This window comes from Pristis pectinata, chromosome 2, assembly GCF_009764475.1.
Source record: "Pristis pectinata isolate sPriPec2 chromosome 2, sPriPec2.1.pri, whole genome shotgun sequence".
Lineage (NCBI taxonomy): Eukaryota > Metazoa > Chordata > Chondrichthyes > Rhinopristiformes > Pristidae > Pristis > Pristis pectinata.
The window spans coordinates 130,817,642-130,961,820 of NC_067406.1; the positions used below are offsets into that span (position 1 = coordinate 130,817,642).

A 144,179-nucleotide genomic window follows, 5' to 3' on the forward strand; every position below is an offset into this window, starting at 1 on the left:
AACTGCTGCAGTCCTTCCATTCAAGGCACAAACGTAATGCTGTGGCGCTGGGAGTACCAGGCTTTAAACCCAATGACGATGAAGGAACAGCCATATATTTCCAAGTTAGGAGAGGAACCTGCAGGCTGTAGCATTTCCATGTGCCTGCCACGTGCTGTACTTCTTGATGGTAGTGGTTGCGGTTTGGGAGGTGCTGTCAGAGTAGCCTAGCAGAGGAACAGTGGTGCATTTTGTAAATGGTACACATAGCAGACTGTGAGTGCTTAGGATGGTGAATGAGATGTCAGTCAGATAGGCTGTTTTATCCTACATTCTGTTGAACTTTGTTGGAGCTGTACACTGCCAGATAAGTAAAATGAATTCCATCACACCCTTAACTTGTGCTTTGTAGATGAAGGAAAGGCTTTGGGGAGTCAGGAAGTGAGTTACTTGCCACAGAATACGAGGCTTCTGATCTGCTCTTGCGGCTGGTCCAGTTAAGGTCCTGATCAGTTTTCAACTGTGCCTCTTTAATGAGGCATTTTTTCAGCACTTCAATGCAATGTCATTTAAATATATTGCTAATACCACACCTAAACTTTATCATCAAAAAACAATTAGCCAGGAGAAATTAACTGAATGCTAAGCTGTCATAAGGACTTTGCAAGGTGGCAACTTAGATGGCACCTTAATCCTCCAAATTCCAACACATCTAAATTTTACACATACTTAAAGAGGAAAAGAACATACATTATTGGAACACTGGAGAGAATTCTCACAAGCATGGTCCATTGATTCTCAATGAGAGACCTTCTGCCAAATTCTGCAACTAAAGGCCATTTAGAGGACTGGATGCAAAAGCAAAAAACTGCACATTCTGGGAATCTGGAATACAAGACGGAAATGCTGGAATCATCCAGTGGGTCTGGCAGGACTTATGAAGAGAGAAACTGTTTCAGCTTTGAAGGTTGTTTTCAGGAAAGGCATATTAAGTTGATATGTGCTCAGCATTTAGTGATATCTCTGCTTCAGCCCAACTGTTTTTGCCACCTCCAGTGCATTTATAGGATGTTTATCCTCCAAATTTGAGTTCACCCAAAATTCTGCTGCCCAGGTCCAAACTTGCAATGCTTCTAACTCACACCTCACTCCTGTGCTTTCTAACCTACACTAGTAACCAGTTATGCAACGCTTTAACTTTAATATCCTCACTCTTGTTTTAAATCCCTCGATGGGCTACAGCCTTCTATTTCTTTCAATTATCGGTTGTATCTGCAATCTTCCAGTTCCGGCCTGTTAATCATCATCAAACTGAACTGGTCCAACATTGGACTAAAACAAACTGCGAGAGGAACTCAGTGGGTCGAGCAGCATCTGTGTGTGGGAAAGGAATTTTTGACATTTCGGGTCGAGACCCTGTATCAGGCCCTCAGCTCTGGAAAACCTTCCTCAAACTTATCCGCGACATCTCCTTCCTTCTAAGATACTCCTAAAATCTGCCTCTTTGATCAAATTTTTGGTCATCTATCCTAATATCACCTGATGTGGCTCAGTGCAAAATTACGCTAGATAATGCTCTTGTGAAATGCCTTGGGATACTTGACTACAGTAAAGGCATTACTTAAGTGATTGGATTGTTGAAACCAGTGATGTTACAGAAAGTGCAATGTTCTCTCTAGTTGCTGTCTGATTTCCATGAGCAAAGGTATAAAAGTTAGTCCTTAGCCTTACCAACCACAACCTTCTACCTCATTAATGCATCAGTACTCTATCAATAAAAATAATAGCATAAATTTACCACCATTGTACGAAAAACATAATTGATGTAAGAATCCACAGCAATGACTATCATAGCCAAAACAACTGAACATGTCTATGTATAATGGTGACCACCACTCTTCCAAGGATTGACCACAAACAAAAAAAGACAAATTTCTTCACGCCGCTATCTCACTATAATTGTGCTCCATTTATTATGAATCTTTTGTTCTAAAGCTTCCAGTTGTACCAAAGGCTACATTTGCAAAAATTGTCTGATGACAAATTGGAGACACAAGAGACTGCAGATGCTGGAATCTGGAGCCAAGAACAAACTGCTGGAGGAACTCAGTGGGTCAGGCAGCATCAGTGGAGGGAAAAGGACAGTTGACGTTGCGGGTTGAGACCCTTCATCAGGATTGATGATATAGTAATGGCTGCGTGTTTGTTCCAGCAGTGAGCTATTCCACCCGCCATTTTTGTTTATTGGGTGAGTGGGAAGGTTCAAGTAAAGTCGAGTTTATTGTCATGTGCACAATTACGGTGAGGTACAGGTACAATAAAAAACTTGCTTGCAGGAGCATCACAGGCATGTGGGTACAGGCAACACATAGAATATAAATGATACTGGAATTCGAGAAGCCATTAAGATACGGAAAATTTCTGCATCCTCACTACTTGGCAACTTTTATTTCTTTAAAAATTTACTGGTGTGTTAGTAATTGGGGAATTTCAGGATATCTATCTCTGCCATTCATGATTTCAAAATGCAAACCCGCCTCCTCTCCCTTTCGGTCTGTTCTTTTGGAATGATGTATAACCTGGAATATTGAGCACCCAGTTCTGGTCACCCTGCAACCACTTTGCTTATCACTTTCCCCTTCACTATCTGTGCCTCACTATCTGTGCCTCACTATCTGTGCCTCACTATCTCTCCCATTTCCTCTCGTAATCTGAAAGCTTCAATGTGAAGGCCAAATGTTCAGAGGAATATTAAAATGAGCAAGATGTTCAATGTACAGATAGAAATATATTAAAACAAATCTTTCATCCCTGTTACTTTTTAGTGAACTTATCCACTTATCACGGCTGCTTGCACCTGTCCATATTCATCTCGGCTTGTGAAGACATGAACTAATAAAATAGAAACAGCATTGAATTGTTAAGGACAAGTCATATTTGACTAACTTGATGGAGTTTTTAGATGCAGCAGAGAGGGTGTTCTGCATGTGGACAGGGAAAGAATTTTGCTTACACATAAAGGGCTTGTCTGCAAAACCTGCACCCATGAATTAACAGGGCAAAAGCAGCATTGATACAAAATTAGAAGGCAAAAGAGATTGTAGACACTGGAACCCGAAACAAAAAAAAAGAACACTGGAAGAACTCAGCGGGTCAAGCAGCAGCTGTGGAGGCAAAAGGTATATGTCGACGTACACCTCCCAGTCCTGATGCAGGTTCCTGACCCGAAACATCAACATACACCTTTCGTCTCCACCAATGCAGCTTAACTGCCGAGTTCTTCCAGCATTCTTTTTATGATACAAAATTAGCTCAGGTATGGGATACAGATGTTGCAATGGAGGGTTATCAAACTGGAGAGAAGTGCACAATGGTGTTCTCCAAGGCTCAACACTGGAACTACTGGTGGGTGTTCATAATATATTGATGATTGGGATTTTGGAATACAAGTCACAAATCTAAATTTGCAGGTCATGTAAAAGTTGGAAGGTTTGTACAAAATGAAGCACAAAGAAAAGTGGTGAGTGCACAACAGGAAAGTGAAATGCAGTGCAGTAGATTGGGAGATGATATGTCCTGGCAGGAAGAATGAGGAGGGTGATACAAACAAAAAATAGGCATTGTGCATAAACCGTGGCAAAGCACAAGTAAATCACTTAGCACGTTAGCCAAGTTTATGGAAAATATGAGGTCCTCCCCTGCTAGAGTATTTTGTCCATTTCTGGGCATTGGAATATCAAGTTCAATTCTGGCCACATTTGGAATAATGTGATGGCTTTGGAGAGATCTTCTGGGATATATATAGGGAGGAAGCTGTAGAGCAGAGAAGGCTCAGACATTTGATAGAAGTGTTTAAAGTCAGGAAAGGATTGAAAAATAAAACAAAAAGTGACCAGGAAATCAAAAACTAAAGTGGTTTAAGGTCATTGGCTAAGGAACCAGGGGTAATACGGGGGAAAACTTTGTTGTATGACGATAAAGTATGGGAATACAATGCCTTTTTTGAATTGCAGGTACCATTCTGTAGATATCTTCAATAGGAATTGGATTAATACTGAAAGGAGAGAAAATTGCAGGAATGTGAAAATGAAGGTGCCTGTGGGGCTAACAAGGCAGCTATTCAAAAGACCCAGTACAAACCTGATAGCGTGGCTTCCTTCAGTACTATATGATTTTGTAATTCTATGAGGTTAATACCCTTATCCATTATGATATACTGTAAAATATCACTCCATTGTCCCTCTACCCTCTGTCCTAAAGCTTCACTCTTGGTTAACCAAGGTTTTAATTTCAAAATTCTCATTCTTACTTCTAAGTCCGTCCATCTCCTCACAGCAGCCCCAACCCACCCCAAATCTTTGTAACCTACTCCAACCCTACAAACCTTGGATCTTCATCCTCATCCATTCCTTGTCTCTCAACCACCTTCAATCTTGATTTCTTCAGCACTGGCAATACATGAGGTTCAATGTTGAATTATGTTGGCTAACACTCCTGTGAAGTGGCCTGGCATGTTTTACTCTATGAAAAACACTGTATAAATACAAGTTATATTGCTATAGTTTGATGTTACTCAGATTACATGAATAAATTGTACTGTGCTGCAATCAATCCCTAAATAATTCATCCAGCTCTCCTCAGTGAATCAAGGAAAATATTCATTCAATGGAAGCAGTGCCAAGACATGCTAATGGATTTATCTGTAGGATCAAAAGCCTGATTTCTGCTAGAAACCTTTAGCCTTGAATGGAAGAGAGGCAAAGATAGGCAGGTTCAAATACACAAAAGACAACGTTAGAATTAATGGGAGAACTGGTCAGTCTGTGGAATCTGGTAGCAGGTAAAAACCCTGGATTCACTTCAGTGAGACTTCGCAGCAGCAATAAAGATGGAGTATAATGAGCCAAGTTACGGTGAACCAAATTGTCTTTCCCCATCCATAATTATCATGTGATTTTGTTTTTTTTGCGATTCTATCAGCAAGTTCCTCACTGAAGATTTTAATTACCTTTCTAAGCTTTAGGCTTCTTTATCTAGGCATGCACTAAATAACAGTTTGCACTGTATGGGGAAGTAATAAATAACTAGAACACTTGTGCAAGACTTTTAAGTTGGCAACCTTCACCTTGGATGTGCACAATAAATCATGTTGCTCAAAAGCAGGCAGCTTTTAAATTATGCTTGGATTTATTTCTTAAATAATTACTCTATAAATAACTGAATTGGACACTATTCTTTACATTTCCTTCAGTTTTCTTTAATATAAGCTGTTATTTTAATGCACAGAAAGACAAATACCCAAATTCGTAACTCCAGAAATGAAGTGCCCTTAAAAGTTGTGCAGGTCAGAATACTGGCCTACAAGCTCCAGTCTTGATGCCTATCATTTGTTTCTTGTCTTTTTAACATCCCCGTTTACTTCAACCATCACAACATCATTTTTGTCTTTTCACCTCTCCACTCTTATCAGAGATGTTCCTTTTTTTCCTCCTTTCTACCCTCTCCTTGCACCTTGAAACCAGCTTCATCACTAGCTTATTTCCCAGTTCTGCCAAAATCCTTAACCCTATTTTTCACTGCAGATCTTACCTGATCTGCTGAATATCCCCAGCATAGAGAAACAATGAATTGACCTGTACGATCGGTATGCAAGACAAGTTTTCCACTGTACCTCAGTACAAGTGACAATAATAAACCAATACCAATACCAATACCAAAGGACTACAGATGCTGGAACCTAGATGAGAAACACTACAATGCTGAAGGAACTCAGCAGGCCAGGAGGCATCCGTGGAGAAAAGCAGGTGGTCAATGTTTCAGGTCAGGACCCTTCTTCAGGACTGAAGATAGGAAAAGGGGAAGCCCAATATATAGGGAGGAAAAGCAGAGCAGTGATATTTGGACAAAAGAGTGGGGGGGGGGGTGGGCACAAGATGGTGATGGGTAGATGCAGGTAAGGGATAGTGATAGGCAGGTGCGGGGGAGGAGGGGAGAGCAGATACACCAGGGGATGGGTCAAAGATAAGGGGAGAGAGGTAAAAAAGGGGGGGGGGTAGAAAAAAGAGAGGTAGGCTAGGAAAGGGAAGAAGAGATGAAGCATGGTGAGGGTGGGGGGTTGTGGGGAAGGCGGGGTGTCGGGATTACTTAAAGTGGGAGAATTTTATGCCGTTCATATCTCCACCATTTCCATTTTTATTCCCTGGTCCCTTAAGATCCTGGAGTTTGGGATTACCTTCCAATGAAAATTGATACACAACAAAACTTTATAAACTTCCCAAAGATTTCATAAAGGTCTTGCTAGTCTTGAGGGTAAGTGTGCTTATCATTCATTGAACAGTAATGAAGATATTCTGTGTGATGTTAAAGTGTAAGGAAGACTTTTCATCCCTTCTGAGTGTGTTTACTTACTTATAATAAAAAAATCATGTTGATCTTTATTTTATCCATTCACTGGTAAGACAACAATGAAACGCCTATCCCTAATTGTCCTTGTACTGAGCGACTTACTGGGTTATTTTGGGGGATAATTCAGAATCAACCCCATTACTTAAAGTGGAGAGTCCCAGGTACCCCAGACAGAGTAAGGGTGGCAAATTTCCTCCCCTGAAGGACATTAGTGTATGATAGTCATGTAATATAACAATGAACATTACTGATGCTTGGTTTTTAATTAATTGAATTTAAGTTCTCAAGTTGCCATGCTGGGGTTTGAACTCATGTCACTGGATCTATGAACCAGACTCAGTTTCACTTGTCCAGTAAGTTAACCACAGTATGCTGTAAAAATTACTATGTTACAATGGATATTTATCAGAACGAGTGATAGAGGCATGATGAAGCAAATAGTAACCTTCTGTACTGTAAATTAGGTTACATTTTTTTGGTCAAAAATAAATTATTCAGATTTTACATGTTGATTTTTATTTAATTCATTCACTGGTAAGACAATTACAGAAATTTTTAAACTGGTCAAGATAATAGCAGCTCAAATCATTGGATTCTCAGCACATCTGTACCAAGAAGTTGAGCCTGTACGATAATGCAAAGATGGCCTAATAAATATTTCCAAACTCTGGTGGTGCTTAGTGTATGATGTACTTTGAACTCTGAGGCATCACTTCAGCAAACTGTTCAGTACCTACACAGATACCTTCCTGTGAAATCTTTCAATGAGCTGTTTACCATGGAAAGGATATCACTACAGTGGGAAGGGGCCCCTTTGGTTTGAAGTTAATATCTTTGAGCTGGGATACACTTTACCAAGGCACTTCCAAGCACCACCTCCATTGTGGTTGGTGCCCTCAGTTCCATAATTAAGGACAGTTTGTGCACAGATTCCACATGAGGCCACACTGCTGAATGTAGAAACAAAGGGCCTCCACACCCATTAACACAGATGACCTACCACTCCATTACCTGTTTTCCCTTATGCATCCACACATATGGTTCCTGCTGTAATTGTTAGACTGCAGTTGTAAGCAGAGCAGGTGAATGAACCAGAAAACTTTTATATTTTTAGACTTTGAATTACCCACTTCAGACAGAAACAAAATCTAGCTATAAAAGTAAAGACAGACTATTTACATGGGAATATAAACTAAATTTGAGGCCCAGCACTCCAGAGATTTAGAGGGAATAAAATAGAAATTTAAGGTCAAGAGTTAAACATTTAAAATGTAAAATGATATGCATTTACACCAAGGTGGTGTGCTAAATACTGCACAACGCCAGGCACAGCACAGTGCTAAAAGTGCCATATTTTATTGTGCCAAATACCTCATTGTGCCAACACTATAAGATTCAAGATAATGAAGCATGCTAAATAATGGCAAACCAAATCGTGTACAGCTACATACTGCACATTGCCAAATACTATCAAACCAGTTATACCATACCCAAGCTTTTATCGGGTCAAATAAATTAAGTGTTTCAACATAATCTTTTCAAATATTTTTCCAATTCTCTTAAGTTAGGTCGTAATCTTCAGCACAAGTGCTAACTGTGATAAAACACACCATGCTCAAAAATTTCATTCTTTTTAGGATAATCCCATAAGGTTCAGTATTGTTGTGTGGCCTCCCCCCAAATCCAAGAGACATGGCTTTGCTACTCCAAGGGAAAACCTCTGTTAGGTTTAAGGTAAAAATCTTCTCCTTAGGCAGTCCCTCAGGATTGAGGATGACTTGCCCCCACTCCGGTTTTGAACTCTGAGGTGACTGATGAGGACCATGTGGGAACTACAGACTCTTTCACATATGGGACAGGATTGGGCAAGTAGGTGAACAGTTTGTCAGGTGCTGCAGTCTTCCCACCGCTTATGCAGGACTTCAGTGCACACCCAATGCATGGCCTTAAGGTCTCGATTACCCATCACAAATGCTCCTCCTCTGCTTTAAGCAGTCATGGACTAGGGATTCCCAGGGCAAATATGCAAAATGCTTGATTCAATTCCCCTTGGGAATATTTAAGCATCCTGGAAAAGCAATTCCCCTGGGTTGAACTATCATTCACCTTTGGGTCTTCAGCAGTTTAGTCTGTCTTTATCGATCTGTTGACCGACTTTATCTATGGTTTTGCCCGTTTATATTCACTTTTTGCCCACGTCCACCCACCTATTCTACTTTGCATCAGGACAAAGAATTTCACAAGAATACCAACTCAAACCACAGTTAAACAAAGAGAAGTTGAGCTGAAATTCTCACGGTGTGGTCATCCACAGGCATTTCATTCCTAGGATTACATTCAAAGGCAGGAATCTAAGAAATCGTGGTTAACTTTTCAAGAAACACCCAAAATTTTTACAAAGGCACATTCAACCGGGCGACACAGGACTTGGAACTCATGCTGGGCAAAGCTCTGGCACAAGAAGTACAATATAGTAGCAATGCAGAGCTTGAGGACAATGAACTAAAAAACACTATTTCTCTTTGTTCTGGTTTATTGAGGGAAAGTAGGATCAGTCTGAAGTACTATAGTCTTTGCTTCACTTCATTGGCGATAGCACCATGAGAGACTCCAGCAAACCTCAAGACGTTGAGAAATGCATCCAAAAGTTGAAAATCCTTAAAAAACTTCAGATGCTGGGATTCAAAAAAGAAAACAGAAAATTTTCAAAATACTTAACAAATCAGGCCGCATCTGTGGGGAGAGAAATGAGAGTCAACGTTTCAGGTCAGAGATCCTTCGAGGGAAACAGCTTGTAATGCTGCAGGGAGGGTGGGGGAGGGGGATGTTTCTGATAGGGAAAAACTGGGGCACCCATGGCGATAAGTTGTAAACAGGTTATCTGGTCAGGGAGTGAATGGGAGCAGTCAGAGAGTGAGAACATAGATAAAAGAACTGAGATAAATGAATGAGGGAGTTGCAAAATGCAGAGCAGGAGGACAAGCCCAGCAGGGCAGGATGGACATATCCTCTACTCCCAGAGAGAAGAAAAAACAAGCTGAGCTGATTTTAGAGATGGATGATGGATACAGATCAAGAAATCAAATTACCTGAAGTTGTAGAATTCAATATTGAGACCAGAAGGCTCCAACATGTCCAGATGGAAACTAAGGAGCTGTTTCTCATTGTTACAAAACAAAGAACATGTTTCTCATGTTCACATTGAGCCTCACTGTGACAGTACAGGAGACCAGAGACTGATAGGTCAGAAGGGAGTGGGATGGGGAATTAAAGTGGCAGGGAAAGGATTATTAAGAGTCACCCCTGCAAACTGAATGCAGGCACTCTGCAGAGTGATCATTCAATTAAGCCTTTGGTTTCTCCAAAGCAGAACACCAAGTGTAGTACACAGCGTCAGCGTTTTGCAGGGACCATTCCCTCCATTGCTCCCTGGTCCACTCTTCCATTCTCACCAACCAATACCCTTCTTGGAGCACTTTCCCTTGCAACCCCAGGCAATGCATCATTTGTCCTTTCATCTCTTCCCTTCTCACCACCCAGGGACCCAAGGAGTCTTTCTGGGTGTTGCAGTGATTCTCTTGCACTCTTCCAATCTAGTGTACTGCATTGGGTGTTCACAATGTGGTCTCCTCTACACTGGAGAAATCGAACACAGATTGAATTATCGCTTTGTGGAGCACCTGCGTTCAGTCCACAGGGGTGACCCTGAGCTTCCCGCTACCTGCCACATTAATTCCTCATCCTACTCTGACCTGTTGGCTTGTGGCCTCCTGTACTGACATAGTGAAGCCCAATACAAGCCTGAGGAACCATACCTTACTTTCCATCTGAGCACCTTGCAGCCTTCTGGACTCAATATTGAATTCTACAACTTCAAGTAACTTGACTTCTTGACCTGTATCCATCATCCATCTGTGAAATGAGCTCAGCTTGTTTTTATCTGTCTCTGGGAGTGCAGGACTTGTCCATCCTGACTTACTGGACTTGTCCTCCTGCTCTACATTTTGCAACTCCCACATCTTTTGTCTAAGTTCTTTTGCCATCTTCTCACCCTCTGACTGCTCCCATTCAGCCACTGACCTTGTTTACAGCTTATCCCCTTGTTCACCCCAGTTTTACTCCATCAGACACATCCCCCTCCCCTGCCCTCCCTGCAGTTTTCCAGGCTGCTTTTGTCTCCTTTTCAGTTCTGACAAAATGTCACTGACGTGAAGGTTCACTTCCCACAGATGCAGCCTGATCTGCTGAGTATTTCCAGCATTTTCTGTTCTTGTTGCATCCAAAGGATAACTGACTTAAATTCAAGAACAGCAAAGCTATAAATGATCTAGCACTCCCAACAGAGAGAGGTATCGCAAGGAACAAATCTATGGAAAATGCAGACATAGTCCCCCCAATATCCTAAGACATGCTCCCAGCAAAAACTTCACTCAAAGAAGTCCTGGATTGCAGAATCAGCACTAATGTGCTATAGTTCAAACAACTGAAATGCTGCAAGATTAGTACGTTATATTACATTTTTTACTCAACACCAAGGTCAGCAAAATACAATTAACCAGCTGTTTCAAGCTTCAAGTTCAGAAAAGTGAGGCAATACATATTTGCACTGAACCCACACTGCGTAATTATATCTGCACTTAACAGTATATTTAAGTGATTTAAAGAATCATTTTAGAATTACAAAAAGCAGTCACTCACCTTATTTGCGACAAATGCTGATTTAACCATTGGATAATATTTGCAGTTACCTGTGCCTTGTTGCCCTGCAGCATTTATTTTTATGCACAGCAACCAAGTTCTTACTGAGGGTGTCCGAGACTAAGACAGCTGAAACGCGTCAATACTTGTTGCAATTCTATCCACTTCCTAAATCTTTCACAGAGGATAAATCTTAAATGTTAATTGTTCAATTTCTATACAACATATTCAGGTGGCAAAACCACATTGAGTGCCCACTGCAATTTAATTTATAAAGTTATTTTCATTGCTTACTGATAATTGAAGGGAAAATCCATGTAATATATCAATACTCATTTTTAAATTTTCAGTCCACATACAGAAAAATATTTTATTGTCATCTCACAAGCCAAAAGTAGCATCTGTTATTTTGTGTTACTATTTAGCAGTGATCTAGAATGAAATTTTTTTATGTGTATTTGGAAGTGCAGTAAAAACAATATGTTCAGTATTTACAAGAGAAAATTAACAATAATTGAGAATCTATTAAAATTGAGCTGACAGAACATTATAATCTATTTTCTTCTATTTTTACTGACTGAAAATTCCAGAACCACAATAGGATAACTGCAAGATAGGATTAAAATAATTGGTTTACAGAAAAGAATTCTCCTACCCTGTTTAACACAGCTAGTGGAGGCAAATAACAGCAACATGAAGCAAATAAATCGACCCGGAAAATGTAGCTGCCCTCCGCAGTCCACATTCCGTCAAATATGGTGCCTTCAGAACATCTAACCAATTTCCCTCTCAAGTCTTTCTCTGGACAAGCATCTCACGAATTAGCCTTCTACTGTCATTCTTCATTCCTCAGGGCAACATTTCTGTATTGGTTGATTCTGTGACACTGACTTGACCTTTTGATGAAATGGTGGTAGCTAATGCATTCAATACAATAAACCTGGGAATTTCTGGAGCTGCTCCCACTACCAAACCCTGTTTAAATGTTGGGGGGGGGGGGTTCACTTAGCCTGAGTTACGCTGTAGAATGGGAGCAGAAAATTCTGGAAGTAACATTTTGACTCTAGAATGATGAAACCCAAGAGAACGTAAAGGCAAAATCCAACTCCAGACTTACCTTGCACTGTCCACTGACGCAAATGTTCAAAGAGCCAGGTTCACAAGGTGTTCCATCAATGACTTGAGGGGCATGGCGTATGTAGAATTTGTACCCAATAGCTCTGCAGTTCAGCTCACATTTTTGGTCATCTGTTACTGAACAGCAAGAAAAGCCAAATGTTGAAAAACAACATTGGAAAAAATACTGGATGTTTTCATTGGGCCATTTATTAGGGCCATAGTTTCTGGAGCTTGCAATCTATAACAGAAAAATCAGGTGAAAATGCAATAGAATGCAAATTTGTGGTGCACTGCATTACGGTCTGCGGGCCACATCTGGTTTGCAGATGGTTCACTCTGACCCTCCCAGATGAGCTACAAGCTGCCTGTTCTCCTGCACACACTTCACTGTAGCTACGACTGCAATGCAAGACCTTTCTACCAAAGTGTGACCCCTGTCCCAGCACTACATTGACAGCTAGCTAAGCCAAGCCCAGGATTATTGCTATTCATAACTGTCAAAAGACTATCTAAATATATTAATATCTGTGATATTCAAATTTTAAAGAATATTCTAAAACTATTAATATTTAATCATACTATTAAAACATTAAAACTTCAAAAACTATAAAGAATTAAAAATAAAGCTAGAAGTACATTTGAGTTAACAGTAAATCTCCCTATCAACTCAATCAATTTAAAAAATGTAAATTACCTGAAATTTACCTCTCTCCCTTGGGGCCATTCCTCTCCACTGCACTATAACTAAGCTAGCCCACTGGAAAAGCTGGGAGACTAGAGGAAGTCAGCATTCCACAGCTAAACTCTATGAAGAATCCAACATCAGAACTCAGTTGGAATACCATTGGTGAGGACTCCTCAAAAAGTTTGGGACTTCAGCATCCACATGAATAGTTCTTAGAAATCACGTGGAAGTAAATTTTCCCTCCCCACAGAAGTTAGCACACTATTGTGATAATTCATTAATACAATTGGCTTAATCTATATCAACAGCAGGCTATAAAAAATAGCAAAGGATGCATTAATATCAGATTGCAAGATTCTTCTGTGTGGGTTGGTTGCTGCAACATGCATATCATTGAATATGAGTTTATATTTCTGGTGTGGAGTTATGTGTACTAAATATAGTGGGTACACTAAATATACCAGACGTTATCAAACTTTGTGCGAAAAGGCGTAAAATATCGAATCCAAAATATGATACATAAATAAGGATTTTGGTGTATTGATGATCACGGTGTCCTGTAGATATGAGGGATGAACAAGATGCAGTTCCAGAGGAAAACATTGAAAATGCACTATAAGACATTTGTGGGTGATGGGGATTCAACAGCTAATCTTAAAATGTGAGCACAGGCTGATCATTCAAGATAGCGCTGTGGGAGTACCACACTGCCTGGGGTGCTGTCTTTCAGATAAGACATTAAACTGATGCCTCATCTTCCCACTGTGATGAAAGCAGCACTATTCGAAGAGCAAGGAAGTTGGCCTGACGTCCTGGACAAATTTATCTCTCAACCACCATCAGCAAACACAGATTATCTGGTCACCACCACCTTTGAGGGAGCTTTGTGTGTGCTGCTGCATTTTCTGCACAGAATCAATAGCTTTGAAAGATCCCAATTGATTCTAAAAAGCTTTGAAATATCCTGAGGCATGAAGATAATGCATAGAAGCAAATCTTTCTGAACTTGGTATAAATACAGAAAAGTTGAACCCTTACTAGATAGGTAGTTGGCAGGAGAGGTAGCTGTCTTCAGACTGGGCATAATGAATATACTACATGCCTTGTTTGGAACATGTTAGTACAATGTAGTGTCTTAAAACCATTGATCACAAGGAGAAACAAACTGGGGGATCTGACAAAGGCCTTGTCAACACCTCTAAACTAGACCCAAGAATAGGTTTACTGTTAAGTGCTCAAGAATTCTTGTGAGGGAAGAAAACTGTAATCAAATCATTGCTCTTCAAAACAACTATCACGCAGTGAATATCTGTGTCAGCAAAACGTTTCAAGACTTTTTCTATCTAATTCTAAAACCCCCATTTTAACATGGGTGTGGATAAGTGGATGGTCAACAGGGTGACCACGAGCCCTCTCGACTTTGGCACCATGAGGCCTGGGTGACTTTTTCTCCTGGCTTTTGTTTCCATCTGACAGGTTGCCCTTCCACTCATGTTGGAAACTGAGCAGCCCACACACAGCCATCTAGACTGTACTTCCTCCCACTCTTCCTCCTCAAGGACACCATTTCATTCTCTTAGTTCCTCTGTTGTGCATGCTCTGATGACACAAGATTCCAGACAGGTGGCTCAGAAATGTCTTCCTTCTCCCGGGACCGTGGCTCCTTCACTGCCATAGTTGACAGAACCCTTGACAGAATCTCATCTATTTCTCACAACTCTGAAATCACTCCTTTTCCTCCAAGACTGAGCAAAGACAGAGTCCTTTTCTTCCATGTCACCAGCCTCTTCTTTGCACTGTTTGCTGTTTTCAGTGAGATACCACACTAGACGTCATCATTCCCTTGACTCTCCTTTATTGTTCCAACGGGACTATTCCCTCTCCTGGTCTGCTCTTCTGTCTCCACCAATCACTTCATGTTTGTTTCCTCAAGATTCCAACAAAGTAAGTGATCTGCACATGGTTTACAGGAAAACGTAAGAACTGGGTCTCGAGCCCAGCTTCCGTCTTTCATTGCTATTCACCAGCACATTAATGCCAGGAAACGACAAATTCCAATAAGGGTTTACGTTCACTTGGGAGTATAGATTGTAAAACACTATTGCCCTATCCTTACCCCGAAGCAAACTAGTCAAAAGGTTGCTACTGAGGTTTATTGGGAAACTAATGCAAACTAATAAAAATATGGAGACACAAGAGACTGCAGACGCTGGAACCTGGAGCAACAATCTGCTGGAAGATCTCAGCGGGTCGAGCAGCATCTGTGGGAGGAAAGGAACTGTCGATGTTTTGGGTCAAAACCCTGCATCAGGACTAACAAAAATATGGTTTGGTTTGAAAGCACATGCATTATTCTGATTGGTTAAAATCAAACACAAGAACCCCAAAATTAGGATAGAAAACTAGGAGTTTCGGCACTCCTGTTGTCAGAGGAGAAGAGCAGACAGTTTGTTACACTGGTCTATTCTAGATGGACTTTTCCCTTATTAGCTTTGGAGACTCCATTGTGTTATGCAGTCTCAGTTGAGTAACTTTTACCCAGTAAATTTAAGAAGGGCACTTTCATGTATGTGTTCAGGACAGATAATAGGCAGCTGTGCTCGCCTGTCACAAGCAGAGACATAAATGTCATTGGTAGTTTTAAATTAGAAGAGAAAGAGAAATCAGCTCAGACAGCCACTCATATACTGTATGGGGAGACTCATCATGAACTGAAGCCCAAGCAGAACAGATAGCCCTGCTGCCAAAGGGGAGGTCACTGAAGCAAAGACGAATGAAGGATCACAATTCAACATCTTCGCTCATAAGACAAAGTTTATAAACTCATAAACACTATTAACCACCAGTGCCTGAATGAAAATCCAACCAATGGATCCAAACGTTATCCATTATTTCCGAACATAACCCCCAGCTAACCTCATTGCCAGTAATAATCACTATTTTCCGTCCATTGATATTAATTTACAACAAGACAATGTATTGTCAGCATACAATTCCAAGAGCTTATTTTGTTAATTAACTTTTTTTTAATGATCCGCATCTCTATCCACTAGATGTTTACGCTACAGATACTCAGCAAGTGAAGCGGCATCTGCGGAGACAGAAACTGTGTTAAATTTCCAGTTGATAACCTTTCATCAGAATTAGAAAAATTTAGAAATCAAATATATTTTAAGTTTCAGGGAAGAGGGAGAGAGGAAAGGACTAAACGAATGTCTGTGATGGGGTGGAGGCCAAGACACGAGTGGCGGTGGTCTTGGCTGGGTGAGGTGGTGAAAGCTTGTTACTCACAGCTGATTCATCCAGAGAAGTAAATAGAGTGACATGAATGAGAACACACGTAAGAACATTTATTGACAACATCCAAAAGGCACTTGGACAGGTACATGGATAGGAAAGGTTTAGAGGGATATAGACCAAAATGGGATTAGTTTAGATGGGCATCTTGGTCGGCATGGACCGGATGCTCCAAATGGTCTGTTTCCGTGCTGTATAACTCTGTGACTCTAAGAAACAGTGCAGGAACTGTCAAGTACAAAACATTGCAGTTAACTGGAATTCTGAAATAAATACTTAAAAGGTTTGGCAGCCTCTCTCAAGAGACAAAGTGAAGTTAAAGTGTGATGTTAAAGCAATACATTGGTATTAAACCAGACAAACAGTCACACACTGCTTTTGAGTGTATCCACTATGTAGCTTGTAGATATAGTCCCCAGAGTTGATAACAACCGGGTGTTGACAAGGTTTAGAGAAAACCAGGTAATTTCCATTTGGGAAATCCCTGTTAGCATTTTAACAGTTAGCAAGTTCTCATCAGCAACATAATCACTCTTGAACAAAGTGTGGACAACTAATTAAAAATGCACGAAGCCCCAACTTTGGCTGAAATCAGCAGATTTTAAATGGGAAGTGTGGAGTGAGACCTAATTAAACTACTTTATAAACGTAGTTACACAAGAGATTCTGCAGATGCTGGAAATCAGGAGCAACACACACAAAGTACTGGAGGAACTCAGCAGGCCAGGCAGCATCTATGGAGGGAAATAAACAGTTGACATTTCAGGTCGAGACCCTTCATCAGGCCAAGAAAGGTAGAGGGCAGAAGCCAGAATCGAAAGCCAGAATAAATGTAATTAATAATAGTTGCCATGTCAACATGGGTGAGCATTAACCCAATGAAGGCAGTTGCAAGTGAGCCAAACTAAGGGGTCTAAGGAGTGTTGAAAATTAAAATTTAAATATAATAAAAAATGGTTAATGAAGGACTATTTATCAAACCAACAGCTATCCCTAGCTGCTAGACCTTAAATGGGTGACAAAACTCCAGAGGATTTGCCAGTGAGGACCTAGGTGGGGAGACTGAGAATATTTCCAGTTGCTTGGTATGGATTAGTTGGGATACCAATACCCAACATTCTTTCCACACATGTTGCTTCCAGTGCAGCTTCTGCTCGCAATACGAGCAGATAACCTGAGAAACAAAGGGCTGTAGATGCTGGAATCTGTTGAAAAATTGGAGGAACTCAGTAGGCCAGACCTGCCTGGCCTGATGAGTTCCTCCAGCATCATAGATAATCTGAGATGTATCCATTTCTAATCGTAAAATTATTTCAACCCATTACGTGGAACCGTGAATTGCAGAAGGAAACATTTGATTTCTAGTCTTTTCTAATTCTGATGAACGTAGCAAAATTAGTGCACAGTATGGAGTCAGCAGAAATCTGGCCAAGGTCAGAGGGGTGAAGTTCTCCACTGGGCCACAAAGCTAAACACGTGAGTGTTGCCTGTCAGTACTCAGTATCTGATATTCAATTCCTCAACAGTTAATAGGGGCATGTGTTGGAGGCAAGTACAATTAGCAGCCAATGTTTTTGTTCACATTTGGCAATTCCGACCACTAATGAACTTCTCCCTCCCCTGTATTACACATGTCAATTACATATTCACATACCAATGAAAGGGCATTGTGCATTGTGCAGGCAGAAGGACAAACTTTCATAAAGATCAGATATCAGTTACTGGGCAAGGGGGTGAAGGAGGATCATAACCATATGTGTCCAATATTAATAGGAATGATGCTGGAAAGAAATGCGTGGAATGATGCGTTTAGTACCCTCTACATTCCAGACATTGCTGAGAATGCTCTCAATTTCAGACAGCAAATAATTCACGATGGTGACAAAAAAAGGTAGGTTGTTCACGATTTGAGGTGTTACTTTTATGAACGGATTAAAAGCAAGGGTTTAAAAGAGAAGTGTGAATGGGGATCATGGAGGTCTTGAAGCCAGCCAGGATCAGTGCCTGGAGAGGAAGGAACATTGCAGATTTGAATGAAGATTTTACCAGAAAGAGAACGAAATTAATCCCCGATTCCTATCAAATTAGTTCAAGTAAAAGGAATGTTACAATCAGCTTTGAATACTGGGTAATTAGCTGTGGCAGCTGTGGCTGGACAGTAGGCAGGAGTTGCAGCTGTTTGTACTTTCATCATTAAACAATGGTCACAAAAGCCCAGCCCTCCTTATGCAAGTTAATGCACTTTTAACAGCTTTTCAAATAAGGAATATATCTGTCACTGAGGCATTTGTTCAAACAGCTTGCTATCTATTTTCTGAAATACTTCATCTGACCTGTGATGAATGGCTTTTCAGCAAAGCAAGCTTCCTGAAAGAAAAGTATCCTGCCTTTCACAGATCATTTAATGTGATGAACAGATAGGCAAAGGTCTTTCAAACAAAGGCACCAGGTGACCTTAAAGAGCTAAAAGCAAGAAAAGACTTTCACAAATAGCTGAGTCCCATTTTACACACTGACAGTAAACAAGTGGACTTTAGATAAATTAAGACATGAAACCTCAGTGGTTTTGTTGTACCATTTAAATCACCATTTACCACTTATAATCTTCTTTCAATAAAGTAGGTATTGACTAATTCCACAGTTGGTAATGGGTTCCATGAATTGGACAAAAGGTCTTCAACCTGAAACGTTAAGTCTTTTTCTTTCCACAGATGATGCCACTGTTGAGTGTTTCCAGCATTTTTTGTTTTTTTTCAATAGGTAGCTGGTTCCACTTAAAGCTGCAGGTTTCAGGAGTGGCTGATTGGTTCCATGGGTCATTTTCCATTACAAGAAAAAGCCTAGCAAATACTTCTCTCCTACATTACCATAAAGCCAGATGACCAATTCTGCTTCAATGAGGAATGTAGACTAGCATGCATGGAGTAGCAGGAACATACTAAAATATGTCCCAATTTGGTGAAGCTACAACACAAGGCTGCACACACATGAAAGCTAAATAATCCCACATTGTGCAGATCAGGTCAGAGCTAACTCCCATCTTCCATAAATGATGGTGAGCAATTAATAGAAGGGATATACCCATTCGCAAATATGCCAGAATCCAACATATAAATGTTAAGGACAGGGCTACTGAATTTTTCCAACATGTTTGGCTAGAAGCACTAAATAGAAGATTATTCCTTAAATTACCAGCATCATATATGCCAGCAAATTCTGTTCACTCAATGCAACATAAAGATTGCCTGAGTGTGGCCCAAGAACATTCCAACTGAAGGGATCGAAGACCAGAATTATTCACACCCCAAGCGTGTCCTACTGCAATGGAAACCCACAGGATTAGTATGATAGCTTACCCTGTGGCACAGACACTCAATTGGCAGGCATCTTGGTTTAGGAGGCATCTAGGAAGACACATCACTCCAGCACTTCTCTCCATTTTTAAAATGGTGCCAAAAGTGAAGGATTCAAGGCTTTCAGAAGGAGAAGCTGAGATTACAAGCATTGAAGAGAAAACACTTCAAGGATTGTCTTAAAACTGCCATGAAAAGTAGCGTGGGAATCCCTGGTCCTTGAGTGATCAAAATTAAGAGGGAGCATCTGGGATGGCGCTGAGAAGCTTGGGCCTCTTCATCTGGAGCACACAGAAGACTGGTGAAAATGGCAGAAGGAATGTACCAACTCCCATTTTCCCATCCACCTAATTATTTCCTGCTCCACCTGTGACAGAGTCTGTGGATCCCACACTGGCCTTATCAGTCACCGGAACCCACGTAACTGGAATGGAAATGAGTCATTCAATCCTGAAGAAATTATAAGAATGATATAGAGAGCCTGCTAAAGAGGAAATCCCAGGGGTTGTGTTCTGACCTACTTAAACCCAGTTAACTCTACAAATCAATGGTTTAACAGGTAAAGGTGCTAGTAGGAAACTTCTGAGTCGTTTCTGCACATTAAGCTTGGAGTTGTCTTGTGCACAATTGTGGGGCTCAAACACTTACACCTTAACAATATCTGACTCTGGACTAGGTACATGGTTTATGTCCCTACGTGAAGACTTGAGATGTCTCAGTCATTTTCTGGTTTGGAGATACTTTAGAGCATTGATGGGTTTCGACAGGTCTGTCACTTGTCTGAGCATACACTATTGTTGACCATTTCTTGGAAAGACAGGCACTGGTGAAGAGTTTCCGATTTTAAAAAAAAGTGATATGGAGAGAAAGGTCAAGGAGACAAGAGTTACACTTTTAAAAATAACCATGAGGAAGTTTATTAAAATGGTGCCAAAAGTGAAAGGCTCAAGACTTTCAGACAGTAAATCTGCAGTAAGCAGTGGAGTTATCAGGTACCAACATCAAAGTAAAGGCTGCTGTGAGGTGATCAGAGGAGCTACCACAATGCTAACTATTAGATGGAGACTGAATTCCAATATCGCATTCCTTTTACAAATATCAGTGGAAATAGTAACATGAAATTAATGATAGATGTTGCCTCAGGAAGGCAACTTCTATCATCAAAGATCCCCACCATCCGGGTCATGCCGTCTTCTCGCAGCTACCGTCAGGCAGGAGCTACAGAAGCCTAAAGTCCCACACCACCAGGTTCAAGAACAGTTACTTCCCTTCTATCATTCAGTACTTGAGCCAACCTGCACGACCCTAATCATCTCCTCAGTATAGCAACACTATGACCACTTTGCACTACAATTGACTTTTTTTTGTTCTAATTGCATTCTTTCTTATAAAAATTCTGTATAATTTATATTTAACTTTATGGTTTTCTTATGAATGTTGTATATCTGATGCTATGTGCCTGTGATGCTGCTGCAAGTAAGTTTTTCATTGCACCTGTGCATATATACTTGTGCATATAACAATAATCTCGACTTTGATTTTGACTTATTACTCAATTAAGGCAATGAAAGGTTGGGACTAGAGTATGTAAGTATGAGATTTTTTAATACAAATAATACTTGAGTCCTGCTGTGGTATTTACATTTTGTACTGAGCTACGTAAATGCGATTTATTTTGTTCTTGAACCCGTAACTAGAATGCACTCACCATCAATAAAAGGTTCCCATTCGTAATACTTTCCCGTAAAAGCTTTGTCATTATAAGCTGAACACTGCACCTCTCGAAAGTCTCGACTCCCTTCTGGGCAGGGCTGTCATAGACAAGACAAAACAAAAATCAAGTTAACTTTTATGGAGCTTGTTTATTGTAGATCTATTTAATAAATTAGATGTTATTACACAACACACTTTGTACTGGACCTCTCTGAGGTACACTGAAAATAATAAGTGATATTGTTAGCAAGTGCCATGAAGTGGCACAGGAATTTATACACTGCAAAAGAATTGCATTGTAACCAGGGATGCACTTGGTAGTGAGTAATGAAATGCAGTATCCACTTTTACAATTGATACATGGGCTGTTTTCCTCTGCGAAGAATTATGAAGCTGGGAGGGTTGCAGTGATAGTTTCATTCAAGAATTTTCCTTTAACCTTGCACCAAGAGCATATTATTTGTCTTCAAACAGCTGCAGGTTTGAAAAAATCGGGTGTCTCATACTTTTGCCAGTGAAGAACTTGGTAGAAGCAGAGGTACAACACTAAGGCAATGGTTCCTGACCCTCATTCCCCCTGAACAAGGATTTGGGCTTGCATAGAAAGCCCTAGATTGAACTACAAGAAGTTTCTTTTTTTTAATATTAGTTCTATAAATTACAACAAGCATCATATTAACACAGTTTTAAACCATGTATTCACTCCCTGTTAGAGAAAATAGAACAATAACCAAAAATGATGTCTTTCCAAGAAAATATGATCTTGCATTTAAATAATGCCATCTATATCATTAGGAGGTCTTAAAGCACAAATTGCACTTTAGTGTAGACACTGTCACTATGTAGGAAATATGGTAGCCAACTTACACTCAATATGTCCCACAAATACCACAGACATGAGTAACTAGCCAATGATAATCTACTTTTGGTAGGTTGAATGAGGAATATTTCCCTGGATGCCAAAAGAATTCCTTCCCCTCCATCTTCAAAGAAAATGTCAACATTAGTGTTTGCACCTGGAATTTTTTTTGGATCGCCCTGTCTAAGACATTGTGCACATAACAGGCATCAATCGGATGCTTTCCTCAGTTATGTACATTAATTTTGGGAAAAGTACATACCATGGTAAATACACCTGCAGCATTAACACTAAGCCTGCAGCTCTTAAAGTGACTAGATGTCACTGGACTGCTTGCAGAGAGTTTGGTAAAGTGGTGAGGTAGACATAGGAGAGGGGAACATATTTTGCCAAGGCTCATGTGGATAACCAGAGAGTTATGCATGAGGTCTTCCAAAAATCACAGAGGGCTTCACATGATAATTAATAGAAATCTTAATTTATCTCTTCAATGTCTACTCTAATGGACCTCTAAACCAGGAGGCCAGTAACAATATATCACTTCAAGTAGCACAAAAGCAAGTTGCTTCCTGACATTAAGATCAAGATGCCAAATGTGTCTGGTGTATGGTTGGCACTTATTGTGCCTCAGGTGCATGCACAGTACAAAATGTTGATTGTGAGTTGCAGTCATGTTTGTACAAGAACAATGATCTACAGCAAAAATACATGTGCTACATTAATGAATTCCCAGGCCAGTAAGTGTAACAATATAGAATTTAGTGTACAATCCTGAAGCCTGGCTTATAGGCTCAAATGATATTCGAATCAATGATTTTCTTTTTCTCTTATGGATAAATATTCTACCAATTGAGCCAAAGTGGTAAATTGGCTGATGATTCTATTATCCATAATTATGTAGTATAAAGTAATATCTTCGGTATTATAATATGCTTAAAATAATGACTTATTTAGCCAATGGTAATTCTGCTCTAGAGTAAATCAGAGCCACAGGTTACATTCAGACAGTACTCCTCCAGGGTACTTTACAGAAAGACGGAGCAGTAAATGACCCAGGCAGATATGTAACATCTACAAAGACATCATAGCAAATATCTCAAAATTCCTCCGGAATTTAATCTTCAAGTACTGAAGCCATGTTCTGTGTTAGCACTAATGACAGAGAAGCTTGGTTGAGGTATTTTAGAGCCCATTTCTTCTGGATTAATAAACAAGTCTCAACGATGGTCATCTCTAATTTTTTGTATGCCATATGGTAAACATATCAATGAGTTGAAGGTTCAACAAAGAACAGTGGGTGATGGCATGGCTTGTGCTAATGGGAAGACTTCTTCTTGGCACCACAAAGGGAACCTGCTAATAATCTACGATGGCAATGTCAAAAGGATGAATGTAACCTGATCCAAAACAGCATCAATGACCTTGCAGAAAGCTAAGAAGGAACACTGGCGTAGCATGGGAAGAAGAGAAAGAGCACAGCTTGTGAGTATAGAGGGATGGCAGAATCAGTTAAACTGTTCTAGTGTAGACAAGGAAGTTCTGAACTTGTTGACTATACATTGAGGTTGACTTCTCAAAGATCCAGTTTCCTGGCAGTTACACAGGGTAATCTGTCCACTGAAACACTGCCAGTTTAGACTTCATGAAGGTTGGAGAGAATTGGTTGCAATGTCAATACTTTTTGAACTAACTCAGTTAATTTAAAAGTATTTAATTATGTTTAAGTGCTTTCTAATGTTTTAAGTATTTTGCTTTAAATTTTTAATAATGTTTATCATTCCTTAGTTTTTAATAGTTTTAAATATTTTTGAATATTTGTGGGTCATAAAATTCTCAAACATTTAATCTACTTGACAGCTGTTCTGCCTGGGTGCGTGCCTTGGCTAGATGTTGAAGCACCTCCATGGGAATTAAAGTTCTCAAGCCCTCCACTCCACAGTTCCTCGCCGAGCAGTCGGAGCAAGCTTCCTGGACCATATTGTCACTGGAATATCCTATCCAAGTGCAGACCTAATGGTCAGGGAGTCAGTGAGCCTGAGTAGTCCTTGGCCAATATTAACAGAAACAAAAAGGAGTCTTGAGGTAGAGAGGATTTAGGTGTTTAGCAGTTTGTTTGCTAATGAGCATGGCATTGCAAACATTATCCGTGAGTTAGAACCATGAACAACTATGGTAGGAAATGATAGGGAATGAAAGCAGAAATTTGTTCAGATTGAAAAGTTAATACACCTACAACAGTTTTAGGATAGACAGAACCAGGCAAAGTGGAAGTATTAATAAACAATTCAATAACACTGTTAATAAAGATATTCTGGCAATTACATTAAATCAATCTGGTTAAAATTAGGCAATAGGAAGGGTAGAAGTATAACAGGTAACTTCTCAGTATGTATTATAGATTGCCAAACTGTGGGGATTAGCCAGCACGGTGGTTGGAATTGTGAAGGTGGGACAATTCGGCAAGTTAAGCAACGTTGTTTTCACCATCCCAGGCTAGGACTGAGATTAACATACCACTTGTGGGAAACACATTCAAGAGTCCAGCTGGCGTTGCTTCCCATAAGGGGAAAAAAGTCTTGTTTTCATAATTCATTTGGTTTGAGTAAATTACGAAGGACAATTAACTGATCTAATAGGGAAAGACTGGAAATGAATCGATGTAACAATGTTCAGTTCAATGTGAAAACAGCAAAAAAAAAATGAAGGGACAAAAGTTGGAAAATGTGACAAAATTAATGAGATAAAAAGGGACAGGACCCAAACTAATCGGGCAGTAGAGTCGGCAGTGGGACATCTTCAGTTTTAAGATGATGGAGTATAAAACAGGTCTAAAGTGCTGTGATAAATTGTTAAAACCAAACTGAAACTTTTAAGGGGGTGTAGATAACAAATCCAGGGCTAAATACGCCAAGGAAAAATTTAAGGTTCCAGAATAGTTAAAAACAGAAAGGGAGAGTAGAAGTGAAAGGGATTATAAATAAATCTAACTGGTGAACGAGAAGGCAATAGTGTCAATTTTTATCTGAACATGCAAAACTATATAAAAAGTAGAAGAATCATTAAAACTGAGCTAACTGTTCTCAGATAAAGAATTAAATCTCATCTTAGAGAATGGCAGAGGATTTAATGTTATTTTCTCAATAATGTGAAGTAAGAATATATTTGGTTGGAGGGGAGGGGAGTTATTGGAAACATCTATATAATAAAAGGAATTGCTTTTGGAAAAAAAATGACGAGGGATAAGGTAGACATGCCCCTGGTGTCCCATTCATAAGAACCACTGGTGGATACCCTCCAGGGTTCTAATAACAAGTACTACTGGTGGATGTGTCACTGGGTCTCAGTCCTGAATATGAGTGCTGTAAGCTCATACATCAAAAAGGTTGCCTTTTATTTCCTATGTGAGTTATCCAGAGTTGAGAGAGTTGTCCATGAACTATCTCTGATTGCATTCTCATTCCCCAGAGAAAGCAGTCTCAGTAGGGAGAAATAGAGAAACATGGATGTCAAAGGAACAGACTCCCAACTGAGATACAACCAAAAAAGATTCTCTTTCTTTTCATATCTGGTATTATTATCATTCTCCTCACAAAAATATCTTGACCCCTGACCTGGTAAGCCAACAGCCCCTCTCCACCCTACCTCACTTCTACAAAGTGTATGAGGATGGTGTCATCACTTTTAAAATCCACATTTGGATCACTTTGATTTAGTTACCGCTGCTGCTATAGTTCAGAAAACGTTTTTGTCAAAGTCACAAGTTAGGTCTCATGTGATTGTGTCAAAGGTTACCCATCTCTCCTTGTCCTTCCTCACCCATCTGCAGCCTCTGATACCTCCCATCCTCTGGTGCTTCTCCACCAGTAATCCTGCAGGGTAGGACTGTATTCACCTGGCTACATTCCTATCTGTTGCCTACAGTGACTTTTCTTCTTGCTCCATTACCTGTCAGTTTCCCCCAGGGATCTACTCTTTTTTCATAGAACATAGAACAGTACAGCACAGAAACAGACCCTTCAGCCCACAATGTCTGTGCCAAACATGATGCCGAATTAAACTAAATCTCTTCTACCTGCACATGATCCATATCCCTCCATTCCCTGCATATTCATGTGTCTGCCTAAAAGCCTCTTAGTTGCCACCATCATATCTGCTTCCACCAACACCCCTGGTAGCTTGTTCCAAGCACCTACCACTAAAAATCTGGTCCCACACTTCTCCCTTAAACTTTCTCCCCCTCACCTTAAAAGCATGTCCTCCAGTATTTAACATTTCTACCCTGGGAAAAAGATTCTGACTGTCTACCCTATCTATGCTCTGTACTGTACTACATCAATGCACTCTGTACTAACTCAATGTAACTGCACTGTGTAATGAATTGACCTGTACAATCAGTATGCAAGACAAGTTTTTCACTGTACCTCGGTACAAGTTACTATAATAAACCAATACCAAAATGCTTCTCATAATTTTATAAATTTATATCAGGTCTGCCCTTAGCCTCCATCAATCCAGAGAAAACTGAGGGTTAAAGCTTGTCCAACCTCTATTTGCTCATACCCTCTAATCTAGGCAGCATCCTGGTAAACCTCTTCTGTACCCTTTCCAAAGCTTCCACATCATTCCTGTAATGGGGCGACCAGAATTGCACACAATACTCCAAGTGCAGCCTGACCAAAGTTTTGTCTCCTGCTTCTCATCTCGTCCTAGGTGATAACATCTGAAAACATGCTCAACATGTGAGCTGACAACACACTGCTATCTTTCCCAGCCTGTCCACAGTCCCTAAGTCATCAGAGTGCTTGACCAACAGCCAGTACCAATGCTGTACCCTCCCCCCCTCAATTACCTTCCTCCACATGCCCATACGTTGCCTCAGCAGCCATTTTATAATCAACCATTTGATAATCAGCCAGAAATACAAATAAACCTTAAGCAATACAGCATGTGGCAATGTTGGATCATACCTGAGGGTTACATGACTTGGACTGTCTGAAAGCACCAAGACAACTGAAACCCTGAGCAGTGGGACTCCTTGGGACTCTGGGCTGCTGTTGCTTTACCAGTCGCTCCGTCAGAGTTTGTCCATCAGTTTGAACTTGGGTTTCAGGTTGTGCCTGGAAAGGCTGTGGCACACCCCTCTGCTGGAACACTGAATCTTCGGTTTGAGGCTCAGAGGGCTGTCCCCAGTGACTCGGTCTTAGCACTCTCATGCTTATCCCTTGCTGATGTGAGCGGAATGAGTCTTCCTGGTCTGGGTCAGTGCGCTGGAAGCGTGAGGAAGTGCTTTGAAAAGAAGCTCCAGCCCTCAACCTCCTTGATCTCTCTGTGTTGAGTGATCCCCTGCAAACGGATGAAGGTTAATTTTAATCTGACAGGAAACTAACTAATTTACAAGTGAAGTAAATCTCCCTTGTCATTACATAGATGAGAATTAGGTTTAATGATTGCAAAACATCAATATTAATAATATTACTGTTAAGTAATGCCAAACTCTATACATTTTGAACATATTATTCGAAGAGCAGCAGGAGAGTTTCCCTCATCTCCAAGTTACATGCACCCTCTCCGTCAGTCTACTGTATCCTCTATAATAATCAGATTCAAGTTTATTGTCATGGGCTTACATACCCAGGGTGTAAATGTCATGAAAATTAGCTTTTTGCAGCAGCAGCCCAGTACATTGCAAACGTGACAAACATAAATTACATAAACTTAAATTAACACAAATTATACATTACTTATATGACACAATAAACAAAGATAACAGAATGACATAGTGCATGTTGGGGGAATATTGCACATCTCCTTTTGTGATCACCACCATTTCTCTCACCATAAATAGAGCACCTTATCCACACTATGTTGTGAACCACTCAATAATTCCATCCTCCCCATTACATGCCTCATACAATCTTTCCAAACCCTGTTGGGTCTACCTGCTCTTAGCTCAGTTCAGCTGTGGCCATGCACTGGAACTTTTCCACTTGATAGATCTTCAGTCTAACAATCAAGTTGACAACGGCAAAGTTAATAACTCCTGCAGAGAACTAAACGTAAGAATGTCCCACAATGCAGATTAGTCAGAAAATCTTTCTTTTGGTGGGGGGGGGTTTGTGACCTCAAAAACAACAGTTCCGTCTGCTCCCTACATGAAATGTGGCTCCAAACTAAGATTGTGGGAGGGGTCAGGAAGGGGGAGGTGGGAAGTCTGAGCTCATTGACGAGGAAGAGATGAGGACAGTCACTAATGATGAAAAGTTAAGGAATGAACCTGAATGGAGAAGACGGATGTTTCAATCTCCCTAGTAGTGCCCCAGGTAAAGTCAGGCCATTTAACCAATGCCAAAGCAGGTCTCAAACCTCTAGATAAGACCAGCTTCAACGTTTGAGGCCCATACTGTTTGCATCAAACTGGTTTGAATATCTGGGGATTCTGGATTCCAGATAAAATTCATTCAAGCAATGCATTATAAAGTTATGTGACATGTCAGAATTTTAGGCCACAGCATGAAACTAGTTTTCTTGAAAAAAAGTACCATAAATTTAATTCCACACCAGCAAAACTGTCTGAGGAATGTGTAACATATGTAAAGGTCAGTAATGCACCAACTCTGAAAGGGATCAAAGAATTAAATCACCAAGCACAATGGGCCAAGTCGTGCTGCTGACCAGCCAGCAGTTCCACAGTGAACCATCAGCCTGATGCAGTGCATGGTTCAGTTCGCTGCCCGTTCCATACCCGTGCATTGCAACATAAGTCGGGAAGAAGCCAGAGGTCAGATGCTGGCTAATCTGACCTTTCACTCCATCAGTGGAATGCCACGTGAATCTACTGAGCAATGAAGCTGGATGGACAACACATCTGACACCTCAGCTTTATGACAGACATGGCCGATGGATGTAACGCCTCTCCTTATAGTTGATTAGAGCTACCAACCTAAATAGTAAAGTTAAATGCAGGTAACTTGTTTGTTTTTATTTCTTTTTTTATTAATTTCAAATGTAGTATTTAGTTTCTATCACTTAATTGTGTTTTAAGTACATTTATTTTTAAGCTTTTTAATAACTTGTTAAAAATGTATGTCTATTTCAATTTTTTAAAATATCTCTGATCAGAAACATCTATAATTGTTAAAAAGATGAGTGAAATGTCAAAAAGCCATCGGGGCAGGGTGTGGGGTGGGATCTCAGGATCCTCCATATGAAACCTGGTCACTGCTCACAGCAAAGAAGCCTGAAGTTCAATGAGTCGAGAGGATCAAAACAATCTGCCCCAACGACATATAGATACAAATATGGATATAGATATCCAGCAAAGAGAGAAGGCAATTAGCTTATCAAGAGAGAACTATCCAATTAGACACTTTCTTCACAGCCCTGCAAGTTTCTCTCTTTCCCATAAATCTAATTCAGTCTTGAGTTACTAATGAATCTGCTCTCACCAACTGTTTGGCTGTGCATTCCAGAACATAAGACAGTGTAAAATAGTTTCCTCTCTGATTCTCACCCCTAGCCCCTGGATTTTTTAGCAATTACGTAAGATCTGTGCCCTCTGGACACTGACTCTCCTGCCAGTGGAAACACTTCTCCCTATTTATCAAAACCATAGATAAGCCACTATGGAGCTGAGAAATGTTTAGGATATATGCCAGGCAGTGGTTATTATTTTAAAGAGTTCCATAAATTCAGAGGATGACTGAGGATGGGAGTGTAGCGCATATGGTTCTGTAACTATAAAAGGAATGAGAGTTGACTCAAGGACTTGTGATAAAAATAAAATTTTGTATAAATAGAGAGTAATTGAGTCCAGTATTTAAACATCCTATTGTTGCAGATTTGCATCTCATAGATGATTCTGAGCATTGTTGAAACATTCAAAACTGACCCACATCAAAGTCAATGGATAATAGGAATCTAAATCAGTCTCTAAGTATTTAAAGATCTAATTGTTGGTGAGCAACTACCCCAAAGGCAAGACCCCAATTAACAAGACTAATAAATATGAACAATTGGAGGAAACCCTCAGTCTGCTTCCTGTTCTCCCCCACTGACCTGATCCCATCTGCTATTAAATATTTACAAGGCATTAGCAAATTTCAAAAGCTTGAATCAAACCAAAATCTCTGTCTGTATCCAAAAGTTTTTTTTCCCACCCCAATTGGACTATTATTTGTAATCAGAATCATTTTTCTTTTGTTTGTTGTTAAGCGCTTCTAAATTGTAAAGCAACTGCAAATAACTCTAGACCCATAATTTCCTGGAAAATTAACTGTTTTTTATATAAGCCATGACTTATACCTGTAGTACACAGAAAATAGAACAGTACAGCACAGGAACAGGCCCTTCAGTCCGCGATGTCTGTGCCGCACACGACGCCAAATTAAACTAAATCTCTTCCGCCTGCACATGATCCATATCACTCATTCACTGCATATTCATGTGCCTCATATTAGAACAGAAGAGTTCACTATGTTTAAAATAAATTTTTTAAAATTGTGTGGGGATAAAAAGGAATTTTCCTGCATTAACAAATAAAAATCACATTGCAATTTTTTTCTCTAAAGTTAGAGATGATTTGTGTGAATCATTAAATGAATTGCTGCTCATTACCATAAAACTGAAATTCATTTTGAAGGCATTTAATTGTTATTACTTATAAATATTGGGAAGATATTTATCTTTCAAGAGCCACATTTACTGGGGAGGCATTCTGTTATTAGATAATGCTACTCCATGAATTCTCCCAAGATCCGGTCAATAATTCCAATGCATTTACACTCTTTTGGCTGGAGTCAATCCTAGTAAGTAGGTGGAGGAGGAAGATATTGTAAACAGAAGCGGCAACACAAGTAGATAGGGTGGTAAAAAAGGTGTATGGCATGCTTGCTTTCATCAGACAGGACACTGAATACGAGTCAGAAAGTCATGTTGCAGGTGTATAAAACTTTGGTTGGGCCACATTTGGAGTATTGTGTGCAGTTCTGGTTGTCTCATTACAGGAAGGATGTGGAGGCTTTGGAGAGGGTGCAGAAGAGGTTCATCAGGATGCTGCCTGGATTGGAGAGTATTAGATATGTAAGGAGAAGTTGGACAAATATGGATCATTTTCTCTGGACTGTTGGAGGCCTGATAGAGCTTTAAGGCGAGAGGGGGAAAGTTTAAAGGAGATGTATGGGATGTTTTTATTTACACAGAGTGTGGTGGGTGCCTGGAATGCACTAACAGGGATGGTGGTGAAAGCAGACACGACAGTGTCAATTTAAGAGGCATTTAGACAGATACATGAATGTGCAGGGAATGGAGGGATATGGATCATGTGCAGATAGGTTTAGTTTAATTTGGCATCATGGTCGGCACAGACGTGGAGGGCCGAAGGGCCTGTTCCTGTGTTGTACTGTTTTATGTTTTTAAATTCTTCGCTCAAAAATGCATGAACGTCATTGAATGTTTACACAAGGATATATTTCTTTTTCTTCCTCAGTTGCAAGGCATCACAATACGTTTGCCCCAAATCACACAGAAATGTCGACCAGCAAATAATGGGTTTGCAGAGAGGCAGAGCTGAATCTGACCTCAATTTTTATCCTTACCCTAAATAACCTTTAACCATATAACTAGCTTCAGGGCTACACCCAGAGCAAAAATGTCCCAGATATTGGAAATCTGAAACATAAACGAAAGATGCCAGTGATACTCAGCAGATCAGGCAGCATCCCTTGAAAGAGGAAAAGAGTAGCATTTCATATCAATGACCATTCATCAGAACTGTAAAAAAGTGAGAAAATAAGTGTGGTTTAAATTGCAGAGAGGGAGAAGGCTGGAGAGAACAGAGGGAACATCTATGATAGGGTGCAGACCAAAGTTGTCAAGATACCCATGACTTTAGTTATCAGCAAATAGAGACCGAAGAGAAAGAAAACAAAAAGAACAAATATCCAGTAAAATCTGTGAAGAGAAGAAGAAAAGTTGGTTACCAGAAATTGTTGAGTTCAACATTGAATCCTGAGGGCTGCACATGAAGATGAGGTGCCAAAACCCCTGCTCCCAATCACGTGTCACTTTAATTTGCTGCCCCACTCCCCCTCTGAGTTCTTTGTCTTTGATGTCCTGCACTGTTATAATAATACTCAATGCAAGCTTGAGGAACAGCACCACATCCTCTATCTGGACACATTGCAGCCCTCAGGACTCAATTTCGAATAGGCATAAACAAAAGCTTTTCAATGTATCCCAGTACATATGATAATAATAAACTAATTTTTTTTCCTCCATCTAATAGTTGTTGGCTATTCCAGCTTCATTTTGTTTCTTTTCTTTTGTGTTTGTACCTTTGCCAAAGCCCTTTATTCTCTCTACCCTTCCACCTATCTGCAACTTTAAAAAAAAGCGTTTCTCATGTTTCCATACTGATAAAGGGTCAGTAACCTGAAACATTGTCTCTGTTTCTCTCTCCAAGGATGCTGCCTCAACTACTGAGTGTAGCTGGCATCTTCTATTTAGCTTCAGGACTGTGCTGGGCACATTATCCTGCTGAGCATCATGCTCTTGTTCTGCTTACATCTTGGTATTGGTATTGGTTTATTATTGTCACTTGTACCGAGGTACAGTGAAAAACTTGTCTTGCATACCGATTGTACAGGTCAATTCATTACACAGTGCAGTTACATTGGGTTAGTACAGAGTGCATTGAGGTAGTACAGGTAAAAACAATAACATTACAGAGTAAAGTGTCACAGCTACAGAGAAAGTGCCATGCAATAAGGTGCAAGGTCACAACAAGGTAGATCGTGAAGTCATAGTCCATCTTATCGTATAAGGGAACCATTCAATAGTCTTATCACAGTGGGGTGGAAGCTGTCCTTAAGCCTGGTTGTATGTGCCCTCGGGCTCCTGTATCTTCTACCTGATGGAAGAGCATTAGGATTTGGTTCAATTCCATATCAATTATTGGTTTCTTTTTTCTTAAGGAAAGGAATTAAAAGTTAGCTTTTCCCCAGGATACTTTTGATTTATTAGGGTACAAATTAGCTAATATTGTGGTTTGTGTTTTCTGGGACAGCAGAATGGGACGGATTCAAGAAATGAAAGGTCACCAACTCAAATTAACTCTGATTCTTTCTCTCCAGATGTTACCTGACCTGCTGTGTGTTTCCAGTTTTCTTTTGTTTTTTTTTATTCCAACTTTCCAGCAGCTGTAGTATTCAGCATTAGAACAGGATGTAAAAAGTTCATGTCTTGACTTGTTTTTGTGGCCACGTTGGGAAGTGGTTAGTATTGTGATCGGTGGAACAATGAAAACAGATCAATAGCTGTTATTTTGAAGGAAATATGCCCTTTCTTGTGGTCTTGAAATGCCTTAACTAATTATCACAGACAGAATATGACAGAGTGTACTTGAACTGTTGATGTTTTTTTTAAACAAGTTGTAGAATAAAAACTGATGTGGAAATTAAGTTATGTTTCCATCCAGAGAATCTGGAATAATTCCATTTATTTTTCTGCATACTCAATGTGTGTGTGTCTGGACTTGGATGAATACAAATAAATAATGCAGACCAAGCTTGTAGGCACAATTTTCCGTACAATGTGATCAAATTTCAATGAAAGAAAAGAAAGTTGTATAAGAAAGCTGCAGACTTTGAGTATCTCACACGGAGTTTGCTATTTTCTTTCTTGACCACGCTAACTTGTGGAGGAGCCTGGATAGGCAAATAGTTTCCAAAAGTGTGTGACAAAAGACACATCTGGAATTTTTGACCATGTGTGTAAACTGCAATAGCCTTCATGGCATTTATGAGAGCCCTCATAATTAATGTGGACCCGGCTGAGCAGATCCTAGCCCATAGTGTCCAACGTTGCCTCTGGTAGGTCTTTTACAAGACTTCTTCATGGGCCCACATGACCACAACCATAGCGACCTTCGACCCTTCCTTCCCCACCAATTTCTCACCTGCCAATCCCACCCTGGCCACATTACTGCCATCGGGCCCAGCACACTCCTCTCTTCCCACTATCATCACAGTCCAATTCACAATTGATCAATATCCATCCCAGCTGAGCCAGACTACCCCCAACCTCATCTTCCTTCCAACCCAGACTAGGATGTGCTGATTTGAAAATATGGAATAGAAACAGAAGCAACCAACAATCTGTTGGAGGAACTCAGTGGGTCAAGCAGCATCTGCAGGGAAGAGAGGAATTGTCAACATTTTGGGTTGAAATCCTGCATCAGATCTTGATGCAGTGTTGACCCGAAATATCAACAATTCCTCTGCCCCCCTCCACACCGATGCAACTCGACCCGGTGAGTTTCTCCAGCAGATTGTTGGTTGCTCCAGATTCCAGCATCTGCAGTCTCTTGTGTCTCCAAACAGAAGGCAGGCACGGTAGTGTAGCGGTTAGCATAACACTTTACAGTGCCAGCGACCCGGGTTCAAATCCGGCCACTGTCTGTAATGAGTTTGTATGTTCTCCTCGTGCCTGCGTGGGTTTTCTCCGGGTGCTCCGGTTTCCTCCCATATTCCAAAGACCATAGAACCATATAGCACAAAACAGGCCCTTCGGCCCACCATGTTGTGCCATCCATCAAACCACCCTCACACTACCTAACCCCTAACCGTACAGGTTAGGAAGTTGTGGGCATGCTATGTTGGCGCTGGAAGCGTGGCGACATTTGCGGGCTGCCCCCAGAACACTCTACGCAAAAAAAATGTATTTCACTGTCTGTTTCGATGTACATGTGACTAATAAAGGTATCTTATCTTAAACAGAAATAGGCCATTCAGCCCATCATGCTTGGTAAGCCATTTGATAAGATTATGGCTGATCTTTTACCTCAGCAACACACGCAAAGTGCTGGAGGAACTCAGCAGGTCGGGCAGCATCCATGAAGGGAAATAACAGTCGACGTTTCGGGCCGAGACCCTTCATCAGGACTGGAAAGGAAGAGGGCAGAAGCCAGAATAAGGAGGTGGGGGGAGGGAGAGGAGTACACGCAGGCAGGTGATAGGCGATTCCAGGTGAGAGGGGGAAGGGGGTAAAGATGTAAGAAGCTGAGAGGTGATAAGTAGAAGAGGCCAAGGGCTGAAGAAGGAATCCGGTAGGAGAGGGCACTGAACCCTGGAATAAAGGATGGGGGAGGGGAGATGGGCAGGTCATCAAGGGGGGTGGGAAGGGAGCCACAGGAATAAGGGATGTTACCGAGGCAGTGGGGGGGAAGAAAAAGAACAAGTGGGGTTAACGGAAGTTAGAGAAATCGATGTCGAGGCCATCAGGTCGGAGACTCCCAAGAAGGAATATGAGGTGTTGTTCCTCCAACCTGTGCCTGGCCTCAAGTGGCAGTAGAGGGGACCACGGATAGACTTGTCAGTATGGGAGTGGGATGTGGAATTGAAGTGGGTGGCCACCGGGAGGTCCCGACTGTTGCAGCTGTTCCAGCATCTGCAGAATTTTTTGTGTCTCCCTTTTGCCTCAGCACCACTTTTCTCCACTAAGCCCACGTCCCTTAATTCCCTTAGTGTCTAAAGATCTGCTGCTCTCTGTCCTGAATATATGCGTGACTGAGCCTCCATCTCACTCTTCGGTAGATTCATTACCCTCGGGACGGTGTGAGCAAGAGAAAGGGATAGGGCAGGGCCTATTCACTGGTGCACATTGCCTTTGGTCTTGTGTGCTACTGTACTCCCCAGCGGTGGCCTGCCAAACAAAATGCTCATGGGTCAGTTGCCCATTGCCTCGGTAACACCCCTTTACCTCTTCCATTCAATTTCTAGGCCACTGAACAATTGGATCATAAAAATAACTAGCTTTCATAACTGCGCACATCAATTGACTAAAAATCTGGCAATCTCACAATGAATGATAATCTTTGAAAATAAGGTTATAAAGCTAGCAGAGAAAAGAAAATCAAGAATACCTATCATTAGTCTCACTTTGTAAGGAAAGGAACCATACAGCTGTAACATTATACCCTGTGGGCTAGGTACATTGTAACTCAACACTCTGGAATGTATGCCATTAGATTTAATCACAGGTAGTGAGAGGGACAATCTGAACACCAAAATAAATTTGCATCGACATGCATACATCCGTGTATGGGACAAGGAGGTAAAATTTGAACGACAGATACTGTTCAATTTATGTACCATGCTGTTGGTTCATGAATAAACACAGAGCTTTTATTGAACAAGAATTATTATTGAAAGCATAACAAAAGAAAGCAACAGAGACAAAGTAGATGGGACTAAGCAGCATTCTTTTACTGCACCAAGAGGAATGGAGGTTATGAGCACACCTTTTGTAAAGCAGGGTGATATGCAATGGATAAAGCTTGACGTTAAGTGCCAAGTCATATAAATGCAATGAAAATTACTTTATGGACTTCAGATATCCATCCAAAAGAATAGAGTGGTTAGTGATGCAAAATGGTGCTTGGAAATTGATTCTATTTGTTTCAATAAATTATTGGTATTGGTTTATTATTGTTACGTGTACCAGGACACAGTGGAAAAACTTTGTTTGCCATCTACCCAGATCATGTCATACATAAGTGCAGTGAGGTAGTAAGAAGAAAACAGAATATAGTGTTGCAGCTACAGAGAAAGTACAATGCAGGTAAACAAATAAAGTGAAAGGGCTACAATGACTTAGATTGGGAGATCAAGCGTCTTTAATTTATGAATAAATCATGCGAGAAAAGCATTTTTTGTCTTTTTGAAGTGTTTTCTTCATTTCCTATTGAAGACACACTTTTCAGGAATTTGGACTGGGCATTCCCTGTTACGATTCACCCTAGCGCAGGTTTCACTTCCCAGCACATTTTGCTCAGGTGATGACTTCATCAATTTGCATAGCTCAATTTAATTACAATGTAAGGAATTGGATGAGCAGGTCATGGCCCCCAAATTTCATAAATGACTCACAGTAAACCAAGGACTATATCATGCTGAAAATCTGATTCCCTGTTCATTCTTTTTATGTAAAAAATTATAGCAAGTGACTTTTTTTTTACAACTTTAGGAAGAAAACTGGTCTGTGTCCAGATCAGTGGGTCAATGAACTGGCAACGTCAGCTACACACCTCTTGATCTGAGACTTAATTCCACTACTGACAGGGTGCCATTTGTCAAGTTGCAAGATTTTTTTTAATAAAAGCCTTCTTGAAGACAACATGAGTCAGCCGCAAGTCTAGAAATCAATTGTCATCTGTGAAATCCACAGGTCAGGTTTTAATGTTCTTAAAGAAGAGCAAATTATGATAACCATGCAAGATTGTCCCATGTTCATCATTTAGTTTTTGACTTGCAATTTGGCATTAGTTCTAAACACAGTGCCCATTCAGCAGAGCAAAATTTTCTAAAATCCAACTTCTAAGCGCCTCTTTCTTGTCTGCAGTCACATATCGGTAGGTTTCTGATGCACAAGTCATGCATTATTTGACCACGTCTACCCTGCCCATTTCTCATCCGGTTCAAGCTGGACAATTTTCTCCTCTTGCGATCCAAAGACTGACAGCTGTCGATAGCCATTGAAGCTCTCTTCAGCAGTGTTTGGTGTACTTTTAAGAGGCATAGAGTCATACAACACAGAAATGGGCCCTTTGGCCCAACTGGTCCATGCTGACTAAGATTCCCACCTAAGCTAGTCCCATTTGTCCGTGTTTGGCCCATATCCCCTGTAAACTTTTCCTATCCAAGTCATTGCCAGACGGGGCAGTGTGATTATAGAACATTACAGCACAGTACAGGCCCTTTGACCCACTATGTTGTGTCAACATTTTATCCTGCTCTAAGATCTCTCTAACCCTTCCCTCCCACATAGCCCTCCATTTCTCTATCATTCATTTGGCTATCTAAGAGATTTTTAAATGTCCCTAATGTATCTGCCTCCACCACCTCTGCTGGCAGTGCGTTCCATGTACCCACCACTCTGCGTAAAAACCTTTTACTAATTTAGCTTCACATACGCAGTTACATTACAAGTCTAGAAACATGTAGTAGCATCTTTTCAATTTGTAGATCAAATATCTATTTGTCTTGCAGTAAGCTCCATTTGGCATTGTGGAACAGAGATTGCTTTACATGGTGGGCAGATGTGACTGGTCTGTCTGCAATTCGATAAAGTTGGAATGCAGGTGGTTTGCCCTATGCGGGGTTTTTTTGCGGCATTGTCCTCAGATATTGGATATTCAAAATTTGTTGGCAAGAGCTTGTGCACCTACTTAAGAATTCCCCAGATCTGACCCATAATTCACGAGAACACCTTAACTCCGGTCTGCCCATGCGTACCAGGACTCAGAACTTCCAGGTCAGTAGGTCACAGGCTGGTACAAGCTTAGGCACCCAACATCAAGGGTGGTTCGTGCACCAAGAGGACCTTGAGGCCTGCAGTCTGAAAGGTCTCCAGGTCAGATCCTTCGAAAAGTTCCCAGGTGGAAAAGTACCCTGGTGTGCAGTCACTGAAAGTTCACGAGTGTGTCATTTCTGTCTTGTAATAAGATAGCTGTGAAAATGGAGCTACACAAGGAAAACAAGCTCTCTGTAACAAAACTTGGGAGAAAGGAAAGAGTCAAAGATCCAGCTGTTTAGTGCAGGAATGCAAATGACAGACAAAAAGAAAAACACACTCATCTTTCCATCATTCTTGAGCTGGCCTATCACATCACCACCGAACCGGAAGTAATTCAGGCACTGTGCATGAATACACAAGTCCAAATCTACATGGGGACAATTTCCATTACATCTTCGATGCAGATTGAGCAGCAGAACTGCAATCACTGCCCGATGGTTAGGCATTAATGCTAGTCAGCTGTTTATACTCATCAACCGTAGGCAGACAGGTCACTAAGTCTGTGATGGGAAGGGGAAGGGGCTGGGGGGTGGTGGTGGGGTGGTGTTGGCGGGGGGGGAAATGGGTGGCAGAGTTGGTGGTTTGTGCAACTAAGCAACTCCATTACAGATCCAAACTGGAAGTGTGCATGTAGTGCTGAATGGCGATGGTCTTGGGCAGTGGGGGTTGGAGGTGGGGAGGGGGTGGGTGGGGTAAGTCACTTTTAGGTCTGTGCACAAGCATTGCTCAAATGGAATCCAAAATTGGGATCTTGGGGCTACATGGAAAGTGACACTGTGTGGCTTCCTCATTTTCAATCTCACTTACACAAGGGTCATTGTATTACATAGGAGAATTGAAAATAACGGGTTGCAAGCAACAGAAAATAATACAAAGAAAAGAAATTACTTGTCTTACAGTTCTAGTGACATATGTAAATGGTTCATTGATGGGAAAGAAATAAGGAAAAGAAACTGATCATTTCTTACTTCCTGCTGTCAGCTTTTGATTATAGTTTTGTGTAATATTTTCCCTCTTGACATATCTAATAGGAAACTATCAAGGTAAACTATGATCACAGCAGGCAGTGCACTTATGTAAATCAGCTCACTCTCTCGTGCAAGCTCAATTCTATCCAAGTCACCAACCAGGTCAACTCTTCTGCAACCAAAACTCCCACAGAATATTGCCATGGATTTTGTAGTGCTATTAACATCAAGCCTGTCAGTATTTGCCATCCTTACTGGGCCAAACAGAGCTCAACCTTTAGTATCCTCCTACATACTGGTGAAGGCAAAATCCTTCAGCAAAATCCCCAAACTGCTGTCAGTCAGAGCCAACTCCTGGAGGTATGTTCACTCTTTGCCTTCCCATTTTCTCTACAATTCAAAACTCTTGTTTCATTTCTAATTTTTCCCACTTCCAATGAAAGGTCTTCAACCTGAAACGTTAACTCTGTTTTTCTCTTTGCAGATACTGCCTGAGCATTTCTAGAATTTTACTGCTTTTATTTCAGATTTCCAGCAATTGTATTTTGCTTTTGGACGCATAACATGGCGACAGGATTGTCTGCATTCTCTGGTCAATTTCTCTGCGAACCCTCCAACACCACTTCACCTGAAAGTCAGTGGTCAATAATATCAGGCAATAGTGTGTGCATGCATGGGTGTGCGTAGGAGGGATGAGTAAACAAGTAGATAAACCTTCCCATGAAATAACCAGGGCAAATCCATCATGGGAGTTGGAGGAAGATGATGTAAAATCTAAGGGGAAGCCTGGCTGTAGGCTGCACATTAAGCAAATTATGTAAAATGTGATGTGTCTTTTTACTGATAGAAAATCTCTGTGTCAGTCAGGGGCCTAGTTTTTTTCATCCTGCGTCAGTCATGATGCATTACTGCAGAAAATGTTCTTTATTATAGTAGTGCATTAACCAGTGTAGTGTTTAGACTGGTGTGGGATTGCAGTAAACATTGAAAGTTCCATTCTGGTTTTCAACAACCCACAAGTAATGTCATTTACTAATTCTGGCTGCTGAGATTTGGGAGAGCAAATGGTGCAAAGGTAACCTATTCAAGCACTTGCCAGATATGGAGACACAGGAGACTGCAGATGCTGGAATCTGGAACAACAAACAATCTGCTAGAAGAACTCAGCGGGTCGAGCAGCATCTGTGGGAGGAAAGGAACTGTCAATGTTTTGGGTTAAAACCCTGCATCAGGACTCAGGGTTTCAGGATTTTGACCCTAAATATTTTAACGATTTTAACCCGAAACGAGTGAGTGTTGCTCCAGATTCCAGCATCTGCAGTCTCTTGCATCTCCATTGTACTACTCCACTGCAAAGTCTCTTAAAGGTATGCCAACTTTGAAGAGGTTTTCCTCCTCTCTCCGATGGGAGTTCTGTGAGACCTTCTCTCACCACTCCCCCTCTGTGGGTTCTACTGCTTTCCGGCTTGTCGACCACAGTCCTGATGCAGGGTTTCAACTCAAAGTGTCAGCAATTCTTTTCCTTCCACGGATGCTGCTTGACCTGTTGAGTTCTTCCAGAAGGTTGTTTCTTGCTGGATATGATCATGAAGCAGAATAGAATGTTGGTCCTTCACCATTAAAAAAACACTGACTTCAAAAGAGTTGAGGGAATTATCCTTGACCTTGGGATAGGGAGAAGGAAGATCACTGGTTTCTTACCACTGCAGTGAATATTCTGTATCAGTTAACCAGAAGAAACAATTTATGAATAATATTATGTGGCTTGAAGCAAGGAAAAAATACTTTCTTGATACCATAAGATATTAGGCCTTGTAAGTAATATCGCACTAAAACAAGTCATCTGCCGGTTGATGATATGACAGGCACTTAGCAGTGGACAATCTAGATAGGGTGTTAAATGTATTCAGGAAACCTACTGCCAAGCCAGACATTAAGGTCAATCTGGAATTAATTCTGTCTAACAGTGGGATCATTTTTCAGATGATACAGTCGTCAGGTAAAAGTCCACTTCACATATACTCATCAAGGAGCCTTAATAATGTTGGGAAAACTCGCCATTGGCTGGAGTCACAAAGGTCACTGATCAATTATCTCAGCTCAGGGCATTCCTCAGGAAAGGTTTGGTACGTTGCTGCTGTGTATCTGGTCAATGGTACATATTAAGACCACAGTGTGTCAGTGTGGATCATCTTCAGCTATTTTGTTGCTAAGTTTCTCCTTTTCATGGTGTGAGAAGTGAAAATGCTCACTGATGATTGAACAGTATTCGGTTCTAGTTGCAAATCCTTAAATAGTGAAGCAACCCATGCCTGTACGTAGTAAGGATGAGATGACATTCAGGCATGGAAATTAATTGCCACTAACTAATGTTAGCATTCATAAATCGGGGAATCGAGTTTAAGAGCCGCGAGGTAATGATGCAGCTCTACAAAACTCTGGTTAGACCACACTTGGAGTACTGTGTCCAGTTCTAGTTGCCTCATTATAGGAAGGATGTGGAAGCATTGGAAAGGGTGCAGAGGAGATTTACCAGGAGGCTGCCTGGTAAAAGAGAGTATGTATTATGAGGAGAGACTAAGGGAGCTAGGGGTTTACTCTTTGGAGAGAAGCGGGATGAGAGGAGACATGATAGACGTGTACAAGATATTAAGAGGAATAGGTAGACAGCCAGCGCCTCTTTCCCAGGGCACCAATGCTCAATACAAGAGGGCATGGCTTTAAAGTAACGGGTGATGGGTGGGAAGTTCAAGGGAGAAAGTAAGGAAGTGTTAATGAGGCTCTACGGGGCACTAGTGAGGCCTCATTTGGAATATTGTGCGCAGTTTTGGCCCCCACATCTTAGGAAGCATGTGTTGACGTTGGAGAGGGTTCAGAGGAGATTTACGAGGATGATTCCAGGAATGAAAGGGCTTAAGTATGAGGAGCGTTTGTCGGCTCTTGGACTGTACTCGCTGGAGTACAGAAGAATGAGAGGGCACCTCATAGCGACATTTAAAATATTGATAGGAAAGGACAGAGTAAATGTGGCTAGGCTGTTTCCCTTGGTGGGTGAGTCCAGGACCAGAGGGCACAATCTTAGAATTAGAGGGTACAGTTTCAAAACAGAGATGAGGAAAAATTTCTTTAGCCAGAGGGTGGTGAATTTGTGGAACTCCTTGCCACGTACAGCAGTGGAAGCCAGATCAGTGGGGGCGTTCAAGGAGGAGATAGATAGATATCTAAATAGTCAGGATATCAAGGGATATGGGGATAAGACCGGTAATTGGGATTAGAATAGTTTTTTTTTTCTTCTTCTTCTTCCCCCATTCCCCATTTCTCATTTCTATTTCCCTTTCCTTGGAGCAGACTCAATGGGCCAAATGGCCTGCTTCTGCTCCCTTGTCTTGTGATCTTGTGAGATATCAGAGGAAGGTTTTTTACCCAGAGAGTGGTTGGTGCATGGAATGCGCTGCCTGGGGTGGTGGTGGAGGCAGGTACATTGGTTAAATTCAAGAGATTGCAAGATAAGCATAGGGAGGAATTTAAAATAGAGGGATATATGGGAGGAAGGGGTTAGATAGTCTTAGGCGAGGTTTAAAGGTCGGCACAACATTGTGGGCCGAAGGGCCTGTATTGTGCTGTACTGTCCTATGGTTCTATGGATCTAACTCATGTCACAAGTGACGTACAATGACCATCTCCAACAAGAGAGAAGGCAACCAACTACCCATGACATTCAATGGCACTACTAATACCAAATCTTCCAAACATCAAAATGTAGTGGTCACCATTGACTTAAAGCCAAACCAAAGTAGTCATTCAAAACCTACGGCAAAAAGAGCAGGCCAGAGGCTACGTATTCTATACTGACTAATTTACCTCTGTTTCCCAAAGATTTTCCACCATAAAAAGCAGATGGAATACTCGGTTTCCCTGGATGAGTATAACTTCAACAACTTTCAAGAAGCTTGACATCACTGAGGATACAACAGCTGTTCCATTGAAACCTTACCGACCATTCTCAATATTCAGCCCCTCCATGAATGACATACTGTGATCTTAATGTGCACCACTGACAAGATACACAGCAACAACTTACCAAGCCTTTTCGAACACCCATCTTCCAACCTCTACCACCAATAAAGACATGGGAACATCACAACTAGCAAGTTCCCCTTCCAGCTGCATAGTATCTTATGTAAATATATTAAAATTGCTTCTTTGGGGCTAGGTTTAAGTCCTAGAACCATTCACCTAATGACACTGCGGAGTATTTTCATCAAAGGCACTGCAGCAGTTCAAGAAGATGTCTTGCCACCACCTTCTCAAGGACGAGGGAACGTGCAGCAAATGCTGGGCTTGCAGTAACATAGAACATAGAACATAGAACAGTACAGCACAGAAACAGGCACTTCGGCCCAGCATGTCTACACTGACCATGATGTCAATCTAAACTAACCCCATCTGCCTGCACAGGATCTATATCCCTCCGTTCCCTGCCTATTTATGTGCCTGTCTTAATGCCTCTTAAACTTTGCTTTTGTATCTTGGAATTGGAATATTATTGTCACATGTACTGCGGTACAGTGAAAAACTTGTCTTGCATGCCATTCATACAGATGAATTCATTACACAGGGCACTGAGGTAGTACAAGGTAAAACAATAACAGAATGCAGAATGAAGTGTAACAGCTACAGAGAAAGTGCAGTGCAGACAGACAATAAGGTGCAAGATCATAACGAGGTAGATTGTGAGGTTAACAGTCCATTTTATCATACTAGGGAACCATTCAAATATTCCTATAACAGTGGAGTAGAAGCTGTCCTTGAGCCCGGTGGTACGTGCTTTCAGGCTTTTGTATCTTCTGCCCGATGGGAGGGGGGAGAAGAGAGAATGTCCAGGGAGGGTGGGGTCTTTGATTATACTAACTGCTTTACTGAGGCAGTGAGAAGTATAGACAGAGTCCATGGAGAGGAGGCTGGTTTCCATGATGTACTGAGCTGTGTCCACAACTTTCTGCAGTTTTTTGCGGTCATGGGCAGAGCAGTTGCCATCAGAGCACTATCTGCATATACCACCTCCCCTGGCAGCATGTTCCAGGCACATACCACACTCTGTATTTAAAAAAACTTTCCTTGCAAATCTCCCTTAAGCTTTCCCTCTCTCACCTTAAATTTACGCCCTTCTGTATTTGACATTTCCACCCCACAGAAGAAACTCTATCTACTCTATTTATGCCTCATATAAATTCTATATACTTCTTATCAGGTCATCTCTCAGCCTCCGACATTCCAGAGAAAACAATTTTATCCAGCCTCTCCTTACAGTTAATTCATTCCAATCCAGGCAACATCCTGGTGAACCTCTTCTGTACCCTCCACAACCTTCTCATTGTGTGGTGATAAGGATTGCACACAATACACCAAGTGTGGCCTAACCAAAGTCTCATTCAACTGCAACACAGCTTCCCAACTTTTATACTCAATATCCCAACTAAGCATGCTGTACACCTTCTTTACCACCCTGTCCACTAGTATTGCCACTTGCAGGGAGCTATAGACTTGAACCTCAAGATCCCCCTATACATCAATTTCCACAGGGCCCTGCCATTTATTGTATAACACCAATAACTTGTATTAAGAACAAATAAGTAAAACAGGGCTACAAACATAAGGTTACTGGACCTGGGCCTTGGCAAAACATTTTTATGGTTATTGAACTCTGAAAACTCCATATTCTCACCATAAGATATCTTTATTAGTCACATGTACATCAAAGCACACAGTGAAATGCATATTTTTTTGAGTCGAATGTTCTGGGAGCAGCCTGCAAGTGCCGCCACGCTTCCGGCGTCAACGTAGCATGCCCACAACTTCCTAACCCGAACATCTTTGGAATGTGGGAGGAAACTGGAGCATCTGGAGGAAACTCACACAGACACACGGGGAGAATGTACAAACTCCTTACAGACAGCGACTGGAATCGAACCCAGGGTCGCTGGCGCTGTAATAACATTATGCTAACCGCTACACTACCATACTGCTAGAGTGACCCCAATTTCATTTGGCCTGAAACAAGGAATGGGCTTACCTGTTGGAGGTCTGATAGATTTGGTTGATGCTGGTTCCAGGTAGCCTGCTGGCTGAACTTCGATGAAGAGGTACAGAATGACGAATGGTGGACAGCACTTGGCCGCGAGGAATGTGATATACCAGTAGGGACTGATCTCCTCTTGCAAACTGGAACGTAGACTGAATTCTCCAGTTTGTCTGAGGAAGGCAGGGCCGGGTCTGGTGCGTTACCCCACCACCACAGGTCCTGGTGCATGCAGTCCAAGGACCCCATTTGCCCCACAGACCTTCAGGCTGGTCTTCTGCTAAGGTGTCGGCAATCTGACGTTTTATCCGGTTCTGCACCTTTCACACAACAACAAGAAGAAATTATCTGAAAGCATCCTTGAAATGGTGTATCACGTTTGTGAATGATAACATGTGATACTGTGGCAGACTCCTGCAGCTCAGAAGGAGACTATTTGACATTTCATATCCATGCAGGTATTGCAGAGTGCATCCTACACCCCCAACCTTCACACTCTTACTACGATATTTCCTCTTCCAAATTTTATTAAAAATATTGGCATTCTGCTTCTGGCTCTATGAAAATACCCATTCACCCTCTTGCATAAAGAAACATTTCTCCCAATCTCAAAACACAGAAAATTACAGCCAGCCAAACAAAACAGTCTAATCCCACTACCCAATTTTTGGTCTGTGGTCATGTAGGTATGGCACTTGTCCAAGTATTTTATAAATGCATTGTGAAGACTTCTGCCTTCATCCACTTTTTCAATTAGTGTGTTCCAGACATCTATAGCCTCTCCATTTTTCTGCAGGTCATCTTAAACACACACCTAGTTAACAACTCAGTGACTTGCAGATACAGTTGTTGCAAATTTACCTTATCGAAACCTCTCACGATTCTGAAACCCATACCGGGACACTCCTGGAATTTCTTTGTTCTAATGAAGATAGTTCAAGTTTCTTTGGTTCCCTCCTCATAATTCAAAGCTTCTTTTCCCTGACATTATTTTAGCAAACTTTCACAGCACCTTCTTAATGGCTTTGAATTCTTTGCAGAATAAAATGGTCAAAACTGGAGAAGACATTCAAAGGCTGGTTTAACTGGTGATGTGTACAGGCTTAACTCATACCACATCTTGTTAAGCCCAAACCCCAGAACCACTTTGGATCCTAATTGAGGATTGCTTCCATTTTCAATTTCCATCTCTTCAAATTCCTCCATGTCCTCGCTCCTAAGTACCTTTTTCCAGCCTTCTGCAACTTTTCAAGAACTCCACATACCTTCTGTTTTAGCCAATTTCCCTTGGCAACACTGCCTTCAATTGTCTGCACCCGAAGCTCTGGAATTCCCTCCCTAAACCATTCAATCTCTCTCTCAGCTGTTATGACAACCAACACTTTGATCAACATCTGGTCCCCAATCTTATTGCTCCATATGTGGCTTAGTGTCAAATTTTGACCGATAACACCTCCAGTACATGCCCTGGGATACTTTACTTCATTAAAGTTGTACAATGAAAATTGCTATTGACATTTTTTCTTTAGTATGCAGTCGCCCTATTTATAAAACTTTATCCCCTCATTCCAATGGCAATCAACAGCTTTATCCCATGACTAAATCGACATAATTGTATACCTTCTATAAAATTAAAAGATTGTTCACTATGTTTTGTTATGGTTAAATACAATCAGTGCTACAGGAGGAGAGATGGTTTCAAAAGAAGCGATATTTGTCTAGAATAATTTTAGTATTTCAGCAGAAGCTGCCCACCCCATTCTGATGAGAGGTAATTGACCTGAAAAAAATATCTGTTTCTCTCTCCAAACTTGCAGCCTGACTTGCTGAGTATTTTCAGTATTTTCAGTTTATATTTCAGATTTCCAGCTTTGTAGAATTTTGCATATGGAACACAGAACAGTATAGCACAGGGACAGACTCTTCGGCCCATGATGTTTGTTGCCGAACATGATGCCAAATTAAACTAAACCTACGTATCTGCCTGCACGTGATCCATATCCCTCCATTCCCTGCACATTCATGCGCCTATCTAAAAGCCTCTTAAACACCACTATCATATCTGCTTCCACCACCACCCCTGGCAGCCCGTTCCAGGCACCTACCGCTTTCTGTGTAAAAAAACTTGCCCCGCACATCTCCTTTAAATGTTCCCCCTCTCACCTTAAGCGCATGTCCTCTACTATTTGACATTTCTACCCTGGGAGAAAGACTCTATCAGCCCCATCTATGTCTCTCATAATTTTATAAAGTTCTTTCAGGTCTCCCCTCAGCCTCTAACGCTCCAGAGAAAATAACCCAAGTTTGTCCAACCTCTCCTTCTAGCTCATGCCCTCTAATCCAGGCAGCATCCCAGTAAACCTCTCCTTTACCCTTCCCAAAGCCTCCACATTTTTCCTGTAATGGGGTGACCAGAATTGCAGACAATACTCCAAGTGTGGCTTAACCAAAGTTCTATACAGCTGCAACATGATTTCCTGACTCTTATTACTCAATCCCCTGACCAACAAAGGCAGGAATGCCATACCAGCCTTCTTCCCCACCCTATCTACTTGCATGACAGATCACCAGTTATTCCATCAACTTAAGGTAATCATTGACTAATCTTGCATGTCCTGTTGAGGCTTCAAATGCTCTAAGTTACACCTAAAAATAAATACAAGTCTGCATAGATTTCTGCTCACCAACCTTGTACAATACCTAAATGAGTGAGACTGATTGATATCTTTATTAGTCACATGTACATCGAAATACACAGGGAAATGCATCTTTTTGCGTAGTGTTCTGGAGGCAGCCCACAAGTGTCGCCACGTTTCCGGCACTAACATAGAATGGAAAACAGGCATAGCCTGTACAACACATAACCAGACAATATCTCAGATCAATATTAGAAATTATCACAGAGATGGTTCAGCAGAGAAAGAGGGCATTCAGCCCATCTATGTTGACTCACAACACAGCAATCCTGTCAGCGCTATTCCTTTGCTCATTTCCCTATATGACTGTAAATTACTCTTCCATGAATTAGATAAGTAAGTATGAAGGATGTGGATGAACATCTACAAAGGACATTAGATTACCTCATTTTTCATTTCTAAATTTACATGTTAACTTTTTGGGTGTCTAAACCAATATTATGTTGAGGACATTCTTCTGGACCTATTAGTTCAGCTAAACGTAGGAAATGAACTGAAAGAAAAATATTACAGACACTGGAGATTGGACATGCAGGAGATGCGTTTTCCGATGTTGCTGATTAGCCCAAAGGTAGCCAGGGGGCTCCCTCAGTGCTGCTTTGATGTTAGCCTGGACATGCCCTGGGATGTCCCAGGGGTCTCCCATAGTACTATCCCAAAGTCAACGCAGGGGCCCCCCACAGCTCTGCCCCAATGTCAACCAGGGGCTGCCCCAATGTCTGCCTAGGCTCTCCACCAATGTTGGCTTGGATATTTCCCCAGTGTGAGCCTAATGCCAGCTCTGATGGGCTGGTTACTGGAACATGCCAGTTAGTGAGGTGCTGGATAACTGGGCTTTTTGTTGTATGGACAGATATATTGGGATTTCTCTGCAGGTCTGGAAGCATCTGTGGAGTGAAACTGCCAACTTTTGAAGTCAATGACCCTTTGCCAGTCCTGGAAAAGGTTAGATGTGCGCATGTTTTAAGATGCAGAAAGAGAAGGGAGGGAGGGGAAAACAAAACTCTTCAGGCAGAAGACAAGAGAGATTAAATGAGTGATAATGGAAAGAGAAAGAGCTTACAGTACGTTACATGTTAGCATCATCAGCAGGCAGTGAAACAGAATCAACATGTCATATCGATGACTTTTCACCAAAAGATGATGAGTAAGGAAGCAAGTTATTGTTCTGGTGGAGGTGTACAAGGAATAAGCAGACCAATAACTGAAATCACAAAAGGAAAAAACTACAGATGCTGGAGATATGAAGTGAAAATAGAAAATGCTGGAAATATCATCTCACAAATCAGAAAACTCAAACACTGGTTTGTAAAACAAACAGCAGGATTGCTTCATCTCATTGCTTCAAGCTGCAGCCTATGCCAATTCTTAACATTCACCAGGAGCTAGCCATAGATCAGCAAGATACATCCCTTCTGAGCAACTGCTGAAATATACAACATTACACTGCCCACCTATCAAAACAGTAGAGTATTGTTGCCAAATAACAATAAGTAATTGTCAAGATTCACATATTTATGTTTTATTCTATCGGTTTGGCATCCAGAGCGCTACAATTATCTACAGACAGAAATCAATCCTCCATCTCAGAGGAGTTGCGAATATTTTTAGCACGGGTTTTGCTTTGAAAGGATGAATCTCCAGCAGGTTTAAGTTAAAGTTTCAGGATGGGATCTAAGAATAGCTCCACCTCAAGGCCAGTGGAACTACCAGGGAGAATATAAGCTGTGTGCCTCAACATGACAAAATAAAAGGATATAGTCAGACAGGATAGTTAGTTAGCTATCCTTATGCTGTTCCAGATTTGGAAAGCTTTAACAAATTTACCATGAGCCAATATAAAACAATATCTCAGATAATAATTTGCAAACTTCTACACTGTGATTAAAGAGCGATCTTCCAAACTAGCTGTGCATTCACTGCCCTTCCATTCAGAGGGGATTGATAACGCAGGGGTACCATTGCGCAATGATTAAATTAACAATCCAGAGCAAATGGAGAATTTAAATTAATTCTGAAATTTATAAGTTAGCATTAGTTATGTGCAACTGCCAAAATGTTGTGAACAAACTCAGTGGATCACAAATGTCCTTCAGAGAAAGTTCATCTGTCCATTTGTGGCTCTGGACTCAAGTCAATTTGATGCTGGTTGAATCTTACTTGTCCTCTGAAATGCCCACCAAGTCACTTGATTCAAGGGCAATTAGAGATGGGCAGTAAAAAGTGAACTTACCCGCTATACCCACATCCTGTGAGTGAATAAATAAAAAGAACAAATCTGTGCTGTCGCTCTCTAGGCAAGAGCCAAAGGCCAATTGGTGTATCTCCAGCTTTGCACTGGGCAACACTGATTAGATGTTCCAGAGGAAACATGAACACTCCCATCACTTGAACTCCAGATTCTGATTGGTGAGTGTGTTTCAGAGAGAAAACCTGCTTGCTGAATGAGGAAATGTTTCGCCTTTCAAAAATGTTCTGGGACTGGACACATCTGTGGGGATAGGAATTTATCCATGCAATGCACTGTTAAATCATTGGACCACCACAATTAGCTGGAAGTGTGTACAGGTCAGTGATAAGAACAGGGAGCGGGAGTAGGCCATCTGGCCTCTCAACCTTGCTCAGACATTCATCTAGATCCTGATTAACCTTCTACCTCAGCACCATTTTCTTGCTCTATCGCCACACCCCTTGATTCCTTTAATATTCAGAAATCTATCCATCTCTACTTTGACTGAATTCAATGGCTGAGCTTCCACCACCCCCTGGGGCAGAGAATTCCAAAGATTCACAACCCTCCGCGCAAAGAAATTTTCACCTCTCAGTCTGAATTCAGAAAATGACCCCCTGGCTCTAGAGTCCTCATCAGCTGAAGCATCCTCCTTGTATGCAGCCTGTGAAGCCGTATAATTTCAATGAGATTGCTTCTCAACCAAATTGAATCAATTTCTCCTCATAAGGGGAATCCACCATCCCAGGAACCAGTTCTGTGAATCTTCACTGCACTCTCTCTGTGGCAAAAAGATCCTTTCTTGGGTAAGGAGACCAAAACTATACCAATACACCAGGCTGCCATCTCACTAAGGCCCCCATACAATGGCCGTAAGAGTTCCTTACCCCTGTATTCATAGTCTCCACAATAAATAGATAGCATAATTGGTTCCAGATAAATTCCACAATTCATTGACCTGCAGAATACAATTACAAGGTATATTTTTCTCCACACCTCAATCTGATTTTTATGAAACAGTTTTAGAGAAGGACATCAATGATGTCACTTAGTGACTGGTACACACTTAACTGGCCTACAGATTCTGAAGGTTCCACTGGGTTAACCAAAGATCCCTTACTTATCCTAATTCCCCATTCCACTTTGCTGTAAATTATCTTAATCACATAATGGATGGAAAAATGCCAGCATATTTCAAAGTGAAGCTTTCAAGAAACTATTATTCCAGTTACTTCACATGAGTGCGGAGGGAAGGAATTTGATTTTACATCTAATATAGCGGCATCTACATGATGCACTTGGCTTCCCTCCAATAGTGCAACTCATGGACACTTCTATTTTGCACATTTAACACTGCTATTTCAGGGATTTCTAAGCATGAGGTTCCCACCTTGCAGAATTTTTGCTGAGTGAGTTTTCTCCAGCCCCTATGTTGCAAGTTAGCCAGAATTTACATCAGGAGCCATCAATTATCCTGAAGCTATGGCAGCAGACCAAGGCCAAGTTCTGGAGGAGATACTCTCCCATAGATTTACAATATAGCCACCAGGCTGAGCATGTCTGAGAGTGAAAGCTGGGTCCAGATTGCAGTCAGATCTGCATTTTTGGACCTGTGCCCTATCCAGAAACAAAATCAGCACATGCCAAGATGTACAGGGGCAGGCATGGTAATGTAGCAGTTAGCGTAACGCTATTACAGTGCCAGCAACCCGGGTTCAACTCCGGCTGCTGTCTGTAAGGAGTTTGTATGTTCTCTCCGTGTCTGCGTGGGTTTCCTCCAGGTGCTCCGGTTTCCTCCCACATTCCAAAGATGTACGGGTTAGGAAATTGTGGGCATGCTATGTTGGCGCTGGAAGCGTGGCGACACTTGCAGGCTTCCCCAGAACACTCTACGCAGAAGATGCATTTCACTGTGTGTTTCGATGTACATGTGAGTAATAAAGATACCTTATCTTATCTTACTGGGAGACAAGAACAGGCCTCCAGCTGGTAGAGATGCAAATGTTTTAAGGGCAGGTAAGGATTGATTTATGGAGCCAGTAGTGCTGCCTCACAGTTCCCTGAATCTGGCTTTGATCCTCCCCTCGGACTTCATCTGTGTGGAGTTTGCATGCTCTTCCTGTGTCCTCATGAGTTTCCACTGGGTGCTCTAATCACCACCCACATCCCAAAGGTGAGCTACTAGGTTAAATGGCTACTGTAAGTTACTCTTTAATAATGTAAATAGCAAAAGAATAAAAGAGTAGGTGGGAATGTGAGAGAGAAAAAGTTGCAGAGACACAGGGAAGTAAGAAAAGGGGAATGAGACTGACGGGATTGATTTGTTGGGAGCCACCAAGGACCTGATAGGTTAAAAGGCCTCCATCAGTGTTGTAATAAGTAAGGAGTCTCCAGAACCCCATCCCATCACAACTAGCCTACCACCCTGAACCAATGGTGCATCTAAGTTACACAAAATGGTGTGTCAATGTCTGATTATTGTCTCCTGGGATTGGACCTTAGCCAGTTCACTCTGGAAATAGATCAAAGCCAGGCTCTAGATTTACACTGCCAGTTTACTGATAGTGCAAAGCAAAATTCACATCACACATATGGTGTGAACGGAATCTTACTGTCTCACTTTCCCAGATGGTTTAGTAAAGTAAAGCAATGAGTCACTGGGCTTCAATTCCTAGTCTGCTCTACAACTTGCCTTAGTGTCCCTGGGTTAGGAAAGAGAAATTCACCTAGGTTTCCTGTCCCTGATCACTATCATGAGCTGATTAAGGGCACCTATACAGCCATTATGCAAACACAAGATCTCCTTTGGTATCAGGCTACAGACCAAGTGCTGGTAACTGGGATTAGTATAGACAGGACTTGATGGTCGGCATGGACATGATGGGCTGAAGGGACTGTTTCTGTGCTATATGATTCTCAGTTTCCTTTGATTATCTGTCGCCATAATACTCATTGCATGGGTTCACAAGTCTGACGCACTGGACATCATGTCAATGGAGTGCACCAGGCTTGGATATGCATTACTTCCCTCCAACAGTGGCTTCAGAAGGAGGGAAGATTATTAGGGAGTGGTAGTTGTATGTGGTTGGGGAAACTGATTAAGTAAAAAAAATGTGGGAAATCTTTAATTTTTGTTTAAGATCAACTTAAATGTTATTAGTCTTTACGTGTCTATTAGAACACCAATTAGGACTGTGAAAATAATTTCATTCGGGGTTATCCCTGGAGACCAATAAATATTGCAAAGGCTGGAAAACTGAAATGAATCATAAAATGCTGGTTACATTCGGCAGATCAATTACCAATCCTGGAGGGACATCAGGCAAGTTAAGATTGTGCTAAACAGTCCTTCTTTCAAACCTAGTCTGAAAATAATATTACTAATTAATTCATGGTTTTCCTCAGGGCGAGCCAGAAGATGTCACCATCTTGTAACTATGCCAGAGTTAGGAATGGGCATTAAATAGTGGCCTTGTTAGTGATGCCAATAATCTGTATAAAGGCATCACTGTGACAAATATACATATTCATTTTCTCAAAACCCACCCCTCCACTCCTCTACCCTCCCAACTAAACACACAAATATAACCTTCTGTGCACATCAGAATTTTCCATTTTCTTTCTTCAAATGTTTTTTTTCCCTGCGGTTACATTTCTCTAATCCTTTGTTATATGGTTCCTGGGCCCACATTGATAATGTAAGTTCGTTGTGTGCCCGTTGGATGCCCTCCATCAGTGCTGAGGCTGTGGCACCTCTGTCGTTCTATCTCCTGGCTCTACACTGCTCATGGTTTTGGGGCAACTTGCTGTGCTGTGCCCAGGTAGAGTTGGATGACAATGCAGTAGAATATGATAGATTTGAAATTTTGTTTTTTTAGCCACAATGAATGGCTAATTTGATCTTGCCCAGCTCATTTCTTTCAGACTGTAGAAAGCCTGCCCAATTCCTTACCCTTTCATTATCAACCCCCAATGATTCTGTCCCTCCAATCTTCCTCTGGAGTACAGGTTTCATCAGAATTCCTTCTGATAATCACCATTGCTATTCAATTATATTCATTCAAACCATCACTTCCAAAATCTTCTTGCCTCCTGTGCCACTGCAATCCTTTCTGCCACAGTCAGGCTCCAGTTGTTCTCATTTTCCGATTGATTTTGAAATGAATGCCTCAGGTTATGAGTGCTTGATTTCACGCCCCCCCCCCCCCCCCCCATAAATTGAGTTTAGTTTAGTTCATGTTTACAACTATTTTCAGAGTGCACTAATGATTTTAAATGGTCCACATGTTGTTTTCTGGATGTGAACATTTAACATCTATTTGGTTTTTGAGATAAATTTCTGTGCTTATACATAACCTGTTGGGACCAGGTTCTTCTGCTTCATTCCTTCATCCACTAATTACTGTCTTCCATATTTTTCTCCTCCACGGCCTCACGTGCAGCTACTCTTCTCCTCCAGATGAAGGGTCTCAACACGAAACGTTGACTGCCCATTTCCTACAGTTGCTGCCTGATCCGCTGAGTTCCTCCAGCTTTCCGTTTTTGCTCCAGATTCCGGCATCTGCAGTCTCATATTTCTACCCACCAACCATCATCCTCATCCACAACTCTGCCTCCTCTCCTCCATGTTCTTCCACTTCTCCCCATTCTCTCCCACCATCCTCACTTCTTCTCTTCACCACCCCCACCAGCTTCCCCTTCTCCCTCCTCTTCCTCTCAGTTCAACTTCCAATCGTTTTCAAGCTGGTCTGAATATTTGGTGTAAGAGTAATGTGGCTGAATATGTATACAGAAGGTTAATCTACCTTTAAAATTAAATATAAATACATCAAAGAAAACAGCATTCCCCAAATAAATTAGCTTTGAAAGAAAATGCCAGTAACACTCAGCAGGTCAGGTTGACCAGATACATTAACTCTCCCCAGATGCTGCTTGACCTGATGAGTATTTCCATTATTTTCTGCTTTCATTTTAGATTCCAACATCTGCAACTTTTTGGCTTTCAAATTAACCCCTGGCATGTCTCAGCCAAAAGGTCACTGCAGCAGTTAAAGTCCGTATGGTACAACGTCACTGGAGATGCATCTGTTTAAATTGTGCAAGTTCCTACGTCATTTAATTATATTTACAAACATCAATAATGTCTCTCCTTTTTTAGACATCCATTTGAGATTTCTTAGTTAGCAAGTAGACTTGACCAGCTCTTTCAATGAATGTAAAGCTGATTAGACATTGCTAGCAAGATGTCTGTAATTTACAGAATTCCCAGCACCTGGAAGTCTGTCTACTCATTGCTATGAATTGTGCAGATCCTTAAAGGTAGGTTAAAGACATGGACAGATCTACAATCCTGCATCAATATCTCTGGCTCACTTTCAATAAGAAGCAACATAAAATGACCTAAGGTTGATTTACTCAACAGTATAGCCAGATATAACTATTTCTTTTGTATCCAGCAGACCTTTGCACCTAACACACATACGGTAATATGCACTAAACGTTCACCTCATATGCCTTTCCTCTGCTATTTTACTTCAGCTCTTATTCAGAACTCTGCTACCCATGTTTGTTCCCACACTGAATCCCCTACAATCCTTACCCGCATCTACTAACACCATTACAGCAACTGTCAAATGCTTATCTTCACCTTAATCTCTCCTTGGCCTTTTTCAAATTTATTGACAGGATATGGGTCTCAGCAGCAGGGCCAGGAGTTATTCCCATTCCCAACTGCTTCCTGAACAGGTGGCTTGCTGAGCCTGTTTCAGAGGATGGTTTACAATCAACCACATTGCTGGGACTGGAGTCACATCTGGACATTTTGGGTGAGGATGGCAGATCCCCTCCTCTTGAAAGATGTTATTGAACCAAATGCTTTGTAATGACAATTGGGTAAGTGCATAGTTACCGGATTTGACTAATTATTTGAATATAAATTCCCCAGAGCCATGGTGGAATTTGATCATCTCCAGATCACAGACATTTGCTCCAACTTATCTATGTGATTAGCTTTAGACATGTTCAATGGCTACAGGATATTATGTCATATCTAAATTTAGAGAAGATCCGTTGTTCTATTTCTGGATTTAATCTGAACTTTCAAATATTATGGGGATATTTTCTGAACTACTTTCAAAATCATTGATTTGGTGCTTAAAGTACAGGTACTGGCTAATACTATTATGTCTTTACGGCTTTTTTTTGCCTTTTTTTTTGTTTTTTTTCTTACCAAACAGCTTTGGTTTTGGTAGTGGGTTTAGATTTTTTAAATAATAAAATTATTCCAATTTATTAATATTAATTAGTTATCATTTCTGTTTATCAATATGGGGTATTGTGATTTCAAGTGTGATTCAATACAATGTATTTTGTAACATTCTGTCTTTTGTTTCATGTACTTTGTATTTTCTATTTGGAATTAATAAAAATATTGAAAGAGAGTGATTAGCTTTAGCCTAGTTTGTAACCTCTATTGTTCTAATATCAGTGCCAAAATCTGTGTTATAACCTTCAGTTATCTCACCCAGAGACTCTTCCTACATTTTATGACCTCATATTCCCTATTCATAAGTCTGCCTCCAAATCCTTATTTCCTGGGATTTCCTCCTGTGGTCCCTCCTTAGCTAATCCTTGATGTTATCCTTAGTGTCCACCACTTCATTTTCGTAGCAACTTTGGCTGGTTTTTGAGAGGAAGAATGCAGCGTAGGTGCTATTAATAGTAGCAGCATTAATGCTGGTGGAAGTAACTCACCAATCTGCTTGCATTTCCAGTAACCATCCCAGCATCCCTCTGTAAGCTGAAAATGATTCCAGTTACAATCAACCTTTAAGAATAAAAAAATAGTAACAACCGTCAAGGCTTATTGCTCCTGGTTTAGTCACTAAGACATATGAAATAGAGAAAGAGCAGAGCAGAATAAAGGACCAAGCTGGAGTAGAAGACTGGACTCGTGTAAGATTGTTGTAAATAGGTTCTTAATGGTTGACTCAGTGGGCTGAATGGCCTATTTCTGTGCCACATGACTCCATCAAACCAAGAATCAATGGTCTTGATTAAGGGGGGAAACCTTATTACATATACAAGATATTACATGGCTTGAATAAGGTAATCTTGGAACAAAACTTCTATGTTTGATCAATAGATGGGAACAAAATGGGATTATTTATAGAACATAGAACATTTTATCCTGCTCTAAAATCTATCTAACCCTTCCCTCCCACATAGCCCTCTATTTTCCTATCATCCATGTGTCCCAGGGCACCAATGCTCAATACAAGAGGGCATGGCTTTAAAGTAATGGGTGGGAAGTTCAAGGGAGATATCAGAGGAAGGTTTTTTAGCCAGAGAGTGGTTGGGGCATGGAATGTGCTGCAAGAGGCAGTGGTGGAGGCAAGTACATTGGTCAAATTCAGGAGATTACTAGATAAGCATATGGAGGAATTTAAAACAGAGGGATATGTGGGAGGAAGGGGTTAGTCTTAGGCAAGGTTTAAAGGTCGGCACAACATTGTGGGCCGAAGGGCCTGTATTGTGCTGTACTGTTCTTCCTATGTTCTATGTTCTATCTACGAGTCTCTTAAATGTCTCTAATGAATCTGCCCCCACAACCTCTGCCGGCAGTGCATTCCACGCACCCACCATTCTCTGTGTAAAAACCTTATCCCTGACATCCCCCTTATATCTTCCTCCAATCACCTTAAAATTATGTCCCCTCGTGTTAGCCACTGTCACCCTGGAAAAAAGTCTCTGACTGTCCACTCGATTTATGCCTCTTATCATCTTGTACACCTCTATCAATTCACCTCTCATCCTCCTCCTTCCCAAAGAGGAAAGCCCTAGCTCACTCAACCTATCTTCATAAGACATCCTTGTATCACATATTTAAGTTAATATGAATAATAACATCTTTATGCTGATGTAATAGTGAGAGCAAAGACCCTTAAAACGTGAGCTAGTTCAGTGTTGTGTTGGGATGAGAAATACACTTCATTTTATTCTAAATGGAGCTCCTACAGCAGGTCCTGCTTGTAAATTTGACTGATATATTGTTAAAGTAAACAGAATGTCCCTTGTAATAACCATGCGAGTTGGAAGGTGCGTCCGTATATTCAGGATCACCAGGGTCTCTGAAAGGTGACTAAATTTGTCACGTTTTGATTTTAAGAATGGGATTCAGAGAGAAACTGGGTGTAAGATGACAACTTGGAAACTAATAATGAATGTCATCAAATCAGTGACCAAAAAATGTCTCTCTGTCAGATCAGAGCAATGGGAAGTAAACATTTATCATTTTGCAGTGGTCTTCTGCACTACGTCTGATGATTTGGGAATTAAATTCAACAACTCCGCCCATATCCTGTGAAACCTATGAAGGCTGATCTTTATTATTATAAATTCACTTTAAATTTAAATTGTTTAGTCCTTATTTAATTCCCACCATTTTAAAAGGACAAAGGAAGATGGTAGATACTGGTTTGAAAAAGCAGTGTATTGTGTTTAGTAATGAAGAGCAGGGGATTTTATGGGAGTTAGCAGAGATTGAGAGGGTCTGGTCTACTTTGGTAATAGAGTAGGGTGGTCCTGGAGCTTGCCAGTAATGTGGAAGGGCAACACAATGTTAAGTAGAATTGGGCAGAGGACTATTGGTTCATTAGATGCAGATTGATTGGTGAATCTATCCACAAATCTATCACGGCAATTGCCATGGTTTTACAGCAGCAAGAAGCAGATACAGGCACAGATAAGTAACCAAATGAATGTTGGGAACATGGAAAATCTAAATTAAAGTATCTTGATATGCAAGTCTTAACGTTCCAAGGATTCTCTTGGGGAACAATGAAAATGCATAAATGGTTAAGAATAGCTGCCTATACCTTTTTACGAGAGACTCAGTCAGCTTCATGCCAAAGCTACAACAGGAGATCAGAAGAACCTCGGTGGAAATTTAGGAACAGTGTAGAAAGTAATCACTCACCTGATCAACCACTCTGCTGCGTGCAACATTGTCTGGTTGGTGGTTCAGACTGTACACCATCAGCCTGCCAGCAGTATGTAGCAAACCCTGCAAACCATTAAAAATAGTGACACGTCTCTTTGCGAATACATTGGTGTAATTGCAGGCAAACATGCAAAGGCTATTAAAAGTCGCACAAAACTTTCATGGGGATTGTACTGATTATCTGCTATAGCTTGGCAGGAGGTCAGCAGAACCACAGAGAAATTCTTCTTTACAAGATCCTAAAGGGTGATTATATTCAGTTTGAAGCAGCAGAGTGGGGCAACCTCCCGAGGAAATTCAGAGCCATTATATTTTAATGAATCAACGTAAAGAAAATATTTTTTATTAGTAATTATACTTGAATAACAGATTAATATTTATACGTCATATATTTTATCAATCAATCTAAGAGCTATGATTTAATCCAGAACTACATTTCTTAGTAAAACAAAAGATGCAATTAAAAAATGCATCAAAGGTCTTATTTAATGGTCACTCAGTAGGGAGTGACTAGTCACCCACATCCTGGCAGCTGCACCATCTCTTCCTACTTTAAGAATGCCAAAACTAGCAAAAACAATCACCCTGATCGACAATTATATCATTCTCTGTTGTTCTTGGAACTACTTACTGAATCCTTTCCCAAATCTCCCAGTCAAGCTGTATCATTCCTATTACCTCCCACCACGCTAAAAATGGTTCATACCGCTTCGGCAACTTGAAATAGAATGAGATTAAAACTTTGGGGATTGTCTGGCTAGAGATTAAATTGTATTTATCTGCAGCAACTGTTCAAACTATAGAGTAAGATAGAATGTCCATTGCTAAATGAGGCTCCAAGCTACATCAACAAGCCTGATCAAGTTGCCAATATTTATTCATACATAAATATTTTGCAGAACATGTAGAATTACATTGGTTTGCAGAATGCAGAAGATTGTTAATACAATAGAACCACTGAGGGGGTAATCATTGTGAAGGAATGACTAAAGTATCAGGAAAGCCGGGAAATAGGGCTTGCTTCATCCAGAAATTTCCTTGTAACCTCTCCTGCTCCACCACATGTGCAGCAGAAACACCATTCACACGTGCAAGTGGCATTTCGGCAGCACATCTGGTAAAGCTATGAAAGCAAAACAGACGCAGCTCAGAGGAAATTCTTGGTCATAGATAAACAAAACCAATAGTGCAATGAAACATCATTCCTCCCAAGGATAACCAAGGGAATTATTCAGTCATCTGTATGAGAGAAGGCACTTAATTATCAAGGGAAAAGATGTACAATTCACTGCCTCAAACCTGAGGTTTAACGGTCGACACATATATTCTATAAACAAGATTTTAAGTGAATTAGAAAAGGTAAAAGACTTGCTTTTATGTATCATATTTCACATCCCTTTCATGGTATCCTAATGCATTTTTGCTCTTAATATGTTGGACGCTTGATTCACAGCAAACCATCAATTGTGCACCAAACAAAGTTAATCTAGATTCATAGAGCGATACAGCACAGAAACAGACCCTTTGGCCCAACTCATCCATGCTGACCAAGATGCCCATCTAAGCTAGTCCTATTTGCCTGCGTTTGGCCCATATCCCTCTAGATCTTTCCTATCCATGTACCTGTCCAAATGTCTTTTAAATATTATTATTGTACCTGTCTCAACCACTTCCTCTGGCAGTTCGTACCATATATGCACCACTCTCTGTGTGAAGAGGTTACCCTTCAGGTCCTTTGTAAATCTCTCCCCTCTCACTTCAAACCTAAGCCCCCTAGTTTCTGATTCCCTCTCCCTGGGAAAAAACACTGTGTGCATTCACCCTATCTATACCCCTTATGATTTTATACACCCATTTACTCACAAAATGGAAACCGAGGAATTCAATTGCACGCCACAGAATGTTCCATGGGTATACAATTGAAATAATAATAAAAAAAATCAGTTTTTTTCTCAGAAGTGAAACTTGTTGCTGACCATTTCTGAGTCATTTTGCATCAATCTGCAAATTCCACCAACCGCCAATGTGGTTTCTGCAGCTGGACCACAGAGAATGACATCATTCTCTGCGCAATACTCTTTCAGTCTATTGTGGAGGAACTGATTGCTCAAAATGACAACACAATATCCAGCTGGGCTGGAGATGACTGGATAATTCCCCATCTTTCAAATTGCCCTGGGAGCAGCTATTATAGACCACTCATTCCCAGAATAAAATGTACAATGCCTGTTCATTCATGTAAGAGACCTTGTGTCTCTGGCATAACTCCACTGTGGAGCCCATGAGTGAAATAGTTCTTGGCCACCTGCTGCAATGGTAGTGGAAACCACCCAGATGGGTGCCACAGAAGTTCTAGGTAAGTATCTATTTAAAGAACAAAAGGAAAGATGAGGGGCATAGATAGGGTGAATGTGCACAGTCTTTTCCCCCCAAGGTGGGGGAATCAAGAACTGGAGGGCATAGGTTTAAAATGAGAGGGGGGAATAGGAACCTGAGGGGCAACTTTTTCACCCAGAGAGTGGTCCGTATATGGAATGAGCTGCCAGAGGAAGTGGCTGAGGCAGGCTCATTAACAACATTTAAAAGGTACTTGGACAAGTACATGGATAGGAAAGGTTTAGAGGGATATGGGCCAAATGGGACTAGCTTAAATGTGAATCTTGGTCAACATGGACCAGTTAGGCCGACTGTTACCATGCCGAATGACTGACTAGACAAAAAAACCCACCCAGTAAAAGCAGGGCTATTTCTTGCACTGAGTAGAGAATAGTTACAAATTATACACAAAGGTTCAACCTTGATCAGCACAGGGTGTGGTCACCAAGCTTGATGGATGGGGACATTATCAGTCATCTCCTGGCCAGCCAGATATTGTATTATCACTTTAAACATCCTTAAATGAGAAATATCATCTTAAGGAAATGAAGGTCCTGGTGTCAATGTAAGTCACTGCGGTAAATGCTGATGAATGAGCAAAAATTGGTTTACCTTGCTTTGTGGTCAGCAAAGTTCAAGGCTGGTAGAGGACAGGAGAGGAGCCGAGGGAGCAGCAAAGTTATAGAAGAGGGCTTGAGCAACCGGACCGGGATAGATCTGGAGCTCAGTGGGCTCAGGGTCGAATATTCTCTAAGATTATTCCCCTGAAGGGAAAATGCACGAGATGCAATACTCTGGATGCCTAGTCATTGCTTTCCACAGATTTACTTTATTTCATCTGTCATTTCTATTTTGATATCTGTGCCCTTTTTCATTTCTAATGACACAAGATATAATTTCTTAAATTGTTGTATTTTCACAAAATGAACCACAGTAAAATCTAAGTGGATGTTCCCAAAAAAAAACAAATCTAGAAATTCAGACTATGGAAAGATGAAAGTAAGTTAAAATGTTTAAAATATTTATAAGGGGACTCAAACTATGAACTTTGGGCAACATTTAGTAGTCCCAGAGAAGTTCTCGTAAACAGTGCCAGACAGGCAGCTGGGTAAGGCAGATCAAGCCAAAACTAAAATGCAGCTGTGGGCAGTTGGTTTGCCAAAGGCCAGAGGTCCTCAGGGTTGCCCAGTATTTCCTTAGTAGAAGTTCAGCTGCCACCACTGGAGAAATGACGCGATTAAGCTAGAGAGGGTGCAGAAAAGATTCATTGGAGGGCTTGAGATCTAAGGAGAGACTGGATAGGCTGGGACTGTTTTCCCTGAAGCAAAAGGAGACTGAGGAGTGACCTTAAAGAGGTTTATAAAGTCATGAGGGGCATAGATAAGGTGGATGGTCACGGTCTTTTTCCCAGGGTAGGGGAGTCTAAAACTAGACGGCATAGGTTTAAGGTGAGGGGGAATGATTTAAAGGGGAACCCAAAGGCAAGATTTTCCACACTGAGGATGGTGGGTACATGGAACAAGCTGCCAGAGGTGTAGAATCAGGTACAATTATAATGTTTACAAGATATTTGGACAGGTTCATTTATAGGAAAGGTTTAGAGGGATATGGGCCAAATGTGCGCAAAGGGAACTAGCTCAGTTAGACACCTTGGTCAGCATGGATGAGTTGGGCCAAAGGGCCTATTTCTGTGCTATGTAACTCCATGACTATAAACCTCTTGCAGAAGAACTAGAGGGAAAAAAAAATCAGTAAAACATGCTTAGCAGGGACTTTGCATTATGTCAGTATGCACACAGGTAACAGTGACAATCATATGCAAACTCAAAAGCAGAATACTTTGGTAGGAAAAATGTCCGCTTTGCTATAACAGTTGGACTTTATAGTGCTGGAATGTTTGAAGATATTGATGTAGTGATTGGCAGGACTGGGCCAAATGCACAGGGGAGGGGCAGCATTGTTCAGGATACTCTGTCATTAACAGCTCTGACAGTTCACTGCATTGCTGGCCTGCCTTTCTCTCAGTATCTTTCAGCTCTTCATCTTCTTGCTCACCCTCTTCTTCCTGAAACAACTCAAAGTATCTCCTCTTTGGATACCAAGATAGAGAAGAATATAACAATAATGCATCTTAACACAAGTTCTGGGTTATATGAAGAAACATCCTGATGGAGTCAGTATTTAAGGACACTGATGTTTTCTCCATCAGAACGCTTGATGTGATACATGGCTCTGATTATATATCTATGCCCCACATTTGGATCCCAGTTTTCGATAGGACTTAAGAACTATTTGAGCTAAGGATAGATCTCAGTCATCAGCAGCAATCACTGAGGAACAACACGAAAGGCAGGAGTCATTTTTCTGAGAATGTTGCTGGGACTCGAGGGCTTGAGTGATGGGCAGGCTAGGAGACCGATGGGTGACATTATAGAGGCGTATAAAATCGTGAGGGGCATAGATAGGGTGAATTTACACACTTTTTCCCCAGAGAAAGAGAATCAAAAACTAGAGGTCATAGGTTTAAGGTGAGAGGGGAAAGATTTAAAAGGGACTTGAAAGGCAACTTCTTTATGCAGAGAGTGGTGTGTGTATGGAATGAGCTGCCAGAGAAAGTAGCTGAGGCAGGTACAATAACAACATTTAAAAGACATTTGGATAAGTACATGAATAGGAAAGATTTAGAGGGAAATGGGCCAAATGCAGGTAAATGGGACTAACTTAAATAGGCACCTTGGTCAGCATGGATGAATTGGGCCGAAGGGCCTGTTTCTGTGCTGTATCGCTCTATAATTCTATCACTACTGGCATGGAATCAAGTATAGACTCATTGTACAATATGTGGTTGAAAATAAGTGAATATTGAGCAAGTGCATATATTGCCCTATGCAAATTCAGCAATGGGACAATCCTGTATGGCTCTAAGATGTCTTTTCCAACTGCTACTACTGAAGAAAGGTTATCACACTTACGAGAAATGACTGGAGTGAGCGAGCTTGAAGTGGGGTCAGAGAGGTGGTGATCATATGGAGGCATTTAAAATAGATCTGAGCATGGATAATGTTAATCTGGGCCAATATATTAAACTGCAAGAGCAAAGTCCAGGAAGACAGGTTCAAGCTAGTAAAAGGCAAATTTACAACAGCCATTGAGAAATTCTTCACATGTGGAGTGGTCAACATACGGAATGGATTCCATATAAAGGGGAAGTGGCAAACGTGCTGGAATTCTTTAAGAAATAATTGGATATTGCAATGAAAAGGGGCTTCAGGTCCTTGTGGCTGGCAACACTAAGATGGGTGAAGTGCCCTCCTCAGTAATTCTTTGTGAAAAAATAATTGGATAACTATTTTTCCCACCTGGCCAACCCCAGCTGCAGGCTTAAGCAAATCACAACTTTCCATCAGTTTGTGATGAAGTTCAACCAGCACACACCAAAATCTGTGCAAAACTCCCTGCTATTAAAGATTTAGTTCAATATATACCATAAAAACACTGCACATTACTGAGGAAAAACAAGGGTGAGCTTGCCAAGGCATTACTCAAATAACACACAGGCATGAAGTGCTGAAATCCTGTCCTTTGGGGAATGCCATTACAGCAGTCAAGTGGATAGCAAACCTGAAAAACCAGGATATGGTGCTAACTGAATTATGAAAACAAGCAAAGGGCATGGGTCAGGAAGCAGTAAAATCTTCCAATCACCCAACATACCTCTTCTGTTCATGAGTTATGGAGCTCACAGCACTCAAACACTTATGTTCAGGGCCTAGTAACCCTTTTATCAGCTTACTTTATGGTTTAGGTACTTGAAAGGCAAGAGACAGTTTGGAGACAAATGTATTCTAGGTGATGTCCGTCAGCCGTTTTACTGACATTACAAGCTGAGAAAGTGGTGCATTAAATCCACTGTTAGACGCTTGTCATCTTCCAAAAGGACAAGACCAACGATATGACCTAACCCACCTCTGCTGTTTGTCTCTCATTCCTCTTCTGGTCTGTCTCTCCCTTTTTTTCTTTTGCACTTCTAATGTTTTGTGTTCGCCTCTCTCTCTTTTTCTGATGGGAGATGTTGGGCAGCACAGCACGGGGCAACCTACAAATTGAAAATGGGCTTGGGAGTTTTAGGATGGTTCTCAGTGGATTTTGTTCCATCGGGACAAATCTTCTTAGGCTGGAGTTGATGGTTCTGGGCTTTCAACCATTGAAATTTCAGTTACACATGGATTTCTGTGCACGTGCTGCCCAATGGAACACCCAAGACCTAACGGGCCATGGATGGCACTACAACTGTTGATGTGCTTCACTGGAGTCCAACATGGAGTGGATATTTGCTGGAATTCCCAGCATGACATGAGGGAAACTTGCTTCTCTGATCATACAATGAATCATAATTAGCGCTTGGATCGGAGATTCAAATCGTATTAATGGGGATTCCAGGCTTGAGAATTAGGAGGCAAAGGTAGAGGGAAATTTTTTTTTAAAACTATTTTATAATATTTTTACTTATTTTAGTATTGTTTGACCTTCTTCATAAGTTTTTAGTTAATTGCTTCAATCTTAACAACTTTTAAATGCCCCTGAATGCCAGAGATGTGTAAAAAACTGTTAAATTCACTTGCAGCTTTGACACAGCAAAGCTCCACCCCAAACTTCATCCTGTCAGACATTGTTACGACACTCAGCAGTTAGTGCCTCTGTTCTATCCCACCTGAGGCCCAGTCACCACTGAGAACCTGCCGGCCAGCTCAAGACTGCAAAGGGTCAGCAAGATTGGTGCTTCGCATCCGGGCAGGCAGGGTCTGTGAGCAATGACTCCAGGAGGCAGGCCTCATCTGGCTTCCTCCAGCCCATTATTTCTCCCTAATCATTTGTACTTTCATCCATTGCTCACTTCCACCACCATCCCTAACCCTTCACCTTCCTATTACATCACCTCCTCTTTGCAGTGTCCAATAAATTCAACCATTTTTGAATATTGCGTGACTCCAATCAAATTGGCTGCAGAGATGATGGGGCACAACATCTTAAACATTCCTATGTCCGAATTTCTAGTTGAAATTCTGCCTCAACAGTTGCTATACTCTGCCATCATTGAGCAAAGAGGATGCTAGGAGAACTATCTCCTGTTAGAGCTTAATAAACTAGACTACTCGTCGTTGACCAGGACAAGATTTCACGGTTCTGACCTGATCTATTGCTTGTGGGATCACTGTCTCCTGGTTTCGCTATTCAATGTACTTATAGACCTGTGTTGTGGCTTCAACAGGTTGGCAACCTCATTATCAGGTATACTCTACATTCTGCTTAGAACCCGTGTTGCCCATTTGTCTTGATGGAGGAATGAAGTTGATCGCAGACAGTGATCCAACACAAGACAATGGCTGGTTTTCATAGGTCAAGTAGCAGAGGCTGTTCTCTGTTCTGACCAGGGGATAGTTCAAGAACCAGGGAACAAAGGTTTAAAATTTTGGCCAAAAGATAAAAGTAGAATGGAAGTGAAAAACTTCTTTTAAAAAAATTCAGAGTAGCAATAATCTGGAAATTAGAATGAAGCAAAATTTGCTTAAATCTCACCACATACATTTCAATACTTTAAAAAAATTCCATAAATAAAAAGCATCCATGAAGTTATGATTATCTTAAAATCTAACAAGTTCACTGATGCAGTTTAGGAGGGAAATGTTACCCTTACCTAAGCTGGCACCCAAATCTTAACTCTCCTCCAAAGTGACCTAGCAAACTACACATTTGGATCAAATCTCTGCTAATGATAAGAACTAAAACAGCTGGATCATCCAGCTGTGGACTGAATAAGGAAACAACAGAGGCCCTCCCAGCATAGTCAATCCTGCAAAACACTCCTTGCAAATGTCCAGGGACTGATGTCAATATTGACACAGCTCTCCTACAGACAAGCCCAGCAACAGGTTGCCATGGGTATAATTCTGATCCTTGCAAGTCTAACTGTAAATTGTGACCAATAGGCTTTTGAAGTTTGTGATTAATTAGACAAACTCAACCTTGCATGAAGAATAACAATCGCTGTTTTTCTTTACTACTACACCCAATATAACGGGCATGCTCACGACTATAGTCTTAAAGAAACACAAAGTGTTTCTTTATATAAACAAGTGTACTAACAGAGCACAGATAAAAATCAGTACGTACCCCCTGACCCATGTTAATAAAAGAACCATTCTAATCCTCTCTGGTTTTGTCATTTTGTTATAAAGTCTCTCAGATGTGAAATCAGTTTCTGCTTGTCAGTGGATGGATGACTCCTGGTGATTTCTGGTTGCAATAACTATTACATCAGATGAACTCAGTCAGTTTCCTTGTCAATGATGAGGTTATCCATTTCAGATTCGCTAACACTGAATGGTGCGTGTCCTTTGAAAAAGGATATTTTTCACAATGCTTTGCAAACAAGCAAAGTTGTGACCCTGGATCCATTTAGAATTGTTTTTTTGCCTATGCAAAAATGTAAATACCCAAATCTGAATGTTATACATTTCCCTGCAATTGCTTTCATGGTAGTCCTTCTTGGTTGTATTACACTCATATGTATGTTGATCATCTACCTGATCTCTGAAAGGTGCTTAAGCATTGCCTGTGCAAACATGTAAGTGGTGTAACACCACCAGTTCAATGTGGTGTTACTCTATAATTCCTTAAAAACAAAGTTCTTGCTTCCATGATTTCCCTTCACCCCAAGCAGTATGAATGATTTTCTTTACTATTCACATCAATCTCTTCACTGGTGTGTGACCAGTGAAGTGCGATCTTGCGATATGCGAAACTGAGGTAAGTTGCAAATATCCTGTTTCAGCGCTGTTCAATGGCAGTCTATTATTTACTATCTGAAGTAAAACCACTGGTACCAGATCAAGCTTTGAAATGGCAGCTTTGCTGGTAGTAAAATAGGCAATTTCTGCAATATCAAGCAAATGGTCAGAGTGGAGATCTGTAAAATCAACACCAATGTTAATCAATAGTCCCTTGGACAATTCCAACAAGGTTCTTTCAGATTTGCCATTTTGGTTGTTTGATATGCTGGGCATCTGTAGACTTCATGCTCAACCAATTTACTCCTGAAGACCATACCTTCTCCTTCAAGAAGTTCTTGATGGCCTTCATGAGCAAAGTCTATGGCACGTTCTGTTGGTGACAGCAGGATAACAATGCAATTACCTCATAGCACAAGATCCAGGGAAGTACAATTATAAGTTCATCACAAACTTTGTGCAAGTCTTGCAGAGTACGTGCAACATCATCAGGGGGTGCATTTATTATGACCAGTTTCTACCTTTGTTACAGAACTGCAGCTGTGCACAATGACAGGGCAACATCTTGCTTTGTTGAAGCTTCAATTCCTTCTACCTAGTTTTGGTCATTGCTTTTATACTCACATTACAAATATACTATTCTATGACCTCTTCTTCATGACCTTTGGTTGTCAGGTATAGAGATTGTGAAGGGCTGATGCTGTGTCAAAACTCAGAAAAGTATCACAGCCATTTGAAATTTCAAAACAGATCATGTTAACACTCTATGATTTGAATGTCACTCATGATGGAGATGTTCCCAGAACTGTTAAGACTGGAGTACTATAAGGAAGTATCTTGGTATTTTCTTGCTGAGTGAGAGGGCAACAGTGAAGATTGTTGATGGTTTGTTCACATCACGTTGACAGATATAACCAGTATATTGATTGGCGAATTGAACGTGTTCACTTCTACCAATGGCCGAGTGCTTTCACACGTGGTGAATAACAAAATGAGTACTCAGGATCATCAGAACTGTTACACACCTCTGCATTGACTTTAACATTCGTTACATTATCTGATGAGATTTTGGTACACTGGGTTTGCTGAACAACAAACTCTTGTGAAGTAGTCAAATTTTCTATACGATTTGCACGGTTTCCCTTTAGCTGCTTTGTGAGAAATAGCTGCCACCATGATAACTGTCTTGTTTTCTGCTTATTTTGATGATACTGGCAAGTCATCTCTTTGACGAATGCAAACAGAACATTTTACCCTGCAGTTTATATTTCTTCTGATCCCATTCACAACTATACCTCAACTGCTCTATTCCTTTGAAAGTGACAGTGACCTTATTAACAAGCAGTTCAGGCAGTTTAATATCCTCTCCGAGGATTCTCCTTCAAAGTTGCGTTGGTATAGATCTTTCAGTGATCTGCATTTTTAAGTCAAGGTCAGAAAATTCACATTCTGTAGCATTGTCTCACACTCATGTAATTTTGATCAATCAATCATTTTGTTCACCTTTTGCCATTGCATCAGGAAGGCCAACTGTATCATCAAGAATGCCTGCCACCCTGGCCATTCCCTTTTCCCTCTTCTACCTTCTAGGAGAAGATACAGGAGCTTGAAAGCCCAGATGAGCAGACTCAAAAACAGCTTCTTCAATTGCTATCAAACTTCTGAACCAATCACCTCTTTCAGATCCCACTCCCACTGGTGCTGCCACGTTCTCGAGCCCTTAATTCTATCTCTTCCGTTATGTCACTTCAGCATTTCTTTATGCACTACCTCAGTTTGCATTACTTTACCTTTCACCATCCCATTGGTTTTGCACTTGTTGCTGTATTTATTGTTATATTTATTATTACCATTTACACTGTGAGCTTCATGTGAGAAAGGAATTTCATTGCACCTTGGTGTATATGACAATAAACTAACCTGAATCTGTGCAACACAACACAATTAACTCAGATACCACTTTCTGTCATAGAATAAAATAAGCAGTCAGCATTTCTATGTAGTTAACAGCTGTAGAGTTTGTCATAAATATACTGTAATTCTTCACCACCAGAGTGTATCAGAAGTACTTTATTTCTTACATCATCTGTGATTCCACACCCTTTATTGCCTTTGAAAAGTGTGAAGCCACTTGTCCCAGCAGAACAAAGCCAAGGATAGCATGGGATGCATATTGCATGGCATGAGGTTAGGCATAGCTATCTGAATCTCACCTGGATGCAAATGCAATGCTGGTGCACCAAGTGTTACCATTTATCCAAACATTCACACTTGACTTCAGTTAGCTTGCTCATGCTCTAATTAGGTTAGGCATTAGAATTCAATGTCTCCTTGGCAGCTGTAGGGTTAACTGGCAGGATCAATTACAGATACAGCTTGGAAGGGATTCTACACACTAGATTAAAACACAATGCATTCTCAGCGGTACTCACACAATATGTTCAAAGCAACAGCGACTGAACTTCCAGTTTTTGTTCACCCTTGTTGCGATCAGCAGGCCCACGATAGAACATAGAACAGTTCAGCACAGAACAGGCCCTTTAGCCCACAATGTTGTGCTGACATAGCTATTCCCTCCTGCTTGCAGAATGCCCATATCCCTCTATTTTCCTCTCATTCATGTGCCCATCCAAGCCTTTTCAAGAAGCTTTCAAGCCTCCACCACCCTATCAGGCAACGCATTCCAGGCATCCACCACTCTCTCAGTAAAAAACATACCTCTCACGTCTGTTCTGAACCTACCCCCTCTCTCCGGAAATGCATGCCCTTTGATATTGGGTCGCTCAATAATGGGAAAAAGATATTGTTTGTCCGCCCTTATCTATGCCCCTCATGATTTTATACACTTCCAACAGATCACCCCTCAGCCTCTGCCGCTCCAGAGAAAAGAGCCCAAGTTTGTCCAGCCTCTCCTGATAGCACATGCCCTCTAATCCATGAGAATGATGTTTATAATTAGTTGGGCATCTCACTACTGCACGATAAAGAACAATGGCAGCTTTCTTTTTGAAAAATAAATGCAACTGAGATATAGGGCATGCTTATAACTATTATCAAAATTTAAGAGGAAATAGACACAGTATTTTAAAGAGGAGATGTACCAACATAATAAGCGCACTACAATGACTTTCAGTGAGCAGTCCAGATTCCTCACTCACTTGAATAGGTTTTCCCTCACTGGTAAGGTAGAACCACAAATGGTATGGAATAAGTGATATGGAGTTTGCTGGAGTGGATCTGGGACTCTTCAACATTGAGCTTGAACCCCATAAATATTCATAGCTGCAGGTGAAACAATGCTCTATGGATAGATTGACACTGTTCAAACAGAATATATGAGAACATTCAACCAATCAATTGGAGCTACATTTAAACCCAGCTTGCAGAAGTGAAAAGTTGCCACCCTATCTATACTAACATTAATACGTGACTTTTAGCACCATTGCTTTATTTACATTTGGTGTTGGAAGGACCTTAAAAATTTGGTGTGCTGGATCTAGCACCAACTATCAAAGAAATGACCCCTGCCACAAGATTCCCCCTCAAACAGCAGCAACTGACAATCTAACTCACATTACCTTGCACCGTCTTAACAATGTTGAAAAACAACACCTAGGAGGAGTTTCTAGTTTCTACATGTGCTCATATGACCAAATGCTTCACGTCTTTGTACTCGGTTCCACTACTTTTATTACTCATGCTTTAAAATCTTCCCTTAATTAGTAGACAGGAGATATCAATAAAAAGCACTGTTCACTCTTAATCAGTGATATTAATTTTCCCAGGTTTAAAAAAATGTTTGAAACACACAGCAGTTTGATCAGGAAATGACTGATAAATGTGTGTGAACTTCCATCAGAACTCAGGTCTAAGGTTGTGTTTAGTCTCAGCCTTATCCTTCCTGAAGCTACAGAAGCTAGAGTCATTTAAAACTGTTAACTAAGCACAAGTTCAATTGCTCTAGGCTGCCAAATTGGTCGAGGTAGACAGGTGCAGAATGTATTGTCCATCTGGGTAATGTTCTAACAATTTCTAGTTCCTCTGGCATATTTGGGGTCAGATTCCCAATGAAATGACCTGCACTAAAATGTATTGAAATCCCTACCATAATATTTATTTTAAAATATTTCTAACTCTTCCAGAAGGCACCAGTTTCAGTCTGAAAAGGAAGAACAGGTTAACAATTCTTGGATGTATTTATAAAACACCTGAAAGGCAGCAAAAGGCTCCAAGAAGTCTAAAAGTGCTCCAAAATTCAAAATTTATGGGTGAGGGAGGAGCATTACTTGATACTGTGTCAGGATTAAATTTTGTAATCTTGTGTTCACACCTAGTTCAAAGATAACTGCTGAGCTTCAGTACAGGCACACTCTCGTAATCTGACTGACACAATGATTGGCATACTTGTAGCTTAAGGCTGAGGGTCCAAGACAGGATGACCGGCCAACCTAGTGGGCTTCAAAATTGAAGTCACTAGGAGTGATTCAAAATTAAGAAGATGTTAGTCCAATGGCAATGATTAGAAAGGAGAATGAGAAGTGTGCAGCAAAAGGAAACCGCTCCGAAGTGAGGTATAGCAAAAAGTTTGGAATTTCTGGTTTAAGATTAATTCAAGTGGTGACAGGACTGGGATCAGATGGTCAACCCGCTGGGAATATCTGGAAATGTCCAGGAAATAAAGATTTATCTCCTGCAGGGGACTGAGGGAGTATTCACAGGAAAGGTACACTTTTCCCGTCAAAGCCACATTAAATCCTGGACATGTCAAAGAAAAAGAATCGACCATTGCCTGGTACATTTGAATAACGAATGGCTTTTGTAGTGAATTCGTTTCAGAGTACAGGTCCTCCCCACGTTACGGCAGGGTTCCATTCCTGTGAACTGTCCGTAACCCAAACAGTTTGCAAGTCAGAAATACGGCCACGAACTGAATTTCCACACAGCGGAAGATGCCCGCAGCCTTGCAGCAGCCAGCAAATTCGTCCCACCTGCCTTCCAAACGTACGTTCATATGTACGGGCTGCACACAAGTCAGGTGTTCATAAGCTGGGGAGGGCATTAACAACTTTACGTCACCCAGTGAAGTTTCCAGGAATACCTATAATCCGAGTGGCAATTCGAAACTTGTGAGAACAGTGATGAGGTAGAAAGGGCAGCAGGGCATTCTCCTTCTAGGAGTAGTCATCTGTCCAAGTCTGCAGGCAGGTTAGAATCAAAACTATATTTTAAGTTTGTATATGACAGTATTGAAAAGCACAGGCTGCACAGATTGCCTGATTACTGCGATTTGTGGAAGTTGAAGTCTGTTGTCTTTATTCTGCCATTTGATCAGAGTGCGGGGAGGAGATGAGCAAGGGTATAGCAAATGTAATATAAGATGAGCACTTAAAGCAATCTCTGTTTTGCATGAGCCTTACTCCACCTCACTCTGATGCCTGATCAGACCTCCCACTCTGTACTTGGATTCACATGCACAGTAAGTGCAGTTTACCGGGGAACTGCAGTGGTTCAAGTAGGTGGCTCACCACCACCTTCTCAAAAGGTGGCGAGGAATGGGCAGTAAACACTGACCTTGCCAGAGGTACCCTCATCCCATAACTGTATGACAAAACAGCTACTGTGCACACACACACACGCACAATCCAAGTTATACTTTGGTATTGGTTTATTATTGTCACTTGTACTGAGGTACAGTGAAAAGCTTGTCTTACAAACCGATCGTACAGGTCAATTCATTACACAGTGCAGTTACATTGAGTTAGTACAAAGTGCATTGAGGTAGTACAGGTAAAAACAGTAACAGTACAGAGTAAAGTGTCACAGCTACAGAGAAAATGCAGTGCAATAAGGTGCAAGTTCACAACAATGTAGATCGTGAGGTCATAGTCCATCTCATTGTATAAGGGAACCATTCAATAGTCTTATCACAGTGGGGTAGAAGCTGTCCTTAAGTCTGGTGGTACATGCCCTCAGGCACCTGTATCTTCTACCCGATGGAAGAGGAGAGAAGAGAGAATGTCCCGGGTGGGTGGGGTCTTTGATTATGCTGGCTGCTACACCAAGACAACGAGAGGTAAAGACAGAGTCCAAGGAGGGGAGGCTGGTGTCCGTGATGCGCTGGGCTGTGTCCACAACTCTCTGCAACTTCTTGCGGTCCTGGGCAGAGCAGTTGCCATACCAAGCCATGATACATCCAGATAGGATGTTTTCTATGGTGCATCGGTAAAAGTTGGTGAGAGTCAAAGGGAACAAACCAAATTTCTTAAGCCTCCTGAGGAAATAGAGGTGCTGGTGAGCTTCCTTGGCCGTGGCATCTACATGATTTGACCAGGACAGGCTGTTGGTGATGTTCACACCCAGGAACTTGAAGCTCTCAACCCTCTCGACCTCAGTACCATTGATGTAGACAGGTGCATGTACACCGCCCCCTTTCCTGAAGTCAACGACCAGCTCTTTTGTTCTATTGACATTGAGGGAAAGGTTGTTGTCAATGACACCATTCTGCTAAGCTCTCTATCTCCTTCCTGTACTCCGACTCGTCGCTGTTTGAGATACGGCCTACAACGGTGGTATCATCTGCAAACTTGTAGATGGAGTTAGAGCAGAATCTGGCCACACAGTCGTGAGTGTATAGGGAGTAGAGTAGAGGGCTGAGGACACAGCCTTGAGGGGCACCAGTGTTGAGAATAATCGTGCTGGAGGTATTGCTGCCTATCCTCACTGATTGCGGTCTGTTTGTTAGAAAGTCAAGGATCCAGTTACAGAGGGAGGTGTTGAATCCTAGGTCCCGAAGTTTGGTGACAAGCTTGCTTAGAATGATTCTATTGAAGGCAGAGCTGTAGTCAATAAACAATAGTCTAATGTAGGTGTCTTTACTGTCCAGATGCTCCAGAGATGAGTGTAGGACCAGGGAGATGGCATCCACTGTAGACCTGTTTTGCCGATAGGCGAATTGCAATGGATCCAGGTTGTCTAGGAGGCTGGAGTTGATGCATGCCATGCCCAACCTCTCAAAGCACTTCATGATGGTGGATGTCAGAGCCACTGGTCGGTAGTCATTGAGGCATATTACCTTGCTTTTCTTTGGTACCGGGATGATAGTGGTCTTCTTGAAACAGGAGGGAACCTGAGATTTTCTTGCACGAATTCACACACATGATCTTTTTCTTAAAAAAAGAGACTTGCTTATATGTAGTTTCTCTAAGAATCCTTTTCAGGACATAGCTAAGCAGTTCAGAGCCAAATAAGTACTTCTAAATGTACTCTAAATGGTTAGGAAATACCGATAACCAATTCATGCACAGCAAGTCCCCACAAGCAGCACTCTGGCAATGACCAGACAATCTGTTTTAGTGCTGTTGAGTCGAGGGATGAATATGGGCCAGAACAATGGGAATAACTCCCTTGCTTTAAGAATAAGAGAGTCAGGAATAAGTGAAGTAGGTACAAAATAAGGAGCTGGTCATTTAAAACTGAGGTCTGTAGAAATTTCTCCTCTGGAGGCAATGAATCTCTGGAATTCTCTGCCCCCAGAGGATGGTGAAAGCCATTCATTAGATATATTTAAGGTGGAGGTAGATAAATATTTGAAAAGTTGAGGAACTGAGGATAATGGGGAATCGTCACAACAGAAGGGAATTAGGAGAGCCAGGAGGGTCCATGAAAAGTCTCTGGCAAGTAGGATTAAAGAGAATCTCAAGGCATCCTTTACATACATCAAGAGCAAGGGGATAACTAGGAAGAGTGTAGGACCACCCAAGGATAAAGGAGAGGACATGTCTTTGCAGGCATAGGATGTCAGCAAGGTCCTAAATGAGTACTTTGCATTGGTATTTACAAAGGAGAAAGATGTGGAGGATAGTGAGATCAGTGTGGAGCGCGTTAATATGCTGGGGTATTTTGAGGTAATGAAGGAGGTAGTGTTGGGTCTCTTGAAGAACGATAAGGCGGATAAGTCCCCAGGGCCCGATGGGATATACCCCAGGTTATTGAGAGAGGCAAGAGATGAGATTCCTGGGGCCTCGACCAAGATCTTGCATCCTCTCTAGCCACAGGTGAGGTCCTGGAGGACTGGCAAGTAACTGATTTTATTCCATTGTTTAAGAAGGGAAATAAGGATAATCCTGGAAACAACAGACTGGTGAGTCTCACGTCAGTGGTAGGAAAGCAATTAGAAAGGATTCTTATGGATAGGATCTATGAGCATTTGGAAAACCATGGCCTAATTAGGGGCAGCCAGCATGGCTTTGTGTGGGGAAAGTCACGTCTTACTAATTTGATTGAGTTTTTCAAGGAGATGGTGAAGGTGATTGATGAAGGTAGAGCTATGGATGTTGTCTACATGGATTTTAGTAAGGCATTTGACAAGGTCCCTCATGGTAGGCTCATCCAGAAGATTAAGATGCATGGGATCCACTGTGACTTGGCCGTATGGATTCAGAATTGGCTTGCCCATACAAGACAGAAGGTAGTGGTCAATGAGACTTATTCTGGCTGGAGGTCTGTGTGACTAGTGGTGTTCCACAGGGATCCATATTGGGATCTCTGCTATTTGTGATATATATAAATGACTTGGACGAAAACATGGATAGGTGGGTTAGTACGCTCATAGACGATACAAAGATTGGTAGTGTTGAGGATAGTGTAGAAGATTGCCAAAGGATACAGTGGGAAATAGATCAGTTGCAGATATGGGCTGAGAAATTGCAGATGATGATTAGTCTGGCCAAATGCGAGGTGTTGTACTTTGTGAGATCCAATGTAAAGAAACAGTACATAGTTAATGGCAGGACCCTTAACAGTGGGGAATCTTGGGGTCCAAGTCCATAGCTCTGTGAAAGTGGCTACACAAGTTGATAGAGCAGTAAAGAAGGCATATGGAATGTTTGCCTTTATTAGTCGATGCACTGAGTTCAAGAGACAGGAAGTTACGTGGTAGCTTTATAAGACTCTGGTTCGGCTGCATCTGGAGTATTGCATTCAGTTCTGGTTGCCCTATTATAGAAGGGATGTGGGGTTTTGGAGAGGGTGCAGGAGACATTTACCAGGATGCTGCCTGGATTAGAGGGCGTGTGCTTTAAGGAGAGGTTCGACAAATTTGGGTTGTTTTCTCTGGAGCAGCAGAGGTTGAGGGGAGACCTAATAGAAATTTATAAGATTATGAGAGGCATAGATAGAGTAGACAGCCAGTACCTGTTTCCCAGGGTTGAAATACTAGAGGGCATGCACTTAAGGTGAGAAGGGGGCCGTTCAAAGGGGCAAGTTTTTTTTAAACAAAGAGACTGGTGGGTGCCTGGAACGTGTTGCCAGGGATGGTAGTGGAGGCAAATGCCATAGAGGCATTTAAAAAACTCTTAGATAGGCATATGAATGTGCCGAGAATGGAGGGATATGGACACTGTGAGGGAGAAGGGATTAGTTTAGTTAGGTGTTTAATTACTAGTTCAGCACAACGTCATGGGTTGAAGGGCCTGTTCCTGTGCTGTACTGGTCTATGTAATATGTTCTAGAGGCCAGCACAGATCAGCCATGATCATACTGAATGGTAGGGCAGGCTCGAGAGGCCTGTTGGCCTACTCCAGCTCCTATTTGTCTGTGTTCAGACCTGTGAGGAATTTGCACAAATGTACTTTCAATTGCAATATGGGTAAAGTAGAATAATGATAATGTTACAAAAATGATCCTGGATTGCCCAAATGATCCAAAAATATGAGAGAGGAGAATTCCATCCAGGGGAATTTAAAGAGGAGACACAAGAGGTTGCAGATGCTGGGAATCTGGAGCAACACACAAAAAGCTGGAGGAGGTCAGTGGGTCAGGCAGAGTCTATGGAGGGAAATGGACAGTCGACGTTTTGGGTCGAGACCCTTCATCAGTACTGGAAAAAAAAGAGGGGGGAAGCCAGTGTAAAAAGGTGGGGGGCAAACGGGTGGAGCAAGAGCTGGCAGGTGATAGGTGGATCCAGGTGAGGGAGGGAGGGGAGTGGGAATGATGTCAGAAGCTGGGAGGCGATAGGTGTTAATGACAAAGGGCTGAAGAAGATGAACACTGATAGAAGGGGAATTTAAATTTAGTTCATTAAATAATTCTGAAATGAAACAGTTGGCATCAATAATGTTGACCATGAAACTATTGGATTGTTGCAAGAACCCATCTAATTCCTACAACCAGTAGAAAACCTGATATCCTTATCCTCTCTAACCGTACATGTGGCTCAAGACCCACGGTCAGCATGGATGATTGATAACTGAAATGACCTGGCCATCCCCTTCAGCTCAAGGACAATTATGAATTAGGATTAACTGAGGCCTATCTGAACATGATGCATTTTTGGTTTGGCACCATTTCATTGGAGCCAAACTCTCCCCTTTATCTCCTTATTGCTATTGTTGGTTGACCAGTGGGAAGGATTTCTCATCCAAATAAAACTGTCAGAATTGGGGAACTGGTGTTCGCATGGGCGAAATGCAGCTTAATCAACCGCCACTTACCACATGCTGATAAATTGGTACAGGATATCACACCCAATTATTATTGAGGAATATTTCTGCTGCAGGGAGTGACAACTTTAAACTGTGTTAACTTCTGACAAGGTGGGTAATAGAAGCAACAAACAGTATTTTTTTTGACAAAATCTAAAGAGAGGTCAAGGTGCAGAGTTTTACAAAGACGGGATATTCCCGACTGTGGCATAATTAGCTATTAAAATGAAAGAGCCTGCAAAGTGCTGGAATCTTCACTCATTAGTCAACCCAAGACTCTGACCGCTGGATTTATCATACTACCTTCCCATCAGAATTTCATTGCAAGTCATTTTATTCAATAACACTAATATTTCTTCTTGCAGGCAATTTATAACATGTCAATATCTGTTTATTATCACATCTAGAACACTAAACTACAGTGCAAGACAATGAAGAATGTTTTAAATACAGGTTACAATTTAAAACAATGTCATCCTAGTGATATATTAGAACATCATACACCTTAAGCAGTGTCTCAAGAGTATATAAAATGATCAAACCAATAGGCTTCAGAGCGCCTGCGGTACTTTCAAAATGGATCTTGTTCAGCTTCCCACGGTTCCTTCCTTTGACTGATGAAGCTTTGATTGTATCTGTAAGCACAAACCTGTAACTTCACCACCAAGAATGTTGGAGTAAGTATGGGCTATAATTAACCAATAAAAGAACAAGTACATTTTACTGAGCGTGTGCTGCACTGTCGGTGGTGTCGTCTTTCAGTTGAGACATTAAACTGAGGCCCCGTTTGCTCTCTCAGGTGGATGTTACAGCAGGCACTAATTCTAAAAGCAGGGGAGTTATTCCCATTTCTCTGGTCTGTGTTTATTCCTCGATTCAAAAGCACTGAAATAGGTTGTCTGCTCATTGCCAGAATGCTGTTGGTGGGGGCTTGCTTTGCATAAATTGGTCACTGCTTTAATTTTTTTTACATGAAAACTCTGCAGAAGTACTTCTTTCACAGTAAACTGGAGACACAAGAGACTGCAGATGCTGGAACCTGGAGCAACACCCAAAATGCTGGAGAAACTCAGCGGGTCAGGCAGCATCTATGGAGGGAAATGGACAGTCGACGTTTTGCGTCAAGTCCCTTCATCCAGAACATCGACTGTCCATTTCCCTCCATAGATGCTGCCTGACCTGCTGAGTTCCTCCAGCATTTTGTGTGTTTCACTGTAAACTGCCTAGCTATAGAGTCATAGAGTTACACAGTTTAGAAGCAAGCTATTCTATCCAACTTGTTCATTCTGACCAGTGGGTACCCTTCCATATTAATCCCATCTCCCATCACTTGGTCCATGGCTTTTTATGCCTAAACAATTCAGGTGCTCATCTAGAGACTTCTTAAAAGCCATCAGTGACCCGGCTTCAACTCCTCTCTCAGGCAGTGCATTCCAGCTATTTACCACTCTCTGGGTGAAGATTATTGTGGGATTAGCATACATCGATGCGAACTCTTTGGGCCAAAGGGCCTGTTTCTGTGCTGTGTGCCTCTATGACTCACAAACAATTGACGAAAGGTCAGTTGTTAATTTTATAATCTGAGACTGGCCCCTTCTTGTTAACCAAAGATATTGATGAATGTGCGAAACAAGTTTGGGTGCATGACGTGAGGTCACAAATCAGCTACAATCAGACTAATTGGTAGACCGGACACAAAGGGCTAAATGGCCTCCTTCTGTACCATAGAACAGTACAGCACAGGAACAGGCCCTCCGGCCCATGAAGTCTGTACTGAACAAGATACCAAATTAAATGAATCCCTTCTCCCTGCACATGATCCATATCCCTCTATTTCCCTGCATATAAGAGTTCTTAAGATATCTTTATTAGTCACATGTACATTGAAACACACAGTGAAATGCATCTTTTGCGCAGAGTGTTCTGGGGGCAGCCCGCAAGTGTCACCACGCTCCCGGTGCCAACTTAGCATGCCCACAACTTCCTAACCCGTACATCTTTGGAATGTGGGAGGAAACTGGAGCACCCGGAGGAAACCCACGCAGTCACGGGGAGAAGGTACAAACTCCTTACAGACAGCAGCAGGAATTGAACCCGGGTCACGGGTGCTGTGATAGCGTTACGCTAACCGCTACACTACCGTGCCTATTCATGTGCCTATTTTAAAAGCCTCTTAAACTTTACTACCAAATTTGTTTCTGCCACCACCCCTGCACCCACCACTCTCTGTGTAAAAAAAATTTCCCCACGCATCTCTTTTAAACTTTCCCCCTCTCACCTTAAAGCGATGCTCTCTAGTATTTGACATATTTACCCTGGGAAAAAGATTCTTTCCTACCCTATGCATCTCATAATTTTATAAACTTCTAGCAGGTCTTACCTCAGCCTCTGATGCTCCAGAGAAAACAATCTCGACTTATCCAACCTCTCATTATATCTAATATCCTCTAGTCCAGGCAGCATCCTGGTGAATCTCTTCTGCACCCTCTCCAAAGCCTCCACATCCTTCCTGTAATGTGATGACGAGAACTGTACACGATATTCCAAATGTGGCCTAACCAAAGTTTTATACAGCTGCAACATGACTTGCCACAGCCTCTAAAGAGAGGAGGGCGGGGGACAGAGAGAGAATTTTGCATTGAGGCAGATTGTTGCCTAAGAAGAAAAGATATTCAGTTAATAAGAGAATGAAGCACCTCTCTATGACTGTGAGGTCAAGAATTTAGCTCAATAACTTGTCCAATTCATTTCCCGAATTAAGGCATCTCCTTTCTCATACAGGATACCATGGACTATAACAGGATCCTCCAACCTGACAAGAAATGAATAAGATGATGGAATATCTTGCATCCTGATGTCATTCAGGAACTAATTCATAGTAAATGTTAGGAAATGGTTGAGAATGTAGCAAACAACTCATTTTACATGGACTTATATCACAAAGCAGGCTGTTGTGTTTAATATCCCCCAGAGCAGCAAAAGATAAATCAAAAGTGACTCTGACTTCTTTTGATCAACATCCTCAAACACAATTGTTCCCATTTCTGCCTTCTATTGGGAGAGAGTAGGCTGAATTTTATCACCTCCTGGCAACGAACACAGACCATAACGAATGATTAATCCTGAGCCATTCATTTTCTAATACCAACTGCGTACCATCTGCTAATTATAACGACTGCAGCTCCCAGCCAACACTGTTGACTGGCTGGATAAGCAGAAGGGGCTATTACCATTGGTGGCAAGCACAAATTAAAGCCATCCAGAACTTCTTAAAGCTGCTTGCACCTCAAAGAGGAGATCATGTTGGTAACCATTTTACAATTGAAATAAATCAGGGAAACCAAAGAATGGTGCAACATAGGCAAGAGCAAGGTACATGGTTTAGAGACGTTGGGTTGAACACGAAAGTGGCAGAAATGAGAAAGAGAGGGAGGTGCCCCTGTGCCTGCAGGGAGCTGGGAGGCCCTCCAGACACATGCACAGAGGCAGACAGAAGAGGTAGCTCTGAATGTTGAAGTCAGAAATCAAAATCACCAAGACCTGGATGCAGGGCTGCAAACTATTTATTGATTTCAAATCAGTGAATGCAAGTTCAATTGGCATAAGCCACCAACTGCACCACCAGTCTCAGGTACTGCTCAATGCAGGTACTTCCATCATCACTACTAAATCCTTCCATCAATCGAAACTGATATTCATATGGTCCTCATGCAGTTAGCACTAATAGGAATATTGGAACGAGGGCAATCTATCCATTTCCTCCAGTCCTCTGTTATTTATAAAGATCATGCTTGATCTGAAACCTCCAAATGCATGTTTTTAATCTATATCTCTCAATACTTTAATAAAAATCTTGTCACAGAATTAACAATCCATCGAGTATATTCACAGAAGAGCTCCAGATTTCTTCCACCCTGCATTTAGAAGTGTTTCGTAACTCTATAACTAAAAAGTCTTGCCTTAATTTGTAGACTGCAGCCCTCAGTCCCAGATTTCACAGAAGGCATTTCTATTTACCCCATGAAAATTTCAATGAAACCACCCACCAATTGGTTTTGGTATTGGTTTATTATTGTCACTTGTACTGAGGTACAGTGAAAAACCCTTCTAAATCCAGAGAATACAAACCTTGTGTAATTTCTCCTTGTGAAGAACTCTTTGGAGACTTGGTATCGTTCTTCTGGGTAAATCTAAATTGCATTCTCAAGGCCAACATATGCATTCTAAAAGTATGGATGGCACGGTAGCATAGTGGTTAGCACAATGCTTTACAGCGCCAGCGACCCAGGTTCAAATCCGGCCACTGTCTGTAAGGAGTTTGTACGTTCTCCCCGTGTCTGTGTGGGTTTCCTCCGGGTGCTCCGGTTTCCTCCCACATTCCAAAGAAGTACAGGTTAGGAAGTTATGGGCATGCTATGTTGGCGCCGGAAGCGTGGCGACACTTGCGGGCTGCCCCCCAAAATCACTACGCAAGAGATGTATTTCACTGTGTGTTTCGATGTACATGTGACTAATAAAGATATTATCTTATCTTATGGTAATCAGAACTGCTCACCATACACCAGTGTGATTTATACAAGTCTTTGCACAGCTGTAGCGTACCTTCTAGCTTCTTTATATGTAAAAGATAAACTAGCAAATTATATATATATATATATATTATATATATATATAATATATATTATATATATATTATATATATATATATAAAAACAAATAGCAAGGGCTTCTACCAGGAATAAAAGGGAAGAAAGTAAAAGGCTGGTCCCTTATTGGATGAAACTGAGGAATTGATAGTGAAAAACAGAAATGGTAAAGATCCTGAATAATTATTTTGGATCAGGTCTTCATGGTAAAAGATACTAAAATCATCCCAATAATAATAGATAATCAAGGAGCTGTAGAGAGGGGGGTACTTAAAACAAACCCTGTCACTAGGGAAAAGGAACTGGAAAAACTAATGGGGCAAAAGCTTGACAATTCCCCTGGACCCAAAGGCATGCAATCTAGAGTCTTAAAGCAAGTGGTGGCAGAGATAATGGACATGGTGTTATAATCTCTAGATTCTGGAGAGGTCCCAAAGACTGGAAAACTACAAATGTTACATTACTGTTTGAGAAAGGAAGGTGACAAGAAGCAGGAAACTGTGCGCCAATTAGCCATGTGTGACTGCGAATATGCTGGAAGCCATTATTATGGAGGTAATAGCAGCACATTTGGAAAATCATAAAACAATCGAGCAGAGTTAATATGGTTTTTTAAGAGGGAAATCATGTTTGACAAATTTGCTGGAGTTCATTGAGTATGGAACAAACAGGGTGGATAAGGAAGAACCAATCGATGTGATGTGTTTGGATTTCCAGAAGGCATTTGATAAAGTGCCACATAGAAGGTTACTGCACAAGGTAAAAGTGCACTGTGTTAGGTATGATATATTGGCAAGAATTGTGGATTGGTTAATGAAAAACAAAGTCAGGAGACATGGGTCATTTTTGGATTGGCAATAAGTAACTACTGGGGTGCCACAGAGCAGTACTGAGGCCTCAACTACTTACAATCTATGTCAATGACTTGAAGAGACAGAGGGCACTGTAACCAGCTTGCTGATGATACAAAGACAGGTGGGTTATCAGACTGTGAGGGGGCATAAAAAGCCTTCAAAGGGGATGTAGATTGTTAGGTCAGCGGGCAACAAGTTGGCAGGTGGAGTATAATGTGGGAGAATGCAAAGTTATACATTTTGGAAGGAAGAATGAAATGGCAAATTATTATTTCAAATGGAGTGAGACTACAAAATATTGCGATACTGAGGAATCTGTGGGCCTCAGTGCATGAAACATAAAGGATTGGCGTCCAAGTCATTAGGGAAGTTAATGGAACATTGGTCTTTATTGCAAGGGCATGAAATATAAAAGGAGAGAAGTTTTAATGCAACTTTACAGGTGCTGGTGAAAGTGCATCTGGAGTACTGCATAACAGTTTTGGTCTCCATACTTAAGGAAAGATATACTTGCACTAAGGATAGTGAACCTTCTCTGCACTATCTTCAATGGAAGTACATCCTTTCTGGATGATAGGGCAAATACGTGAAGAAGGTGGAACAGGTTGGATCTATACTACTGAGTTTTGATGATCTTTTTTAAAACATAAGAGTCTGAAGGGGATCAACTTGGATCTTTCCCTTTGGGTAGAGGGAGGGGTATTGAGACCTTGGGAGCATAGTGTCAGAATAAGGGATTGCCTATTTAAGATGGAGATGAGAAAGAATTTCTTCCCTCAAGGGACCCGATTTTTGGGAATTCTTTATCCAGGCAGCTGTGAAGGAAGAGTCATTCAATATATTCAAAGATGATATTGAAGATATTTGAATTACAAAAAAAAAATCAAGGGGTTTGGGGAAAGGATGTAAAAGTAGCGTTGAGGCCAATATTAGATCAGCCATAACTTTACTGAATGGGGGAAAAGACTCACGTGGCCCACCCCTGTTCCTGTTTCTTATTTTCTTTCTCGTCATGTATCAGGGTTTTTTTTGATGAAGAGTATTCTTGCCCCTTCGGGGTATGAACCAGCTCTGCATCATATTAAGCACTTTCTTTTAAAAACCAGATGTGAAACTTGGTTGATGGGGTGAATTATCACAGAAGGAGACCATTTAATCAATTGGGCTTCTTTGTAAGAGGGTTCATAGTTAAACCCGATTTTTGTCCATGTTTGTTTTCTTTGGCAAGTAGAGTTCTTGACCCTTAGGGTATAAAATGGTGCTGCATCACATTAAGTTCCTTCTTTGATATCTCTCACAGCTCTTCTTTAGTTTCACCCTTTAGCAGATTTGCCCAGCTTACTGTGAACAGTGTCTGACCCATCATCTGGAGGTCTGCCTTACCCAAATCTGGAATCTAAGTACTTTTTCCAAGATTCTCCCTTTTGATTATTACACCAGATACAATCACATCATGATTGTTATTTGATATTCACACACTGTTACCATAGTAGATTCAGGGGGAGACTCAAGTGGAGAATAAACACTGTATGCACTGGTTTGGCTGAATTGTCTGTTACTACACCATTTCCCTGGGAAAAAGACTGTGTGCATTCACCCTGTCTATGCCCCTCATGATTTTATACACCTCTATAAGGTCACCCCTCAATCTCCTACTCTCCAAGGAATAAAGTCCTATCCTGCCCAACCTGTCTCTATAACTCAGGCCCTTGAATCCTGGCAGCATTCTCGTAAATCTAGGACATTTTGATGGTGAAACTATCCTGTACATCCTTTGGAAGTTCACTACCTTTAGAAGATGAGCTATTCTGTTATCCTGATGTACATCAAAGTTAAAACCTCTGATTAGAACCACTCTGCCTTGCTACTTCCTTATCTAATCTCTGCATTTACGCATCTGCTATTTCAGAGCTTCTATCGAGGGAAACCACATGACTTCTGGAGTTTTATTCTGTTTTTTAATTCTGCGGTATCCTCTTGTAAGATTCTGTACCACTGACGAGAGTTCATGCTCAATTATAAGGCTACTCCCTCTTTATTCTTTTCCACTTTCTTTCCAGTAAACTTTACAACCAGTAAGTTCCAGAACTGATCACCTTGTAGTAAAAGGACATGCATGCATATCACCCCATACCCTCCAAGCTGAATTTAGACTTGCAGTTCAATCAGTCTGTTCCTTATTTTTGATGTACTTATGGTAGAGGAGACTTATTTGCTCTAATGTTTTATTCACACATTCCTTACTTCTCTCGACTGGATTCAATTACCTTAAATCCTTTTGCATAGAAATTTGTTTTTACCCTTTCTTGGCGCATTAAACATAAAGACACATATGCATATGCCATTAATACCCAATTGCATCCCCACAAAAATTGCAAAATTGGCCAAAATTATATTAAAAATAGTGCTATAGTAATGGTCTATATACAGAATCATAGGCTAAAACAATGCTGTTCCCATTCAGAGCTGTATGAAGAGCTTGCAGCTGCTGCATTATTGCTGCACTGATCATAAGGAAGCCAGTCAGACCTTAAAAGGAAATTACCCTATGGTAACAACAGACCAGCTGCTACAATAGGCCATCACGCAGGGGTGTTGGTTGGGGTGGGGGTTAAACATTGCAGTCTTCTGCGTGTCGGCATCCATCACACAATGGTCTGATCAGATAGATTCCCATCCTACAGGTGGTTTGATATCATTGCAAGATGGTCAAGGGATCAGAGAGAGCTGCACATTGCTCGGAAGGGAAATGTAAAATAAGGCTGCAATCAAGCAGAGGTGTTAACAGCGATGAAGTTTTTATTATCAAGAGCACTGAAAACTGAGGCTGGCAGATACTGTGAGAATGACATTGATGTGTGTCCCCTTTCATTAACAACTCAATGTCGATCCCTGCATGATGTCATCCTGGGCTTATTTTATTGTGCGAGTGTTCAGCAAATATTGCAGTTTGCACCTCAAAGGAGGAGATGTACCCTGCTCACCTGGGCACTTTTGAGCTTGGTTCATCTTATTTTGGCAGGAAAACGTCAGTCAGGATAAGGTGAACCAAGCTCACAAATGCCTAGGCCAATATCCCAATGGGCATGATTTCACATGGTAATCCTTGCTAACATAATCTAACCTGGGCACAATCACTTTTAACTGCAGTTTGTGCATGAAAAATGAGTACTGGATTCAATTTCTAGACGTTATTATTGCTCGAAGCATCATTTCAGATTATCAGCCTACTCTCATTCATTGTTAATGCAAACATCTCTCTCAGCCTTCGTGTTCATCCCCTGTTCACTAGATAAACTACTGTGACTTTTCTCTTAACCCTTTCTGCTAGAGCCTGAAGCAGGTGGAATCCAGTCCAACTACAGTGTTCCCTACTGACCTAAGTACCGGTGCCAGCGTACCATAAAGTAGAACTCCTACTTCCCATTTTTATACCATTCCTTCAGGCACAGTTGTGTAGCCGTTAGCATAATGCTTTACAGTGCCAGTGACCTGGGTTCAAATCCAGCCGCTGCCTGTAAGGAGTTTGTACATTCTCCCCGTGTCTGCGTGGATTTCCTCTGGGTGCTCTGGTTTCCTCCCACATTCCAAAGACGTATGGGTTAGGAAGTTGTGGGCTTGCTATGTTGGCGCCGGAAGCGTGGCGACACTTGCGGGCTGCCCCCCGAAATCACTACGCAAGAGATGTATTTCACTGTGTGTTTCGATGTACATGTGACTAATAAAGATATTATCTCATCTTATGGTAATCAGAACTGCTCACCATACACCAGTGTGATTTATACAAGTCTTTGCACAGCTGTAGCGTACCTTCTAGCTTCTTTATATGTAAAAGATAAACTAGCAAATTATATAAAAAAACAAATAGCAAGGGCTTCTACCAGGAATAAAAGGGAAGAAAGTAAAAGGCTTGTGGGCTTGCTATGTTGGCGCCGGGAGCGTTGCGACACTTGCGGGCTGCCCCCAGAACATTCTACGCAAAAGATGCATTTCACTGTGTGTTTTGATGTACATGTGACTAATAAAGATAGCTTATCCTATGTTTTCAGACCTCCAAAATCGTTCCTATATCTCACAGGCTGTTCAAGGTAATAGCCACATCATTCAAACACAACAAGGAGGACTCACTAACACACATCCCTTCCTCTTGCAGAGCAAGATGGCGCACAACCAGATAGAGTGGGGGTCAACCAGAGCTGAGGGAGATGTGTCTGCATGCCCTGGAGGACACCGTGCTGGACATCAGTGTTCTGCATGTTGCTGAGGCTGTGACCAAGGATTGGACTGACACTTTTGCAAATGATGGTAATCTCATGCCTAATCCGTTGCACATTCCCCTCAGCCCACACTCTCTTTTGAGTTACAAATTGCACACGGCAAGTTTAGCCCTTACTGACCCTCCTCCCCCCAACCCAACTTCACACTTATGCCTTGATCGTTAGGCAAGAACTGTAACCACCAAGCAGTCCAGAAAGACAAAAACGGTCATGACGATGAAGAGACAGCACACAGCTCACACTAACAGACACCACCTCAGGTACCTACACTGCACAGAATTTAGACAGGATCTACATGCGTAGAGATTGAAGTTTTCTCTGTGACCCAGTGGGTTCCTCCCAGGTGATCCAGTTTCTTCCCAGATCCCAAAGTCAGTTGGTAGGTTAATTGGCTACTGTAAATTACCCCTGGCGCAGGTGGGTAGTGGGAGAATCCGGACAAGTTGATGGGTATGTGTGAAAGAATAAGCTATAGTGAAATAAGTGGGAGAATGGGATCAATGGGTTGCTCTGAAAGCTGGCATGGACTCAATGGGTCAACTGCCCTCCATCTACATCGTAAGAAAATATTAGAATACAAGGCAGATATGTGTGACTTGCGACTAGACCAGAGTACAAGTATGCAGGAGTCAGCTCACAAGCATGGAGTTGCAACAGTGTTCCACTACAGAAGTGGGCTTTGAAGGGACAGGCTTTAAAAGAGAGCTGATAACTATGCTCTATGAGGTGCTCAAGGGATTGGGAAGCTTGTGCTCAATGTCTAGGAGCACAGGCCAGTCTGGCATCAGCAAGACTGCAGCTCCCAAATGAAACAAAAGCTGCAGCCACCCAAGATGAAGGACTGCAGTGGAACTCTGACTGGTGCTATCCAAACTCAACTGCCATTAGCATAACTGTGGATTATAGTGCATAAAAGGAGCACCGTTATCCACTGCAAAATGGTTCCACAGTAGTTCCATTAGTCCCTCCTCCACCGGATTACTAGGAATGTTGAGGAGCCACCCCAATAAAGTGGAAGTGGCTTCATGGAGCACAAAATTGCTGTCGTCTCCTCAGAAACACCCTGCATCCAACCATCTCAGTTGCTCTGCCAATGCCTTTGCCCAACAGATAATCAATTGGTGCTGGAGTGGGGTAGGCTGGGGCATACATAGAAATTTCTTCTCACTGAGGGTGGTGAATCTTTGAAATTCTCTGCCCCAATGGGTGGTGGAAGCTGGATAATCAGAACTAGTTGAAGTAGAGGTGGATATTTGATAGATCGAGGAATAGAGGAGTGAGGAGGAGTGACACAGAAGAGGAGTTGAGGCCAGCATAGATCAACCATGACTGGTGGGGCAGGCTTAAAGGGCCTGATAGCCTACTCTTGCTCCTATTTTCTTGTGTTCTTGTGACAGTCTGCAGTCATGCCCTCCAGATCCAGAGCCACTTAGCGCCATTTTCCAAAGCCTTTCCAGTGAACGTCAGCATTATACCTCTACACCTGCTGTAGTCCTTAGATGAGAACAGTATCAGGGATCATGAAGCATGAGGCACATGGAGTACAAGAACTAGGGGAATGCACAAGGGTGATTAGTTGACTTTTGTATTGAATATAGTATGTTTTCCTCCATAAATTTGGTTTGGAATGTGAATGTTGTGTTTACTTTACCACTGTGGCCATGACACTGAGGATCAGTGAAAGAATATTGTTAGTGAATGGGGAACAGGGCATGTGTTTACTGGGATTGCATTTCTTCACACACACCCCCAACAGGAAAGCCTAGTCTAGGTTGCCTTCTCCTTTCTTCCCCTCCTCTGCCTGCAGCTCCAGCTGATCTGCAGATGTCCGATGATGGTAAAGTTGCATGCAGCAGACACAAAAAACACAAAAATATAGGAGCAGGCCTGCCCCACAATTCAGTATGATCATGGCTAATCTTTGCTGGCCTCAATTCCTCTTTTGTGCCAGTTACCCATAGCCCTCAATTCCTCAACCTTTTAAATAGTTACCTACCTCCACCCTAAATATTCCTGATGATGTAGCCTCCACTGCCCTCTGAGACCACCGCAAGTTCTGATCCTCACCCTGCTGAGTTCTGCAGGGTTTATCCTGAAAGGTGCACACAGCCAAAGCTCTGTCAATTACCCTTATCACAGTTGGTCTGGGAGCATGGCTTTCTCTATACACACGCTGCCCTTGCATGTATGGGTTATGTGCCAGAACTACTCTATGGGAGTGAATCAAAGGCAGGTGCACAACGGGCTGACACATAAGGGCACCACAGCTGCAACTGGACACTGGCCAGTAAGATATTCACACACCAGATGGTTGCTGAGGAAGTGAAATTCCAGTGCAGGACAAAGTTGTCATGTCACATCCACAATTCAATGCAAAGGCAATCAATGGCTCCAAATAAAGTCTACTGGTCTCTGGCAAGAAGGAATGAAAGCTCCTTGCTCCCTGTAAGTGGAAAGTCTTCATAACACAACAGAAAGATTATAAATAACCAAAATTTTGCTCATAGCATAATTTTCCCATAATCAATCAGAAATGACAGACAAAATAAATCTTCTATTACTTTTTAGGAAACAATATTCTTTGGATCTCAGCAGTAAAGTGGTTTTCTATTGGTTTTGAAAGTGTGTGCTGTGTACAACATCGAACTTGGTCCCAAGACCTTTTCCCCCCAGCTAAGCTTGCCAAGCCATAAAGATTAGGAACCTCAACCCTCTCTTCCAACTGAAGGTTGAAAATTAGTTCCTCTAAAATAGCTGCCCCTTGCCAAATATCTCAAATGCAAGTGTTACTTTTTAATTAAAAAGAAGTGTCAAACTGTTGAATAAAATGTGATTTTGCAAGGCCATAACACAGCAGATGCTTTGGCATTAATTTAGTTTTTCAACAACTCAGCAGCTATCTTTGCTCATTCCTACTGCCTTTCAGATCATCTCATAACTTTTCACTGTATCCATTGATTTGAGGTCTGATTCCAGAATTTTCCTAATGCCCTCAGACCCCAAAGGCCTCCCTCCTTATTACCCTCTATCAGGGGGTGCATTTCTGCTGTGGACAGTCACAGATGAGACGACATGAGTTCAGGTTTCCATGACGTTAATAAATGTGATTGACGAGGGCATAAAGTAGAGCCAGGGACGGAACCAACTGTGTATAGTAAGGTTCTAGCAGGGCTTCCAGCTTGTACCTCCTCCTACAATCATCTGACTGTCCAAGAGCCAAAAGACTTTTGATAGCCAGGCTGACCCTGCATCACCAACAGGTCAAGCACTACCTTGATCCCAGCATTCTTACGAGGAGATCATAAACTGAGGCCCTGTCATCTCTCTCAATAGATCCTTTAGCACTATTTCAAAGAGTTGGGAAGTTGTCTCCAAAGTTCTGGCCAGATTCCTTTTCTTTTAAGCATCAATGTTTTCCAATAAGATATCCTTATTAGTCACATGTACATTAAAACACACAGTGAAATGCATCTTTTGCGTAGAGTGTTCTGGGGGCAGCCTGCAAGTGTCGCCACACTCCCGGCACCAACATAGCATGCCCACAACTTCCTAACCCGTACGTCTTTGGAATGTGGGAGGAAACCAGAGCACCCGGAGGAAACCCACGCAGACACAGGGAGAAGGTACAAACTCCTTACAGACAGCGGCCGGAATTGAACCTGGGTCACTGGTGCTGTAATAGCATTATGCTAACTGCTACACTCCGGTGCCTGCCCTAATTTAATCATTATTTAAATAATACTCTGCTTTTCTGTTTAAATACAAAAATAGTTAACTTCAGATTTATCCATGGTTTATTGCATCTGCCATGCATTTGCTCACTCACTCAGCTTGACTAAATTGCCTTGAATTGTCTTTGCCTATTCTTCATAACCTCATCCAGTTTCATGTCATTGGCAAATTTAGAAATATTACATTTAATTCCCTCATCCAAATCATCAGTGTATATTGTGAATAGCTGGAGTCCAAGCAATGACTCATTTACTTCTCCCCTTTGTTTGTTTCCTGTCTGTCAAACAAATTTCAGTCCATGCCAGTCTATTACCCTCAATTCCTGTGTCCTAATTCTGCGCACTAGCTCCTATGTGGGACTTTATCAAAGGCCTTCTGAGAATATAAGTAATCATAATCTCCATTCCAAATGGAAACACGTTCCTATCCTGCTTCATCAGAGTCACACGGCTGCTACCTTCCTTAGACCCCACTCTGCATCCATGCAACTTTAACAGGCTAGATCCCCAAATTATTTTGATTAGGGTCACAACAGTGACCTATTTAAACACACGACCCCAAAGATGAATCCAAGGTTCTAATGAATTCTGATAGCTCTGTGCTGATAGTTAGCTTTAATTGCCAATCAATAATTACACCCAAATACTTTTCTTTCTCTTCCTCTCAGAGCAGGGCTTTTCTATTGCATCCACCTGTTTGTAATTTCCTATTTCCATCATACATTACTATAATACATCTGCTATCCTTTAGGCCACCTGCTTTAATTTAGCCATTTAGAATGCTATTTATTTCATCACGATTCATCACCAATTACGGAGTTTGGTATTTAACATTTATAAACATTGCTCATCTCCAAGTTGTAAATGTCCAAAGATCCACAATATTTCTTAAGTCGCTTAATTAGTTTGGCACATCGTGGGCTGAAGGGCCTGTTCCTGTGCTGTACTGCTCTATGTTCTTTGTTCTGTCTCAGTTTCTTCTCATGGCCCTGGAGAGAGCCCACTGTGGCTCTCGCCCTTCACTGGAGTATACAGCGGCTTCAACCAGTACTCTGACTGCAGCTTGAATCAGTGGTGGCACAGCCATGTATCTGAATAATACTGAATTGAAATAAAATAAAGGAGTAAAGTGGAACATGACTAGAACGAAAACCAAGATTTTAAACCTGCTTGCCAGCAAAAAGCAAGGTGGTCAGTTAAAAATGAGGGCAAGAACTTGCCTCTGATCACAGCCAAGTCCTCTGCAAGGATGACATCAGAATTGGAAGGGTACACAGGATGAACAGACAGGGTCACTTTTCACTTGGGGAATAAAAGAAGGTTGAATGGTGACCTGACAGGTTTTGATAAAGCAGGTGCAGAGAGAGTATTTCTTTTTGTGGAAAGGAGCATACTGGGGGCCACTGATGTAAGAGTCATCAAGAAATTCAACAGGGAGCTTGAAAGAAACACAGTTACTCAAAGAATGCTGAAAACATGGAAATCACCATCATAAGGAGTGGTTGAAGTGAATAGTATGGATACATTTAAGGGAAGGCTGGACAAGTACATGAGGGAGAAGGATATTGGGTAACATTGGAAAACTTAGATTTGGAAAGGTAGGAGGAGGTTTCAGTAGAGCTTATGCTACGTCAACCCACAGACAACCAGTAAGATCACCGAAAGAATTGCAGTTATATAGCACCTTGCAGATCTCAATTAGGATCAGAAAAATGTTTTTTTAAATATACACACCTGCAGGACTTAGACATCACCAGAAAGCCAACATTTACCATTCATCCCCACCTGTCCCTTGTCGGGAGCCGGTCTGTTTCAAGAGGAAGTTCTGAGTCAATTATTTTGGTTGGTCCGGAGTCGCATATAACCCAGACTAGGTAGGGATGGTAGGTTTCCTTTCCTGAAGTATATTGGGGAACCATCTTAGCTTTCCCAACAATTGAATAGTGGCTTGTTCCAAAATCTATTTAAGTAACTAAATTTATATTTTATCAACTGCCTTTACGTGTTTTGGATTTGTCCAGGGCTTTGGATACTCATCTAATAACTCATTCACTATGCTACCATAACTTGCTATAGCCAACATATTCCTTTATGAAACATAACCACCAATTTAAACACAGAAAGATCCAAAACAAAACAGCCCATGTGATAATGATTAAATGTTGTTGATCGAGGGGCAAATATTAGCTGGAACACTGGGGATAATACCCTTACTCTTCTTCAAAATAATGCTGTGGGATCTATTACACTAACCTGAGAGTGCAAGCAGGGTTTGGTTTAACTTCCTGTGTAAATAATCGCATAAGACTCAATGCACCACTCCTCAGTACTGTACTAGAACATCAGCCGAGATTTTTATACTCAATTTTCTGGAATGATACAACTTTCTGATGCAGAGCCAAAGCTGTTACTAACTGAGCCATGACTATCACTGTAATTAAATCTCTTTGATTTTAGCAGGCAAACAGAACACTCATGAAGGCAGCAAAGTCCCAACTTTACCAATGACACTATTGAGACTCAACAGTAATTGCAATGTGCAGATTGCATCACTGTTTCCTCAACTAGCTAACAGAACCATGCTCAGAAAGGTTTTATTTAAGTAATAGTTTCTTTTGAGATGAGGGGGACCCCCCACCAGGCTCCCCTTCCCCAGACATGTTTCCTTGACTCCTCTCCCTTCACAACCACATGCTCACCTTCCAGACCATGGCCTCTTGTCATCCAAAATTCACATGACCAGCCAGCCAACCTGCCCCTGTTATTGGCTTTAGATAGCAGACTTTCTAGGACTTGCAGAATTAAAAAAAATCGGTCCATTTGCAATGAGAAGGGGCAGTTGGTTCCCCATCTTCTTTGGCCCCTGCATCACCATTTAAAATTCATGCTAAAGTGCTATGAATCCTCAGGTGCCAATAAAGTCAGAGCACATCAGGGCTTAAGAAAAGCAAGTAAATAACTTGACTACTTGCTCTAGTCGAGGATGGAATTCCTACGCATCCCATGATGTGTTTTCGGAAAATACATTAACTTCCGGAACACAGACCTTACCACACGACCTGTCTAGATGGATTGGAACTATTTACCAAGTAGGAGAGGCTGTAACTCATTTACTGGGCCTCCTGGGGACAGGAAGGGATTGGAAACAGTACTGCAATCTATACAGCTAAACCCTTCCACTCTTTTATCAGCCTCCCCTCATGCCCCCCTTCCCCCCTCACTCCACTCAAAAGGAACCACAGACCCACCCTACATTGAAACCATGGCTTTCAGAAAGCTCATTTAGAAAAGACATTGATGAAACTAGCCTTGCAGCTAAATTCTAAAATTATTCCCCAAACAACAACCACAACATTTGAATTAAGAGCACTTCAACCTGGCTCACTGCCATGAATATTATTCCAGGGAAGTTGACAGACACTCTGAAATGTCATTCAAAATTCAGAGAAATTACTTCACACACAAATAGAATATTTTGACTAGTTAATAAGAAGGAAACAGATCTAGTCAGGGGTAGAAATCCAGTGGGAGTAGGGTATAGAATCACTTGAAACCTGTTAAAGGACAATAACCGTTTTTCAGTACCTCTGTAGTTCTCAATAAATGTACAAATTACATTAGCATAACACTCCTCATCCCAAAAACATCTCCAGGACTTACGAGTAAAGATTTGAACTAACGTTCATAAGAAATTGAAACTGTACACAGATGTAGCGGCTAGCGTAATGTTATTACAGCGCCAGCAACTCGGGTTCAATTCCGGCCGTTGTCTGTAAGGAGTTTGTATGTTCTCCCAGTGTCTGCGTGGGTTTCCTCTGGGTGGTCTGGTTTCCTCCCACATTCTAAAGATGTACGGGTTAGAAAGTTGTGGGCTTGCTATGTTGACGTCGGAAGCGTGGCGACACTTGCGGGCTGCCCCCAGAACACTCTACGCAAAAGATGCATTTCACTGTGTGTTTCCATGTACATGTGACTAATAAAGATATCTTTTAAAAAATTAAATAATTGAATCGTTAATACCCGTGTCAGGGATGGTACACTGGCATTATGCAGTGATAATATAAACCACGGTCAGGTTGCACACAAGATGAAGTGCCCTTTGTTCAGAACTCAGGAAAATTTTAGGAATTGGATTTGAATTGGAATTGGTTTATTCTTGTCACATGCACTGAGATACTTAGTTTTGCATGTCATCCATACAGATCATTTCAAAACAAAAGTACATTGAGGTAGTACAAGGGAAAAGCAGTAAAAGAATGCAGAATATAGTGTTACAGTTACAGAGAAAGTGCAGTGCCGGTAGACAATAAGGTGCAAGGGCCATGACGAGGTAGATTGTGAGGTCAAGAGTTCATCTTTAATGCTGGTAGATCAGTTGCTCAGGAGGTAGGAAGATCACCAGGCCTGTAAGCAGATTTAAATGGACCAGGCAACTGGGCTAACAAGAGTATTCCTTTGTGATCAACTCTCCTCTCACCCAGGCTGAAGGTTCTCCTCTCTCTCCAGTAAAACTGCCTGGTCCAATGCCTTCTGCACTTTCAGTAGATTATGGCCAAAATTTCAACTTGCTCGTGTTTAATTTACATTTCATAATGCATGAAAACACAAGCGTTCAGAGCAATACAACAACGATTCGTATCACTGGTCAGGCACTGGAGGCAAGGCACTAAATCTGTAGTGGTTGTCTAATAGCTACATAAAAGCTAACACAGCACCCAAAACAGTGACAACATAAAATGCTGAAAAAAGACCAATGATCAAACCCACTGGTTTAGGGAACCCGAATAAATGGATTTCAGCCTTTTCAGTTGTGTTGTAGGATCGTATTCCTCACTCCAGGTTGTCTTTCTATGAAATAATCCCACTCATTCATCTCTTCCCCACGACAACCCAGTGAAGAGATGAAACAAGTATCTGCCTCGTATGCTAACAATCAGCTAATGTCAGCACAACATCTTTGTGCGAAATTAAAACTGACAATGCTGATTGCCTATTATAGAAGGTAAATATCAACAAGCCAGTCCAAAATACCAGTCTTAAACACTGGGAGGAAGTCAAAAACCTACCCCAAGATACTTCTGAAAGAGGCACTACTTCTGTGTCTGTCGTGGTAGAAACAGGTGGTGGGAAGAGAATTCCACACTTGTGCCATAGACAAAGAGATGAAGAGATGTTTTTTGAAGCATTTTACATGCCACCCATGGTACATTGTCCTGAACTCCACAAACAATATCAAGATCAGTCTTTGGCAGAGCAATCCCGCAGTGCAGTATCTATTAATAATAGTTGATCACACATGATCTTAACTTTCTTAATGATGTTGCTTCTTTTTGAATGGTTGCAGAGCAGCAATTATAATTTTACATTTAAATATTTAAACCAGATAATTGTACCAAGAATGACAGACAGTTCATTGTTATAATGCTTTTGTTTACCCTTCAAATATTACTTTTCCCACAGAAAACAGAAAATAAATTTTAGCTCTTCTGATCAGCACACACTTTCTTTTATCACAAAGTTGACTCACACAAAGTTGTCACGTGGTGTCAGCCATCCCTCAGTTGGTACTACCCTCACCTCTTGGATCCACAACAGCCTTGGCTAAGGCAGCAATGTGATTGCTCACCAAATAGAGATCCTTATCGTCACGCATTTGGGATATTTTGCCAGATATTTTTCAGAAACTTTATTAATGAAAATCAAAAAATATCAAAAAAAACTACAGGCACAGGAAATCTGAAATAAAAAAAACAGAAAGTACTGGAAATAATTCAGCAGGTCAGGCAGCATCTATGGAAAGAAAGACAGTTATTGTTTCAGGTTGAAGACCCTTCGACAGTAATGATGTTGTCTGATTTGTGGAGTTTTTCCAGCGTTTTCTGGTTTTACTGTCAGTGAGAACTTCATTAAACAAACTTGCGGTTCTTATGATTCAGAGTGTTCCATATTCTTTATAGCACAAGACTAAGGGATGTAACCTGACTACCCTTACCCCACATAGGGGCCGTGGTGATGCATCCACATGCATGATCTACATGATCTCCTCTTTCTGAATGCACTATCAGGACCAGACTCGGGCTCAATGCCAACAGATGATTCATTAAATAAAATAGCTATACGAGCAACATACAGTAAAAAAAAGTCAACCATACACTGTTTACTTTCCGTATCTTAAAAACATATTCTTACATAATTCAGCGGGTTGCCAATCCAAGCGAACCAGTTCCTCTGCTGGCCCCATTATTGGCCAATAAAGAAAAACATGTTAAAAACTGTAATGATTCAATTGCATAAAATTTTGAAGGGGCGTACAAAGAAACAGCTGGATTGATACCAATGTAAATGAACTATCATGAAATGATGGACAAGATCCTTTACAAAGTATTACAAAAATTACAACACAGAAATGGGCCATTTGACCCAACTGACCTGTGCAAGTGTTTATGCTCCACACCCTTCTTAATCTTGCTCATCAACACATCCTTCTACTTCTTTCTCCCTCATGTGCTTATTTAGCTTCTATTTGTTTTAAGTAGCAAATCTCAAATTTTGACCACTGTCTGGGTAAAAAAAAGTTTCTTTTGAATTTCCTACAGACTTGGTCTGAGGTTCTGGTTTTATCTGTAAGTGAAGTATGTCCTTTATACCTATCCAAGCAAAACTTGTAATCTTGACTATTTCCATCTGTTCATGCCTCTTTTCTTGAAAAAGGAGTCCCAGCCTGTCCTACGTAACCTCTCAGTGTCAGCATCATTCTATTCAATCTTGTTTGCAACTTCTCCAAGTCCTTGCTTTTATAAAATGGAGACCAGAATAGTTAGAAGCACCTCCAATGTTGCATAACCAATGTCCTCTATAAGGCTACTATCCTGTCCCTTTTTCTCAATTTTATTCAACTGGAAATAAATGAGTGTTTTTTTTTGCTAGTGAAGTAGTTTTATTAACCTGTTTTGCTACTTTCAGTGATATGAGTATTCATACCCCAGGGTCCTGCGTTCCTCTACCTTATTTAGAGACACTTTCTAAGGAGTATCAAATAGCATAGCAGTTAGCGCGAAGCTATTACAGCACCAGCGATCGGGTTTTGATTCCCGTCGCTGTCTGTAAGGAGTTTGTACGTTCTCCCGTGTCTACGTGGGTTTCCTCCGGGTGCTCCAGTTTCTTCCCACATTGCAAAGATGTAAGGGTAGGTTAATTTGGGTTTAAAATGGGCAGTGCGGACTTGTTGGGCCGGAAGGGCCTGCTACCACACTGAAAATAAAATTTTAAAAATTTAATAATTTAAAAATTTAAAGAAATTTAATATTTCCACACAGTTACCTATGTCAAAGTGTATTTGCCAATTGTAAACTCCTTCTAGATGTGAACAGCCTTCCTGTATTTTGCACAACCCTCTTCTATATGAACTACATCCCCAAATATGGTGCCATTCACAAATTTTGAAACTGCATTTTCAATCCTAAATTGTTCATGTAAATCATTGGTGCAGAACTTTTTTTGTGGAAAGGACCAGACTAAGAATCCAAATCACATCTGAGGGCCGCTCACATGAAAGATGGTTTATTTCAAGCACACACTCCCAGAGACTGAAATTTATAGTCATGTGTATCAAGATATAAATTCTATAGTTTATTCATAGCCTAATTTATTTTCAGATTTCTATCAAACAAAATGGTTTGCTTATTTAAAGTGCAGTGAAGAGCAGCACAGTGGCGCAGCGAGTAGAGCTGCTGTCTCACAGCTGCAGCAGCAGCCTAGGTTCAATCCTGACCACCAGTGCTGTTTATATATGGAGTTTATATGTTCCCTGTGTGACCTCTGGTCTCCCCAACCCCCAACACCATCCCAGGTCCTCCAGTTTCCTCCCACATCCCAAAGACATGTGGGTTGGTACATTAATTGGTCACTGTAAATTGCCCCTTGTATGTAGATAAATGGTAGAATGTGGGAGGAGCTGATATGACAGTGGCGATATTGGGTTACAGGGAAAATTAGTGGGGGGAATTGGGATTGCTCTGTGATCACAAGACAAAGGAGCAGAAGTAGGCCATTCGGCCCATTGAATCTGCTCTGCTACCTCACCATGAACTAAACTATTCCCAACTAGCCCCAATTCCTGGCCTTTTCCCCATGTCCCTTGATACCTTGACTAATTAGATACCTATCAATCTCCTCCTTAAACACCCCCAATGATCGGGCCTCCACAGCTGTATGTGCCAACGAATCCATGACCCTCTGGCTGAAGAAATTTCTTCTCATTTCTGTTCTAACTAGGTACCAGCTAATTCTAAGACTGTGTCCTCTAGTCCTGGACTCACCCACCAAGAAAAACAACTTAGCCACATCTACTCTGTCCAGTCCTTTCAACATTCGAAATGTTTCTCTGAGGTCCCCTCTCATTCTTCTGTACTCCAGTGAGTACAGTCCAAGAGCCGACAATCGCTCATCGTACGTAAGCCCTTTCATTCCGGGAATCATCCTCGTAAGTCTTCTATGTGAATCAGCATAGACTCAGTGAGTTGAAATTAACTCCTTCTATGTTGTAAGGAAATCTGGTAATTATGAAATGATGAAGATTGGTTATAATGTATTTGACTGCATAATTTGCTTCAAACTACTTTATAAATTTGCAGATGACCACTATTGTTGGTAAAATCTCAGATGACGAGGAGGAGGCGTACAGGAGTGAGATAGATCGGCAGGTTGAGTAGTGTCACAATAACAACCTCGCACTCAATGTCAGCAAGACCAAGGAATTGATTGCAGACTTCAGGAAGGGGAAGTCGGGAGAACACACACCAGTCCTCACTGAGAGGTCAGCGGTGGAAAGGGTGAGCAGCTTCAAGTTCCTGGGTGTCAACATCTCGGAGAATCTATCCTGGGCCCAACACATTGATGCAATCATTAAGAACGCATGCCAGTGGCTGTATTTCGTTAGGAGTTTGAGAGGATTTGGTATGTCACCAAAGACTCTTACAAATTTCTACAGATGTATGGTGGAGAGCATTCTGACTGGTTGCATCACAGCCTGGTATAGAAGCTCTAATGCACAGGACTGCAAGAGACTGCAGAAGGTTGTAGACTGAGCCAGCTCCATCACGGGCACAACCCTCCCCACCAGCGAGGACATCTTCAAGAGGTGGTGCCTTAAGAAAGAAGCATCCATCACAAAGGATCCTCACCGTCCGGGACATGCCCTCTTCTCGTTACTACCGTCAGGGAGGAGGTACAGGAGCCTGAAGACGCAGACTCAGCGTTTCAGGAACAGCTTCTTCCCTGTATTCCTTTATTTTGCGCTATTTATTAATTTTGTAATTTATAGTAAATTTTGTGTCTTTGCACTGTCCTGCTGCTGCAAAACAACAAATTTCACGACATGCAAGTCCGTGATAATAAACCTGATTCTGATTCTGTATTACAAATGAAACTCCCCTTTGCCAAGTGTACTTGTTAGGTTGTCATTGTTTATTTTCATTTTTCATATTTTCCTTTCCTTCTCTCCTTTCCAAGTTGTATTTGGCCAATTGCATCCATGTTTATTTTTTTTTACTGAACAATCATCTTTGAAATTAGACGAACTTCCTTTCATGGAAATCTGTTCTATATATTTCTGATCATAAATTGGGGGAAAAGTTTTAATATTCTCCAGTTTTCTCGTGAAACTATAAAACTTCCAAAGAAAAATTTACTTCTCTCCTTTATTTCTTTTCATTCGAACTTGCAGATAAATTCGATGTGGTGGATGGTGTTTACAACTACGATCTTTATTTTTCATTGAAAGGAAAAAGTTTTGTTTCTTAGAACTGCTGGCAGATTTATTGAAGATGAATTGCATTAAGATTCTGAAAGAAAGAATACTTTATCTCTCAGCCTCTCCCACCCTGGCAGTCAAAGTTCATTTGTTTTCTTTTCCTTTCTGACCACAAAGAAACCACAATCGTCTTTACAGTTTCCAAAGCTATCGAAAAAGTCTGACCTTGCAGAACTTCTGATTCTGACATTCTGCCTGCATAATCTCCCCAAAGAGCCTTGGTCCTGTCAACTCAAAAGTAAGTAGACAAAAGCAAGATACTACGGATGCTGGAAATCTAAAATAAGAATAAGGAGCTCTGGAAATAATCAGGCAGCATCTGCGGAAAGGGAAACAATTAATATTTCTGGCCAATATGCTTTCCATTGGTCATCAGCCTGAAATGTTCAAACCTGTTGATTGTTTCCAGAAAACACCATTTCCCACTAGCTATTGGACTAGTTGTAAATTAATTACAAGATAATTACAAGGTAATTAGCCCCTACTCTTCATTTTCTAGCAATTTACAACTATTTGCTATTACATTATTAATATTTTATTAATAGTCCCTATAATTCATGACTAGCACTAATGGTTTACAAATAGCAATTTGTTTATTATCACCAATGGTTCACTAATTATCAAAGTAATAAAATCTCCTCTTTTTAATGTAAAGAGCAGGTAAATGATAAGGTTGCAGGGTGAAATTAATCACTGATCATCAGCACTAAATGCTTTTTGTGGGTACTGGCTATTAATATCTTCAGTGAACTTGGGGGGGGGGAATACTCACAAATGGATCAAATATCACTTTAAGCTCCATCTTCTACAGCTCTGATGTAGAAATCAATTCACCTCTGGGATGATCTCACAAATCAGGATCCCACCCTTCAAAATCCATGTTCATCTCAGTAAAATAATTTCTAGATCTCCATGACCACTTGGCCACTAACACATATAGCCTCATCTCTAGCCTGCAAGTAGCAGGAATACGGTATTGGTATATTATCGTCACTTGTACCGAGGTACAGTGAAAAGCTTGTCTTACAAACCGATTGTACAGGTCAATTCATTACACAGTGCGGTTACATTGAGTTAGTACCGAGTGTACATGTAGTACAGGTAAAAAAACAATAACAGTACAGAGTAAAGTGTCACAGCTACAGAGAAAGTGCAGTGCAATAAGGTGCAAGGTCACAACAAGGTAGATCGGGAGGTTATAGTCCATCTCATTGTATAAGGGAACTGTTCAATAGTCTTATCACAGTGGGGTAGAAGCTGTCCTTAAGTCTGGTTGTACCATTTTACAACCACCATCTGTTTATCACAACCAATTCCAGCTTTCTCTTCTGCAGGGACAAATGGGCCAAAAGCTCATTAAAACAATGGCCACACTGAGAAAAGCTATTCACCAGAACATGTCTCATTGCTAGAGCTATTCAAACCATCGATCCCTCTCTCTATATCTTTCTGTTTTAAATATTTATCCAATTTTTCCTTTAGAATGCAAGGGCCTCAACCACTCCTGTGGTAAAAATGATATTTGCATAAGCAACTCTCTATACAGAGATTTCACTTGACTTCTCCACACTCACAGTGGCAATTTTGCATTGTTGACCTTGTGTCTCAGACTTCCCATTCTAAAGAACCTTGAATAAAAACAGGTTGAATCTCAGCCAGTGTGTCTACTGATTTCAGTATTTCCACCCTTGGTTTAAGAAGAAAATTAATCCTCCTGTGAACAGAGACGACAATAATGATTTAAACCATCAGCAGGGAATCCAGTGGAGGGCTGCTGGCAACTCTGAACTTTAGTTTAGAGAACATAAAATGTACAGCTTAGCACCTGCTAGACATGAAGAACAATAAGCGCATTTCAAAATGATAACGATCTTTGTTCGAGGAAATATAGCTTGATATCAGAAACAATTAAACTAAGGAACCACCTTCAGTCAAGGTGCACTGATGACAACTGCTTGGGAAGCTAACCATCTGAACGCATCAAGGGCATATTAAAATGCCTGGTACAGCAATATTAAAGCAATAGTCAGTCTTGTGTTATTTAGATGCACCATGCTTCACAATGAAGCAACTTTTTTTTTTACCCAAATTGAAATGATAATATTCTGAACTTCAATAGTCCTGTAAAGTAGTTAGCATTTTTTTTATAGATCAAACAAGTTCACAGCCTCTTAATTCCAACCAAGTCACTTAGCAAGCAATTTGTTTAACATGCAAAATAATGATATGGCACATTATCAGCATAAAACATCATCACAATCATAATGTTTTCATAGAAGAGAAGATTTAATTTCTCAAGTAAGTATATGAGAGGAAATATTCTGAGCAGATTTGAATGGGCTTACCCAGACAGTCCTAAAGCCTCTACTGCTGTTTTATACTCTCTAGCTGCTGATTAGAATGGCAAGTTTTTGAAGTAGAATGGTAATAACATTACTCAGATCTTATTTCAGGTTCACCAATTACCTTAAGCATCTTTTCAGTTGGAGTGACGGTAATAAAAGATTCTTTTGATAATCAGAGTCTACTTATTGTACTGTATTATTAAAGCAGCAGCAGCAAAGTTATAGGAGAAGAGTTTCAGTGACTCATTCAGTCTGTCTGAAACACTGTTACCTACCAAGACTGCCAAACCTGCCATCAAATAAAAAGTGGACTCATTACACTGATGCCAGGAACGGGAGCCTTTCAGGATAAAATGAGTTTCTGCGCACATATATTCAGCCACGAAGCAGGAAACACTTTTTCTCTTCAAAGTTGTCTCCCTGTTTTTACTGATGACTGATCAAGAATGTGAAACAATATTTACTTCAATAAGTTTAAAATGAGAAGGATTACTCCCACTCTCTGTGTTTTGGCTGTAAATTCTTTGCACACCACTAACCGCACTAGTCTCTTGCCTCTCAATCTCTATTCTTTCAATTATTTCTTTAAAATGAATGAAACTAGCTGTCCCAAGTTTTATAGCACTAAACCTTCACTCAAACAGAAAAAAACTTCAAGAAATTTCTCATAATATGACCACAGCAGGTTACCTAGCAATAAAATTCACAGTATGTTCGTCTGCCCCCAATAACCAATAGCAAGCTGATGGATGTTTTAAAAAAACAACAGCATTCCAAGTATTTCCCTCTCCTGCTTCTGGGTCCAATTTCCCCATCCCTCAATAAAATTCTCCAAAGTAAATTAACATTTCTAATGAAAATATGTTCAAAGAACATTCTTGATGAACACCTAACACTGAAGTGTTTACATGTGTACATATATTAAATGGAACTTGGAACTGGTAAACATTCAGAACCAATTGTGAAGCTGGAAGATGTTAATAGGAACTGCTTCTGAATGCTAAACTGCATGGTGGTGACCTGGGAGTAACTGTGATTACAGACCATTCTTAAAAGTCTATGAAAATGTGGAGTTCATTTGCCATTTCCTTGCATTATGACAGTGAATACACTCAAAGTACATTTAATTAGCTACGTTCCCTTAGGACAACCAAAAATTTGAATGGTACTATATGGATGTCTTCTTAAGACCTTATACCTATTATTGAATATTGCTTAGAAACTCAATTGGTCATGATAGAAAATTATCTAAAAAAATGCAGCTTCCACTCTTGATACAGGATGCATATTTTTAGCAGGACTGGAGCACAAGGAGATATAATTCAGAATACTTTTTTTTGTAAATTAATTTTTGGAACTTAGTCTAATTGTTGTAAATAGTAGTCTGTGACAGATCCGTTTTGGGTTATGCCCACATATCTGTATTATTGTCCAGAATGCCTGTTCTCTCCACACCCCCCCCCCCACCCCCCCAAATCACCCATAGCTAACAGTCCTTAGTTCATCTTTTGTTTCTGCTGAAGGCTTCATCATAACTTCCAGACTTGTTGATTCCACAACACTCCTGCCCAAATTCCCTCATTCTTCTCCATATAAACCCAAGGTTATCCCTAACTGTAGTACTGTTTCCCTTTCCCTGTGCTACAATCCTCAGTCTATGTTTCTCTAATTCTGTTCTCTTGAATGGCCTCAAATTTAATCACTCCACAGGACAGCCAGGCCTCCAGCTGACAACCTCCCCAAGTTCTGGAATTCCCCGCCTAACCCTCTCACATCTCCATCCCTTTTCCTTTATGACTTGTCCCTTTAATCAAACCTTTGCTGTCTGTAGACACAAGACACTGTAGATGCTGGAATCTGGAGCAACACAAAAGATGCAGGAGGAACTCAATGGGTCAGGCAGTATCTGTGGAGGGGAGTGGAGAGGAGAGTTCAGCTCAGTAACATCAGTACTCCAGTCCAGATGAAGGGTCCTGAGCTGAAACGTCGACTGCCCATTTCCCTCCACAGATACTGCCTGACCCACTGAGTTCCTGCAGCGGCTTGTGTGTCCCTGTCGTGTCTGTGTTAGGATTTCTTTCAGCAGGTTTGCATCAATCTTGTTTGCCAACACTCCTGCAATAGAATTTCAGGGGTGTCATTTCACTGTCTTAAAAGGTACTACATAAATGGAAATTGTTAGTTTAATTGTCCTTTCTTCAGAGACACCAGATCGGAATGTGGGGGTCAGATTCAGGCTGCAGGATACGAAACTTTTAAGATTATTTTGCAGCTGTAACAGTGCGACATTCCCTCATGTCAACCACTGGAATTGATAATTAAATAACATCTATTTTAAAAGAGTCCTCGTGTGCGCAACGTGTCGGTGCCCGTCAATACAAACCCGGAATTGGATTCGGACCTCACACATTCAGCTTCACCAGTAACAAGTGTCCATTCTGCTTCACTTAACCGAGCGGCCAGTAGGTGGCAGCCCCCAAGTGAAAAAGGCGCTTGCGACACCCAGACATACACACATCGCAGACACTGCACCAAATTAACTTTGCAATGCAAGCAATACGATAAGGAAAGAAAGGATTTGTTCAGAATAAAAGGGAATATTTCACTAATCGAAACAAAAAGCACGCTGTTGAAATAAACCAGTTGCATTTTCAAAGCAGTCTTTTTCTGTCACTTTTAAAGTCTAGGGTTACCTGTTCATGTCCAAGGCGAACGAGCTGACTGCGGTGCAGGTCCAGAGGGCTGGTTATCCTGCCCAACTTTTAACAGGAGCTCCCGTCAAAGAGAGAGAAGTGGCTCTTCCACCACAGCTGCCTTGTCCACACAGCCTCGGACAGGCAGATCCCTGCAGCAGGCATACAGCTGAAGAGGCAACTGAAGCCACACACATACAGCCAGTCCGCAGACTGTACCTGAGCAGCACCGCACCGGAAAAGTAACCCACTCCCTGAATCTGGGCGACTCTCATTCATCAAATGAGCAACAGTCCACTTCCTGTACCTGGCCTGCTGCCTAACCGTCTGTACCTCAACTACCCTCACTCTCTCCAGCAGCAGTGCCGCTTAAAACTTGGACACTTGCACGTGTTATTAAATAGCAATGTTATTAGTATTCAGCATGGAGCCGTTCCACTACACGGGAGGTAAACACAACTCGGCTAGCAAATTACTCTCCCAGATCAGGCCCATCCTACTAGCACCAGTCTCTGCGCCACACCAAAGGAAGCTCATTTCTTAATTCTCCTGGTGATGTCAATCAGCACTGAATAACTCTCCCCTTTCACCATTGCTCCTTCATGCCGTCCGACAGAAGGACAAATCTTTAGTCACCCCATCACACTTGGCTGAAAGATCATCGACCTGTAGATCTATGTTTCTCTCTCTCCAGATGCTGACTGAGCTGCTGCGTTTTCCATATTCTTTCAGATTTCCAGCATTCTTGCCTTTGGATCATGATCATCAAGAGACTGCAGATGCTGGAATCTGGACCAACAAACGATCTGCTGGAGGAACTCAGCCAGTCGGGAAGCATCTGGCAGGAAAGGTGTTGTCGGTGCTTCAGGTCAGAACCCTGCATCACGGCTGGGTGGTTGTTGGTTAGACCAGTTATTTATGATGTAGGACAAATTGCTCTGGTTAGATCTTTGGAGGGGACCTTTCACAGCCTCTGGGATCCGCCTGAAATCTTCTTCTGGAAGGTGTGGAGCTATCTTTCCTTTTGCCAGGGTATAGAGTCATGGAGTTATACAGCATGAAAAAAAAGCCCTTCAGCCCAACCTGTCCATGCCAACCAAATGTCTATGAGCTAGTCCCATTTGGCCCATATCCCTCTAAACCTCTTCTATCCATGTACCTGTCCAAATGTCTTTTAAACATTGTAATTGTACCCACCTCTACAGCTTCCTCGAGCAGCTCGTTCCATATATCCACTGCCTTCTGTGTGAAAACCTACCCCTCAGGACCCTTTTAAATCTTTCCCCTCTCGCCTTAAAACTATGCCCACTAGTTTTACACTTTGCTACCCTGGGAAAAAGACCGTGACCATCCACTTTATCTATGGCCCTCATGATTTTATATACTCCGATAATATCATCCCTCAGCCTCCTAGGCTCCAGGGGAAAAACAGCCCCAGCCTATCCAGCCTCAATCCTGGTAACATCCTCGTGAACCTTTTCTGCACCTTTTCCAGCTTAATGGCATCCTTTCTATAGCTGTGTAAGCAGAACTGCACACAATACTCCAAGTGTGGTCTCACCAACGTCTTGTACAGTTGCAACATGATAGTAAGTAGAGTAAGGAGATGAAATGAATACAGCACACACCTTCCCAACCCAGTCTCTTGGAATGTAGTGTGTGCCTGACTCACCCCTGTAAGTTGGCAAAGAGAGTCAGCGGTAATTTTATTTCAAACATATAGAAAAGTGAAGTTTAACTTTGAGATCACCAGATCTGCATTTTTCATCATTTGTTTTCTTTGGCTGTTTACTTTCAGATGTTTTGTTCCAGCTTCTTGCCAATGCAATTTCTCACTGAATTGAAAAATAAACTTCCATTAATATAACTGCATTATCCCTAAATAATTCTCAGCTTTTCATAATTCATGAGGTTGTTTTGAACTGTTGTCACCATTGCTTTGGAGAAATCCACATTGCAAGATCTTACAAAAAGCAATGAATTAAATGAACCAGCAGATACTGCCCAACCTGCTGAGAATCTATCCAGGCCATGCCATCTTCTCGCAGCTACCATTGGGCAGGAGGTATAGAAGCCTGAAGTCCCACACCACCTGGTTCAAGAACAGCTACTCCCCTTCAACCATTCGGTTCTTGAAGCAACCTGCACAACCCTAATCACTGGAGTTTAGCAACACTATGACCACTCTGATCACTTTGCACTAAAATGGACTTCGTTTTGTTCTAATTGTGTTATTTCTTGTGAAAATTGTTTAATTTATGTTTTTTCTTGTGAATGTTGCTTATGTGATGCTCTGTGCCTATGATGCTGCTGCAAGTTTTTCATTGCACCTGTGCGTACATGTATGTGTGCATATGACAATAAACTCCACTTTGACCATTGACTTTATTTTGTGTTTTTATTTCAGAGTTCCAACACCTGCAGTTTTTTGTTTCTCAATGAATTATATGATTTGTTCTTGGAAGAGTTGATCAAGGATAAATGTCAACCAGAAAAAGACACGTTCATTTTTTTCAGAATGTCTCAAATCACTTTACTGTTCAGTGCTTGTTACACTCTAATTACATTTTCTTAATTTAGGATATGTGGCAATCAACTGTGCATAGCAAGGTTCCACAAACAGTAACGTGTGTGACAGAGACACAAGAGACTGTAGATGCTGGAATGTGAAGCAACTAACAATCTGCTGGAGTGGGTCGACCAGCAACTGTGGGGCGGAGCGGGGCGGGGGGGAGGTGAAGGAATTGTTGATGTTTCGGGTTGAAACCTTGCATCAGGAATGAGTGTGGAGAGGGAAGATATCCAGTATAAAGATGAGAAGGGGAATGGTGAGACAGAGGCCAGTAGGTGATTGGAGGATCAAGGATGGGTGAAGGATGATGGGCAGATTGAGCCAGGTAGGTGAGGGGGAGATAGAGGCAGGTGGATGATAGACAGAGGCAGGCAAAAAAAAGGCAGATGGAGCCAGGTGGGGAGGGGAGGGGAGGGGAGGGTAAAGGTGGAGACAGCTTCTGGAGGGTGACGTGGGAACAGAATGGCTGCCAGTGCTGGAATGTGATAAGTAAGGAAGGTGATAACAGGAACCATTAGGGGAGAGGTAGGCAGACGGAACCAGATGGGTGGGGAAGGGGGCGCACAAGGGAAGGGGACAAAAATGAGAGGTGATGGATTGGAAGGGTGGAAGGGGGGAGACAGGACGGTAGGATTACCTGAACTTAGAAAATTCAATGTTCATACCATTGCGTTGTAGATGACCCAGGTTTAATATGAGGTCCTGTTCCTCCAGTTTGCGCTGGACCTCACCCTGGCAGTGGAGAAGATCAATGACTAATGGGTCGGTGTGGGAATGGGAAGACATATTGAAATGGCATGCAACTAGGAGCTCGGGATGGCCATAGCAGACAGAGTGCAGGTGTTTTGCAAATTGGTCACCTTGTGTGCGCTTGGTCTTGCCGATGTGTGTGATAATGACCAGTGATATCGGTTCACAGATAAATATTGGCCTGGACGCTGTGAGAATTCCTCTGCTCTTCAAAATTTTGCCACGAGATCTTTTACATCTACCTGAATGAGCAGACGATATTGTAATTTAAGTTTCAGCTGAGGATTGGTACCACTGAGAGTGTAACATCCATCCATTTTGTAGCATCAGCCAAGAATTTTGTGTTCTAGTTTCTGGAGTGGTACTTGAACACATCTTTCTCAAAAGTAGGTGGTTTCAGGTTGGGAGAACAACATTCTTCAAATTATAGCATGGAACATTTTTGATCTGAACAGATAGATGTCACTTCTGTTCAAGATCTCCTCCCATATATAAGGATTAAGGTACCAATAACTGAAGCAGTCAAGTGGATAATGTCATAAAACCATATACTTTTCTAAAAGATGGCACAACTTTGTCATTGCCTACAAAGAATGCCAAGACGATTGCACTTATAGAACATAGAACACTACAGCACAGTACAGGCCCTTCGGCCCACAATGTTGTGCCGACATTTTATCCTGCTCTAAGATCTATCTAACCCCTCCCTCCCACATAGCCCTCCATTTCGCTATCATTAATGTGTCTATCTCTTAAATATCCCTAATGTTTCTGCCCCCACAACCTCTGCCGACAGTGTGTTCCATGCAACCACCACTCTCTGTGTAAAAAAACTTACCCCTGACATCTTCCTCCAATCACCTTAAAATTATGCCCCCTCATGTTAGCCATTGTCGCCCTGGGAAAAAGTCTCTGACTGTCCACTCGATCTATGCCTCATATCATCTTGTACACCTCTATCAAGTCACCTCTCATCCCCCTTCTCTCCAAAGAGAAAAGCCCTAGCTCACTCAACCTATCCTCATAAGACTTCTATTTGTTGATCTAGTTATACTGATAATTCAGGTGACGGCAATGGACATCATGTACAATTACACTTGAGTGAGACTCATTCTTTGATCTTTCAAGTAACTCAAAGATATTGTGATCCCATTACGAGCACAGTGGCACAGTTAGTACAGCCACTGCCTCACAGCTCCAGGGACCAAGGTTCAGTTCTGAGTTCCGGTGCAGCCTGTGTGGAGTTTGCATGTTCTCCCTGTGATCACACGGGTTTACTCTGGGTGCTCTGCTTTTCTCTCACATCCCAAAGACATGCAGGTTAGTAAGTTAATTGGCCATTGTAAATTGCCTCTAGTGTGCAGGTGAGTGGTAGAATCTGGGGAGACTTGATGACAATGTGGAGAGAATAAAATGGATTGGGATAGGATTAATATAACAGTAGGTGTTTGATGGTTGGTACAGCCTCGGTGGGCCAAATGGCCTGTTTCCATAGTGCATCCCTCTATGACTGGACATCCAATGTTCTCAATTATAGGTGATGCAACAAAGTGAGAATGGCTCAAGCCTTCAAAGAGAAACACAGAACAGCAACAAATGTTGAACACAAATCTCCACCTAAAATGCAATTTGAATTTACTGCAGTTACAAAACCCAGCTCCCTTTATGGCTTAACATTCCATGATTGATGATCACAACCTTGCTGCAATGCCCACTTCATACAGGAGCATTAATGCACAGGGAGTCCCATAGTCCAATGGAATTCTGAATGTGTCCATCAGTAAATCATTTCATTTTGTTTTAATTTTATTAACATTCTCTGGGTCAGTGAGCGGATGGAAGTAAGTTTGCACCTGTTACATTACTGATATAGAAAAAAAAGAGTAGGCCTTTCAATCACCTAAGCCTGCTCTGCCATTCAGTTAGAAATTGACATTATCTCCTACTTGTCTTGGTTCTATCACCCTAATACCCTTGCCTAATCAATAGCCATCAATCTTTATGTTGTCATTTTCATTTGTTCCAGCCTCAACAGTGTTTTGGGGTAAAGACTTCCAGATTTCACAATCTTTGTGTGAAGATGGATCAGCGATATTACCCTGAATGGCTTAGCTCTAATTTTATGGTTGTGCATCATTGCTCTGGATTCCTCCACTAGAGGAAATAGTTTATCCACCCTTTAATCACCTTAAACATCTCAGTTCAAACCTCTCATTAATCTTCTGTACAAAGGGGAGACATGCCCATGCAATCTGGTATTGTAATTTAACCCTTTGGCTTCAGGGAGACATTGGTGAATCTGTGTGTGGCATCCACTCCAGTGTACCTTCCTTGTAATGAAATCCAAAGTCACTGACCAAATCTCTGATTACTTCTCAACAGAGTAACAGTTTCACAGCTCCGCAGTGCAATACCTTCTCAGGACTTTATACAGAATTAGCCGCCGTTGTTCTCAAAATTATTGAAGGAGTACAATGGCTAGCATTCTTGTTGGGAGTGTGAGAGGAAAATGATGGAAAATTTAGATAATGAGGTCTACCACTGACCAGCTGGGATTTTCTTCAGCCTCCATCCTATTCCACCCTACAAAACCCCTCATGCTCATAGGCAGAGTGCTCCCAATCTCCTGCCTGTAACTTGCTGGGACTGCTGATTGTTGTTTTCCTCATTCTCAAGATGCCAAATTTGCTGGGAAGATCAGCACATATTGTCCATCACTGGTTGTGGACCTTTGTCTTGAAACACCGCAGTCTGGGTTGTATTACTCAATGCAGTCAGTTAAGATTATGAAGCTTCTTCAGAGTCAATCACAGAGCTGCAATACCAGAGTCAAATATTGCACAGAGCAGGTAGGTATATCATGTTTCCTGCTCTAAAGTGCATTAGCTTTGAGGTCACTGTTACTGGCACAAGCTTTTTATTTTGAGATTTAAACAAGATATATTTTTATTAGTCATATGTACATCTAAACAGACTGTGAAATGTGACTTTTTGCATTACTGAGCCCGCAAGTGTTGCCACGCTTCCGGCGCCAACATAGCATGCCCACAACTTCCTGACCCATACGTCTTTGGAATGTGGGAGGAAACCGGAGCACCCGGAGGAAACCCATGCAGACATGGGGAGAACGTACAAACTCCTTACAGACAGCGACAGAATTGAAAATGGGTCGCTGGCACTGTAATAGTGTTACACTAACCGCAATACTACCATGCCAAACTGCATGGTGGAATGTGAACTTGTTCATTTTTATACAGGTGGCATATTAGCACAGCAGTTAGTACTGTTCCCTCACAGAGCCAAGGGCCTGGGTTCAATCCTGAACTCAGGTGCTGTTAATGTGGAGTTTGTACGTTCTTCCTGTGACTAAGTGGGTTTCTAGGTTTCAGATGCTCTGGTTTCCTCCCACAGCTAAAGTAAATTACTCCTGGTGTGTGGTAATGGCAAAAGGACAAAGAGGAGTTGATAGACAAAGGGGAGTTGATGAAAGTAAGTTGCAGGGCTACAGGAGAGCAGGGGAGGAGATTGTTCTGCTGGGAATCAGCATGGATTCTATGGCCTCCTTCTACGTCATAGTATGTAAGTGCACAACCAGACCTGTTGATAACTGGTTCAGGCCCACAACACCTACACCAGCCAGAAAGTGGTGATCAGGACTCTGCCTTCTCTCTATGCAGTCTGTGGACCTTGTAGTGGTCTCCTCTCCCTCTGCTCTGCCTTCTCCTTATCTAGGTGTCTAAGCCTTAGTCCCTATGTTTTCCTGTCTTTGGGCTGCTTAAGCTGAACAGTTTACACAACTGGGCAACATTAGGTTCCCCCTTAGTGACAGGAATCGTATCAGAAGAACATTAGACATAGCAGATCACCCAACCTGAGATAATGTGTCGACAGGTGTTTTGCCTTCTAGGACATCAAGAGTTGAATCCCAACCACTGTGCATACTTCATGATGAAATAGCAAATAGCCCCAGCTTGGGGTACCTGGGTTTTCAGTTAAGCTCAGGTTTCATTCTCATTGATCTAGATAATATTAAACAAGTTGTTTCTATTCCAAATGGCTTCAATCACAAAGCTTTTGAACATCATCACTATGTTTATTTTGCGACCAAAGCCAATGTACTTTTAGCTCACTGGAAATAGAATCAGAAACATAAACTGAAAGTCTATTTTAGCATCATCTTAGTTTTTTATATATACCTATCATCTCACTTTATTCCACGAACTAATTTTAATCCTGTGGGCTTGCACTAACTCAGGACCCAGCATGCGGCACAATCACAGCTGCAATAAATCTGCTTCAGCACTCCGTAATTGGCACTTGTGCGTGAGAAATAGCTGACAGTTAATACAGTGAGAAAGTTGCAGGAATTCTGACCCCTTCTCAGCAATGATGCCTGGTAGGTCAGAACACATAATTACAGGGACAAACTAGTAGCCCTATTTCGTGACTAGCAGGGCACCCAACAAACACATATCGCCCGCTGCGCTTGCAAGCTAGTGGCCACCCAGTGACATGTCTTGTAACTAAAATATACAGGGAACAGTTCTCAAAACTGTTTGACCGCCCATCATATTGCAAAAGCAAAATACTGCAGGTCTTGGAAATCTGAAATTAAATACGTACAGCTACAAACTAATTCAAGGTAATAAAGCTGAAACATTAGCCTCTCTCCCCATCGATGCTGTCTGACCTGCTGAGTATTTCCAGTGTTTTCTAATTTCTTTTCCTGTCATATTGGTTGTGCTGAATGTACTGGAGTGCATCTGAGGAATATTTAAAGCACAGAATAATATGTTTAGATGATGGGCAATCTGCAGAAAAGCAACTGTATAGAATTTTAGTCCACTGTTTTAAACTATAGTTGTCCCTTCCAAAATCCGTGTGAGCCAGCCAACCCAGGAAATGGGAGCCCAAGGCTTATGTTAAAGAGAAAAAGGTTCATAATTCTTTGAGGAATAATATATGGCCCTTTGACTATATCGATTCTTCTGCAATACTACTGTAATAGATTGGTATTTTGCAGCTTGAAGCAGCAGCTTAGGTCCAACTTTATAAACATGATCTGCTTCCAGGAACATAATGCCCTTGGGATAATCTGAAGATTGAGGATGCATTGTTAGCCTTGGCTCAGTTGGTAGCATTCTTGCCTTTTGTTGGAAATGTATGGGTTCAAGTCCCACTAGAGACACAGCACAAGAGTCTAACACAACAGTGTGTTCTGAGGAAGCCCTCAGGTGGTGTCTTTCAGGCAAGGCATTAATCAGAGGTCTGTTCACCTATGTCAAAGAAGAGCAGGAAAGTTATCCCCGTTTTCCTGGCAAATATTTATTCCTTACTCAATATTACAAAAGCAGATTATCTGATTATCATCACACCGCATTTAGTGGGGACTAGCTGTACACAAATCAGCTGTTGCTTTCCCTACAAAACAACACTAACCACAGGTGGATACACAGTGCTTTGGAATATACGAAAAGGAATATGAAAGAGATTGTGTAAGTACAAGTTTCTCTATTTCCCGAGAGAAACCTATCAAAATCCTTTCAGCCATCTGCACTATGAGCATTTCTCTATTTTCCTTCAGCAGAAGGGCAGGTGACTGGAAATCAGTCCAAGTTAAGCACTTTTTACAAGGAATATGCTCATCAACCTTGCACAATTTTTGACTCAGTTCTCACCGGTGCCTGGCTTCTTGCATGGTACCTTCATTGTTTGGAGCTCGACTCCATTCTCCGGAGATTGAGGTTAGATGTTTGTGATGTGTGGCAGGGAAAGAAAAAGGGCCAAATCCAGCTGACAGACAGCTGGAGGTTCTGGAGGGAACCATTCATGGCTCAGCTTACGTTTGTATGCATGCTCAGCCAAATGGATAGGTCAGAGATGAGCTGGAGATCAAATGCCAAAGGTCAGGGGCCTTCCACTCCACTGCTGAACTCACCATTGTGTCAGCAGCTCTTTACAGCAGAAAGCACTGGCATATCATTGAAAGGTGTTGCCTATACTTTATTTTAATATTTTTAAATTCTTGTGAATTGTTTAACATATTTTACTTCAGTTTAATATCTTACATCATTGAATAATTATTATTCTTTTAGTTTTTTTTATTTAAATAGTTTTTTTAAATGTCTTTGAACATCAGGGACATTTAAACATGATTCAAAAGCCTTTGCTAGCTGGCAAGCTGTTGTATTCGGAGGCCTATTCTCTGCTTGGAGGTTGTTCTACCGGAAGAGTCCCAGATGCCAGGGGCACGGTTGAGGAATTGCTGGTGGTGGTGATCTGGTTCATCTCTCTGCATCTGGAAGTGCTAAGTGCAGGCAGGTGGGGAATCCGATGGGTTGGGTTGAGCACAATCTGGCCCAATCTTAGCTGCAAGGTGCGTGAAATTGCATTCTAGGCAATTGGAGGAATGAAAGAGGAAATATAAAGTGGCCAAACAGGCAGGAAGGTCTGGCATTCCTTCAATTAACTTATGTAGATTTTATACCATCTTGCTATCCCAGAACACTTCCAGGCTCTCTTTTCAGAATTCACTTTCTATTGCTCTCTTGAGGCCTGTTTTTCTTGGCCCCTATATTTCACACCACTCAATCTGTTCTTCGTTTCCTTCTTGTCTGCACTCTAATTCTGCTCTTTTGCTTTTCTTCTCTCCCACGAGCACTTCTACACAAATATCTGCCAGTATCAACAAGCTAGCTGCTACTCAGTCCCAATGCCTGATGGAAAACTCCTTAATCCAATGTAACCCCAGTAATACTTTGTGTTTCTTGTGGTTTAGAAATGTCTTTTTTCATGTTGGAAGTTTCTTCTCAATTTTCAATCAATAACATACAGCTTATGTAGCATCCCAAGGTAGTTCCTTATCAAACAAAATTACATGCTGAAGAGCATAAGGAGATATTAGAGCAAGAGACCAAATGAGGTCAAAAGCAAAGAGGCAGCTTTTAACAAGCAACATGAAGAAGGAAAGAGAGGGGAAGAGGTTTTGTGAGGGAATTCCAGAGCATGGATCCTCAGCAACTCCAATCATGACTGCAAGTGGTGTAGCAATTAAAACTGACATGCAAACGACACCAGAACTGGGTGTATGCAGGTATCCCAGATGGTTATAGAGCTGGAGAAAACTTCAGAGAAAGAGCGAGTGCAAGCTCATGGAAGGATTTGAAAGCAGGGGTCAGAATGTTAACCAGAAGGCAATGTAGGTCGGTGACTGCAGGGCTAATGGCTGAGCTGAACTTTGAGTAAGTACAGAGGCAGCAGTGTTATGCGTGGACTTGCTTATGCAGGAGGGAAGGTGGAAAGCTGATCAGTAGGAGATCTTAGTCAAAAGCCCATCCCTAGATCAACTATGGCACCATATTTCTGACAGTCTGGTTCATCCTTGGGCAATTGCCAGAAGAGTCAGTGGATGTGGAATAAAGGTGGCATCAGTCTTCCCAATATTCCTGATATTCCTTCCCAATATTAAGGTGGCGGCGAGGTTGGTTGCCTCCTGAGCACTCATGGAAATCTCAGAAATAAATTGACTACCAACCTCAGGGATTATACCTGTAGTTAGAAACAATGCCTCCATGGATCGATTTTGTTTATGCTGTTCTGAAGAAGCAGATCAGATAGGTCCTTGATAAGTCATGTTACAATTGTACAAAATGTTGGTTAGGGTGTACTCAGCGTATTATGTGCAGTTCTGGTCACCACACTATAGGAAGGATGTGATTAGGCTAGAGAGGGTGCTGGAAAGGAGCAAATTTTTCACACAAAGAGTAGTGGATATTCGGTATGAGCTGTCAGATGGAGGACAGAGCAGTAACAGTGTTTAACAGGCATCTTAACAGGTACTTGAATGAGCAGGGCATAGAGGGAAATGGGGTTAATACTGGCAAATGGGATTAGTATAGATAGGCATGACAGAATAACAGAGTTGTTGTGATGGGGGACTTTAATTTCCCAAACATGGACTGGCACCTCCAGACAGTGAGGGGTTTAGATGGGGTGGAGTTTGTTAAGTGTGTTCAGGAAGGATTCTTGACACAATATGATAGGCCTACAAGAGGAGAGGCTGTGCTTGATTTGGTACTGGGAAATGAACCTGGTCAGGTGTCAGCTCTCTCAGTGGGTGAACATTTTTGTGATAGTGATCATAATTCTATCTCCTTTATGTTAGCACTGGAGAGAGATAGGAACAGACAGACTAGAAAGGTGTTTACTTGGAGTAAAGGGAATTATGAGGCTCTCAGGCAGGAAATTGGAAGATTTAATTGGGAACAGATGTTCTCTGGGAAAAGTACAGAAGATATGTGGCAAATATTCAGGGGGTATTTGTGTGGAGTTCTGCATAGACATGTTCCGATGGGACGGGGAGTCACGAGAGGATACAGGAACTGTGGTGTACGAAAGCTATAATAAATCTAGTCAAAAGGAAAAGAAAAGCATACAAAAGGTACAGAGAGCTAGGTAATGTTAGAAATCTGGAAGAGTACAAGGCTAAAAGGAAGGAATTTAAGAAAGAGATTAGGAAAGCCAGAAGGGGACATGAGAAGGCCTTGGCGGGCAGGATTAAGGAAAACCCCAAAGCGTTCTACAAGTATGTGAAGAGTAAGAAGATGAGATGCAAAAGGATAGGGCCTATCAAGTGCAGCAGTGGGAAAGTGTGTATGGATCTGGAAGAAATAGCAGAGGTACTTAATGAATACCTTACGTCAATATTCACTACGGAAAAAGATCTGGGGGATTGTAGTGGGGACTTGCAGTGGGCTGAAAAGCTTGGGCATGTATATATTAGAAAAGAGGTGGTGCTAAAACTTTTGGAAAGCATCAAGTTAGATAAGTCGCCGGGACTGGATGAGGTGTACCCCAGGTTGCTGTGGGAGGCGAGGGAGGAGATTGCGGAGCCTCTGATGATGATCTCTGCATCGTCGATGGAGACGGGAGAGGTTCCGGAAGATTGGAGGGTTGCAGATGTTGTTCCCTTATTCAAGAAGCAGAGTAGGGATAGCCCAGGAAATTATAGACCAGTGAGTCTTACCTCAGTGGTTGGTAAGCTGATGGAGAAGATCCTGAGAGGCAGGATTTATGAACATTTGGAGAGGTATAATATGATTAGGAATAATCAGCATGGCTTTGTCAAGGGCAGGTCCTGCCTTATGAGCCTGATTGAATTTTTTGAGGATGTGACTAAGCGCATCGATGAAGAGAGAGCAGTAGACGTAGTGTATTTGGATTTCAGCAAGGCGTTTGATAAGGTACCCCATGCAAGGCTTATGGAGAAGGTGAGGAGCCATGGGATCCAAGGGGACATTGCAGTGTGGATCCAGAACTGGCTGGCCCACAGAAGGCAAAGAGTGGTTGTTGAAGGGTCATATTCTGAGTGGAGGTCGGTGACCAGTGGTGTACCTCAGGGATCTGTACTGGGACCTTTACTCTTTGTGATTTTTATAAATGACCTGGATGAGGAAGTGGAGGGGTGGGTTAGTAAGTTTGTGGATGACACAAAGGTTGGGGGTGTTGTGGATAGTTTGGAGGGCTGTCAGAGGTTACAGAGGAACATAGATAGGATGCAAAGTTGAGCTGAGAAGTGGCAGATGCAGTTCAACCCAGATAACTGTGAAGTGGTTCATTTTGGTAGGTCAAATATCTTGGCGGAATATAATATTAATGATAGGACTCTTGGCAGTGTGGAGGATCAGAGGGATCTTGGGGTCCGAGTCCACAGGACGCTCAAAGTGGCTGCGCAGGTTGACTCTGTGGTTAAGAAGGCATATGGTGTATTGTCCTTCAACAATCGGGGAATTGAATTTAGGAGCCAAGAGGTATTGTTGTAGCTATATAGGTCCCTGGTCAGACCCCACTTGGAGTATTGTGCTCAGTTCTGGTCGCCTCACTACAGGAAAGATGTGGAAGCCATAGAGAGGGTGCAGAGGAGATTTACAAGGATGCTGCCTGGAATGCGAAGCATGCCTTATGAAAACAGGCTGAGGGAACTCGGCCTTTTCTTCTTGGAGAGACGGAGGATGAGGGGGGACCTGATAGAGGTGTATGAGATGATGAGAGGTATTGATCGGGTAGATAGTCAGAGGCTTTTCCCCAGGGCTGGAATGGTGGCCACAAGAGGACATAGGTTTAAGGTGCTGGGGAGTAGATATAGAGGAGATGTCAGGGGTAAATTTTTTTTTTACTCAGAGAGTGGTGAGTGTGTGGAATGGGCTGTCAGAAACGGTGGTGGAGGCGAATACAATAGGGTCTTTCAGGAGACTGTTAGATAGGTACATGGAGCTGAGTAAAATAGAGGGCTATGGGTAAGCCTAGTAATTTCTAGGGTAGGGACATGTTTGGCACAGCTTTGTGGGCCGAAAGGCCTGAATTGTGCTGTAGCTTTTCTATGTTTCTATGATGGTCGGCATAGATACGGTGGGGCAAAGGGCCTGTTTCTACGCTGTACAACTCTATGAGAGGAACAGAAGGATGTCAGGTAAGCTGTGTTTCACTAGAAGGCATAACCATGATCCTAGCAATACCACAGGTCAGCTATAGGGCACTTTGTTGGAAGGACAACATATCCAGAGCTGAGATTGCATTAATCCGCAGTCATATAATAGGTGCTGGATAATTTTGACTTAGAATTTCGGACTTATTCCAGCATTATCAGATCCTGTCGAAGCCTTTGAGGAGTATCTAGGCCAGAGCTCAGGTTTGTGCCCTTCCACAAACCTGGACACCTGGATTTATCTGGCAACCAGGTCCTGAGACACTCAGAGCAGTAGAGCTATGGGGAATCCAAGCAAGGAAAGCCATTCCATTGATCTTGCTTCTTCTGCTGTTATAGATACTGGTAACGCAAACCACTGCCTGCCCAAGGCCCCAGCAGAAAATATCTGTCAGCTTTGTAAACAGAGCTTCTAGATCCCACCATTTTTCCAACAGCTCCGCTTACCATTAGGTTAAACATGTACCCACCATCCTGAGCAAATTAAGGCTAATATCTTTTGTCTTTTTGAAGGAAGTCATTACCAACTGTTTTTATTAAATGCAGATGTGTAGCCTATTCCAACATAAAGATTCACTTTCATACTCATGACCTACAGGAGATCAATGAAATTGTGATTACCTTTATTTGAATTTCTACATTCTAAGCCAACCAATAAAGATCCAAGTCTACATCTATTTTCCCACATATTTTCAGATTTACATACATTAGGCGTCAATGAAACCAGCTAAGAGCAATCCTAAAGTGTATGTTTTGCCTTGTGTTTAATGTTTGATAGATATTGCAAAAAAAAATTCTGGCAAGGATTTGAAGAACTGTCTTAGATTTCTACAAGTCATATAAATTCTCCTCAAGTCTGTGACTTACTGAAAACTATATCATCCAAAAGAAAGAAAGAAAGGCACAGACCTTGAGCACCTTGAACATATTGTGAAGCTCATTGGAGCCTAACAATAAATGAAACCTTCTCCTGCAGTGTGACCTTTTCTGCTGATGATCTGCAAAGGAAGGTCCTTGAACATGTGCCTCTGTGTGGTTTCAATTCCCAGTGCAGAACAGGAGGAAGGCTACATTGTCAGAGGTGCTGGCCTTCAGGTTATGGAGATAGTTGCCAGAGTCAAGACGGGTAACTTAAGTGACCAACATCCTGCGCCCCAAGCATGTCTGAAAGACGTCCAACTCAATTGTGGGTGGGACCATTTTTGAAGGGTCTGGGATCGTTCAATATTTTCCCCAAAAGGGACACACTCTAGCAAGGAACAGCCACAAAAAAGTGATTCTTTTTCTTTGCTTGCAATGGAGCCAGGAGGCACATGGGCATATCCCTGCCCCCGGGTTCAACTCCAGACCCCCCGGGAATTTCACCACCATTATGTTAACCTGACATCCTGCTAGAAGTTCAAGACCAAGATTCAAAGAAATGCAGTGAGATTGCCTGAATTCTTGGTCATCCTTCATCCAAGCATCCACTCCTAAAGAGCAGATTATCTGTCCTTTTATGTACTATTATTGGTACCTTGCTGTGCACAAGACAACATTTGTGCCTCTAACATAATGAAATCTCTCAAACCACTGAAAAGGGGTATCATCAAACAAAAATTTGACATCGAGCTACAGAATGAAGTCAGAGAAGACGGCCAAGGGCTTGCTCAATGATATAGGCAAATTCTTTCTCTCAATTCTATTTTAAAGAATTCGATATTAAAGCAACAAAATAAAGCTACAACATTTAAAACTGAGGTGCATAGAAATTTCTTCTCCCAGAAGATAATGAATTTCTGGAATTCTTTGTTCCTGAGGGTTGTGGAGGCAAGATCATTAGATGTATTTTAAGTGGAGATAGATAAATATTTGAAAGATCAAAGAATTGGGGGTTATGGGGAACTGGCATAGAAGAGGAGCTGAGGCCAACATTGATCAGCCATGATCATATTGACTGGCAGGGCAGGCTTGAGGAGCTGAGTGCTCCTATTTTCTTGAGTTTTTGAATGAATTTAGCTGCATCGTGGAGCAAATGAACAAGATGGTTTGAATTATCTTTATATTTGTACATTCACGCATAAAATTATGAACAGTTTAAGCTTGTTTCTTGACAAGATGCTATTTTATGTCAGAACCCAGTGGTAACTCAGGTAGAATTTAACCTTCAGAGCTAATAAACATAACCAAATGTTGTCACAGAAAAGTCACAATCACGATCATTTATTTGTAAAATTGATCATGTTAAAGCATATATTAACTAGGGCAGATTACTGAAGCAGGATAGAGAGAGTTTAATTTTGCAGCTGACCTATATTACACATGATGGAGGGAATTCTTGATGCTGGGACTGGGTGTATGAAAAGAATGATCATCTCTTGCCAGCACCATGATGAATACGAAAATTCACAAGGACAAGTGAAAATGAATGAATAGCATCACAAACTGTCAATCACAACTGGATTACCAACTATAACCTTGAATATGCTTGGAAACACGAGGTCAGCCTTTGTCCCTGTAGCTGCTAGAAATGTTTCATATTAGGACGTTGTCCTTCTCCCCTCCTTACGGATCGCAGATGGTGGAAATATGATGCTAGAACTGCATGCTGGTAAACAGCACTGGAACCGTGCACTGTGGCATTAAGTGTGTATATCAGGGACATACTAATTCTAGCTCTGTAAATCACATTGTCCAGAGCAACTAGTTGCTGGCTAACTGTTACCACAAATCCCCGAGCTCAGTTTATTGGGAGATTTGACCGGTCTGGAAGTTGTCCCAGGACTTGTCCTTTTTATATTAATATGAGCCAAAAATCCATCTTCAAACACTGGAAATCCTATAATCCTCCCTCCTTTCAGCACCAGCTGAATTCTCTAATGCACACAGCTGTTCTTGAATGATTAACTACATGATTATATGAGGGGTGGGTGCAGGGGACAATTTAATCTCGCATGGTTTTTTTGTTAACTTTTATAACATTTAAACAAGAAATAGGCCTTTAGTGGAATAACAATAACTTAAATAGTTAACCCCTTCTGTTAATTCAAAAATATTTTCAATAACCCCAAATCCCCCTTTAATTAGTACTGTACTTTTTTACTTTCACTATCAGGCAGATGATTGATAACTCTGAATATAGACAAGTACAGTAATCTTTATAAATTACCGCAGCCTTAATTAAAAGAAGGCTGGCTAGTTTTGGGCGTACATTAATAAAGTACTGACCCTGGTCAGTTTAGACTGAAGTCCCTTTCCTCCATCCTGCTCAGGGTCTCCTTAATTTCACGCTTCTACTGTTCTCTTGCAATTACCTTTCTTTCTTCCTTTATCTCGTTCACTGTATTAAATTCAGATCCCTTACCCTACTGCTCACACGGTCTCTATAATCTTCCTCCCCAGATTCTTCAAACCTCCTCCTTTCTCACCTTGAGTTGGGAGTTACTGGTCTTACATTCAGGTGTCTGGGCTACTGATTCAGAGGTATGAATTGTATACCAGCTTAACAGTTGGGGAATTCAAATTCAACTAACTAAATACATCTAGAATAAAAAGAAGTATCACCATTGGTTATTAACAAACTACTGGATTGTCATAAAATCCATCCAGCTCGATAATGTCCTTTAGGGAAGGAAATCAGCCACCTTTACCGAACCTGGTGACTGCACACCCTCCAATGTAGTTGAATCTTAATTGCCCACAAAACTGCTTAGCATACCACAGGGTCAGAAGCTAATTAAACAGGGACAATAAATGTTGCCCTTGACAATGATGACTATTTCCTGTGAATGAATATTGTTTCTAATTGATCAGGTTTAGATAGGAGGCACGGTAGTGTAGCAGTTAGTGTAACGCTTTATAGCACCAGCGACCCAGGTTCAATTCCGGCCACTGTCTGTAAGGAGTTTGTACGTTCTCCCCATGTCTGCGTAAGTTTCCTCCAGGTGATCTGGTTTCCTCCCACATTCCAAAGACGTACGGGTTAGGAAGTTGTGGGCATGCTATGTTGGCGCCATAAGTGTGGCGACACTTGCGGGCTGCCCCCAGAACACTACGCAAAAGATGCATTTCACTGTGTGTTTCAATGTACATGTGACTAATAAAGATATCTTATCTCTTATTTTATCTCTAAGAACTCAACTTGCCTCTAATCGTGTTTTAATGGAAGTGGAACATGAGGTGGGTGACCAATCCACTCTCAGGAAGGTTGAACATTTAGATATCATTATCAAGTTGTGTGTTTTCATTTCACAGTCCTCCTCACAAAGCCCAACAGGTAAAAGGAGTCAGGAACAAATGAACCTGTATAATGTTCCATTACAACTCCACTAGGCTGTAGGAGATGAGTGTTTTCATCAAACACCAGCTCTCTCACCACAATATGCCTGTAGCACCCACTATAGGATCAGAAATGCCACCACAAACAGCCCTCCCGCTTTGGCAGTAGTTCCACACCCCCACGATCAGACCCTGCCCCGACACTGATTAAAACTACCCCAACTGGCTGTGGCCTTTGTGCTTTTCCCTCCTGACAGGCAACCAGAAGTGGTGAAAGCAGGAAACCTACAGAAATAGAAGAGAAGCAATGGGTAAAAAGTCATTGGGCTGGGTTGTGCCAGACCTGGCCTGCAATCACAATCGGCATTTCCCACAGCATTATTTGCCACAGTTCCAGCTGAGCTTCAGGCCTGGCTACTAAAGCCAGCCCACCACACAAAGTGGGCTTAAAGTGGTAACGAGGTCTCAGGAGGCAGATCTTAAGGCATTGCCCCAAAACATCCTGATAGATTTTTCATGGCTTGCTGCTATTGAAGGCCTTTATAGCTTTTTTAAATGTGTATGACAATCAGGAATATTTAAAAACAGTTCAAATGGATTTAAATAATTTTTAAAAATCAGTACATTTACTTAAAAATAAAACTACTAGAAATCAATGTAAAACAAATATACCTCTTATCCTTTTATTCAGAATCAGGGACTCCATTCAAATGAACATTGTCACACTGCAGCTGGTGTAATGCTTGAGGGGCCAGATGTGAACTATATCCATCCTTCAGCTCAGTGTTTTGCTGTGGCAGAGTAGGAAGTTGAATAATCCAGTATCTCACCTACAGTTTGCTTCAATGTAGGCAAAACAGTAAACTTGTGCTCTCCACATAACTACTGCATGGAGCCAGAGCTACCAACACTGCTACTAGCTGCTTTAGCAGGGATTGAACATTGCATGTGACTAGTTTTACTTAAAGGCATCTTGCACCTCTTAAAGGGAAGGTTTATTGTGGCTAGAAAAACAAATGGAATCCATTTGTATGTTGTGTCTAATTCTATATACTTGCTGTTTGAGCAATGGCCCTCTTTGTAGATTGAAGGATAGTTGATGAAAACTACAAACATATATGTAACTAAACTAATAGTCAGAAGAAATAATCCAACAGCCAACATAAATGATTCACATTCTCTATAAATAGCACCAGTGGGGCAGGTCCTTCATGCCATTCAATGTGTGCTCACCTCTGGGTGGTTTTTACATAGTGTGAATTGGGGAGAGGCTTCTGAAAATTGCAGCACCTGTGGCAAATCAGGATTGCACATCATAATCTGTCCACTCTGCCTATACTGTGTGTGGCACAAAACAAATTACCAGGATAGCTCCTATGTAAAGTGTGTTCAAGCATCTCAAGCAGTGTTCTCTGAGTCTCAGAAGATTGCACCATCCCTCAGACTTGTTCCTGACCCTAATACTCTTCATTTTAAAAATTTCTGTCTCTTTTATTTCTCTTTTGATCCAATCATTCCCTCTCTTTACTTCACTTTCTGTGCCTGATTTAACATTAAATTCACTTTTCTCACTTTCTCTTCTTGGTTGAGTTACTGCACAGTTCTTCGGTTTGATTGGGTAAGGATCGAAACGGTTGCTTTCCCTGTTCACACAGGTCCCAGGTGACCTGTAGTGGATACTATTTTGATGGATATTTGATTTGGCAGGTAACAATTGCAAAATCCCAGAGAAAATCTATGGAAAAGAGTACACCCAACAAATGATTGGCATTGCTTACTTGCTTTCCAGAGTAAAATCTAGGCAATTTTTGTTATTGAGTTTTCTGATATGGTCCAGGATTACATTACCAGGTGGAAGTTGTACAGAGTGATTTTTTTTTATTCTCAGCAATATAACTTAGAGATAAGTAGAGGCACAAACTTTGTAGCATTGCAGTAAATACAACAACTGATTCAATGCTTTAATCATGGTACAATATTTCGAAACATTTCAGAGGGCCACTATTATCCAAATTTGACACCAGGCCACATGAAATTAAGGCAGTTGAATAAATGCATGGTTTTTATGGAGTATCTGAAAGGAGGAGAGAGAGTGGTAGAGAGAATTAGGGAAGGAATCACATAACTTAAAGCCTTGGCAACTGAAAGAATGGCCGCTAATAGCGGACTGAATTCAATCAGTCATACCAAGAATCCAGAAGGGAAGAATTGTGTAGATTTTGCAAATTACTGTTAGTGCTGAACTTAATGCACTCTGGACTCATGTCAGAAATTTGGGCTTGGACGCAATGCACCCAAAAGGACGTTTCGTTCAGAACTAATTCATAATATCTCTGCCTGCATTTTGGTATAATATGCTTTAGAAACTGTATGGTTGCAATAATAAAATCAAAACCACACACTACATTCAGACATAAATGAGGCCAGATCCCATTGGGTAATAGAAGACCACCTGGGAGAAACCTTTTGAACAACTACACCGTGGGTTCTTCTGGCAAGCAGGGATTCACTTGGAACTTTTAGAAAAGTAATGGAAAAGCTGTCATGAGCAAAGAGGAGTGGGAATGAGGAAAGAAGCATGGACACAAAGCTTTTCCAAACAACAAAGCAAGCACTGGCAGTCAGTGGGAATTACTTGGACTGAATGTATATGATGTGGTAAATATTTAGTTTAAAATGTCACTGTCTAGACAATGTAATGGAGTAATTCAGAAAAACGATTCATTGAATCAAAGTGAATATAACACCAACATAACCTGAGTTCCATTACTCTCTTGCTACGGTTAGCATTCTTTTTATATAATCATTTTCAATAACTGGGTGTCACTAGCACCGATTGCCCATCCCTAATTGCCTCGAGGTGGTGGTAGTGAGCTGCCTTCTTGAACTACTATAGCCCCGGTATAGGTACTCCCACAGTGCTGTTGGCTGAGAGTTCCAGGATTTGGACCCAGTGGTGTGAAGCATCAATTCTAAACCTAATAACCTGCCTTTTCTCCAAACATGTGGAAAACTCTTTCTCATTCTCCTAGCGATAATCCTGAGACCAATCATTACCAATTTACCAACTAGTGGAAAAACTGCGTATATATAGGGTATAACATTTGGAATTTCCAAGGGAATTCTTATACTCTCCCACTGCAATTCTCAAAGGCCTCTCAGCTTAGCCCTGCTGAATTTCTACACAGTCCCATACAGCAGTCATCAGAGTGTACAATGCAAAATAAATAAAAAAGCTTTGAGATTCAGTTGTTATGTATTTTACAATAAAAATTGCTGTTTGGGATCTTTGCAATCTTTTTGGTTGAAAGTTTATTCCATTTCTTCAGGGGTTCATTGAATTTACAGCAGCAAATTGGAACAGTTCATGCAATGAGGCGATCTCACCTTCTCACCAGCATGGTTTGGTGTCTCCAGACTAGACCTCGAGGTCATTAAAGCACAGGTCAATTTTCTGTCAGTGTTGTTGGTAGTCAACACTGACTACCAGTCAACACTGTTGGTAGTCTTTGGTTTGCATTCTAACATGAAAACTTTTTTTTAATTCCTAGAACCACAATAACACAAAAAGGCCATTTGGCTCATTGAGTGTGTGTTAGTTCCTGGTAGAACTATCCTGTCAGTCTCATTTCTCTGTTCTTTACCCATGCTGTGCAAATTATTTTTCTTCAGGTTCCTATAAGTTCCCACTTGAAAACCTTACAAACATACAAAGATACAAATTAGGAGCAGGATTATGTCACCCAGCCCTTCAAGCCTGTTGTGTCATTTCGTAAGATCATCGTTAATCTAATTGTAACTTCAACTCTGCATTTCTTGTCTATCAGGAGGAACCTTTCACCCTCTTGGTCATCAAGTATCCATCTACCTCTACCTTAAAAATATTCAAAGATTCTCTTCCCACTTCCCTTTGAAGAAGAGAGTTCCAAAGACTCATGACTTACTGAGGGGAAAACAATAGCCTCGTTTCTGCTTCAGTGGATGACCCCTTGCTTTTAAACAATGACCCCTAGTTTTTGATAGTTCCACAGGAGAAAGTATCCTCTCCACATCCACTCTGCCAAAACCCTTTGATCATTCTCACCACCACAAGAAACACTCTAAGTACTCAGTATGCAGAAATTCTTTTCCTCAAACCCTCCTTGTATCCTCTGCCCAAACTTTAAATTCATACCCCGGTCCTTGAACCACCTGCTTCCCTATACCCATTGTGAACTTGTACATCTCCTTTAAGGAACTCTTCTGAAAAAGCACCTAGATCAAGGTGCAGTTTGCGATTTAAAAGATTTGAAACACAAGTTAGCACAAAAAATATTTCCAGTTGTTCTGCCTGCACCAGGAGAAGCACATCATGGGGAGCACTGTGGCTACACCAATGGTCAAAAGAAGACTCTCAGAATATTGTGAAATACTGTGGCCTTCACGATGTTACTTAAGGGGAGAAAGAATGTGGAACTATTCATGAACAAGTTAAATGCAAGATACAATCTGTCACATACCTGTGGCAACTTGTTAATGATAATTAGGCCAGTAAGGAGCTATCATAGACTATTTTAATGGGCTGCCACAAAGAGCACTTCGAGCTTTTGCTATAAATCTCTGCGGTTATAATAGAGTTCTTGTAAATAAAACAGGAGCCACCAGCCTTGGCCCAGCATGGGTTGCGTTCTCTGTTGCTGTTCAAGAGTTACTGATTCCCTCTGCAAAAGCAGTAAGAAGAGGTTAAAAAAAATCTTCCTTGGGCGGTTTAGAAAATTCGATTTTCTTGCCGATTAACAATTAGGGAAGGGGTGAAAGTCATCTTCAGCACTGTGCAAAATTGGTGAAAATATATTGGCACACTGTCACACACACTTAATCTTATTTTCTTTTTGGTTGATTTTTATCCCAGCAATTCTTGACCTTAGTCTATTTTGTCAGTGCAAAAGCAGCCTCCTGGAGAGCTGCCAGGATGAGACTCTGGCTGGAAAATGCCTGCTGGATCATATTTCTGATAGGAAGTGTTTCTGGCCAACTGGTTATAAGAAGAGCGGGAATGGCCATCATTCATAGACAGATTATAATCAAGACACTCCAACACAGCTCAGCAATTCAGCAGTCAGTATCTGAGCCTCAGGAAATCCGGACTTTCTAAAAGGAAAGCTTGACAGAAAGCGGGCGAAAAGACAAGCAGTTAAAATCTCCCATAGAGCCCACCTATGAACACTCCATGCCCAACCTGCCTTTCAGTCCTTTTCCTAAGCAGGTGAGAGAGAGAGGGAGCCTTTGGACTATGTTTTAAATCATACATATTATGGTCGTTTTTCATCGTCAGTAGCTGCTGTAGTGGGGAGACCGTTGTAACTTTTCAGCAGTGCAGTCAAAAAGGTAAGAGACTCTAAGTGGGAAACCCTTTAGCTATTTGCAACATCTTTGCGGGGATCCAAAGCAGAAGGGTAGCACCAAGACACAGAAGGACAGTTAGGACCCCTCCTGCCCACAGTTTCCCTAGTTGTGACTACTTCCTCTCCAAATTCTGGGAAGAGCTTCTTCAGTGCCCAGGTGAGAAGTTTTTTTTGTTCCTGCTGTCAGTTCCTGTCCGGTTTGGGTGTCAAAAATGACACTGCCTGTGCAGATTAAGCCCAATAATTAAAATTTGCCAGGTCTCACACCACCATGGCTGGGTCAGCCAGCCACCCAATATGTGGCCCACCTGCTTGATGAGTTAAAATTGGGTCCGGGGAGACAAGTTGCAGGAGGAAGAGGTTGGAGGAAGGGGTAAAACAGGTGTTCTGTGGGTACAGTGGCAATAAATTGTTGAAAGGTTTGGACTGGATCCTCAAACCTAATTGCTAAATGCCCTGATTTAAACAGGCATAAGAGTTAAAACAAACTAAAGAGGGCATTTTAGCACACAGTATCAATAAAAAATAATTTTCCTGGAACAGTATACATAGCTTCCACACACCTATTTCATCTATAGGTGTTGAGTGCACTAACTGGTTCATAATTGGACCAAGGGAGGAGGTATTTAGGATCTCAGGCACAGGACTCCTGGTAGGAGAGTGCAGAGGATGTCGTAAACCCTGAAGAATGGAGGGAGCCCACTTGCCCTCCACTCCTCCTCTCCTTCAGCAGTTGGTGATGATCTGCCTGGTCTCATCTCTTCCTTCCTTCCCATTACCAAATCACTCGGTACCCCAGGAAGACCCTCCTGGACCAGTATCCTGATGGCCCCCACAAGATCTCCGATCAGTTATTACCGGTCTTCAGCTGACTCCTTGAGAATATCCAGGATCAAACCTCCAGCAACAAGTGAACAGTAAAAGCTGTACATGGCTTTAGCTAGCTTTGGAAATCCTCAGCCATTACTCTTGCTCAGCTGGTTACTGTTAAGAACGGCTGCTAAATGAATTGCCAGCTACCAAAATACTCCATAGACTCTTTAATGAGCAGTCACAGACAACTTAAATGTTGAGCAGCCATTTAACAGTCCTCAGAGCTATTTCTAGCACGTGCTTGATCTTCTTTACTAAGACGGTGTCCTGTGTCGGAGGCAGGCTAAACTGACATTGCAGCTCAAGACCTCATCTTGTCCTCCTCAGTGTCTCTTTAGCAGCAAAGTGTCTTGCAAAATTTGTTCCCTCAGACAACGTGGTAGATTTTTGTCTTTATTGCCTCAGAAATAATCTTGCTGAGGGAGCTTTCCCGTCATTATACTATATGCCCAATGGAGGAGATTGCAGGGGCCATGACAGAGATATCTGTATCTTCATTAGCCACAGTTGAGGTGCCAGAAGACTCGAGGATAACTAAAGTTTCACCTTTATTTAAAAAGGGCAGCAGGGATAAACCAGGTCCTTAATCTTACCTGCCAAGGATATTTCATGATCTCTTTTTGCCCTCCTAATGTCCTTCTTAAGTACTCTCTTACACCCTCTATATTCTTCTAGGGACTCACTTGATTGTAGTTGCCTGTACCTGTTATATGCTTACTTTTCTTCCTGATGAAATGTTCAATAATAACCTTTGTCGTCTAATCATGCCATCTTTTCCTTTCACTCTTACCAGAACATGCTGTGCTTGACCTCTTGCTAACTCTCTTTTAAAAGTCTCCCGTTTTTGTTATTGTTTAACCAGCAAGCATCTGCTCCCTACCTGCTTTCAACAGCTCCTTTCCTGCACTATTAATATCAGTTTTCCCTCCCAGTTAGGACTCTCCCTCAATGTCAGCAAAATGAAGGAGCTGGTCATTAACTTCAGGAAGCGGGGCGGAGTACACGCCCCGGTCTGTATCAATGGTGATGAGGTGGAGATGGTTGAGAGCTTCAAGTTTCCACGTGTAAATATCACCAGCAATTTGTCCTGATCCAGCAAAGTAGATGTTACAGCCAAGAAGGCACACCAATGCCTCTGCTTCCTCAGAAGGCTGAAGAAATTCAGCACGTCCCTGATGACTCTTACCAACTTTTACAGATGCACCATAGAAAGCATCCGATTTGGATGCATCACAGCTTGGTACGGCAAACTGCAACAAATTGCGGAGAGTTGTGAACGCAGCCCAGTATATCATGCAAACTGGCCTCCCCTCCAATGACTTCATCTACATTTCCCGCTGCCTCAGGAAAGCAGCCAACATAATCTAGGACACCTCCTACCCCGGTCATCCTTTCTTCTCCACTCTCCTGTCGAGCAGAAGATACAAAAGCGTGAAAGCACATTCCACCAGACTCAAGGACAGCTTCTATACCGCTGTTATCAGACTCTTGAACAGCCTCTCATACACGAAAGACGAATTTTTGATCTCCCAGTCTACCTCATCGCAGCCCTTCTACTTTATTTGTTTACCTGCACTGCACTTTCTCTGTAGCTGCAACATTACATTCTGCATTCCGTTTTCTTTTTACTACCTCGATGTACTAATGTATGGCATGATCTGCCTGGATGGTACGCAAACAAATATTTTTCATTGTATCTCGGTTTCAATAAATCAATAATAATAATAAACCTTAACTTGAGGACCAACATTATCCCTTTCCATAATTATCTTGAAACTTACAGAATTGTGGTCATGGTTTCCACAGTGTTCCCCAACTGACACTTCCACCATCTGCCTGGTTTCATTTCCTAAGATGAAGTAAGGTACTGACCCTTTCCAGTAGGGTTACCTGCATGCTGTCTCAAAAAACTATCTCGGACACACTTGATGAATGCCACCCCAACTAAGCCCTGGACTCTAAAGCAATTCCAGTCAATACTGGGAAAGTTAAAATCCCCCACTACTATAAAAAGAAGTACTTAGTAAGTGTTGTTGGGTTTACAAACATCCAGGCCAATGCTGAGAATTTCAGACTATTCCTGACTTGTGTTTTGTATTCAGTGGATTCAGGAGGTGAGTTATTTGCTGCAGAATACCCAGCCATAAATGTTATACTGTACCTATGGTGAATTCGTAGTGTAGCAGGTAGTGTTGTTGCCACACAGCTCCAAGGACATGGGTTCCATTCTGGCCTCGGGTACTATTTGTGCAGTTTGCACGTTCTGTCTGTGAGTTAATGTGTTTGCTCAGGGTGCTAATCCCAAAGACGTGCCAGAAGGTCTCTTGCTTACTGTAATCTACCCCAGCGTAGACTAATGGCAAAAAGAATCAAAAGGGAGGTGATGGACATATATAAGAATGAATAAATTGCAGGGACTTAGGAAAATACAGAGAGGGGTAATGGGAACCAGCATGAAATTGATGGGCTGAATGGTCTCTTTTCACGTATTATAAGATGCTGTTTCTCTGTTCCAGTCAAGTCTTTAGTCAATGGTGTCCACTAGGATCTTAATGGTGAGGTATTCAATGACCAATGATGCATGGGAGTGTCAAAGGGAGGTAGTGAGCCTTCCCCTTGTTGGAAATGGGCTTTGCCTGACATTTGGGTAGAATGATTGTTACAGGCTGTCCCCGGGTAACGAACAGGTTCCGTTTTTACAGATGTCCAGAAGTCGAATTTGTCCATAAATTGGAAAATACACAAAAATCTCTTGGTACAGTAACCACATCTCCATAGTATTGTAATGAATGGCATCAAAAGCACATAAGGCTGATAAGATTGAACAATTACTAAAAGTGGAGAGAGAGAGAAAGACAGAGAGAGGAAACCAGTTCCACTGTTTGTAGGAACAAATGTACTTATGTCAGGCTTTTAAATTTATTAATATTATGGGAGCTCGTTCAACTAAGTTGGCCATTTATAACCTAGGGAATGGCCTGTACTTGCTATTTATCATCTTCAGCCTGGAGGTTGTCCAGGTCTTGCTGAACATAGCCACAAACTGCTTCATTATCTGAGAACTGAACTCTGTGCAATCATCAACAAACATGATGGAGGAAAGGTCCCTGATGAAGCAACTTTAGATGTTTGGGCCCAGAACACTGCCCTGAAGAATGTCAAAGATATCCCCTTTGTAAGGCGACATGAAAACAGCCAGATAGTTCTTCTTTAGTGTAGGAAGAGAAGCAATATGATTGTCATGTGCTGGTACTTCAGGTTCATCGGAGGAGGTAGCTGCTACAGGAGAGCCCATTCAGCTTACTATTGATGAATAGGATCAGCTGGAGACTTCGCTATAGCACCTTTTCTCCATACTTGATACCACGTCCAGGTTTACTAGGGAGGGTGAAACATTTAAGTAGCATCTTTAAGAAAGGCAGAAGTTCAATAGATATATGTAACAAAAAAATTACCAATGCATAAATCTGCTCCATGCTGACGTCCAGTGACCAGAATCTGCAACTACATGTAGATTTATGGCCCAAATTGTGATTACTGATTGCCAATGGCTTTGAAGGGAAATGACAGCTGTCAGCTGTTCACACCTCAGGAAGTCTCAGATGTTCACACACACAATCCAAAGCAGATCTCACAGACATCCTGAAGGTCAGATGCCAGTGCATCTGATTCCCTGTTCCATCAGTCGACTCACCATTGACTCAACGATGAAGTTGTCATTGAGAGTCATACAGTCAGAGTTCTACCTCACAGAAATAATCCCTTTGGCCCACCATATCCATGCTGCCTGTTGAACCTACTGACACTAATCCCATTTACCCGCATTACATCTATAGCCTTCTATGCCTTGGTGATTCAAGTACTTGGCTAGATGCTTCTTAAAAAAGGACTGAGAGTGAGGGTCAAGAAGGCAGTTGCAGGAGCCTCAGCCCATGCACTGGAGGTGACAGAACTAATTAATTAATTATTCCAAATCAAGTATGGTGGGGTAGGTGATGTGTTAGGCTGTAGTATTTGGGGGCTGATGGAAACTGCTGGGATCTTTGGCAACTACAGCTGCAGTAAACATAAGTGGCCTGAGGAAATTGCTGAAGGTGTTGATGAGTTGGAGTTGTGATCTGTCAGGGAGGGGGAAAGCTATCTGTACACTGTTCCTTGAGACAGTCTCTATACAATTGGTCAATCAAGAGGGACAGGAGAGCATGACCAAGAGTGAGACAGATAAGTGCATCCAGCAGTGTAGTTGCAGGAGCATCAGCCTGTGCACTTTTCCAGTAAGCAAGAGGTTCTTGCAACCCATGTGGATGAAAGCAGAGACTGCATGGAGGATGAACAAAATGACCACAGCACCATGATACAGGGGTCCATTATGTAGTGATAACAGAGTCAGTATGGTTAGGTGGGTAGCTGTGTTCTCCTCAGTTGCAGTTGTGAGCTCCAAAGGCTGAATTTCTTGTCTGGTGCCACAGTTAAGGACATCTTTTTGAGATTGGAGGGGAACTTGGAGTAGGAGGAGAAAGGTGCGGGAATCAATGACACAGATAGGGCAGAGAAGGAGGTTCCACTGAAGGAATATGAGCAGCAAGGGTCCAAGTTAAAAAGCAGAACTATTAAGGTAATAATTTCTGGATTACTATGCAAGTCCCATAGAAACTGAGACAGGGTAAATAAGATCAGAGCATTGATTGTTTGCCTCAGGCTTTAAACAGTAGCTGGGGGTGGGATTGGGTGAAGGTGGGACGGTGGGGAGGAGGGAAGTTTAGTAAGTTAAACAGATAGGACAAAGTGAGACTGCAGGATAGCATAAAGGGTAATCATAATCTGAATGTGTCAGGAAGGGACAGAGCAGAGAAATTTAGGAGTATACTTCCGATTAGGGACAGAGCAGAGAAAAATGGCAAAAGGGAACAATCTATGGTCTTTTATCTCAATATCTGTAGCATTTGTAACAAGGCAAGTGAATTATGGTACGAACTGAAATAAATCCATATGATCCAATTATCACCACAAAGATGTCCAACAAAATTGGGAATTACATATTCTGGGATCTTAAATTTAGAAGGGACAAGTAAAATGGAAAAGGAGGTAGAAAAGCACTGATTTTAAAGTTAAGGGACAAAGGCAGGAGAGAGGAAGGATCTTAGTTCAGAAAATCAAGTAGAATCAGTTTGAATGGAGCTAGGAAATTGCAAGGGGTAGAGCACATCAGTGGAAATTATATAATGGTGATGTAAGGCATGGTATAAATCTAGAAATTAGCGATACATGTAACAGGGGTAATACAATAATCATAAGGGACTTGAATCTAGATATACTGTATATTGGGTAAATCAAGTTAGAGGTAATAGTACAGAGGGTAAATTTACAGAGTGTAAAGAGATAGTTTTCTAGATCCTTAAAGAAAGTTTGATCATAATACCATGGAATTTTATATTTTATATATGGATACAGATACAAAGGGCCTATATTTGTGCTATATTGCTCCATATAGGATGATAGCAATTTAATTCAGTCTGAAACCAGTTTCTTAAATTTATATAAAGTAAGCAGTGAGGGCATGAGATGTGAGTTGGCTGTGGAAAATTGGGAAATTACATTACAGGGTATAATGGGCATATCAGTGGTAGGGAAGTTACTGGAGAAGATTCTTAGGGACAGGATTTACTCACATTTGGAAAAGCATGGACTCATTAGGGATAGTCAACATGGCCTTGAGGAGGGGAGGTCATGTCTTACAAATGTAAGATTTTTTGAGGAGGTGACGAGGATGATCGATGAGGATAAAGCAGTGGATGTTGTCTACACGGACTTCAGTAAAGCATTCCATGAGGTCTCTCATGGTAGCCTCATCCAGAAGATTAAGGAACATTGGACTCACGGAGACTTGATAGATTGGATTCAAAAATGGCCTGGCCATAGAAAACAGAGGTTGATGGTGGAGGGGTGTTATTCTGACTGGAAGTCTGTGACCAATGGTGTTAGGCAGGGATCAGTGCTGGGACTTCTGTTAAATGATTTGGACGAAAATGTAGGTGGGCTGATCAGTGGCTTTGCAGAAGACACGAAAATTGGTGGAGCTGTGGATAGTGAGGAATGTTGTCAAAGGATACAGAGGATATAGATCGGTTGGAAATATGGGCAAAGAAATGGCAGATGGAATCTAATCCAGACAAGTGTGAGGTGTTGCACTTTGGGAAGTCAAACATAAGAGGAAAATATGCAGTAAATGTCAGGACCCTTAGGAGCATTGATGTACAGAGGAATCTTGGGGTGCAAGTCCATAGCTCGCTGAAAGTAGCAACACAAGTAGATAGGGTGATAAAGAAGGCAGATGGCATACTTGCCTTTATAGGCTGCGGCAAGTCATGTTGCAGCCGTATAAAACTTTGGTTAGGCCACATTTGGAATATCGTGTACAGTTCTGGTCACCACATTACAGGAAGGATGTGGAGGCTTTGAAGAGGGTGAAAAGGAGGTTCACCAAGATGTTGCCTAGATCAGAGAGTATTCACTATAAGGAGAGGTTGAACAACCTCAGATTGTTTCCTCTGGAGCATCAGAGGCTGAGGGGCGACCTGAGAGAAGTTTATAAAATTATGAGAGGCATAGATAGGGTAGATATCAGAGTCTTTATCTCAGAGTAGAAATGTCAAACACTGGAGGGCATAGGTTTGATATGTGAGGGGGGAAAGAAACATAGAAAACCTACAGCACAATTCAGGCCCTTCGGCCCACAAAGCTGTGCCGAACGTGTCCCTACCTTAGAGACCCATAGCCCTCTATTTTTCTCAGCTCCACGTACCTATCCAAAAGTCTCTTAAAAGACCCCATCGTATCCGCCTCCACCACCGTTGCCAGCAGCCCATTCCATGCACTCACCACTCTCTGAGTAAAAAACTTACCCCTGACATCTCCCATATACCTGCTCCCCAGCACCTTAAACCTATGTCCTCTTGTGGCAACCATTTCAGCCCTAGGAAAAAGCCTCCAACTATCTACCTGATCAATGCCTCGCATCATCTTATATATCAGGTCCCCCCTCATCCACCATCGCTCCAAAGAGAAAAGGCCGAGTTCCCTCAACCTGCTTTCATAAGGTATGGTCCGCAATCCAGGCAGCATCCTTGTAAATCTCCTCTGCACCCTTTCTATGGTTTCCACATCTTTCCTGTAGTGAGGTGACAAGAACTGAGCACAGTATTCCAAGTGGGGTCTGACCAGGGTCCTATATAGCTGCAGCATTACCTCTCGGCTCCTAACTTCAATTCCACGGTTGATGAAGGACAAAACACCATATGCCTTCTTAACCACAGAGTCAACCTGTGCAGCTGCTTTAAGCGTCCTATGGACTCGGACCCCAAGATCCCTCTGATCCTCCACGCTGCCTAGAGTCCTACCTTTAATACTCTACTCTGCCATCATATTTGACCTACCAAAATGAACCACTTCACACATATCTGGGTTTAACTCCATCTGCCACTTCTCAGCCCAGCTTTGCATCCTATCTATGTCCTGCTGTAACCTCTGACAGTCCTCCACACTATCCACAACACCTCCAACCTTTGTGTCATCCACAAACTTACTAACCCATCCCTCCACTTCCTCATCCAGGTCGTTTATAAAAATCACAAAAAGTAAGGGTCCCAGAACAGATCCCTGAGGTACACCACTGGTCACCAACCTCCATGCAGAATATGACCCTTCAACAACTACTCTTTGCCTTCTGTGGGCCAGCCAGTTCTGGATCCACAATGCAATATCCCCTCGGATCCCATGCCTCAATGAGCCTTGCACGGGGTACCTTATCAAATGCCTTTCTGAAATCCATATACACTACATCTACTGCTCTCCCTTCATTGATGTGTTTAGTCACATCCTCAAAAAATTCAATCAGGCTCGTAAGGCAGGACCTGCCCTTGACAAAGCCATGCTGACTATTCCTAATCATATTATACCTCTCCAAATGTTCATAAATCCTGCCTCTCAGGATCTTCTCCATCAGCTTACCAACCACTGAAGTAAGACTCACTGGTCTATAATTTCCTGGGCTATCTCTACTACCCTTCTTGAATAAGGGAACAACATCTGCAACCCTCCAATTCTCTAGAACCTCTCCCGTCTCCACTGATGATGCAAAGATCATCATCAGAGGCTCCGCAATCTCCTCCCTCGCCTCCCACAGCAGCCTGGGGTACACCTCATCTGGTCCCAACATATCCAACTTGATGCTTTCCAAGAGCTCCAGCACCTCCTCTTTCTTAATATCTACATGCTCAAGCTTTTCAGTCTGCTGCAAGTCATCACTGCAATCACTAAGATCCTTTTCCACAGTGAATACTGAAGTAAAGTATTCATTAAGTACCTCTGCTATTTCCTCCTGATCTGTACACACTTTCCCACCGCTGCACTTGATAGGTCCTATTCTTTCATGTCTTATCCTCTTACTCTTCACATACTTGTAGAATGCCTTGGGGTTTTCCTTAATCCTGCCTGCCAAGGCCTTCTCATGGCCCCTTCTGGCTCTCCTAATTTCCTTCTTAAGGTCCTTCCTGTTAGCCTTGTACTCTTCCAGATCTCTAACATAACCTAGCTCTCTGAACCTTTTGTAAGCTTTTCTTTTCCTTTTGACTAGATTTATTATAGCCTTTGTACACCATAGTTCTTGTATCCTATTGTAACTTCCATCTCATTGGAACATGCCTATGCAGAACTCCACACAAATATCCCCTGAATATTTACCACATTTCTTCGGTACTTTTCCCTGAGAACATTTGTTCCCAATTTAAGCTTCCAATTTCCTTCCTGAGAGCCTCATAATTCCCTTTACTCCAACTAAACGCCTTTCTAGTCTGTCTGTTCCTATCTCTCTCCAGTGCTATCGTAAAGGATATAGAATTATGATCACTATCTCCAAAATGCTCTCCCACTGAGAGATCTGACACCTGGCCAGGTTCATTTCCCAATACCAAATCAAGCACAGCCTCTCCTCTTGTAGGCTTATCTACATATTGTGTCAAGAATCCTTCCTGAACACACTTAACAAACTCCACCCCATCTAAACCCCTCAGTGTATGGAGATGCCAATCGATATTTGGGAAATTAAAATCTCCCATCACAAATTTAAAGGAGATTTTCAAGGCAAGTTTTTTTCTTATATACAGAGAGAGGTAGGTGACTGGAACGCACTGCCAGAGGAGAAGGTGGAAGCAGATATGATAGCAACACTTAAGAGGCATTCTGACAGACACATGAACAGACAGGGGATGAGGGATGTAGACTAAGTGCAGGCAAATGGGATAAGTTTGAATAGGCATTATGGTCAGAACAAACATGGTGGGCCAAAGTCCCTGTTCTTGTGTTGTACCATTCCATGTTTGATGTTCTGCAATAGCAAACCAGCAGTGGCTAACATCTAAACAAATAAAATAATCCTTTAAAGGTTAAAAAAAAACAGGTAAAACATCGTCCAGTCTTGATTATTAAGAAAAGTTAAAGATGAAGAAGGAACAGGGTGATAATGTTCCCAAGAAAACAGAGTTCAGAGATTGAAAAAACTTCAGAATTTAGCAAAGGAAGACCAAGCCATTGACAGGAAATGGAAAGTAGAATATGGGATAGGTGAGTGAGGAACCTTAATCAATCTGCAAAGGCTTCAGTAAACATTCACAAAATATTAGCAATATGGGTCCCCTACTGAGACAGAAGAAATTTCAATGGGGAACAGCAGAAAAATTAAATAAACATTTAGCATCTGTCTTCATGGAAAAAAACAGAAAACCTCTCAGAAATGGTGGAGGATTAAAGTAAGGAGCTCAAAGATATTAGTGTTAATGAAAAAACATGTAATAATGGAGAAGTTTAATGGTACTGAAGATCAATAAATCCCCAGCACCTCAAAACCCACATCCTAGGATTTTGAAAGAGGCATCTATGGAGATTGTAGATGTACCGTTCACCCAAAAAACCCACAAATTCTAGAACAGATCCAACAGATTGGAAGGTACCTATGCAACCCCAGTAATTAAGAGGGAAAGAGAAAACAGGGAACTACAGACCAGTTAGCTTCTCATCAATAATAGAGGAAATTCTGAAATTTATTATTAAGGAGAGGGTAAAAATGCAATTGGAAAACAATAACAGGGTTGGGTAGAGTCAACATGAATTTATGAAGGAGAAATTGTGCTTAGCAAATCTGATGGAATATTTTGAAGTTGTAACTGGCAGAATAGATAAAGGTGAACATTTGCTGTTGCTGGGGCTACGGTTGCTCACAATATTTATCAATGATTTGGATGAGTGGATCTAGTGTGATATATAGTTTTCTGATCATACATAGTTGGGCGCCAGTGTGGGCTGTGAGGCGGAGGCACAGTCTGTCTATCTTGCTCTGAAGGCTGTAAGTGAATGGGCAAAAGAATGCCAGATGGAATATAATGTGGAAAACCGTGAGAACATCCAAACTGGTATAAAAAATAGAAAGGCAGAGTACTTCTCTTTTGAATGGTGAAAAGTTGTTGGTGTTCAAAGAGACCTGGGTGTACTTGAATACAAATCACTGAAATTTACTGTGTACCTTCAGAAGACAAAGAGGAAGGCAAATAGTACATCAGTTGTTATTGGAAGGGAAAGGAGTACAAATGTAGAGACATCTTCCTACAATTTTGAGCCCAGGTGAGAGTGCTTCTGGAACATTGTACAAAGGCTTGGTCTCCCTACCTAAGGAAGGATATGCTTGTGGTAGAATGAGCACAACAAAGATTCATCAGATTGATTCCGGGGGTGGTTGATTTGTCATATGAGAAGAGATTAAGCAGACTGGGCTCATATTCTTTTGATTGTAGAAGAATGAGAGATAATCTCATCAGATGTAGATGGTGTTCATTTCCCCATCTGGGGTGTCTAGAACCAGCGGTCACAATCTCAAAATGAGGTGTCAGCTATTCAGGAAGAGACATCAGAAGAAATCAGAGGATGAAGAATCTTTGAAATTCACAACCCAAAGAGGCTGTGGAGGTTCAGTCACTGAGTAGACCACAAGACATAGGAGCGGAATTAGGCCATTCAGCCCATCGAGTCTGCTCTGCCATTCAATCATGGCTGAATTAATTTTCCCTCTCAACACCATGCTGCTGCCTTTTCCCCTTAACCTTTGACACCCTTACTAATCAAAAACCTATCAACTTCCACTTTAAATATACCCAATGACTTGGCCTCCACAGCTGTCCGTGGCAATGAATTGCACAAATTCACCCTCTGGCTAAAGAAATTCCTCCTCATCGCTGTTCTAAAGGGACGCCCTTCTATTCTGAAGCTGTCCCAGACTCTCCCACCACGGGAAACATCATCTCCACTTTATCCAGCCCTTTCAATATTCGGTAGGTTTCAATGAGATCCCTCCCTCATCCTTCTCAACTCAAATGTTCAAGTAAGTGTAGATTCTTAAGTATTACAGATATCAAGGGATTTTGTGTTAGTGTTGCAAATTAGCTCTGAAGTAAAAGATCAGTTGTGATTTTATTGAATGGCAAAGCAGATATGTGAGGCCAACTAGCCTAAGCCTGCTTTTACTTCTTAGGTTCTCATGTTTGTTGAGAAAGTGGCTTGGTGCACTTTGCATTTCAGCTTCACATCAGGGAGGCCTGGTGTACCAAGGGTAAACCCATTTGTTTGAATAGAGTTGCCAATACTATGGGGAAAAAGGCACATACAGCTAAGTCCTTGAATTATTTTATTTTACTCTTTTTTAAATGTTCTAAATTACCCTAATATAGAGTTTAATATTTTTAACTAGGTTTTTTCAATTCATTTTACTATTTTTTTGAAATTAGTTAGATCGATTGGAATAGTTTTGTTTTTAAGTATTTCTGCCTATCAGAGACATTTAAAAGGTGCTTGGACAAAATCCATTAACAGCCAGGGAACCGTCAAAGACTGTTGGGGTGTTCCAGCGGTGAGGCCTCAGAAGATGCTTCATGAGGTTTTGCTATTTCTTCAGCTTGCCAGTCAGCTTTCTCAGCCCTCCCCACCTGGAGAAAGTAAGTGCTGGCAGCAGGGACTGTGGGCGGCGAATCCAGGCAGTGGGCCAGGTCCAAGACAATCCAGCTCATTAATTTTAATGAGGGAATTCGCAGAGCCCACAGGGGTTTAAGGAGGGAATTAGTGATGACCAATATGTGTCAGAGTAGTGATGTCGAATATATGTCAGAAATACACTACATATTGTTATAGCATCTTTAAGTGCCCCAGACAATTGCCTATATCATTGGCTATGGATATTGAAAACATTAGAGGAGATTTTTATCTGACAGGACATTTCCTTTACTCTAACCCACTTAAGAATAATAAACTGCCAAAAGTGGCCCATGCAAATTATTGAAAGTATTCTTGTCTAGATTCTTCAATATGTAAATTTGCAAAGTTGCTGCT

The 144,179-nt window shown here is 41.5% G+C and overlaps 1 protein-coding gene across 1 annotated transcript; it reads right to left on the reverse strand.

The window, feature by feature from the left end:
* Positions 1-8,948: 8,948 nt before the first annotated feature.
* LOC127584291 (thrombospondin type-1 domain-containing protein 4-like) lies at positions 8,949-107,562 on the reverse strand. Its single transcript, XM_052040966.1, has 8 exons — positions 107,435-107,562; positions 59,409-59,495; positions 57,185-57,257; positions 45,500-45,825; positions 27,076-27,451; positions 21,245-21,347; positions 12,200-12,336; positions 8,949-9,059 (listed from the first exon to the last, which is right to left on the reverse strand). The coding sequence occupies exons 2-8, from the start codon at positions 59,435-59,437 to the stop codon at positions 8,949-8,951; spliced, it is 1,155 nt and encodes a 384-aa protein (XP_051896926.1). The 5' UTR covers positions 59,438-59,495; positions 107,435-107,562.
* Positions 107,563-144,179: the final 36,617 nt, after the last annotated feature.

Bases quoted from the DNA above. Each gene is read 5' to 3' on its own strand.
- LOC127584291 (XM_052040966.1), bottom strand. From the start codon at position 59,437: ATGTTGCACGCAGCAGAGTGGTTGATCAG. The intron at 27,452-45,499 runs GTAAGCCCATTC...ATCCGTTTGCAG, and splicing joins ATCTATCAGACCTCCAACAG to GGGATCACTCAACACAGAGA. The intron at 9,060-12,199 runs GTAAGTCTGGAG...TTTGAATCCCAG, and splicing joins GCGTCAGTGGACAGTGCAAG to CATCTGAAGTTTTTTAAGGA.